This window comes from Phoenix dactylifera, chromosome 11, assembly GCF_009389715.1.
Source record: "Phoenix dactylifera cultivar Barhee BC4 chromosome 11, palm_55x_up_171113_PBpolish2nd_filt_p, whole genome shotgun sequence".
Taxonomy (NCBI): Eukaryota; Viridiplantae; Streptophyta; class Magnoliopsida; order Arecales; family Arecaceae; genus Phoenix; species Phoenix dactylifera.
The window spans coordinates 13,072,754-13,208,412 of record NC_052402.1 but is presented as its reverse complement, the minus strand read 5'-3'; the positions used below and the strand labels follow the sequence as shown (position 1 = coordinate 13,208,412).

Genomic DNA, 135,659 nt, shown 5'->3' with positions numbered 1-135,659 from the left:
TTTTTAGATATCCATTAATAAATTCATTTAGACACCCCCAACTTAAGACCAATTTTATTAAATATCTTTCGAGTTTAACAAATTTTAACATGACATTTTAATTAGTTAAGCGATTCCATATGGCCTCGCTATTTATGTTTATTTATTTGGACTCAGAAGATTTTATCATGCGTTGGTCACGTGTAGAACTAAAATACTTTTGTCAAAAACGGTTTATATAGATAGGAGAGATGATGAGGTTTACAAAGGAGGAGGAGATAGTAGGAGCGGGCGAGGCTTGAGACCAGGTTCGATGGAGAGAAGAGATGAGAATAGAGGTAAAGTTCAAAGAGGAGGAGATGGTTAGAGTATGTGAGACCTAGGTATAGAACAAGTTAGACGGAGATGGGAGACGAAAAGAATGGCAGCAGGATTCAGAGAGGAGGAGGATGTATTCAATATCATTCTTGTCAAAGGATGAGTCTGGCCAATATCTTTTATAAAGTTGTGGACTAAATTAATGTAAAAAAAAAGCCTCCCAACTTTTGAATCCACGTCATAACTTCCAGATGGATGGGAGCATCGTGGATGAAGAAGGCAAAGAAAAAAAGTACAGGAAAAGATCAAGGTAGGGCTGTCATTTTCTCCACCTTAATTATTTTTGAGGAAAAAAACAAAATAATTTTTTCAAGAAGCACTTCCATTAAACCAAAATTTTGAAGAATGTAAGACCTATAAACTTTTTACTTCATGTAACAACTCCATCCTTCCCCTTCTCTATGCTTACTAGTTGTGTGGAAGCTCATTATTGGGCATCCAAACCAAGATCAGGTTGAAATTGATCAGTTCAAGATTAACGAAAGATGTTCTCTTAAGCAAAAAGCGCATTTGTTATTATGGACTTGAAATGAATGTTCTGTGCTTAAAATTGAAACATGGATACATCAACGTCTATTCCTCCCAAGTTTATGGTAAAGTCAGCATAGTTGACCTTATTCTCTTGCAATGCTAGTGCCATACCCATAGAAACATACATGCACTCGAATGGCTTGCGTGCCAGTGCACATACACGTATGCTTACATACATGCATGCGTGCCTACACATGCACGTATACTCACATACATGCATGCGTGCCTACACATGCACGCATGGGAGAGAGGGAGAGAGAATGAGAGAGAGAGAGAGAGAGAGAGAGAGAGAGAGAGAGCGAGCTTACATAAACATGGCACCATTTCATCACTAGCATTAGAATAGCACATGGAAAGGGAGAAACTAAAGAGCAGCCACAATATCATATCTTTCTTTTATCCGTTAAACAAGTCTATAACTCACTGAGAAAGGCGATACAGGATCAACATCTGTACAGGTAGAGCTCTGAGGCTGGGGATGATATCGTAAGGATTGACCTTTCTTGATGATAGATTACAGACAGGGTGGCGACCATGGGTAGGGAAGTAAGAGTGGGTTTGATGGGTTGGTTGTTGAGCGAGTCAGAGGTTTCTCCAAGGCCTTCCTTTCCTTGGGTCATGCCTGGAGTTCGGTCCTGCGTAATCATAATCCAGAGAGATATCCACCAAGAACTTTCTTGCATGAACCTGGGCCTGAAGAAATAAGTAAAGCACTAATTGTGAGTAAATCACAATGCATGAGACTGTTATTTCCGCTAGTATTACAAAATTCTTCCTGAATGATCAAACTCTTCAACAGTCTGTATCTCATTCTTACGTTATATCAGAAAGCAACAATTCTGAACTTACTTTTTTTTGGTTTTGGTTGTGTTTTTCGAGGGTAAATATGAATATATGTATAGAAATAAGATTACACAACATACTACAATAAATTGAAGAATGCTTTAAATCCAATGACAAGTGCATGTTGTATTCTCCCATTTCATGAGAAAGAGAAATCTTGGAAAAGTTATATTTTCAGCATTCATTTCAGATTCAATTTTTGGGTGGAAAACAGAAGAACAAAACGAAAAACTTCACAGAAAGCAATTTTTTTTTGATATATTTATATATTCTGATTTCTTTTTGTGTTTTATTCATTTCAACCTTGCAAACACACCAGTTTTACCAAAAAAAACTGCAGATTCTTTTCAGTTCACCAACCACGAGGGGATGAAAAGAGCATCCATTATCCCTGATTCCCGTCCCCAAAGAAGTCCATATTAGCCTATTCTTGTCAGCAGAGATCATTTGCGGTTGCACAATTGGAAGTCGTGCACGTTTATGGTGCACTAGAATGTGGATATTGGCCTTTAACTAGTATCCAATTAAGCGACACAGCATGCACATCATAACATTTTTTGACAACATAGAAAAGACCATCCAAAGCACCTTGTCTGCTAGGAATCTGGGATTAAATCCATCCTCAGTGCTTTCACTCTGCCCTGCGAAGGAGAAAAAGATTAAGAAGAGGATTATAAAAGGTTTGAGTTTTGACATGGTTAAGTTTATAATTTTAGCTATGGTTCCTAGGAAGCTAGTTGTGAGAGTGACTTGAGGCATACGGCCCCTTACATAGTTGCGAGAAGGAAGGTGGAAATGTTATGAAGGCTTTTGACATGGTCCCCCAGACACCAACTTTATAGGACGATGATGAAATCTATTAGGCCACCAACAAGTCAACTTCACCAACTTTGCCTCCCTGATATTTCACAGTTTCTACATCCCTTTTCTCCTAAAAAAAGCTGTTGTTTGTGGGGATGGTGGCTGGTGGGAGAAAATAGTTAGTCCCTTGTATGGCCCCATCTCACAAAGGCTTTTAACTAGATTGAACTCAAGGATTTCATGCTTACGATCATTCCCATCCGAACTTTAGCCTGATTTCTTTCTGATTTACAAGTAAAGTGGAAGCAAATGGCAAGCATATATAGAGTTGGTTAACATGGCAGCCATCGTAAAGTGGGATACCAGATGAAGCAGTGGTCGGTGCACCATCAGAAGAAATGTACATCTTTGGAATACCTCCATATAGCTTTCTAGACGGAACACCCTGAAAAATCATAAGTCACACCAATAGTCAATAGCATAGAAGGGGAAACTATTTGAATAATGGTGGAACAGCAACAATTATTATTATTATTATTATTATTATTATTATTATTGCTACTGTTACTATTATTCTCATCTCATAGTTTTAGTAGTTGAATCTGCGGGTTGATGGATCTTTGTTTGAAGTGCCCAACGGTTGAGTATGAGGCGAAGAAGTAAAAAAAAAAAGAACGGGATTCTGGATGTCGTGGAATAAGTCTAGAAGCATAATCCTATCATGGAAAGGCTCTTTCTTTTGGAAGTTTTCGGATCTTGAGAGATGTTAGGTTTTCAGAATTATGTTGATGTCCGTGTTTGAGCGGCAGATATAGAACCATCTCGTGGCTGTGGCCCTTTTGCCTGAAAATTGAGTGAATTAATTGTGTGAGAAATGCGTGAGTATTAGAAATATTTATGGTCATGTTTGCTGATTGATGAAGCTGAAATCTAGAAAAAACTGCCTCTCCGTTGCCTCTTGTGTTCTCTGATTCTGGGTTTGTCTTTGATTGCTTTTGTATCGGGGAAAACATCCTATTAGGTTATATTTACTGTCTTTATCTTGCGTCTTTTTATTTGCTTGACAAAGGGCTGGTTGGTTTTTTTTTTCCCTTAAAGCGGGTAGATCATATCTGATAAGTACGGATGTACCCAATAAAATCAGAAAATAAAATGTCTTGGAATGCCCAGGACAACTTCTCATCTCCAGCTCATAAGGTACTACCAGAATGACTGGCATAAAAATAGCTACTCAATCCGCAACTCTGTTGGCTTCTCGAAAAAAATGCTTGGTCTGGAAGACCCTCCGTCCCTCAACCTTGCCCAGATATCTCGGAGCAATGGAGGGGCTTTTGCCCCTCCTCCCTTATCAACATAAAGTGCCTTTCATTTACTTATTGCTGCATTTTGTGCAGCATTTTTGTTCTCAGCCACCTTTTTTTCTGAAAAAAAGAAAGGAAAAGAAAAAAGAAGTGGCCCTTTTATGAGTCGCCCTTTTCAGTCAATTGTGTGATCTGTCACGTTTGTTTGACATTGTCTTTTAGGTAGGATGCGCCGTCGCATGTTGTTTGCTTTTTCAGTGACATTTGTCCATTGTAATTTGCTAATTGTTATTGTTGTCATCATGCAATGTGCCATTGGTTTGACAGAAAGCCTTTTGTGGGCTTTCCTACTGCTTCAAATTCATACCAATTGGCTGAATTAGGGTGAACCTAGTTAATCATAAGATACAGTTTTCACAATATAGTTGACCAATTCCTAACAAAGTTTTATAAGGAATTCTAGATATGCCTAGCATTTCACAATATCTTCAAGTATATATGTTGGATCGTTGGATTTGTTATCTAAGGTCTCTTGTACGTAGCGCCAAGCCCATTCTGCCATATTAGCGTGCTCTCCAACATTTGCTTTCCTCCTGATGGTGATTCATAGCTGTACAAGTCCATTTTCTCATTTAGTTTTCTTAAGCTCATCACGCAGACCAAGTAGCGGTACAAAAACATACACGAATGCTACCAAGTAATGTACTAAACTAGAGTGATAAAAACATGAAGCACAAACGTTGAATAAAATTTAGTTGAGTTCAACCCCGCAATCACTTCGCCTAAAGAAAGAAAAACAAAAAACGGAAACACATTTCTCATCAAATTTTTGAAAACGTAGAACACTTGAAGTGCATGAATAAGTGTGGTGTGAGCTCTAGATGCAAGCAGCTCCGGATCCTTTTAACAACCATAATCACCCTATCAGGATACTGTAGCATCATACGTACACTTTTCCTCCCACCTAAATACCTCCTCCATTTTGAGCAGGAATTTTCTATGGTGTGTATTTTGCACTGTAAAATGTCATGCATGTTTGGATAGACAATACATCGCCTATCTTGAAAATGGATGGCTATTCCCTATTGTGCCATCAATGTGTCATCCATATGATCATGCTCGGCCCTCTTTGATGCAAAACATGCACCATCAATGATCCCAAAATCAGAGAATTGAAATTATACTAGTCTGATGAGAGAAGTCAAATATAAATAACCCTATTTTATTAGGGGACATAATTGGTATGGAGAATAGTGTGCTTATAACATGCTTCCATCACACGTTGCCATGTCACTATATATATATATATATATATATATATATATATATATATATATATATATATATATATATATATATATATATATATATATCTATGTGTGTGCGCGCGCGCAAGAGCTGTTGATGGGGGCTCACGGTCCAAAGCCCCTCACCAAGCCCTTTTTCCTTGCGCTCCTCGCGTGCGCCTCCAAAGTATGTTGATGATGGACCGATTGTAGGTAACGCCGGTGGAATAACTCAATAAAAGAGATCAATCAATGAAAGCAAACTTGATTTATATTCCACTAACTTGAACAACGAAGAACAACGAAGAACAATAATAAAGAAAGCAAAAGAAATCTAGAAAGAGATTGAAGAGATCTCTTCCTAGCCCAATCTAGTGGAGATTGATTTATCAACCACTAGCCCAAGTCCTAGAACAAAAGATCTAAGGACCGAAATCTATTGAAGGCCTAACCCCCCAATAGCCCAAGCCTTACGGCCGACTCTCTCACAAGAGAAACAAGACTCAACTCATTGATCATTGGATGCCCTATAATGGCCCCTCACAATCTTATTTATAGGCTAAGCCTTAGACAAAACTAAGTAACCTTCTTTTGATAAAACTTGGCATATTGTCATCTCATGGATCCAAGGCCTTTCCACCGTTGATTGACATGAGATCTATGGCTCAAAATCACCCAAGAAGAGGTCCTCCCGCAGTTGGTTGGGTTTGATCCTTGGCCGTTGAAGAGTGGACAATGGAGGGCCGAGATCGCACGGGACTCGCTGACCGGACGCACGGGACGCGTGTCCCGGTTGGGGCTGGCAGAGTCCCAGTCCGGGAGGGACTGGGACGGGGCGCGCAGGTCGGGCGCATGGGACGCGTGTCCCGGTTGGCCGGGTCGCGCGTCCCGGCTGGCAGAGTCCCAGTCTGACTGGGACTGGGGCTGGGCGCTCGGCAGGCGGGCGGGCGCGGGCGCGCGGGCGGGCGCGGGCGCTTGGCCGGGCGCGCTGCCGTGCGCGCGGGCGCGCGCGGGCGCGCGGGCGCTGCTGCGCACGGGGCCGGGCGCGCGCGGGGCTGGGCGCACGCGGGCCTGGGCGTGCGGGCGCTGCTGTGCGCAGGGCTGGGCGAGCGCGGGCCTGGGCGTGCTGGCACTGTGCGCGCGGGCACTGTAGCAGGCGAGGTTCGGCCAGCCGAACCTCGCCGCACTGTAGCAGTCTGGCTTGCGTGCTGGCTCTGCGCGGTCACTGTAGCTGGCGAGGTTCTTGCCCAAGAACCTCGCCGCACTGTAGCAGGCGTGGTCACTGTAGCTGGCAAAGTTCTTGCAGCCGAACCTCGCCGCACTGTAGCATGCTGGCTGACCACGGCTGGTCCTGGCTGCGGCATGGCTTTGGCGGGACTGCGCATGCGGTGGGCTTGGCCATGGTTGGGCATGCTCGGCCGAGGCTTGGGCACGCATGGGCGCGCAGTTGGCTTGGCCGAGGTTTGGCGCACTCGGCCGAGGCTTGGCATGCATGGGCGCGGTGCGTGCGACCCGGGCATGGTCTCGGCCGACCATGGGCGTGCTTGGCCAAATGAAGGGGCTTGGCCAAGGCTTTTCCCGGCAAAGTGACTGACCTTGGCTTGACCCTCTGTTGGCCTTTTTACGTCCTGATGTCCTTTTTGGTTGGCGGGGCCACTTTGCCCTTCAGTTGGCACACGATCCTGCCTTGGCTTGGCGCTTCCTTGGTGTTGCTTGCGTGGGTCCTCAACAGCTGTTCATGGGTACGATAGCCTGCGGTTGATCAAGATGATATGCTCGCAACCAGCTGTCGCAGTAGAAGCTCTCCAATACCATCTTTTCATTCACACCATGGTAACATTTGCAGAAGCTTGTTGACATCGTAATAAGATTTGTAGTACATCCTTCATTGTAGGTCTTGAAGAAGGTAATGGGCTAGTGCACATGACTCCTAATTTAAAGACAAGTGCAATCTCCTTTATATTTATCGGTTCCTTGATATCCTGATCTATAGCATCAATCACCTTGTTATTATCCTCCTGTAAGCAGCGCCAAGCCCATCCTGCTAGATTATCATACTCTCCACCATCCCTTGCTTTCCTTCCGGTGGTTAGTTCCAAAAGAATCACTCCAAAGCTGTACACATCCATTATCTCATTTACTTTTCTCGAGTATGCGCATTCTGGAAATCAAGTAATAACACATCAAATATACAGTAATATTGTACTAAAGCAACAAAATAAAGTATTTATTGGGAAGCGATAGATACAATTGAAGTGCATGCAAGTGTGAGGTCTAGGTGCGGCCACTGTAGCAGCACCTGGACGTTGGTGTTTCAGCTTCGCTAGCCAAGACATGTCCTCTAAATTGAAGTAGTTAATTGCTAACTCTCTCCTAACTCAAAGGAGATCTGAATAATAACCTGATTAATATTCATAAGAATACTACCTTGATTGTATCTTATATTAAAAATATGAACAAATGCCAAAATGACTCACCTGGAGCCATGTAGCCGAATGTCCCCGCCACAGCCGACACCGTATTGGGCTCTCCAGGCTTGACGAGCATTCGAGCCAGACCAAAATCGGCGATCTTGGCTCTAAATTCCGAGTCTAATAATATGTTACTGGACTTCACATCTCGGTGCACGATCGGTGGGGAGCAACCATGGTGCATGTAGCATAACCCTCGTGCCACATCAACAGCAATCCGCAACCTGGTCGACCAATCTAAAGGCATGTGATCAGAGTTCATCTCTTTGGTTTGCTCCCCCACCCTCCACTTCTTGTGAAGCCACAGCTCCAGGCTCCCGTTCTCCATGTACTCGTATACTAGCAGCTTCGTGTCGATGCTCCAGAGGCAGCAGAGTAGTTTAACAATATTCGCATGCCTGATGGAGCCTAGAATTTGGACCTCAGCTTGGAACTCCTTCTCCAGCAGGGAATCAAGCTTCCTGGTGTTCCAGATCTTTTTAACGGCCACGATCTGTGCAACGTGGTCCTCCAGCACAATCCGATATACTTTCCCGCCCCCGCCACTCCCGATAAGGTTGTCTTCCGTGAGCCCACTCAGGATGGTGGACTCTATAAAATCCAACGGATAGAAAGACATCATCTTCCACGTGGGTAAATCTCTGACATTGCTTTTTCCATGACGGTCTCTTCGTTTGAAGACGGTGAAGACGGTTGCCATCAAGGAGACGAGTGAAGCGAGAACGATGAGGATTATACGTAGCTTCCATGGCAAACCATGTTTGCAGACGGGGACGTTAAAGAGATCACTGGAAGCGCAGAGGCTGGGGTTCGAGAGGAAGCTTCGCTTGTAGGCTACCTTTTGTAGTGAGATCGGGATCTCGCCGGAGAGCCGGTTGGATGAGAGGTTGAACGTGTTGAGGTGGAGGCCTCCGATCTCTGGCGGAATTGAGTCGGACAGTTGGTTAATCGATAGATCGAGGGAGGTGAGTTTCCATAAGGACCCAATTGCTGCAGGGATCTCGCCGACAAGATGGTTGCTGCTGAGATTGAGAACACTCAAAAATTTCAGCTCTGATATCCCCGGTGGGATATGGCCAGAGATCAGGTTCCCTCCGAGACGTAGCATTAAAAGTTTGGAGACTCCGGTCGATACAGCTCGAATATCGCCAGATAATAAGTTGTTGCTCGCTAAAAGGCCCTGCAGACTTTCGGCGGTTGACGGAATGTTGCCGGAGAATTGGTTGTTTTGGATCTCCAGCCATGTAAGTTTTGATGGCAATTTGGCCGGTAAGGTGCCGGAGAGAGCGTTATCGTTCATGATCACCTCCGTGAGGTTCACCGCCGACCAGATCTTGCCGGGGAAGTCGCCCGAGAATCTATTGCTTTGGATATAGATGTAGGTCAGGGTGAAGCAGTTATCCAGAGACGCCGGCACGTTGCCGGTGAGGTTGTTCTTAGAAACGTCGATCAAGGTCAGAGATCCACTGGCGCAGATATACTCTGGCAGCGAGCCGGAGATCATGTTATCCTGGACCCAAAGGAACCGCAGCGGGGAATATTTCCCCAAATTTGGTGGTAGAACCCCGGTCAGGCTGTTGTGGGAGAACGAGAGAAAGGCCAGCGCCGGGAGCAGGCCGATGCTCGCTGGAATCTCGCCGGAAAGCCGGTTGCCGTACATATAAAGCAACGAGAGGTTCTGAAGCTTGCCGAATTCCTCCGGGATGGATCCACTTAATTGATTCATCGAGACGTCGATCACTTCTAGCCCCAAGGCGCCAATTGGTCCGTCGATGTTGATCTCTCCAGTTAGATCGTTTGCAGATAAAACAAGGTCCTGCAGCTTCTTTAGACTCCAGATGAATTCAGGGATCTCGCCCTTCAAATTGGTGGAGGCCATCCACAGGGAGCTCAGCTGTGTCAAATTGCGGAAAGTTGAGGGGATCGTTGCCGGAGCGAAGGGATTATATGCAAGCCAGAGGGTTTGGAGGTTTGAGAGGTTGCCGAGCTCAGCTGGGAAGGACACATTGAAGTGGTTGTCATCGAGAGAAAGATTCTTGATGGCCTGGAGCCGGCCGATGGAGGGGGGAATGTCTCCGGTGAAGTTATTGCCTGAGAGGATGAGGTCAGTGAGTCGGGGAGAGAGACGGTAGATATCGGAGGGGATCACACCGACGAAGTGGTTCCAGGATAGGTCGAGGTGCAAGAGGTTAGAGCAGTTGTAGAGGGACGTCGGAAAGGAGGTGGTGATGTAGTTGTAACGGAGGTCGAGAAAGGAGAGACTTCTCAGCTTGCAGATGGTGGCGGGGATCGGTTGGCTGATGTTTCGGTTGAAGAGTGTGATATTGGTGACAGAGCCATGGGCGGAGCATCCGATTCCGGTCCAGTTGCAGTGGTTGGTGGAGTTGGAGTCGTTCCAAGCGCTGAGAAGCGAGGGCTTTCCCCAATCCTCCCTGATTCGGAGGAGAATTTGCCTCTCTCCATCCTCTGTTGTCGTTTGGGATGCGGCTAGCGAAGCGAAGGAGAAGATGATAAGCAAAAGGAGAGAAGAAGAGATGGCTTCTGCCGCCATTAACTTTGGGGGCTTGGGCTGAGAACACCAATAGGGGCTGAGTTCGCGAGCTTTTGTGGACGGCAATAGCGGCATGGGCATTCTTCAAAGACCGTAGCATGGCGTCGCTTTCCTTTGGGGTTCTAGGAGAGAGCGATAGAGATGGAAAATGGCGGTCTGCTGGATAATTTCTCCGATACGTTAGCTTGAAAGGTTACTTGACCTGATATATGAAGTGCCGTGTTGTCCGCATTAGATACATTTTTTTAAAAAACGGATCAGGCTGCGGTCTGGGCCGACTTATTTATTGCTCATCAATTTGAAGATATCTTATGAATCCCGGCTACCATCCATATACATTTATTAGTGGGGTCCACCCATACCGTGTGGAGAGTGTGCAAACGTACCAGCCATTTATTAATTTTAAATTTCTTTCTAAAAAAGTTAAAATTTTTAATACAATTAATTTATTTTTTTATAAAAAGTTCCATTTGTTAAAGAAAACTATTTTTAAAAATTATGTATTGGCTATTAAAATTAATGTAAGTTCATTTGTATTTATTGATATACAGTTGTCTCAAGTTTAGTTGGACTTTGGGGATGATAGGATGACGACCACACATGTACGCATAGGCTTGTTTGGCTTGTCTCGGCCGGCCATGTCACGTGCGTGATGAGACAATGCGCACACCATCCAGTATAAAGTTTATATTCTGTTTGTGCCATCGCACCTGTTGGCGTCTCTTCGAACAATGGGTAGCACTGTTATGTGGCTGCATCAACATGGAATTCTAAAACCAACGTATGAATGGTCATCCATAGAGGTATATCACCACGTTAAATGTTAGTCGACCAGTTGTCATCCCATTGTAGGTTGTGCGAGACTTAGAATCATCCGATGACTGTTTTGCCTTGCAAAGCCAAACACTACAACAAAAGAGATATTAGTGATAAAAAAAAAATGATGATAAAAGAAATTTTGCCAATAAAAGTATAACTTTGCTGATGGAAATTAACTTTTACTTAGTATTTTTTTCATGATGAAAATTATTTTTGTTGGAAAATTACCTTACCTAATTTCTGACACCAATTTCTGCCATATGGAGGAATTTTTTTTTGACGACCTTTACTATATCGTGACAAAATTTAATTTTGTGGTGAAATATCTTAGTCACTAAATATTTTTGCTTTTAGTGGCTTGGATTTTTTCTCATATATTCTTATTTTATTTATAAAAAATAAAAATAATCTATGATTGCTTTCATAAGAAAAATAATAGTGTCACCAAATATTAAGCGCCAATTTTTTCCATATGGAGAAATTTTTTTGTGACAATTCTTACAATATTATGACAAAGTTTATCATCACTAAAAATTTGCAAATTTTGATATGATATATCTTCAATCACTAAATATTTATGCCTTTTGGTGATCTAAATTTATCGTCATCTATTCTTGTTTTATTTTAAAAAATTAAAAATTAACTACGACTACTATTCGTGACAAAAATAATATTGTCACCAATGATTACAAATTTCATGACAATAGGTCACCAAACTAATGTTGTAAATTTTTAGTAATGAAAGTTATTGTCATAGAAAAATTTCATCATTACAAATATGATGCAAATTTTGCGCAGTTTTGAGAAAAATTTTGCATGAAGATTTTTAACCATACCATAATTGTTATCGCTAACAATGCATAATTTCTGATGAAAGCTATTATATCACTAAATATCATTGTAATTATCATTCAAAATATATGGAAATTAATTATCTATAACTGTTATTGGTGACAATAAAATTACATCTCTAATAAATTGCAATTTTGTTGACAAAAACTTAGGTCCAATCCGATCTATTTTGGAGGATTTATGGGGCTGGGTCGAGTTTTAAAATTGAACCCATTTTATTTTTCAAGTTGGATCTAAATTTACTGAATTCAGATTTGACCCGATCTATTTAAAATTTAAATAATTCTAGATTTTCATTCCTACGACCCGTCCCAATCCAATCCAATATGAATCTATAAAATAGATTTGTACACTATCTCCAAAACAAGGAGAAAGAAAAGCAAAGGAGAAGGTGGTGGAATAATATCATCAATTTTTATTTTTATTTATAAAAAATAAAAATAATCTATGATTGCTTTCATAAGAAAAATAATAGCATCACCAAATATTGCATGCCAATTTTCTCCATATGGAGGGAATTTTTTGTGACAATTCTCACTATATTGTGATAAAGTTTATCATCACTAAAAATTCACAAATTTTGATATGAAATATCTTTGGTCCCTAAATATTTATGCTTTTGGTGATCTAAATTTCTCATCATCTGTTCTTATTTTATTTTAAAAATTTAGAAATTAGCTATGTGACAAAAATAACTGTCGCGCCCCCGAACCCATCACCCGGGTCCGGCACGCGACCGGCCGCATGATCCCTAGAGCAATGCCCTAAAGATCATGCAAGGCCTAAGATAAACAACAATTCCAATAATTCCAATAATTCCAATAAATGCCAAAATCAATAATTAATGGAATTCAATCAGATCCAACCAAAATGTACTGAATGATTACATAAATTCAAATGTCCATAAATAAGAGATAAATTGACTTCTAACTATCTAGCAGTCTGACTCAGATCGAGCTCACTTCTTGTCCCATCCGACAGATTCTACGAATCCAGTGCCTCTGAAAAAAAAATGGAAGTGTAGTATGAGCTTTTCCAGCCCAGTAAGAATCCCAACAGCCACACACAACAAAATCATAAAATAATCAAGTATCAAAATATACATATCATTTCATCATTTCAAAAGCTCAACAAACAACAAATATATGTAATCAGTACATATACACCAATCCTTTTTCACATTATGTGATCCATTCCCGTATTACTCAGATTCCAAGTTTTCAAACTTTTCATTTCTGGCGTTGGACTAACCAAGATCATGTCCCAGTCCAAGACTGCACAAATCCCACGCATAAGCTCGTGGCAGCTATCCCACGCGTAAGCCCGTGGAGGCTATCCCACGCATCAGCTCGTGGCCGCTATCCTACGCATAAGCTCGTAGAGGCTATCCCACGCGTAAGCCCGTGGAGGCTATCCCACGCATCAGCTCGTGGCCGCTATCCGTAAGCCCGTGGAGGCTATCCCACGCATCAGCTCGTGGCCGCTATCCGTAAGCCCGTGGAGGCTATCCCACGCGTAAGCCCGTGGAGGCTATCCCACGCATCAGCTCGTGGCCGCTATCCGTAAGCCCGTAGAGGCTATCCCACGCATCAGCTCGTGGCCGCTATCTCATGACAAGGTTAGTCCAACCCATATTACATGTCTAGTTTTACATGTTCAATCACATTCCCATCACATCACATATTTTCATAAATTTTCAAAAATATGTTATTTCTTCCCAAATGAATTTATCTCAATATATTCATTAAAACAACATGCACGCCTCATAGGTGCCGCATCAACACATAAACAATAACAACATAATAATGAAAATATGTTGACAAACATTCATCTCATATGTGTCATATCAGCTCACAAGCAATAACAACACAACCGTAAAATAAATCCAACGATAAATCAATATATGCATAGAAGTGCTCAGATGTAGGAATTCTTACAGAAATTGTCGACTGACTCAAACACGGTCCGAATCACAACCTACGCGCTGGGGTGCTGAGTCCCCTGATCAAAACCTCCTGGCACCGCTGTCTCCTCCCCTACAGCATCAATTACAAATCACAAACTAAATCATTTAATATTAAAATATTCTGAACTATAATTCTCATCTGTTATGGGGTCCATCATCAGGTCCCCAAACCTCTCAATCCTCCCAGATCTAGGGCAGTCGGGGTGGCCCGACTCCCACTCCGTACCACCGGCCTGTGTCGTCGCCAGCCGGGGCCGCTGCCATGCCGGCGACGATGGCCGGTCTCGGTGAAAAGACCAAAAGAAAGGAAGAAAATCCTTCATGGTTGGGAGTACATCTCCCTCCTTCTATTTACTTGGGTCCAAGGGTAATAGCCATGGTGGCTGTGCCCTTTTCCTTCCCCAACCCAACACACCTCGGCCACTACTGGCCGGACCATCGCCGGCCGCCCCTGCTGCAGTCGCCGGCGATGGTGGCTAGCCAAGAGAAAGAGAGAAGAAGAGGTCTCCTCTTCTTCTTCTTTTTTCTTCTTCTTCTTCTTCTTCTTCTTCTTCTTTCTTTCTTTCTTTCTTTCTTTCTTCCTTCCCCTCCATCATCAACAGATGAACCACCGAGGTGGTGGCTCAGCCTCTCTCCCCCCACACCCGACGACAACCCAAGCTGCCTTCCCCCCGACCGCTGTCGTCGCCGCCGGTGGCCAACCCACGCGGAGGGAGAGGAGGAAGGGACGGGATCACGAGGAGGAAGGCCTCGGATCCGCCATCCCCCATCTCCAATCAAAGCCCTCGAACCCTACTCCAAATCTCCTCTATCTCGACCACCCCACCGCCATGGACCTCGGCCAATCCCGGCGGCCGGCAGTGGCGAAATCCAAAAGAAAGGGGCCGAAACAGGGGTACCCTGTTTCGGATCCCTCTTCGACGGCTTCACCGGCCAAATCTCCAATCCAACACATCCCTAACCCTAGCAAAGGAAGTACAAAAGGGCGAGCTATGCTTACCTCAGCCCGACGGAGCTCCGGCGACCTTTCCGGCGAGAGATGGTGGAAGAATCCGTGAGCAACTCGGATCAACGCGCACGGCCCGAGTTCTCTTCGCCCGTGGGGATCTTTACCGAAGCGCGGCCGGCCGGACCCCTTCTCCGGTGCTCGTCTCCTCTCCGGTGTCCCCTCCGGCGATCAACCTTAGCGCCGCCCCCCCCCCCCCCCCTTTCACCCTATAGCCTCTTCTTTCACGATCGTGCCCTAGGCACGATCGTAATAAGGGGGATGGGCCCGGTCTTTTCGGGCCGGCCCATCCGCCCCTTTCTTTTTTTTTTTCTTTTTTTTTTAATTTTGGGGGTTTTACATTCTCCCCTCCTAAAAAAAAATTTCGTCCGCGAAATTAATGTACCTGGAATACCAAAAAGTTGAGGATGTTTGGCTTTTATTTCTTCTTCGAGTTCCCAAGTGGCCTCTCTTTCGGAGTGGTTGCTCCATTGCACCTTTACATAAGGAATGGTCCGACGTCGCAACACTTGATCCTTTCTATCCACAATCCGTACCGGGTACTCGTCATAAGTCAGATCCTCATGCAGACTTATAGGCTCAAAATCTACCACATGGTTCGGGTCCGGAATATATTTCCTCAGCATTGAAACATGGAATACATTATGTACACCTGATAAAGCTGGTGGTAGGGCCAAACGATATGCCACTTCTCCAACTCTGTCCAAGATCTCGAACGGACCGACAAACCTAGGGCTTAATTTGCCACGAATTCCGAACCTCATCACACCTTTAGTAGGAGATACTCTCAAGAAAACATGATCGCCAACCTGAAACTCCAGTTCCCTTCTCCTATTATCAGCATAACTCTTTTGTCTACTCTGAGCTATAAGGAGTCGTTCTCTGATCACCTGTATCTTATCCACAGTTTGTTGTACTATCTCTGGACCCAATACTTTTCTTTCTCCCACATCATCCCAACAAATTGGAGATCGGCATTTCCTGCCATACAATGCCTCAAAAGGAGCCATCTGAATACTGGCCTGAAAACTATTGTTGTAGGCAAATTCAACCAGCGACAAATGACTATCCCATGCACCACCCAAATCCATGACACAAGCCCTCAACATATCCTCCAAGATCTGGATAGTGCGCTCCGACTGTCCATCAGTTTGTGGATGAAAAGCTGTACTGAAGTCCAGTTTTGTACCAAGAGCTTTATGAAGGCTCTTCCAAAATTGTGACACAAATCTAGTATCTCTGTCAGATACAATTGAAACTGGAATCCCGTGCAGCCTCACAATTTGCTCTATGTACATACTTGCCAATTTCTCCAAAGAAAAACCAACTCTAAAAGGCAATAAATGTGCTGACTTGGTTAGTCGGTCAACAATCACCCACACTGCATCATTACCCCGAGGAGTCTTAGGCAAAGCAGTCACAAAATCCATGGTGATATGTTCCCACTTCCACTGAGGAATGAGAAGAGACTGTAGTGGTCCAGCAGGCCTCTGATGCTCAGCTTTCACTTGCTGACACACTAAGCACTGTGCAACATATTGAGCTATATCTCGCTTCATGCCACTCCACCAAAAATTTTCCTTCAAGTCCCGGTACATTTTAGTACCTCCTGGGTGCACTGTATAAGCTGAGTTATGGGCCTCATCAAGAATCTCTTTCTTCATTTCTGGTACGTTTGGCACACATACCCTGCTCCCGAATCTTAAAGAGCCATCTTCATGCACCCGGAATTCTGACTGCACACCTGACTCTACTGTTTCTCTGATCTTCTGTAACTCTGGATCCTCTCTCTGAGACATCCTGATCCTTTCAATCAGAGTAGGTTGCACTGTGAGGGTAGCCAAATGTATCTTAGGATCATGTAACCGTATCTCAATCCCTGATCTCTCCAAATCTAATAAAATATGCTTCTGTGTAGTGATTAATGCTGCCAGTCCACTTGAGGATTTTCTGCTCAAAGCATCAGCCACTACATTTGCTTTTCCTGGATGGTAACTAATAGTCAGGTCATAATCTTTCAGTAGTTCTAGCCATCTCCTTTGCCTCAAATTCAACTCTTTCTGTGTGAAGATATACTTCAAACTTTTATGGTCTGTGAAAACCTCACAGTGTTCTCCATACAAATAATGCCTCCCTATCTTCAGAGCAAAAACTACCGCTGCCAATTCCAAATCATGTGTAGGGTAATTCTGTTCATATGACTTTAACTGTCTAGAGGCATAAGCTATCACCTTCCCATTCTGCATCAGAACGCATCCTAGTCCTTTACGAGATGCATCACTGTATATGGTGAAGCCTTCTGTTCCAGATGGAATAGCTAGCACTGGGGCTGTCACCAGACGCTTTTTCAGCTCTTGAAAACTCTGTTCACAGTCATCTGTCCATTCAAACTTTACTCGCTTCTGAGTTAAGCGACTTAGAGGCATGGCAATACGGGAGAATCCCTCAACAAATCTTCTGTAATATCCAGCCAATCCCAAGAAGCTGCGCACCTCAGTTACATTGGTAGGTCTACACCACCCAACCACTGCCTCCACTTTCATTGGATCAACAGAGACACCTTCTTTGGAGATCACATGCCCAAGAAAAGAAATACTATCCAACCAGAACTCACACTTTGATAGCTTTGCATACAACTTCTTTTCTCTAAGAATTTGCAATACTACCCTTAGATGTTCTTCATGTTCCTGTGAGCTCTTTGAATACACCAAAATATCATCAATGAACACCACTACAAACTGATCCAAATAAGGTTTAAATATCCGATTCATAAGATCCATGAAGGCAGCCGGTGCATTTGTCAAACCAAAAGGCATGACCAAAAATTCATAATGCCCGTATCTGGTCCTGAAAGCTGTCTTAGGTACATCCTCTACCTTTATTTTCAATTGGTGATAGCCAGAACGAAGATCAATCTTCGAGAAAACCTGAGCCCCTTGCAACTGATCAAACAAGTCATCAATTCTTGGTAGTGGGTATTTATTCCGTACTGTCACCCTGTTTAATTTTCGGTAGTCTATGCAGAGTCGGAGGCTACCGTCTTTCTTTTTCACAAATAATACAGGAGCGCCCCAAGGGGATACACTAGGCCTGATAAAACCCTTATCCAGTAACTCCTGTAGTTGTTCCTTCAGCTCTTTCAATTCAGCTGGAGCCATTCGATATGGAGCCTTTGAAATTGGACCAGTGCCAGGAATCAAGTCGATGGAGAATTCAATCTCCCTATCAGGGGGTAATTCTGGCAATTCATCTGGGAACACATCTGGAAATTCTGCCACCACAGGGATATTCTCTAACTTGGGCTCCTCTTTCTGGGTATCTAACACAGCAGCTAAGAATCCTTCACAACCTTTTGCGAGAAGCTTCTTAGCCTGTAGACTGAGATTAATTTCATTTGATGAGGTGACTTGCTACCCACCAACCCAAACACTGGCTGACCAGGGATCTGAAACTTGATCGTTTTCTCAAAACAATCAACAGTAGCATGGTATGCTGCCAACCAGTCCATTCCAAGAATCAAATCAAAGTCATTCATCTCTAAGACCAACAAGTCTGCATTCATTTCCCTGTCCTCAACGCCCAAAATACAGTTCTTGCAAACTGAATTAACTAATATAACATCTCCACTTGGCGTTGAGACACAAAGATCCAATTCTAATGGCACTGGTGATATTTCAGTATTCTTTCTAACAAAATTGGCCGATATGAATGAGTGGGTAGCACCAGAGTCAAATAAAACATTTGCATCAACTGTGAAGCATTTATCGTCTCCTCAAGCTGAATACTTGGTCCTTCGGATGTCCCAATCTCCGGAGCTCCCATCTCTGGAGTACTACCAGTAGGGTCCATAGTGTGCTCCTGCTGTGGCACACTCCGAGTCGGCGTGGATGAGGTATCTTCCTGCTGTCCAGAGGGTGCCCAAGCCGTGGAGCCATCTGCAAATCGGGTCGGCTTTCGGGCACGCCCTCGACCACCCTCGCACCATATCAACCTACAAAATTTTTCCAGCATCAAGATTATCAGAATGGGACAGAATTGGCCTCCCTAATATGTTAAACACACCATTTCAATATCTTGCATGTTTAGTAATTTTCCCCCACTCAGGCTTACTCGAGCCTAAACCCTATGATTCCTAAACCTTAGGATACCATAACCTTAAGCTCTGATACCACTCTGTCGCGCCCCCGAACCCATCACCTGGGTCCGGCACGCGACCGGCCGCATGATCCCTAGAGCAATGCCCTAAAGATCATGCAAGGCCTAAGATAAACAACAATTCCAATAATTCCAATAATTCCAATAAATGCCAAAATCAATAATTAATGGAATTCAATCAGATCCAACCAAAATGTACTGAATGATTACATAAATTCAAATGTCCATAAATAAGAGATAAATTGACTTCTAACTATCTAGCAGTCTGACTCAGATCGAGATCACTTCTTGTCCCATCCGACAGATTCTACGAATCCAGTGCCTCTGAAAAAAAAATGGAAGTGTAGTATGAGCTTTTCCAGCCCAGTAAGAATCCCAACAGCCACACACAACAAAATCATAAAATAATCAAGTATCAAAATATACATATCATTTCATCATTTCAAAAGCTCAACAAACAACAAATATATGTAATCAGTACATATACACCAATCCTTTTTCACATTATGTGATCCATTCCCGTATTACTCAGATTCCAAGTTTTCAAACTTTTCATTTCTGGCGTTGGACTAACCAAGATCATGTCCCAGTCCAAGACTGCACAAATCCCACGCATAAGCTCGTGGCAGCTATCCCACGCGTAAGCCCGTGGAGGCTATCCCACGCATCAGCTCGTGGCCGCTATCCTACGCATAAGCTCGTAGAGGCTATCCCACGCGTAAGCCCGTGGAGGCTATCCCACGCATCAGCTCGTGGCCGCTATCCGTAAGCCCGTGGAGGCTATCCCACGCATCAGCTCGTGGCCGCTATCCGTAAGCCCGTGGAGGCTATCCCACGCGTAAGCCCGTGGAGGCTATCCCACGCATCAGCTCGTGGCCGCTATCCGTAAGCCCGTGGAGGCTATCCCACGCGTAAGCCCGTGGAGGCTATCCCACGCATCAGCTCGTGGCCGCTATCCGTAAGCCCGTAGAGGCTATCCCACGCATCAGCTCGTGGCCGCTATCTCATGACAAGGTTAGTCCAACCCATATTACATGTCTAGTTTTACATGTTCAATCACATTCCCATCACATCACATATTTTCATAAATTTTCAAAAATATGTTATTTCTTCCCAAATGAATTTATCTCAATATATTCATTAAAACAACATGCACGCCTCATAGGTGCCGCATCAACACATAAACAATAACAACATAATAATGAAAATATGTTGACAAACATTCATCTCATATGTGTCATATCAGCTCACAAGCAATAACAACACAACCGTAAAATAAATCCAACGATAAATCAATATATGCATAGAAGTGCTCAGATGTAGGAATTCTTACAGAAATTGTTGACTGACTCAAACACGGTCCGAATCACAACCTACGCGCTGGGGTGCTGAGTCCCCTGATCAAAACCTCCTGGCACCGCTGTCTCCTCCCCTACAGCATCAATTACAAATCACAAACTAAATCAATTAATATTAAAATATTCTGAACTATAATTCTCATCTGTTATGGGGTCCATCATCAGGTCCCCAAACCTCTCAATCCTCCCAGATCTAGGGCAGTCGGGGTGGCCCGACTCCCACTCCGTACCACCGGCCTGTGTCGTCGCCAGCCGGGGCCGCTGCCATGCCGGCGACGATGGCCGGTCTCGGTAAAAAGACCAAAAGAAAGGAAGAAAATCCTTCATGGTTGGGAGTACATCTCCCTCCTTCTATTTACTTGGGTCCAAGGGTAATAGCCATGGTGGCTGTGCCCTTTTCCTTCCCCAACCCAACACACCTCGGCCACTACTGGCCGGACCATCGCCGGCCGCCCCTGCTGCAGTCGCCGGCGATGGTGGCTAGCCAAGAGAAAGAGAGAAGAAGAGGTCTCCTCTTCTTCTTCTTTTTTCTTCTTCTTCTTCTTCTTCTTCTTCTTCTTCTTTCTTTCTTTCTTTCTTTCTTTCTTCCTTCCCACCCATCATCAACAGATGAACCACCGAGGTGGTGGCTCAGCCTCTCTCCCCCCACACCCGACGACAACCCAAGCTGCCTTCCCCCCGACCGCTGTCGTCGCCGCCGGTGGCCAACCCACGCGGAGGGAGAGGAGGAAGGGACGGGATCACGAGGAGGAAGGCCTCGGATCCGCCATCCCCCATCTCCAATCAAAGCCCTCGAACCCTACTCCAAATCTCCTCTATCTCGACCACCCCACCGCCATGGACCTCGGCCAATCCCGGCGGCCGGCGGTGGCGAAATCCAAAAGAAAGGGGCCGAAACAGGGGTACCCTGTTTCGGATCCCTCTTCGACGGCTTCACCGGCCAAATCTCCAATCCAACACATCTCTAACCCTAGCAAAGGAAGTACAAAAGGGCGATCTATGCTTACCTCAGCCCGACGGAGCTCCGGCGACCTTTCCGGCGAGAGATGGTGGAAGAATCCGTGAGCAACTCGGATCAACGCGCACGGCCCGAGTTCTCTTCGCCCGTGGGGATCTTTACCGAAGCGCGGCCGGCCGGACCCCTTCTCCGGCGCTCATCTCCTCTCCGGTGTCCCCTCCGGCGATCAACCTTAGCGCCGCCCCCCCCCCCCCCCCCCCCCCTCACCCTATAGCCTCTTCTTTCACGATCGTGCCCTAGGCACGATCGTAATAAGGGGGATGGGCCCGGTCTTTTCGGGCCGGCCCATCCGCCCCTTTCTTTTTTTTTCTTTTTTTTTTTAATTTTGGGGGTTTTACAATAACAACATCACCAATATTACAAATTTCTTGATAATAGGTCACCAAACTAATGTTTTAAATTTTTAGTAATAAAACTTATTTTCATAGAAAAATTTCATCATTACAAATATGATGTAAATTTTGCACAATTTTGAGAAAATTTTTGCATGAAGATTTTTAACTATACCATAATTGTTGTCACTAACAATGCATAATTTCTAATAAAATCTATTATATCACTAAATATCACTATAATTTCATTCAAAATATATAGAAATTAATTATCTATAACTATTATTGGTGACAATAAGATTACATCACTAATAAATTGCAATTTTGTTGACAAAAACTTAGGTTTATCATCTCATTAATGTTACTAATTTTTGTAGTGACAGAAATTATATTCATAAAAAAGTTTTATCGCCATACATATGGTACCAAAAATTATAGTAATTAGATAATAATCTAAGATTTAAATATTAAACTTATATTGAGTCCGATTCAAGTAAAGTTTGGATAACTGTCCTAACCTGTTTTGAATTAAAAATATATTAAAATTTAAACTATTCAAAGTATTAAACATTTTCTATATTAAATATCATTATTATTTTTTAATTATAGCATGAATAAAAATAATCATGAATTATGTCTTTTTAAAGAACTTTAAAACATATATACAAATATTGAAATATGTGAATTACTGATATTTCAAAATATTTTAAACAAAAAGTTTCAAAATATTACAAAGAATAAAATAAGTTAATCTTTTTTTGTCAAAAGGAAGAGGATTGAGCTTTATATAAAAATAACTAATTATTAAAATATAAATTATCATAATATATTTATAATGTGAATAAATTTGAATAAGTATAATAAACTATAATTATATCATATAAAAAAGTTTTCTCTTCTATCATACAAAAATATCTGTGCGAAGAATATCCAACTTATTTCAACTACAAGAATTATCGAATTTTTTAGTGATAAAATTTTCTTACTTTTTGTGATGAACGATATTATCACAAAATATAATCTTTTTGATGATGAATTTGTTTATTCACCATAGATAATCTTTAGTGACAAAGAATATCCTTTATTGACAATTTTTTTTTACTTTTTATGATGAATAATATGATCACAAATATATAATATCTTTGATGAAAAATTTATTTACATCACCAGAGATTAATTTTTGGTGACGAAATATTATATCATGATGGAATTGTCAAGTTCTTGTGCTAGAAACTATCATCGTGAAATACTTTATTATTTAGTGATGAATATATTTTTTATAATAATTAATATATTTTGTTAGCGAAATATTTTTATAGTCATCATTTATCTTTGGCGGTGTTTTTTTTCTGATGAGTATCATGATAATTTTTTTCATCAATAAAAAAATTATTAAAATTATTTTTTTTGATAATAATTTTTTATTAAATATATTATTTTTTGTCATAGTGGAAGCTCTAGGAAAGCTGGTCTCCAACTTTTGGAGTGGGATGGTGAGCATAAAAGAGTCTGAAAGTCCAGTCAGGCGAAAGAGATAGGAAGGAGGACGTGAAAAGTATGAGAGCCGTGCCGTCGAGGTTCTTTCCAACGACTCCCCCGCCCCCTTCTACAAATGCCAGTGAGCATAAAAGAGTCTGGAAGTCTAGCCAGGCGAAAGAGATAGGAAGGAGGACGAGAAAAGGATGGGAGCCGTGTCGTCGAAATTCTTTCCAATGACTCCCCCGCGTCCTTCTACAAATGTCAGTGAGCATAAAAAAGTTTGAAAGTCTCTAGCCAAGCGAAAGAGACAAGAAGGAGGACGAGAAATGGATGGGAGCCTCGTCGTCGAAGTTCTTTCTAACGACTCCACCGCGTCTTCTACAAATACCAATGAGCATACAAGAGTTTGGAAGTCTAGCCACGCGGAGGAGAACCACGAGAACCTTATCCCCTTGTTCCACGCGGTTCGACTCAGTCAACCACAAAATTGAGCCGTTAACATGGGAGGTCCAGTAGGCAGGCTGCATGGCTTCTCGTGATCGATTAGAGGTGTGATTCTTGACACCCATCTCCCACAGCACCCGAGTGTACAGTGTACACCCTCACACGGTTTCTCGGACATGGAAGGCTGCATAAAAAGTCGCGATACAAAGGTGTCAGTGGAGAGTGGAAGGTGTCTGATAAGAGTAGGTGTTAGATATATATATATATATATATATATATATATATATATATATATATATATATATATATATATATATATATATATATATATATATAATATGTAAGAATAAGTGATATATATATATACGCAGGGATTCGGATAGGTTGCGCTACAGTCATTATTCTCCAAAAAGAAAAAGGAAATTTGAACTGCAAAATAGGTTATCAAGCACAAACAAATCGAACTCAAACAAAGTTAATCAAGCATGCCTATATGCATAAACAGAGTTTGTTTAGGCAAGACATAATACGAAAGAAAAAAGCAAGCAACGGCCAATCAAAACACAATCATGATTTGATGATATTCTCTAGTACATTATATTATATCTTCTGTACTGCCTTTTAGCTGATTTCTGTTGACATATTCCTTTGATTTAAATTCAATTTTTATGGTTTTGTTGCATGAGGTGCTTCCAAATATGGGAAGAAAGAAGACCTTACCGACCCGCCAACAGTCCTAATATAACTCCAAGAGTAGGGGTTGGTGGGCATCTGATCATTAAGTCCACCACCTGTTCATAGATCTAGCTTCACTGCCCTCGACCGATTCAACAGTATAGCTGCCAGCGCTACCTCTTGATTCAGAAATTTTAGGTTTCCATCGCCATCAAAAAAATATAAAGGGAGTTTGAAGACTTTATCACCCATCGCCTGTTGTCTTTCCTTTCATCTCAGTATATGAAGCCTCATTGCAACCCCTTGGATAGACAAAAGGTCACACAAGATGGCTCTGTCACTGTACCATCAGCATATAATATGTCTACTGATATAGAGAAGATACAGAGTTGGAGCCAATTGAAGTTATTTTAGAATGTTCATGCAGCACCTATAACAGTAAACGTTAAAAATTATTAAACTTGTAAATGAGAGATGAATGTGAATTTCCATTGATCATTTGGCAGGAGTGCAAGAAGCAGATGATGCTCTGACGATTGAAGGAAAAACTCTATAAGGAGGAGTTTTGCTTACTCCGATAGCTCTGATCAATAACTGCAGTTCATTGCTGCAGCTTGTTCCACCAGTTGGAAAAGAGCATCAAAAGGAACAAGAATTTGAGAGCTGTTCATATAAGCACAGCAACCGGAGAATCAAGTAGCCAACTGACTGGTAGAATGCAGCATATGTGGGAAACTCAGATCCTATGTATCACCTGTGATCTGAGCTACATTGTTGAAGCTGCCACGAGTATGGGTTTGGTGCCTGCTAGTTAAAATGATCGAGCAAAAACATTTGTTGTAGATGTTAATATGATCAAGAGGGAAGTTGTTTACATATCATATGAGGAAATTGCTCCCCCCGCCCTGAATCACTCCTTTTCAGTGTCCATCACTCACATCAGGAGCTTCTTCTAAAACATTTGTTCGTATCATTCGAAATTCTACCACAAATCTGCCTCACTTTTATCATCTCTGAATGCTCCTCATGTGCAATCAAACCTGCTTCATTACCAAACTTTCAAGCCAATACAGCATTCCTATCCGTTTGGTTATCCCACTCAACTTTCCTGCATGTCTCACTGGCATCTGTTCATCACAGCAACTGAAAGCTATCCATGCTTGTATTTATACATATCAAAGCCATTAGAAAATTCAAATCCCTACTTGTAAGCAATATGAAAAATAACACATTACAGCAGGACGTCAACATTGTCACTATCAGCATTGAGAGAAACCATAAAGATGCTCAGGTTGGACTGGATCATGGACTGAACCGTGGTCATAAAACTCTTTTCCCCATTTATTTTGAAACTTTAAAATTCCAGTGCAAATGTAAAAGTAAAAGAAAAAAGAGTTAAATTATAGATGAATGAAGAACGAAAAGCCATGCATAAAGGAAGTCCGTAATAAGCCCATATCTAGCCATACATAAAGGATGTTCTAACAAGCCCATATCTACCACGTCTTCTCCTCTCATAAGAGTAGCGCCCATATTAACTATGTAGACTTATCCTCTAATGGGAGCAGGGGACATATCTTAAACATCCATAAAATTTTTGTATGGGTTCTTATTTCTTGACCAATATCAAACTCCTCTCTGACAAACTTGCAACCTGGATCTCATTTAACCAACTGATATCGAAGCATATATCCATCTATTGAGTTCATCTGAGGAGGAGATATGTGATTTTTTTTTTTTGGGAAATCTATAACCCTCGTAATGATTTAGGATGCACAATAAACCTGAAAAGATCACCAATTACATGAAATATTGAAATCAAATATATCACATTATTACATAAATAACCCTCAACAACTTCATGACATCAGTAAAAAAGAAGTTAGGGCACCACAAAAATACCTGTGAGGTATTATTGTGATGTACTGCAGTCCATGGGCCAAATCTTGAACTGCCTAGTACTCCAGAGATCATCAAGCTTGTCCTATTAATAATTCTTCACATTCTCGACTCTGGCCTGGCCCATTTGTCTGCCTAAATACCACGACTTGCTAAATGCCTCTCATCACCACATTAATCCGCAGTTCTACGATTGTCACGCCATACCTAGCATGGTTAGGTGATCGTATATGACTTTATTTCCCTAGAGGAAAAATCCTTTTGCGAAGGCAGTAGTTTGATTCTGTATTCTGACTAGACACAAGTAAATCTACTCGTGTTAGATATTGCACTGGTTACATTCTAAAGAATACATGTTCGAAATGAACTGATAGTGGCTACATGTTCATTAACATTTATGCATTTCTTTCCCATCAAAGAACCAATTTGCTTGTTATGCAAAGCTAGATAATATGTGTGTGTCTGTGAAGAAATCCATCAAAAAATAACCATGTAACCTCTTTCATATTCATTTCATTTCTATAAATCCGAACAAGAGAGCGTGTAAGATGTAACAATATCATATCTTCAGCATGAATACAATATCATATCTCATTAACTATCACAAACCATTAGCGGGGGAAAAAACGAGGCATGCGTATAAGACCCCAATTGATCGCAAATTTCCCCACAAAAAGTATCTTTTATGGTTTGGGAGGGGAAGTAGCTATCAGATAAATGAGAAAAGTTACCTGGACTATCTGTCCTAGGACCTCTTCCCTCTTTATTGGTTCTTCCTTGTTCTCATATAGGCCAGCGCCGGCCAAGAACTATCATTGAAAAAAAAAAAGCGAAAGAATAGTTCGCTCTGCGCTCGCCACGCAGCTGCGTAAAAATTAAAAAAGAAAAAAAAGAAAAAAAAAGGTACATATTTTAGAGCTATATGAAATGCCCTTTTTTTAAAAAAAAATAATCGAAAACCATACCCATAAAATAAGAAATGACTAGATATAAGAGGCAAAGAAGAGTGAAAGAAACATACATTGTCTAATTCCACAGTTCTCTGGAGATCTTCCACTGTTGGCCCGGCGGCGGAGATTGGTTTCGTTACACCATACGGCCTCCGAGCTTCCGGTGAAGTCCTACCAACCTCGGAGCTATCCATCCCGAAACCCACCAAGAAATCCTAACAAAACACAAATCAAGAACTATCCTAACGCTCCGAAGCACCTGAAAAACAAAAATTAGAACGAGTACTAACGGAAAATCCGAGAGTATCTAGTCACTAAGAAGGACAAAACCTGGACAGAGAGTTCAGATGTCAGTCGAACAGTTTAAGATATAAGGTTGTCTTAGAATCGAATCGATGTGAGAGAGAGACACGAAGCGCAAGGATTGAAGACCTAATCCTAGAATCATCAAGAAAAGCGTTTCCTGGCTCAATTCCGAGCGAAAGAACAATTATTTTTTTTCAGAATAAAATTACGGAAAACCAACAAGAATCCACAGATCGAAATCCCAGAGGCATCAAGAAGAGCGAATCTAACTCAAAATCACTGAATCCAGAATCGTAAGCAAAATTGCAACCTAGAAAAGCAAAACACTCAAGAATCAAAGAAAACGAGGTATTAAACCAGACAGCGAGCAGCGATCCTGGACAGCTTAGATCTGCGGATCGAACGCCGGAAGGAGATTCCCAGAGAGAATGAGAGAGCGAGGGGGGGGGTGGAGTTGGGGAGGGGAGGGGCAATGGACGAGAGCGGGGAATTGAAAAACTCGGCGATTTTTAAAGTTGTCTCCGAGCCGGGAGAAGTTAAAATCCGGTACTGGGGACGGCTTCGGCCGGCCCGGGCGTGGATTTCTTGATTTGGACCAAGGTTTGTAATTTTATTATTTTTTATTATTATTATTTTTTTTTTGCTAATACGGGTGGATCATACCTGACGGGTACGGATACACCCAATAAAGTCAAAAAATAGGATACCTCGAAGTGCCAAAGGCAGCTCCCCATCTTCAGTCCACAAGGTGTCTCCGGAATGACGAGCTACATACGCAGCCACCCAATCCGCAACACCATTGGCTTCACGGTAGATATGCTTGGCCTGAAAGGCCCATCCATCCCTCGCCATAGCCCAAATGTCACGGAGCAATGGGTGGTCACTGTCGTCACCCCTAGGACCCTCTCAGATCCAACTGATAACGGTGGCTGAATCACCCTCTAGGATGATAGACCTAGCCTGTAACACACACCGGGCATGTCGTAGGCCCGCCCAGGCAGCTCTCAGCTCTGCGCTCGGAACCGAGGTGTCAAATAAATGACTGCCACCAGCAACCACAACCCTAGTGAAAGGGTCCCGAATGACGAAACCCGCACCTCCCCTCGTGCCACCATCCAGGACTGACCCATCAAAGTTGACCTTGAGGAAACTCGGGGGTGGGGGCTCCCAGGTGAAAAACACCGTGCGGGATACTGCCGAAGCAGGGTGGGAGCCCCAGATGTCCTGAGCTGTCAAGGTCCCTCCGGCGGTGGAGATGTGACACATCTTTGCCGCCTGACTACGGGCACTCTCGACCACGAATCTCGGCGATATACATCGTTCGCCGAATATACGAAGTGCCGGAGACTCCGAGCCCTGGCGCATGGCATGTAAGAACTGGTCCCTACAGCTCCACACCGGCTGCGGAACCCCTGCCAGACGCCAAGTATCTCTCACCCATGAGCACCGAAACAAGGCATGGTCGACCATCTCGGCCACACCGCAAACCCCACACTCCAGGGGGATCCTCAATCCTCGTCCACCAAGTACTGCTCTCGTTGGAAGACGGTCCCAGACCACCTTCCAAAGGAACAACGCAACCCTCGGGAGGAGGCCCAATCGCCAGATCCAGGCACAATCAGGACCAGGCTCGTACTCCCGCCTAAGAATGCGGGAAAGGACACCCATCCTGACTCTGGGATTGGTCGAGAAACTCCACACTCGTACATCTGGTCCACCGCTCTGTGGCAGAGGGAGGGAGCGAATCCGCTCCGCCAGATGCTCCCCGAAGAAACGGGCTAATCGAATCTCGTCCCAGCCGGCCTCCCCGGGGGTCATAAGATCACAGACATGTAAACCCTCTCCAGCCTCGACACTAACAGTAGTCGGCCAACGGCGCAGGGGGAGGCCATCAACCCATGGGTCCCCAGTCACATCGATGCTGCGGCCGTCGCCTATCAGCCATCGGGTGTGATCCGACACCATAAGCACATATCTCGCTATCTCACGCCATAAAAAGGAACATCTCTGCTCTCCTCGAACCCCGCCCTCCTGGCCTACCCCCATAGCGGGCAGTCATGATCCGGCTCCAGAAACCCTGCGGCTCCAGGATGAAGCGGGAAGCATGCCGGGCGAGGAGCAGCTCTTGTCTCTCCAGGAGAGACAACACCCCAAGGCCACTCTCCCTAAGAGGGAGGCAGATACTCTCCCATGCCACCAGGTGCACCCCACGGCCCCCACCATGCGAGCCCCATAAGAAGCCCCGAATCAGTCGCTCGATCTTCAGTAGGACTGATCTTGGTACCACCATGTTGGTCATGAGATAGATAGGCATAGAGCCCCAAACAGATCTAATCAGCATTACTCTACCCATCATAGATAGAGACGCTGCCCGCCAGCCCTCTAGCCTACTCTGGACCCGTTGCACCATCCCGGAGCACTCGGATACACGCAGTCTCCTACCTGTGATCGGAACACCCAGGTATGTCCAGGTCCCGTCCTGCTCGGGCATCTCCAGAATCCTCCGAATCTCACGTCGAACCCCGGGTAGTGAACTCGGGCTAAAGGAGATGGAGGATTTCTGGACATTCACTCTCTGACCAGATGCATAGCAATAGGCGGCCAAAGCTCGCCTAATAGCCTGGGCATCTGCTACGCGGGCACGCGTCAGGAGGAGGCAGTCATCGGCAAAAAGTAAATGTGATATCGGCTGGGCCCCTAGAGCTGGGACGTAAGCCTCCAACTCTCCGGCGGCACACGTAGCCCGCAGTGATCGAGATAAGACATCAGAACAGATGATGAACAAGTACGGGGATAGCGGGCATCCCTGCCGAAGCCCCATAGTAGAACTAAAGAGTGGAGACGGAGAGCCGTTGATCAAGATAGAAAACTACGGACTCCGGACACACCCCATAACCCTACCAATTCAGGTCTCATAGAAACCCAGACTCTCCAAAGCTAGCCTAAGAAAACTCCACCTGATTCTATCGTAAGCTCGTTCCATATCCAGCTTGATAGCCATCAGGCTTCATCGCTTTGGGGCCCGTCGAAGATCCCACATCATCTCTTGGGCCACCATAACGTTATCGGAAATGCTCCTACCTTCAACAAAAGCACCTTGCTCTTAACAAATAATGCTGGAGAGAAAGGGCTTCATACGATCCATCAGTATTCTTGCCACAACTTTGTATAAAGTAGTGCACAAACTGATCGGTCTAAAGTGGCTCGGCTCGGACGCATCCGCTCGCTTAGGTATCAGCGTGACAAATGTGGCCTTCTAGTCGTCAGGCATACCTGACCGACTAAAGAAACACAAGACCGCTTCTACCACTGCGATCCAGACGATACTCCAGTATCTCCGGAAAAAGAAAGAAGGGAAGCCATCTAGGCCCGGAGCCCTGTCCTCACCCAGTGCCCAGACAGCCTCTCGCACCTCCCCCTCCGTCACTGGTCGAACCAACAGTGCATTCTCAGCCACCCCGATATGGGATTCAGCTCTCGGGAGCAGGCCGGCGACGTCAGACCCACTATCCTCCGTCCAACGGGAGCGAAAGAACTCGAGTAGGATATGGCTGATCGCCGAATCATCCTCCACCCAGTGGCCCCGCTCATCCCGCAAGGAACGAATAGTGTTCCTCTGCCTTCTAATAACCGTCGATCGGTGAAAGAAACTAGTGTTCCGGTCACTCTCTCTGACCCACTGAATTCTGGATTTTTGTCTCCAGAAGATCTCATGTTGACGCAGGATCGAGTGGTGGGTGGCGAGAAGACCCCAGAGGCTCACCATATCAGCCTCGGGGAGCGCGCCCATCTGATCTTTCCTACTTTGGAGGTCAGCAATCGCAGCCTCCACATCCTCCAGCTTCCTAAAAATATCACCTACGACCTCACGGTTCCAGCGACGTAGCCGTCGCTTGGTCAACTCCAGTTTTCGTGAAACCTTCTGCATGGCGTTACCGCGGACCGGCAGGCCCCAAGCTCCCCGGACAATGTTCCAGAATTGAGGAAAGGATAGCCAGACCTTCTCGAAACGGAATGGGCTCTGGTGACTCGAACCTGATACCGTCGAAAACAGCAAAGGACAATGATTCGAAGCAATCCGAGAAAGATGACTAACCCTATAGGATGGAAATCTGATGAGCCAGTCAGTGGAAGCAACAGCCCTATCCAGTCGCTCCCACACCCTAGCTCGTCCGGATTGGTTGTTACACCAAGTGAAACGCGGACCGGAGAAATCCAGATCTACTAGGCCGTTACGCGAGAGGATTGCAATCGCGGAACTCCCTTCTATCCACAGTGTCAGTGAAGGCCCTGCCTCCTCATTTCTCACTCTCCTCCAAGATGCAATTGAAGTCACCCACCATCGCAGACGGAAGTCCCTGAGCAATTAAGTGGGTGAGCTCATCCCACAGAACCCTCCTGGTCCGATGGTTTGTACTAGCATACACTCCGCACAAGATCCACGGTGCAGCATTAGGTTCCGAGATGATCATGATGACCTGTTGGGAGCAGTTGTGGAATACGTCAACTGTAGCCACACCCCGCTTCCACAGAGCCACAATGCCCCCCGACAGCCCCTGGGAATCTACTGCATATGACTCCCAGTCAATCTCAAACCGCCGTAAAATACGATTGAGTCCTCTACCGGATAGTCAATTTGTAATTTTATTTGCCAATCCACAAATGACCCGCTTTTAAAAAAATTTAGGTTTGATATAAATATGTATAGATCATAAAAACAGCAATATATCTAAATCTATTTATTAAATAAATTAAGTTTAGATTTAAATTTTTGATTTATTTAATTTATTTTAATTTATTTAATAATTAGGTCGAACTATAACCTGATCAGTTTAACCTATTTAAAATATGTTTAAACTATTTGAAACATGTTTAACTTAACTCGATCAGTTTAACCTATTTAAAATATGTTTAAACTATTTGAAACATGTTTAACTTATTTCTAACATGTTTAATCCGACTTGTTTAACCTGTTTAAATCTATTTAATTCGTTAAAAAGCCGTCTAACATGTTTAATAAATGAGTTATATTGGCCCAGTTGGATTACCTATTTAATAAAAAAAATCGGATTCAGATTTGAAAATTTGACCATTTAATAAACAAGTCAGATTTGGGTTGATAAATTTTCGATCCGACCTGCATCTAGTCCGATCTGTATCTGACCCATCTAGTTGATTGCCATCTTTACTCGGGACAAGCACTTTATATTGACTAAAAAAATAATCTCTTTGTTGTTCTTTCTTGGGCCGGATGGGACACCGAGAGATTTGGAGAACTGTCTTATTTTTTTCGTGGGCCGAAAAGAGATAGAGACATAGAGGAGTGGCAATGGAGGACGACGGGGTAGGAGAATCCTCCTGTGGTTTTCTAAGGGCGGGTTGGAGTCTTGGAGATGGGTAGAGTGGGCCGGAACGAGATGCTGAGAGAGAAGAGTGACAATAGAGGGGGTAGGGGAGCAGATTTGGATTGGAATCTTGCGGAGTTCAAAAAACCAAGGCTGAAATCTGATTCTATATAAATCAGATACTAATATATCCATATCTATAATTATTTTATTAGACAAATACAGATATAGATATGAATGTTAGTTGGATAAAAAATTCATATTTATTTTTATTTTAAATAGATATGAAATATATATTTGATACCAAAAGTACAGATATAAATCGGATAATTAAACTCTATGACCACTAAATCAAAAATATTACTACATGGATGATAAATCAATTTTATAGCATATTAATTCAGTTATTTATTCTCTTAAAAATTCATGAGTGTTATATAAAATTAAATAGAGTTACAAATTTAAACGAATATTCAGATACAGATCAAATAGTTTCTCTATTTATATCCATATACATTTTTTTTTGGATATGTATACAAATATTAGTAAGATGCTTAAATTTTTATCTATATTCAGATTGTTTCAGATAAAAATAGATCCGATATTATTTGGTTCACATTCATGATTAAAAAAAAAAAAACTGTATTGTGGACAGCTTGAGCCAGCCTGGAAATTTTTGGTTCGGGTGGATATTTACAATATCTCACTTGTTTTTTTCGTGGGCCGAATGGAGATGTGAGAGCGCGAAAGGGAGGAGGCCCATGGAGTAGAGGGGGATGGAGTGGCTACGAAGATTCTTCCAGAGGCCTTTGGTAATCTAAATGGGATCATCTAAAACCACTGCACCCTGCGGTAGTCTAATCCATCAAAAATCGTAGGAAGAACCGGACAAGTGAAAAACGGTATTAGCGACGGCTTGGGCCGGGCCGGGCCGGGCGGATGTTTTATCGTGACTGAAATATATCTCTCTTGTTTTTTTGGTATGAGAACGTATAGGATCAACAGCGGTGGACGGTCATGATTCAATCGCCTTTGCTGGTGTCCTGAAAGCTGTCGGCTGGATAGGTGGGGCAGTTTGTTTGGCTCCGAAAACGGTGGAAGAACAAGAGTCTGGCCACCAAGGTGGTAGCCCAGTTGGAACGGGGCGTTTGCTTCCAACCAAGTGGTTCCAGGTTCGAAACGCGCGGGCGTCGATTAAATTTGGAGACCGGATGCCCCACGCCTGGACACGGGGTCTGGAAACGCTACTGGTCGGCTGGTAGCCTGAGTGGTGCCAGGTGTGACGTACTCACACGGAGGGTCGGGTCGGGTAACCGAGCCGGCCCACGGGTGGGGAGGGTATGAGTAAAACCGGCCGGGGTGCCCAACATACGGTCATTTCTGCCCGCATCGAACATTCTCCTGGCGGGGTGGAGGCCCAGTGGGGGCTGCTACGCAGGGTGGGCTTGTCCCTTCCTCCCCTCTTCCCCTTTTTATTGGCAAAAAAAAAAAAAAGAACAAGAGTCTGGGTTTGGAAGTTTTGAATGTTTTTGAAGCGGTCTGACTCACAAAATATGACTCTAGAGTAGTGGCGGCCAGTGGGTACCAAATTTTCGACATTTTTGTTTTTGGGACGAAGCTGAGGGCAGTTTGGGTTGGTCTATGTCTTGCTCAGCGTGTAACGTAATTTTGAGTGGTTGTCATCCACTATGGTGATCGGCTAGATTCAAGAGTATACTAGTAACATGGTGGCTGCCATCCACTGCTCTGAGACATTTTGGGCATAGTAGGTAGTAACGTCGCCTTCCGCATCAAGCATGTCTATAGGAAGGCCAATAGAGCTGCGTATTAGATAGCTTCATTCATGGCAAATCACTCTTGAATAATTTTCTGGACCGGTCAGATGTCGATGGCCGGGAGTGAGCTAGATCAGACTGGGGCGTCGGAATAACGTAAAAAGTTTTGGTCAGGACTGGGATCCAAACAAAAAATGACACCATTGATTTGCACTTTGAGAGGAATCATATGGTGACAAGGACTTATTCCGTTCAGTTTTAAAACCTGCGCTTCCTGTGACGACATTGCAAAGATTGTTTGCTTTATCACGAGAGGAGATAGTAAAGGAAATATTTAAGGAGATTCTTTCCTGGCCCTTGAACTCTAGGAAAAATATGGCACAAGAGTGATCCTTAATGAAGACAAAATCCGTCTGAATGAACTCCCAAATGAATTAATAGATTCTAAAGAAATGACTCTATTTTCTCATTCTATTCTTCTCTCCCTTTCTTCTAAACACAGCAAAGTATGATACCTGTTGCTGGAAATTGGACCCGGGGGCAATCTTCGGCCGAGGAGAGGGAGCGACTGTTAGTCCTCACGGCGGGGCGGCGATCTGTCGGCGGGCGGCGTCCTCCATCCGGGGCGGTCGGAGAGAAGGAACAGCAGGTCCTCGCAGCGGGGCGGCGATCCGTTGGCTGGCGGCGTCCTCCGTCCGGGTGCCTGCACACGAATCGGTGGCCGGGTTCTCCGGCGCCGGCCCTCCGACGCTCAAGTCAGGGAGGGGGCAAATAGTGGGGAGAAGGAGATAAACAGTGATTTTTGGGTGTATGAATGTTCCAATCCCCTCTTGAGAGGCCAAGGCTCCCTTTTATATGCGGGGGTCGGTTTACCTGTGATGTAACAGGGCGAGGCCGTAGTACGGCTTGGCATGTTGTTCAGGTCGGCGCTCGGTCAGGCGAATCATTGCACTGATGTCGGCGGCATGGCCGAGATCAGAGACTTATCATAGTTGACTAGACCCTGCTGGGTCGATTTGCCGTGGAGAGCTGGGGATCCGTAGATGTCAGGAGCCATGCGCATTTATTGTGGAGTAAGTCGGAGATCCGCATTTATTATGGAGTAAGCCGGAGATCCGCATTAATGGTGGAGTAAGCCGGAGATCCGCACTTATTGTTGAGTGTGCCGGAAGATTACAGCGACCATGTGCAATAAATGCCGGAGGGGTGTTAGAGTACGGTCCTCGGACATCGGGGTTTCTCTTAGGTCGGAGGTTTCGGGGTCGGTCGTATTGTGGCCGATCGTTCCGAGGTCGGACGCTGACTTCGGCTGTCCGGGGTCGGAGGTTGTACGGCTTCTTAGGGGCATTTATGTCATTTGGGGGGAAACTTTATTCCCCCCAACACTACCCCCCGACTTCCGAGTTCGAGCGGCTTGTGGGGCTCGGACGTGGGAAGTAAAGTCTGTCACTATGGTTGGGGGGAATGTCTCGCCCGCCCCCTTGTGGTTTCCGGAGCTTTCATGGTGAGATATGCGCCCTTTGGCGTCTCGAGGCTGCTTTATTCGGTGAGCTAATGATGGAGCTCGTATCATCATGCTTCTTGAATTGCCAGGATCATTTTACGGCGGATTAATGATAGGGGACCTCGAGCTCGTCGAGGCGGTGTCTCGATTCCGTAATCGACGTTTCTGGCTCATTAATGGGTGTGCCGTTACGGGGTTTGAAACGGACACGCGGCGCGACCCGAGGTCGGACGCTTTCGATTTCATGTTACTGGACCATAATTCCGAAGAAGTGGAGGCCTTATCGGAGCTCCACGTGTCCCAGATCTTATTAAACGAGGGGAGCGGGGGTTACGTCCGCTCGTTCCTCAAGACGATTTGACTCTGTGGACCCATGATGAGGCCCCGAGATCCGATGGGACAACGCTTCGATTTCGTATCCGATTTATTAAACCGGAGTGAATACGGTGCCTCGGCTTCTGAGGTCGACACGCGGCGCAACCCGGTCGGGGGGATGGGAACCGATCCCGTCGATCTGGGCCGTCAGGGGGGTCTATATAAACCCCACGAGTCTGCCCTAAAGGTCTTGTTTGGCTGCCTCTTATTTTCGTCGTCTTTCCCCCCTGCTTCCTCCCTCAGCTGAATCTTGCTGGTGGTGCCCGGAGCGATTTCCGGCAATGTCCAGTAAGTTTTCTTCCTGTTTTCACTAGGGTTTCCTCTTTTCTCCTCCTCGTCAACTTCCATTTTCTACTCTTAACTTTTACTCCACTCTTCTGTGAGAATGGGTTCCGGTCCCGAAGAGGTTGGGTCGAGTCTGTCGGAAGAGGAGCTGGAGTTAATCCGCTCCCATTTCTTCTTCCAGCCCGGGTTTCGCCTTGAAACCGCAGGGCCGGAAGACAGGGTGACGCAGCCGCCCCCAGGTCGGATCGCGGTTTACCGCGAGACACTTTGGGCGGGCCTGCGTTTTCCCGCTCATGAGTTCGTGAGCAACTTGCTGGCCGAGTACCAGCTCATCCCGGCGCAGTTGGCTCCGAACTCATGGAGGACCATAATCGGGTTTTTATCCCTGTGCCTCGGGCACGGGATCCCGATTTCGGTAGGCCTTTTTCGCCGGTGTTTTCTGTTAAAGAAAAACCCGGCGGACGTAGGGTGGTTGTATTTCGCCTTTCGGGGCGGTATGTCACTCTTCCGGGGCGCCCCTTCCTCGATTCACGAGTGGAAGAGGAAGTTTTTCTTTCTGGCGTCTGCGGCGCCTTGGGGGTTCAAGCCAAGGTGGGGACACCCTCGGCTGAAGGCCCTCAACAAACTCTCCGAGCCCACGGGGAGGGAGCTGAGGACCCTGGACTCTTTGCGAGCCCTCGGGAGGGGCAACGACCTGACCGAGCTCCTGCGGGAGGACGCCCTGGCGAGCGTGGGTCTGAGCTCGGCGCGCCCCGAGGGTAAGGGCGGTTGCATTATTCTATTTATTTATTTCTTGTTCTCCGTCTTTACGGTCACGGGTCTGACTCTTAACAAAATTCTTGATTTCAGATATTCCACGCATGCCGACCAGCAACACATCACTTTTCTCTCGCCTGAGGAGGCGAGAGGCCGAGGCCGGGGGTGCTGCGCCCCAGCCTCGGAAGAGGGCGAGGACGGACGACGCTTCTTCGTCGGCCGGGATGAGTGGCCCCGAGGCGGGGGCCCCTGCAGCCGACCCGAGGCGGGAGCGGGTTGTTGGTGATGCGGGCTCGTCGGCCCCTCCTTGCCCTACCCCCCTTTCCCAGCGGGAGGAGCCGTCCGTGGTCCGGCCGCAGCAGCCAGGACCCGGGCTTACCCGAGGCACCGAGGCGAGCGGCTCCGGGACCTCGGGTTCGATCGTGCCGAGCTCTTCCCGGGCTTTCCGAGAAGAGTCGGTCGAGCCGGACTCTTCTATTCCCGAGGGGCGCTCGGCCTTTCAAGATGCCGAGGTCGCACGCTCCATATTGCGGCGTGCGGTGCTTCCAGCGGACCGGGCCGTGTTCCGGGGTATTTCGCTGGAGGAGGTCGTCGGCAGTGCTTACTGCAACACCGCCCGGGTAAGCTTCCTTCTTAATTTCTCCGAGTTTTTAGCGTACATATGTGCTTTTCAACTCACAATACCCTCGTTTCTTTCTTTTCAGCATATTCTCGAGCTCGACACCATGGCGTTCATCGCCCATGGGTATCGGGAAGAAGTTCAACAGCTCGGCCAGCAACTGGAGCCGGCCAAGAAAAGAGTCGCCGAGCTGGAGGCGGCGTTGGCCGCGGCCGAGGCTCGGTGGACAGCCACCGAGGCTGAGCGCCTTGCCATGGTGGGGGCGCTCGAGGAGGAGAAAGCGGCTCATGCCCTGACCAGGGCAACCATGCGCGGCACGGAGGCGCGCTTAGGGGAGGTCCAGGCCAGGGTCGCGGCCCTCGAGTATGAGGAGAGGGTCTTGCGCCTCCGACTCGGGCAACTTGAGGCCCGGGAGAGGAGGGCCCTCGAACGAGCCGAGCATGCTGTGGAACTCTTCAAAGAGTCGCAAGAGTTCCACGACATGTTGGAGGAGGAGACGGTCGACGGTTTCCTTCGAGGCTTCGAGAACTTCCGGGAGCAGGTGCGCCGGTACTGCCCTCAGTACGACTTCTCGACGGTCCGTCCGAGGGAGGACCGGGGCTGGGGGTCTGACGTGCAAGCCCTTCCTGCCATCCTGACGTCCGAGGCGGGAATATACGAGCAGGACCCCGCCGAGCCTTCGACGGGGGTAGCCGAGGCGGACGGTGTCATGGAGGCGGCTCCGGTGGCCGAGATCGACGCTGTCCCGGAGGCGGCGCCCGAAGCTCCTGCTCCCGGCCCCGAGCCTGTTCCGGAGGAAGATCATGAGGTCATCAATGTGCCGAATGACCCCCCGGATGTGGCTCCCGCCGCTTAGGACTTAAGCATATTTTTCTTTTCTTTTTCATTGTATCCGGGGTCGGCCCTTGAGTGGCCGACTTCCAATTTTGTAATTGGCCTTCCGGCCCTTTGTTAATGAAGAAATGTTTTTGTCATTCTGTGTTCATCTTTCCCTCTGTTGTCGTGGATGAGGCTAGAACCTTAGCTAACCGCCTCGACGACCTCTAACTTCGTATTTTAATCTTTGGGCTGCTTAACGAAGCTGCCCTTTTCCCTGGCTATATCTTAGCCTTCTCGGATTCCAGTCGTCTCGACCAAAGGGAGCTCCGAGCTTAGGTTTCTAGAAAATTTCTCTAAGTCCTATAACTCGGATCTTAGAGTCGTGGGAGTTGCCACGTTTGGCCTTTAGGAAAATCTTAAGGCACCGAGGTCGGGCCTTAGCCCTTCAAGTGGGACCGGAATAGGTCTATTCGTGCCGCTATTCGGGGAGTTTAGTCGGGTTTCCGAACTCAACTCTGAACCTCTCATAGGGAGCGCGGGCTAATAAACAAGTTATTGCCGAAGGTTTTCATAGTTATCGTTCTCGGACCCTGCCGAGATTTCGGTGAACAAGACTGGGATTCCCAAAGATTGCCTTGGTACCTGTGCTTGGCTGGTACATTCGTGGCCGGGACCACTTTCTCAGCTGGACGTCGGAGTTTACTTAGAAGAGCCGAGTTGGGCCCTACTTTATGAAGCCTTAGTACGGATTGCGGAGACTTGACGAACAGAGCAGGCATGATGAAGTTGGGAGGTCGGTCTTAAGCCGACCCAGCGAAAAAGCCCGGCTTTGGGGCAAAATAAGACTCCAACATTGGACGAGATCCCGCTCGGCAATATGTAGATAAAATTTGACAAGGAGGGCGTCTAGTTGGGTGTACCTCTTGCATTCTCGGGGTCATGCTTCGCATGGTGGAGTAGGTCGCTTCCCTTCCTCGTCGACCTCCGGAGTCATTTTTGACTTGTAAAAGGGGCTCGGGCTTCCCATGGACCCGGCGACTCCTGCCGGAGTTGAGAGGATCTGGGGAGGCTCTGTTGATTTGTAGCCCTTTTTGAGATCGAGGGGGCTTAAGACCCTATGGTCGGACCTCGGAGCGCCTCAACCTTGGTCGAGGGATCCCACGTCAGGTCGGCGGGTTCGTGGACGCTTTGCTGACCTGTGATACCTCCCGAGGTCGAGGGAGTCTGGTTCTCTACGGTCGACCCTCGGGGCATCTCGACCTTAGTCGAGGGATCGTTCGTCAGGTCAGCTGGTCTGGGCACGCTCTACCGACCGGCGACGCTTCCCGAGGTCGAGGGAGTCTGGTTCTCTACGGTCGACCCTCGGGGCATCCCGACCTTAGTCGAGGGATCGCTCGCTTCGGGGATCGGGGATCGTCGACCGCTCCCGGGGGTCCACTTTGTGGCGCCCCGGGTGGAGCCACCCTTTCCACCCCTCACGGCGCCTTTCCGAGGTCGAGGGAGTCTGGTTCTCTACGGTCGACCCTCGGGGCATCCCGACCTTAGTCGAGGGATCGTTCGTCAGGTCGGCTGGTCTGGGTACGCTCTACCGATCGGCGACGCTTCCCGAGGTCGAGGGAGTCTGGTTCTCTATGGTCGACCCTCGGGGCATCCCGACCTTAGTCGAGGGATCGTTCGCTTCGGGGATCGGGGATCGTCGACCGCTCCCGGGGGTCCACTTTGTGGCGCCCCGGGTGGAGCCACCCTTTCCACCCCTCACGGCGCCTTCCCGAGGTCGAGGGAGTCTGGTTCTCTACGGTCGACCCTCGGGGCATCCCGACCTTAGTCGAGGGATCGTTCGTCAGGTCGGTTGGTCTGGGCACGCTCTACCGACCGGCGACGCTTTCCGAGGTCGAGGGAGTCTGGTTCTCTACGGTCGACCCTCGGGGCATCCCGACCTTGGTCGAGGGATCGCTCGCTTCGGGGATCGGGGATCGTCGACCGCTCCCGGGGGTCCACTTTGTGGCGCCCCGGGTGGAGCCACCCTTTCCACCCCTCACGGCGCCTTCCCGAGGTCGAGGGAGTCTGGTTCTCTACGGTCGACCCTCGGGGCATCCCGACCTTAGTCGAGGGATCGCTCGCTTCGGGGATCGGGGATCGTCGACCGCTCCCGGGGGTCCACTTTGTGGCGCCCCGGGTGGAGCCACCCTTTCCACCCCTCACGGCGCCTTCCCGAGGTCGAGGGAGTCTGATTCTCTACGGTCGACCCTCGGGGCATCCCGACCTTAGTCGAGGAGGCGCTACGGGGGGCCGCGAAGGTACTACCCCGTTGTTGGTGTTGAGCGCCACGGGGGACTGCGAAGGTACTACCCCGTCTTCCCGAAGTGTCGAGGGGTCTGGGCACGCACTGTCGACACTCGGGGCATCTCGACCTTAGTCGAGGAATCTTGCACCAGTCGACGTTTCACCGTCCTGCGATTCTTCCCGAGGTCGAGGGAGTTTGGGACTCTACGGTCGAGCCTCGAGGCATCCCGATTTTGGCCGGGGAATCTGAGGATCACAGACGACCCAATATTAGAAGAGGATTACAGTCATCAAAATGAGAGAAATATTTGCAGAAAAAGGAGCTGAGCCCATTATCCTGATTATCTTGAGCCCCTTGGGGTCTCACTGGTAGTACATTCGTAAATTCTCGGAGTTCCAGCTTCGTGGGATCAGAGTCCCTTCCAGGGACTTCAATTTGTACGCCCCTGGCCGTTGTACCCGGGCGATTTGATACGGTCCTTCCCAGTTTGGGGCGAGCTTTCCTTGCTCGGTTGGTTGAGAAGCCTCGGCTTTCCTGAGGACGAGGTCCCCTACTTTGAAGAGTTTGGGCTTAACTCTGGAGTTGTAGTATTGGGCCGTTCGCTGTTGATATCTCGCCATGCGCACCCGGGCGACCTCTCTTGTCTCTTCGACGAGGTCCAAATTGCTCCTGAGCTGGGAGGAATTGGTATCGGGGTCGTAATGCTCCACCCTCGGAGAAGGCAAGTCGATCTCCAATGGGATGACGGCCTCAGTGCCGTATGCTAGGTTGAAGGGGGTCTCTCCCGTGGGCAGTCGGAATGTGGTCCGGTACGCCCAAAGGACATTGTACAAGTCCTCGACCCACTGTCCTTTGGACCGATCAAGCCTAGCTTTGAGTCCCTGCAAAATAGTTCGGTTAGTTACCTCAGTTTCCCCGTTTGTCTGGGGATGGGCAACCGAGGTGAAGCTAGGGGTGGCAATCGGGTCGGGTCAGGCATAAACAGGTCGGGTCAGATACAGATCGGGTCAGAAAATCATAAACCTGAACCTGACCTGTTTATTAAACAGGTCAGAAATTACAACCTGAACCCGACCTGTTTATTAAACAGGTAACCCGACCCGACCCGTTTAACCTGTTTAATTAACAGGTAACCTGTTTGCCCAACCCGACCCGACCTGTTTAACCTGTTTGCCTAACCGACCCGTTTAAACCTGTTTAACCTGCCCAACCCGACCTGTTTAACCTGCCCAACCCAACCTATTTAACCTGCCCAACCCGACCCGTTTAACCTGTTTGAACCTATTTAACCTGCCCAACCAAACCTGTTTAATAAATAGGTAACCACTAACCAATAACCACTTAGGCTCTTAGCCTTAGACCTTAGCCCAACCCAATCCGATCCAACCTGTTTTATACATTAAGCAGCACAAGAAAAAAAAGAAGGTAAATTTAGAAAACATTACAAAAATCTTGTCCCAACATCATTGACATTAAAAAAGCATTCAATCTTTACAAAAAGCTGAACATAAGGAATACAAGTATTTATTCATTCATCTAATACCAACAATATTCAAAAAATATTTAATCTTTACAAAGATAAGGAATACAAGTCAAATCATCCAAATTTACATATGGAATAGCCCGAAAAGAAAATCTGCTTCACATAGAACAAATATCAATATACATGATGGCCTCTGATGCTAGGAAAGCATGGTACTTCTTAGCAAGCTTTTTGACCAGCTTCTTGTTTTTATTCATTTTTTTAGTGCTTCAACATCCATATAGTCAAGCCCTATTTTCTCTGTCTGCAGAAGACATAATCAAGCATTAGTATAATATTTTGTTGCTGCAAATTGTAATTAATGAAAATGAGCTACTAGATGTTTTCATTTTTCTTCATACATTGTTCATCAACAGATATAATGCAGATGTAGTTTAATGATCTCGTCCCTAAGTTATTTAAATCAATAATATGTATTTCACAGCTTACAAGTGATGAGCTTACCAGTATAGGGCCTATAGGCGAGTGATGAGTCGCAATTCCTCCGGTTCCAAGAATGCTTGTTGAATTTGAGCTCTGGCATGCCTTTTTGTATTAAGAAAGGTCCAAGTTCCTCTGCCTCTCCATAGACAATAGAAGAACAACCAGGCCCTGAATTCAAATGCATTGGACAAGTTATTTGTATGATGTTTGCCATTAAAAATTATATTAGGTAAACATAAGATCTGCTGAAATGCTTATCTTTTTGGGGGTCATAGTTTTTCAGACCAATTTGTAGCTCAATGGTTTCAGTAAAATTGCGCTTCTTCTCTCGAGAATCATTTGCAATCTGAGAGATTGCTTCCCTCAAAACATCACTCTGTAACTTACTGTAGAAATGGTGAAGAGAACAGGTAGTCAGTTTTCAATCACAAGAATATAAACACTGACAAAAATGTGGCTGCTAAAACACGATATTTCTATAACCCAGAAAGCAGCAGCGTATCGTAGAAAAGAGCCTGTATCGCAAAAAAGTTGATTAATACAACTTGATTAATACAAATCAAAGAGCTCGTATCGCAGAAAAGTTGCGATAATAGATGTCAGGAAATTAATGAAAAGATAAGGAGAGAAAAGAGTTTGGTACCTCAATATAAGGGGACAAAAGTTATGTGATCGAACAGATCAAGTACCAGCTGCCTGCACCAACTTCAGATCACAATTTAAGTTCATATCGGGCACAAGAGAGCAATAGCAAAGAGCTGAACAGCATTGCATACAACCAAGAATATCAAGTACCATTTGCCTGCACCAACTCCATGCATCCCTAACAAACAAAGCCAGGCTAATAGAACTACAACCAAGAATCACAGACCCAGATCATCAGACCAACTGAACACCTAATATCTCCACCTCTTGTCCCTCTAGGGATGGCTATTAGACTATTATTGAATAAAAATAAAAACAGCATTACATACATCAAGATGAATTTCCTTTTGCTTAGCAATCTCCAGATGAATTTTCTTGCTATCCCAAAGTTACAAACTTACAATAGCAACCTGTGCAAAAAAAGAATCTAGCAAAAGAAACTATCAAATAGCTATTTTGAATAACATAAGATTATAAGAATGAAGCTATGTGGAGATAAATCATGAAAAAATCATCATGAAAAAGCACACCATAAATGTTCAGCATCAACATCACCCTCATGTAAAGCAGCTGTCCAAACAAATCAACCTCCACAAATGTTGAAATTAAATGAGAACCCTTTCAAAGTATATCTAATTGCAAGCAGCCAAAGGTAAAGAATAATCATTTGCTAGATTGAGTGGAACAAATCTAGGGGAATAACCATCCTGAAACATTAACATTTAGGCCAATCATCAAAATTTACCTGCAAGAAAAGATTTTTTTCTCAAAATTCTTACTGATTTTGGTTAATTTTCTTCAACACCTCAAACAATTTTCTAAAGGATTCGAACAGAAAGATGTAAGCAGGGTAAAAGTAACAGGAAGCTCATGGAAGAAGAGCAACCAGTGTCGCAAGACCTGTTCGTCTCCTTATCTGCCACTCTAACGAGAAGCACAGCCATCGATTAGACTGAGCATCAGATACCTCATGGCATTCATATTTTATCTATCGGACTAACAAATAAAAAATAAAAAAAATAGCAAAACGTTTATGCAATCTCAGCCGAAAGATGGTGATTAATTTGATGAATAATCATTGCAACTCAGCAATAAACAACAACTTCATCACAGATTGCACAACTATCGACAAAAATCCTTGTAAACGAATTGGAAACACCTTAACAAAAGAACAAGGTCTGACTTTTTAATTAAGTTCTTTGAGAAAAAGAAAAGAGGAAAGACTGAAACATCAAAGGAAGAAAGAAGAAAAGATAGATCTTTCTTACCTCGGTAGAGCAGAGGATCCGAGCCGCCACGGTCGCCGTCGATGGGGAGGCCGAAGTTGTCGGCACAGGGGAGGAGAGGGCGGAGGCAGAGGTCCGGAGGAGAGGGCTCGGGAGGCGAAGAATCCGAAGGAGAGCAAAGGGGAGAGACTCGAGAAAGACTGAGGGAGGGAATAGAGCTCGGGCGGCACACAAACTCTAACCCTAAGTCCCTAACTAAGGAGAGGTCGCGGATGGTGGAGTGTGGTCCTCAAGCCGCCACGATCGCCGTCGACGGGGAGGCCAAAGTTGTCGGCACGGAGGAGGAGAGGGTGGAGGCGAAGGTCCGAAGGAGAGGGGAGAGGCTCGAGAGAGACTAAGGCCTGACCTGAGGGAGGGAATAGCCAAATGGAGCTCGGGCGGCGCAGCACAAACCCTAAATCCTAACCCTAAGGAGAAGAGTAGGAGACGGGAAGTCGGGAACTCGGGCAATCGATAAGTCACGGACTGTGCCTTGGAGTTGGAGACTGTGCGGACGCGATAAATATTAAATTGGGCCAACGCGGTGTGTTGGGCCGAGGCAACTAAAACGGGCTGAGGCGGGGAGTTGGGCCGGCCCTAGGCTTTGTGGGTTGTGGCCCTTGTCTATCAGCCCAACAATTAAACGGGTTAAACGGGTTACACGGGTCAGACATATAAAACCCGTATCCGACCCAATTAATAAACAGGCTTAACGGGTCAACCTGTTTACGACCCGAACCTGTTTAGGCCAAACCCAAACCTGTTTATGGCGGGTCGAACACGGGTCGGGTTGGCGGGTCGGGTCACATTTTGCCACCCCTAGGTGAAGCGATGATCAATGCCGAGCTCAGAGCAAAACTCCCTGAAATGAACATTGTCAAATTGTCGACCATTGTCAGATATAAGGATACGGGGTAGTCCGAATCGGCAGATTATAGACTTCCACACGAAGTCCTGCATCTTTTGCTCGGTGATCCGGGCAACAGGTTCGGCCTCGACCCATTTGGTGAAGTAGTCGATGGAGACGACCAGGAACTTTCTCTGTCCGGTGGCCAGGGAAAAGGGCCCCAGGATGTCGATCCCCCATTGGGCAAACGGCCAGGGGGCGATGATGGAGGTCAGCAGAGCTGAAGGTCGGCGCTGGATATTGGCGTTTCGTTGGCACCGATCGCACTTGCGGACGAAATCTGTTGCGTCCTTCTGGAGTGTGGGCCAGTAGTATCCCTGCCGCAGGATCTTATGGGCCAAGGCTCGACCCCCAGGTGATTTCCGCAGATCCCTTCATGGACCTCTCGGAGGGCGTAGTCCGCCTCGGAGGGGCGGAGGCATCTGAGAAGGGGAGAAGTAAATGATTGTCGATAGAGTTTATTCTCGTACAAGACATACCGGGGAGCCTGGCGCTTGATTCGGCGAGCCTCCATCTCGTCATGAGGTAGAGTTCCGTCCTGAAGATAGCAGACGAGCCCGTCGATCCAGCTTGGCTCGGAGTCAATGCACATAGTGGGCTCGGGTTCCTCCGTGCTGGGGACCCGAAGATACTCGAGCGCTGTTCCCTTGGGAAGCTCGCTCATGCGGGAGGTGGCCAGTTTGGATAGCTGGTCTGCCCTGAGGTTTTCCGCTCTGGGAATATACTGAATATTGAAAGAATTCAGGGCAGATGTGAGTTCCCGCACCTTTTGGAGATACTTTTGCATGGATGGCTCTTTAGCTTCAAAATCTCCTTGGACCTGATTCACCACCAGCTGGGAGTCGCTGAAGGCCGTCAGGTCTCCCACTTTTAGTTCTTTCGCCAGCTTGAGCCCGGCGATGAGAGCCTCATACTCGGCCTCATTGTTCGAGGCCGGGAACTCGAGGCGCAGAGCTTGCTCGGCCACCACTCCATCTGGACTGGTGAGGATAAGTCCGGCCCCGCTGCCCCCCGGGGTCGAAGACCCATCCGAGTGCAGGACCCATGGCTGCTTCGGGGTCTCCTCCACGGACTCAGATGGCGGCTCGGGGTCGTCCGGAAGGGTGCACTCCATGATGAAGTCGGCGAGTATCTGAGCTTTGACAGCCGGCCTGGGCCGATATTCTAGGTCGAATTTTCCGAGCTCGACCGCCCATTTGGCGATCCTCCCCGCACGATCCGACCTCTGCAATATCTGCTTCATAGGCTGGTCGGTTAATATAGCTATCGTGTGGGCTTGGAAGTAAGGCCTGAGTCTCCGAGCCGAGATGATGAGAGCGAAGATGGTCTTCTCAAGTTTAGAATATCGGGTCTCAGCATCCCTGAGGACCCGGCTGGTGTAATAGACCGGCTTTTGGAGCTTGTCTTCTTCCCGGACGAGGACCGAGCTTACTGCAGCTGGGGAGACGGCCAGATATAAGTAAAGAATTTCGCCCTTCTGGGGCTTGGTGAGCAGCGGGGGAGAGGCCAGAAGGCTCCGAAGCTCTTCAAAGGCTTGCTGGCATTCTTCTGTCCACCGGAAGTCTTTCGGCCGTTTGAGGCTCTTGAAGAAGGGGAGGCAACGCTCGGCTGATCGGAAAACAAACCTTCCCAGGGCGGCTACCCGCCCCGCGAGCCGCTGCACCTCCTTAACTGTCTTTGGAGGCGACATCTCTTGCAGTGCCCGGATTTTCTCCGGGTTGGCTTCAATTCCGCGTTGGGTCACTATAAAACCCAGGAACTTGCCCGAGGTGACTCCGAACGCGCACTTCGCCGGATTGAGTTTCATTTGGTATTTTCTGAGCTTGGCGAATGTCTCGTTGAGATCGGCTATGTGGTGTTCCGCCGCTTGGCTCTTTACCAGCATGTCGTCCACATAGACTTCCATGTTCCGGCCGATCTGGTCTTTAAAGATTTGGCTGACCAGTCTCTGATAGGTGGCCCCAGCGTTTTTCAGGCCAAAGGGCATCACCTTGTAGCAGTAGGTGCCCTTGTCGGTGATGAAGGCCGTCTTCTCCTCGTCTTCTGGCGCCATTCGGATTTGGTTGTATCCTGAAAAGGCGTCCATAAAAGTTAGCAGTTGGTGTCCTGAAGTGGAGTCGACGAGCTGGTCGATGCTCGGGAGAGGGAAGCTGTCTTTTGGGCAAGCCTTGTTCAGGTCGGTGTAGTCCACGCACATACGCCATTTTCCGTTGGCCTTCTTTACGAGGACTACGTTGGCGAGCCAATCCGGGTAGGAGACCTCCCGGATGAAGCCGGCTCCGAGGAGTTTGTCCACCTCCTCGGCCGCAGCTCGTTGTCGCTCAGGGGCGGAGCCTCTTTTCTTCTGCTTTACAGGCCTGCTGGTTGGCCTCACCTGGAGTCGGTGGACCATGACCTCAGGGTCAATTCCTGGCACGTCAGCGGGCGACCAGGCGAAGACGTCAGCGTTGTCCCGCAGGAAGCTGACGAGGCGATTCCTTTCATGGGCGCCGAGGCCGGAGCCAACCTGCACGGTTAGCTCGGGAAAATTTTCTTGTAGTGGGATTTGAATAAGGAGCTCACCGGGCTCTACTTGCTTCTTCCAGAGGGTGTCCCTCGCATCGAGGGTTTCTATGGGCAGTGGAGGGCCCATCGGGCGGTCTGGTGCCTCGGCTGGTTGCTTTACTGTGTGGGCCGCCATGTAGCATTGCTTGGCGACCAGTTGGTCTCCGCGGACCTCGCCCACTCCTTGGCCGGTGGGGAACCGCATGAGCAAATGGCGAGTTGAAACCACGGCTCGAAGGGCGTTTAACCCTGGGCGCCCAAGGATGGCGTTGTAGACCGAGGGCAGACGGACCACCAGGAAGTCCATCCTCACAGTGCTCTCCCGGGGGGCGAGGCCAACTGTGACAAGGAAACTAGCCTCACCTTCAACCGGGACCGCATCTCCGGTAAACCCGACCAGCGGGGCATTGATTCTCCGGAGGTGTCCTTCTGTCAACCCCATTTTTTGGTAGGCATGGTAGTACAAAATGTTGGCTGAGCTTCCATTGTCAACTAGGACACGCTTTACATCAAACCTATTTACAATCATTGAGATGACCACAGCGTCATCGTGAGGGGTCTCGACCCCTTCTAAGTCCTCGTCCGAGAACGAGATGACTTCATCAGTGCGTGGGCGCTTCGGGGGTGCTCCCTGGGCGGCTGTTCCTGCCGAGGTCCGCCCAATCATGTTGATGGTGCCGGCGATAGGCCTGTTGCCGCCAGGATTTTCGGTTGGTGCGACATTCTCCGCCGGCCTCCTTTCCTCATGTCGGTTCCTCACGAACCGGTTGAGTACTCCCCGTCTGATGAGCGCTTCTATCTCGTCCCGGAGTTGGAAGCAGTCCTCCGTGTCGTGCCCGCGATCTCGGTGGAAGCGGCAGTACTTCCTGGAATTTCGGAGAAATCCCGTGTCTCGCATAGGAGGCGGGGGTCGGAAGAAGTCCCGACCCTCAATTTCCATCAGGATCTCCGCCCGAGGAGCATTGACGGGTGTATAGTTCTCGTACCTCGCCTGGTACGTCCGGGGCCGTGGTGGAGACCTCGGACGAGGAGGTGTCCTCTGCTGAGGTCGCCCCTGCTGACGGGGCGGGCTCCTCAGTCTGGGGAGATTCTTCTCTCGGCGGGGAGACCGGCTCCTTTGTCGACCGCGCTCCTCGCGGCGCTTCTTCCGCTTCTTCGAGGTGGGCTCGATTGCCCCCCGCCTGGAGGCGACTGCCTCCTCGGCCTTGGCGTACTTCCGGGCTCGGGCCAGCATTTCGGTGAAGTCGGCCGGAAAGCTCTTCTCGATGGAGAAGAGGAATCGGTAGGAGCGGACCCCAGTCTTCAGAGCCGACATGGCTATCGACTGGTCTAGCTCGCGAACCTCCCATGTGGCGGCGGTAAAGCGGTCCAGGTACTCTTTGAGGGACTCCCCCTCCTTCTGCTTGATGTCCAGGAGGGAGTCTGATGTCCGTCGCTGGCGCCGGCTGGCAGCAAAGTTGGTGGCGAACTGCCTGCCGAGCTGCTCAAAAGAGGACACCGTGTTCGGCTTCAGACCAGAGAACCAAAGCCGAGCGGTCCCTCGGAGGGTTGCTGGGAAGGCCTTGCAGAGTATGGCCTCCGAGGACCCTTGTAGGGCCATGAGGGCCCGATAACTCTCCAAGTGGTCGAGGGGGTCAGTGATTCCGCTGTAGGGCTCCACCTGAGGCATTTTGAACCTCGCGGGAACGGCTCGTCCTCGATCTGGCGGGAGAAGGGGGACTTGGTAGTGAACTCAAAGTCCCCTTCCTGTCTTGCCTTCTTGCTGTGGAGTGCCGCAATCTGGCGCTCCAGATGCTCGACTTTTCGGTCGAGCTCCCCCACCCGTGGGATTGTCGCTGTGGTTTGCGCTAGCTCACGGTGATCCGGGGCTGACTCCGCCTCAGAAAGTTGGGGTCTCCGTTCGAAACCTTCTCCCGGTAACTCTCTCCGGGGAGAAGCTCGTTCTCCATTGTTGGCTCTGGAGGAGCCATGCAAATTTTGGCTGGGGAGAACCGGGCCGTTGGGGAGATTTTCCGGCGGGGCCTGGGCCTGCGGGGGAAGTGCCGGTAAAGCCTCCACGCGCCGCAGGCCCTGAACGGCGGCGGCCAGGGCCTGGACTTGCTGTACCAGGGCATTGAACTGTTCCGGCTGGACCTGAGGAGCTGGGTCAGCCGGGGTTGGAGAATTCTAGACGGAGTGTTCAGGACTTTGCGGGGGACGCCGGGAGACGTTAGAGGCTCCCTTACTTCTCAACTTCATGACTGCTACTCGGGCCCTTCCTCTAGCGCCAACTGTTGCTGGAAATTGGACCCGGGGGCAATCTTCGGCCGAGGAGAGGGAGCGACTGTTAGTCCTCACGGCGGGGCGGCGATCTGTCGGCGGGCGGCGTCCTCCGTCCGGGGCGGTCGGAGAGAAGGAGCAGCAGGTCCTCGCAGCGGGGCGGCGATCCGTTGGCTGGCGGCGTCCTCCGTCCGGGTGCCTGCACACGAACCGGTGGCCGGGTTCTCCGGCGCCGGCCCTCCGACGCTCAAGTCAGGGAGGGGGCAAATAGTGGGGAGAAGGAGATAAACAGTGATTTTTGGGTGTATGAATGTTCCAATCCCCTCTTGAGAGGCCAAGGCTCCCTTTTATATGCGGGGGTCGGTTTACCTGTGATGTAACAGGGCGAGGCCATAGTACGGCTTGGCATGTTGTTCAGGTCGGCGCTCGGTCAGGCGAATCATTGCACTGATGTCGGCGGCATGGCCGAGATCAGAGACTTATCATAGTTGACTAGACCCTGCTGGGTCGATTTGCCGTGGAGAGCTGGGGATCCGTAGATGTCAGGAGCCATGCGCATTTATTGTGGAGTAAGTCGGAGATCCGCATTTATTATGGAGTAAGCCGGAGATCCGCATTAATGGTGGAGTAAGCCGGAGATCCGCACTTATTGTTGAGTGTGCCGGAAGATTACAGCGACCATGTGCAATAAATGCCGGAGGGGTGTTAGAGTACGGTCCTCGGACATCGGGGTTTCTCTTAGGTCGGAGGTTTCGGGGTCGGTCGTCTTGTGGCCGATCGTTCCGAGGTCGGACGCTGACTTCGGCTGTCCGGGGTCGGAGGTTGTACGGCTTCTTAGGGGCATTTATGTCATTTGGGGGGAAACTTTATTCCCCCCAACAATACCCTTTAGATCAACTCCAATCCAATTGTCGGAAAACAGATTAGTAATGAAATGGCTTCAAAAAAAAAAGGGGGGGATCTAGTTTCACCAACTTGGCTAGCCAAACTTGTAGCAGGTTGCAGGCTTATTACTTGCTCCTTGTGCAATCTGGTAAGCATCCAGTAATCTGTGCCATTATATTGAATTAGCATGTCAGTTTCATTCTAAGAATGAAATGAAGAGGGTGAAGGGACTGAGCCACAAGGGAGATGCTCACTAAAACAGTGCAATATTTTGAATCAAACAGGATAGTTTTAGGAATTAACATTCTAAGATTTCACGAGAGGGTTTGTAACTTGTGGACCATGTTAAATGGGTGGCAATTAGCATTATTAAGATACGAGTTCAAACTATAGACATGAATTGACATGTGGGTCCCATGATATGGGTCAATAAAGGACTAATACTTCATCTCTTAGAGCTGGACTCAATTCAAAATCAAACAGCTGAAATGTTTTTTTTTTTCTTTAGGAAAAACCAGCTACATTATTGTTGTATAGCAATAGATCAAACATTTTTCTGTTTGAATTTGTCCATTTTAAAAATTTAGTAGTTTGACAGTGAAATTGCATGGTTGGAAGATGCCCCAATATTTATTTTGAATTAGCTCTTGAAAAATGAAGCAAGATGTTTTATAAATTGATAAAGTCATCATTTTGCATTAAGAATATAACTTGTATGATCCCCAATGAACAACCTCGCATTAACTTTTTTTTTCTTCATCTTATGATTCTTAGGGGGAAGAAAACAAAAACTGGGGGAACTTAGAACCTTTCTGTTTCCCATCAAGCAAGAATGTTCTCACAAGGCGAAGCATGAACATGAGAGGGAAAAAAGAAAATGAGGAGTGTTCGAGGAACTTTCTTCTTCTTCTTCTTCTTCTTTTGGTTACATAGATCTTGATTCAGTCACTTCAAAAATCCCAGCTAGCCAGCCCAACACAACTTTCCCTAGGCCTTGTAAACAACTGATCGATTCTAGAATCAAGCATTAAAGTTATCTTTGATGAAAGAATCAAGCATGAAAGCCTGAACTTTTTCCCTTGTTCGTTCTTCAAAACGAAGCAATAAGGCATGATCATATTCATATGCTATGTTTGCTTGCGGTTCCAGCCTTAGCATTCCCACCTGCTATCTCTTTAGAATTGGCGTCTGAGTTCTGGGTGGTAGCCCAAGGGCAATAGCTACAGAATACTAGTACTACTGTTATCATAATACTGAGGTTTCGGAATCTATGTGCTACTTTCATGCAAGATTTGCTTGGGCGAAAGATTTAGCATCTTACATAGATATTAGTGCATGGATTAGCTCATCATTGCTTGAACAAATCATGTGAGGATAAGCCTATATGGGAAGCAATGAAACCACGAGGGGTAGGGAATTGGGACGGGGAGGACTTCCATAAAAAATATTGCGTATTTCGTTATGATTGGCCGAGGATTCCGAGTCAAAAAAATCCCAGTTGCCATTGCTTGGACCCGGACTTTAATGTCATTAATAGCTTAATCACTGCTCATTTGCATGCCAATCTTCTAGGTGAGCCGTACACAGAGCAATAAAGATTAAAAAAAATAAACAGCCACTGGCCGACACACCTTAATGGGCACTAAAAACGCTAAAGAAACGTAACCCTGCACTAAAACTGAGATAATTAAGTAATCCCGTTCTGACTAATTATTAATTAATCACATTAAGAGTTGAAGGACCACATACTTGGACATTGAATAGTAGGTTGATCTATGGGCAGCAGTTTCAAGAGGTTCAGATTTAACAAAAATTAGGTTAGCATTCTTCAACCTAATCTTGTTGGAAGATTGGATACTATACTGTTATTGCATGCCTTGTGATGATTAGGATGTATTTCTCCTTTATATATAGATTTTAGAGAAATCTATGGCCTTAAAACCACTATTAATGTCTATATAGAGTGCAATTATATATCCTCTAAGAAGTGAAAACTGCCTACTTGGTATGATTGTTGTTTCTCTGTTTTTGTTTCTCCTATACACAAATGCTTGGTATCATTGATGTCAAGAATAAAGTTTTCACAAAAATTCTACCATTCCTTGCTTGTTTTTATTTTCACTCTTTTTGAAAGCAAAAATTTTTTGCCAACAAAACATTCGGAAAATTTACAAACATTTTAAAAAGCAAAAAGATTTCGTCATATGAAATCCTAAGTTTTCACTATGCATCCGGTTCCACACGCGATGGTTCTTAAGATATGGAAATAAGGCCTTAATTTACAGCTTCATAGTGCGTTTTTTAATATTTGATGCTGTTTTCAAATCTTAAAGTTCATTATATATGGCAATCAAAATTGAAGGGGAAACTTTTTCCCAACAATAGATCATATGCCATCAATCAAAATTCGAAAGGCGAAAGAAAAAAAGAAAGGAGAAGTGCCTGACATAATTATCATTATTCTACCATATCATACGCCTTTGGACAAAATTTGCAGCTTGCTTTCTCTGTTTAGTCAGTTGGTGGCTTGTGCATTGAACACTTTCCTGCATGACTTTTTATTGACACCAATGCCAATAAAGCTTAGTTCATAAGTTATTCAATTTCCTATTAATCTATCTATCTACTTTATTAATGTGCATTCATGATTATTTCTTTGCTGTTTCTTTTTCTGCTAGGTAGATGTTAGGCTAGGCTGCCTCACCTGTGGGGTTTTTGCTTCTGTTTGGTAGTCTAGTATCCTCTCTCTCTTCTTTTTTTCCCTTTTATCCTTGTATCAGCTAACCAATCAGCATTAAACCATTTTCTTAAACAAAATATCTACATTCATGAACACATTTTATCAAAAATTGATCTGTTATGTATCATTGCAATCCATCAGTTCATGTTCCAATGGATAAGTCCATTTGCTCATATCACAGGTAGAGTATCTAATTATGCGCGTTAATTATCAAACTTGGCATTTGCCATTAATTTTAACAGCCATTTCAAGGCTGCGACATTGCAAGGCTCCTATGGATGCTTTGATTAAAGTCCCCCCAAAGTTCAAAAGGATTGGAAAGCAAAAGTTACCACTAAATTGATTCCAATAATTTTGAATACTCGGGTAAAAAGCGATGGTTAAATACAAATGATTTGACATGCAAATGAGATTTAGGTTCATCATCTCGGTGCATATTGCAGGCGACATACATTATGATACTATATAATTTGATGCGAAACATGATTTGAATTTGATAGCACAATCCAAGTAAAAGATGATAAGGTTCTTGGAATGTAAATAAAAAATGCGGCAATGCCGCGGTCCTCATAAATTTCAGAACTCTAATTTAAAAAATCACAGAGTCCGTACGCATCAAACTCGATTCATATATAGTAAAACAATCGCTTGGATCAATTTGTTATTCAGACACAGATACCATAAATTACTTGAGAAAAAAAGTCAAAAAAAACTTATGGCCGTGGCCGAGCGTCACGGTTTTGGGGGCCGGAAAGGCGAGATGCCTGCAAGCTATTTTAAAGCCAGTTACGTCAGCTGAAGACTCGAAATAAGCACCCGTTTTAGCTCTATAACCTCCCTGGGATATTGCTGCTCACAGGTCAACCCGGTTGACTTTTACGTTCATAAGAAAAATAGAATTTGGAAAAGTCATGCTAAATTGCTAGATGTTTACACAGTCACCGATTGAAAATGTTTAAATAAGTAAAAATTTGAAATAAACTGTTTTTTTTTTCTAACATGACAAAATAATCATTGTTACATTTTATTTATATGATAATATTAATAATTTAAATAAAAATATCAATATTAAAGAATAAATTATATATTATATAATCATATGTTATAATAATATAGCGTTTGGTTTATTTTATATGATTAGTATTAACATTTTATAAATTACATTATTTCATGCTAGTAATACTATAATATATTGATTATCATATCGTAGTATTTATATAATATGATAGATAAAATAAAATTGGGCTATTTGCTTGCATACCCTCCAAAATATTGAAATTGGCGTGAATATCCTTCCAAAATTGATATTTGTATGTATATCCTTATCAAATACTTATTTTGTATGTATATCTCTTTTTTTTTTCATATGTACTCATGCCATCTAACGTCGTTAAGAAATTAGCAGTTTAAAATTGAAATAACAAAAATGCCATTTATGTGTAAACATACAAAAAGAAAAGTTTATTAAGGTATACATGCAAATAGCAATTTTGGAAGATATTCATGCAATTTCATATATTTAGAAGAGTATATACGCAAACAAATCTTAATTTTTGCATAAATATCTTTCTAAATATAAAAATTTGGATGAATGCCCTGCAAATTGATATTTATGTGCATGCCCTCACAAAACACTATTTTTGTATAAATACTTTTGGCATGGCGATTCAGCTAACATAATTAGACAAAATTATATTTATTTAAATTAAAAGTTAATTAAAATTATGAAAGTATCTTTTTATTTCTGAAGTAGGTAATAGGTTAACAGGTATCACTGAAAACTAATATCTCTACCTTATTTGAAAATTTTTTCGATCTCTCTTGACCCTCTCTTTCACTTCTCTATCTAAAATCAAAATCATTTTCTCGACTCTCTTTTCCACTATAGACAATCCTTCATTGTATCTTTTTTATATAAAGATGGTCCGACCGTACTTTTAGTTTTATAAATTATTTTTAAAAGAGTGTTGTGAGAAATTTGCAATATTTATCTTTTCTTTTGTGCAATCAATATTTATCTTTTAGTGTATGAGATTTGTAGTATTTATCTTTTAGAGTTGAAAAATTTCTCATGTGCAGGCCGATGGTCGATTTAAAATTGCTGTGATAAGATGGCCCCCATACACTAGATTTTTTTTTCTAGAAAATTGAAACTCCAAAGAAAAGTGGTTTAAGGTACACAACATAAGGGTAACCTTCTACTATATAGTCACGGAGGTTGTTAATAAGTCTGAAGGGTTTGAAGTCCTTTAATGATTTTGCTTGGGGATGACTAATGTTGTTCTTTCACTCATGAGCATAACAGTAACAAGAAAGCTTGATTATTATAATCTATCATGTGCCTCTAAGAGATTCTAATCAGTTTCTATATTCTAATACATGCCCTCATATATACGTCTATAACAATAAATATTATAAGCTATGTTTTAATAAAATAAGATATATTGGTTGTTATAAATGAAAAAGAATAAAGTAGAATAATTTCATGATTAGTGAAAAAACTTTCATAACTTTTTTTGTTTTCTAATTATCGAATCAATCTTTTTCTTAAGCAATATTTTAAAGAAAAATATTGAGAAGCAGACACTAAACAAATTTGACTGTTAAAATAGGTTGAAATATAAAAAAAAATTAATTTTTTTTTGCATGTTAATCTTTCTAATTATGTGAAATTACATAAATACCCTCGCAAAGTATTATTTGCATATATACCCTTATCGAATGTTTCTTTTTGCATATCTACTCATTAAGGGTATTTTAGTTATTTTAAATTTTAAGCCGCTAATTTCTTAACGATGTTAAATGGTATAGGCATATATGCAGGAAAAAAGAAAAATGAAAGGTATATATGCAAAATAAGTATTTGATAAGGATATACGTGCAAATATTAATTTTGGAAGGGTATTCATACAAATTTTAATATTTAGAAGGATATGTACGTAAAAAATCTTATAAAATTTGATTTGTTAAGGACAATCTAAAAAAGTGTAATAGGCATAAATCTATTTCAAGATCAATGCGAAATAATTTGTGCCCAAGAAATGAATTTAAGATGGTGCGACCGAGTATACCCTGCATCAAGTCTAGTCCAGTTTTCAAGCGGTGTTTGGCTGGTATAAAACTTTATTCCGGGTCTAATGCTCCAACTGAATAGCGCCTTGGTTTTAACTCGCTCAATGCATTTCCACAATTTCGAATCCTTCCAAGTTCCTTTTCTCGTGATGCATCGTCGGTAGGCACAAAAAACCGTGACTCTTTTTTTGTGAAAATTTTGTTTCAACCCCCCCTCTTTGGCTTACGGGCATTCTAACAATAGAGACTTGACACTTCTTTTAGTCTTTCATCATGATTACAATTTAATCTTACATTTAGTTTTGAAATAAATCCAATTTAAAGTTGTTTCTTGCTTTTATCTCAACTAAACAATTTTCAGAAAGAGTCTAGATCCTCTTCCATTTGTGCATGAATAAGATATGTCTAGCATGTACAACATCATCATCATCCATATTATGTAATGTCTACCTATGACTGTAACATGCTTTGCAATGCATAGAACGCAATCCCATGTACTGTATAGAACTTATATAATTAATCATCGACCACCATGCATAACATAAATGGCAGTAATCAAACTAGACTTGTCCAATTGAAAAAGAAAACTTTCTGAAAAATAATAACTAAGAAAAGTAACATCGATGTAATCCATTCCAAGAAGGCAGTGTCATTAGTTATTTTATAACATTAAGCTACTATTTCCATTTTCTCAACCAAAAGTTATTTGAAAAATTATAGCCAAACAAAAATAAAATGAACTTGTTGGCATAACTATGCTAATATACATTGTTGTTGTTATTCCTCTACATATAAAATGGCCTATGCCTAAACTCTTACTGGTGAAAATTATTTTACAAATAGGAACCAAATAAAAAGAAAAAAAATAACTCGTTTCATTGACCATGCTAAAATACAACTTTATCGTTATTTCACTACACGTAAAGTTAGACTTAAGTGTATATAAAGCAAAGCTTAATTGTATCCTACTGCAGCGGGGACAGAACTATAGACAAAATATAACGAGGGCCTGATCATTAAACTGAAGCGAAAGTAGGGTCTGGAAAGTAATTTACATCTTCCTTTTCCGGAATATATAGATGTTTGTTTGCTTCACTCTCAAAATTCTAAATCCAGTCGCCATTTCCCACCATCTCCTCTCAGAAAAAGTTTCAGTCTCATACTCCCTCGTAGTTCCTTTACCCATAGACAAAAACAAGAAGAAAAGAACCAATAGAACTCTCATTTCCTTCTGGCCTTCAGTAGTACCTGAGCTTTCGGATCTGCTAACCTTTGACCAAACCCTACGCTTCAGAGATTTCCTGCGAAAAAGACGCAGCCTGTTGATGAGCAGTAGCATGAGCAGAGAAAGATTCGGCTAACCAAACCCAGGATCTTCCTTTTTTCTTTCCCCCCTCCCCCCACCTGGCCCTCAGAAGACTAACAAGAGGAAACAAAACATTTAATGGCGAGATAAGGAAATGCTCCGCTCTTCTTTTCCTTCACCTCTTCTAAGATTCCGTCCTCCGAGACCAGGCCTCAGGAAAACTGAGTGTAGGGAGAGAAGAAAAAGATAAGAGTATATAACGGAGTAAAAGGGAAAAAAAAAAACGGGGGCTATTCACGAGACTGTCAATGAATTAGAAGAAAGGAAGTATAATCTTTTCGGAGGAGACTAAGCTCTTGAAAGAGATAAAAAGGGTGGAAGACTAGGGTGGAGAGTTCTTTGGTTCTCTCTCAGTTCTACTGCGGTGCTCTGCTACCAAACTCTCTCGGTTGGAGTAAAAAAAAATTCGACCTGGATGTAAGTATAGAGAGTTGAGTTTCTTTATTGACAATTTTCGTCCTTATCTGGAATTTTGCTATAAAGTTAACGAGAAGGATCCATACATTTCCATTCTTTGAGGTGTGGTTCGATCATTCTTTTGTATCGGACTCTGTTTTCTGGTCGAACGTGGAGAAATAGACCACCGCTGCTGGGAGAAAGGAGCCAGCTTTCTGATAAGAGGCAGGGTTTCCAGCATTGAGATGGGTCCTCTTCTCTCTTTTGTTCCCCCGTCTTTTCTGCTAAGATTTGGAGAAGTGGGGAATATTTGGAGACACGAGGAGCTAGCTGCAGTGCCTTGGGTTATCTGAGGAAATGGAACACACATCTTTTCCTTCCTTCCTTTCGGTCTCCTTCTACTTTGAATTTTGAAGTTTGCTAGCTATGTTCTTCTCTCCCCTCCACACCCCTCGCCCCACCATCTCTTCCTCTTTCTTCCACGGGTTTTTGTCTATAATTCCCTTCTGTTCCGTAGTTTTGAAGTAGGTTGGCTTTACTAATCCCAATTTCTTGCGAATTCCTTCCTGAGCATCCATTTGTCCTTCCTTCTTTATTTTTCTTTTTGCTGAGAAAACCTTTTCAAAGTTTTTTCTACTATGTTTTTTTTTTTTTGAGCTACTGTTCTTATCCAGCAACCTGGAAAGTGATACTTTGTTAGAGATTTTACTCAAGTTGTACTCTCCTGATTGAATCCTTTACCCCTGTTTCTTCTGCAGACCTCCTGAGCATTTCACCGCCAGCACCTGAGCCCCTGTCCTTGTCTTCTAAGTTGTTGTCCGGTTCCGGCGGCCGGTAAATGGGCTGGGCTACGAGGTGGCTGAGGAGTCTTCGAGGCAGGAAGAAGGACACAAAGGATGCCAAGGATGCTGCTGGTACCAGCGATGGAGAAAGGAAAGAGAAGAGAAGGTGGAGCTTTGGGAAGTTCGGGAGGGGCTCCAGCGAAAGAGAGGCACGGAATCCGGTGCCGGCAGCAGAGCCAGGATGGATGAGATCGTTCTACGCTGAGAGAGAGGAGCAGAACATGCATGCTATCGCGGTGGCGGTCGCCACTACTGCAGCAGCTAGCGCAGCGGTGACGGCCGCTCAGGCGGCGGTGGAGCGGCTCCAGAGCCAGGGGAAGGGTACTCTGTTTAACGGCGTCATCGAGCGGTGGGCGGCCGTCAAGATTCAAACAGCCTTCAGAGGATATCTAGTAAGGCCAATCTTTCTGACACTAATAAATCCAACTCTTGCTAGCCTTTTTGAGCTAATTTCTCCTACCGTTGAATTCTTGGAAAGGAAGATTGTCTTACGAATTGGGTAATTACCAATCTCTGTTTCCGTTCTGTTTTTGCTTCAAATTGTTGAATCTAATTCTTAAATTCCTTGGTTGATAGCTATATTGATATACTTTGCATGAAAGAAGGCCTGTTGGACCTGGTAAGCTATTTGAGCAGTAGACGTCGCAGTGGAGAATTATTGTGCTATTAATGCCTTGAGAACTCGATCCTATAGAATTCCATGCCATTTCCCTTGTTTTTCAGTTACTGCAACTAGTACTAAGTATCTATCTATTAAGTTTCTCAAATCTATTATCGTGGTTTGTAACTGGATGAATTGGCTCCGTTTTGCATTGGAATTGCCTTTTTCAGTTGCTTTTTTGTGGTGCTGAGTCCTTTGGACTGCTATTATTGCAGGCAAAGAAAGCTCTCCGAGCTCTCAAATCTTTAGTAAAGCTACAAGCTCTAGTTCGAGGCTACCTTGTGAGGAAGCAAGCGTTTGCAACTCTTCACAGATTGCAAGCTCTTATAAGAGCTCAGGCCGCTGCTCGGAAGCAGAACTCTTGCAGCCTTCCTGCAAAATATGGAAGATTTTCGCCAGAAATCTTCCCCCGGAGATCATATGTATTGAAATCCTCACTATGGTCATACAAAATTCTGTCACGGTTAGCAACCACTTGCATCAGGCTTTTAATACGCTTCCTCTTCTGTATCATTGCAGGAAAGGTTTAATGAACGAAGAGGTGAACAATTAGCACCAGTTCATAGCCGGAGGCTGTCGACGTGCCTCGACAGTCCAACCTACAGCTTCGACAGGAGCCCAAAGATCGTTGAGATGGATACTTACAGAACAAAGTCTAGATCTTCCCGCAGAATCAGCCATTCCGTGTCAAATCCTACCGAAGAAGACCAGCACTCACTGCCGATTTCCTCTTCATTTCCATGTCGAATTCCACCAAGGCTCTCCATTCCTATCCGGAGAATCTCCGAAGACCAGGACTCAAGTCTCAGCGGCGATGACAAATACCGGTGCTCGAAGACTGCTTACAGCACCCCTCGCTACACGAGCTATGAAAGCAATACCCCGGCAACACCGGCGCAGAGCCTAGATGCCGTTGATGGGGTTCTCCGACGAATTCTTAATAAGCCAAACCAGCCAAACTATACGGCAAACACTACCTCATTTACGGCGAAGGTGCGAACGCAGAGCACACCAAAGCAGAGGCCGGAGATGGCAGGGCTGAGGAAGAAGGTACCACTGAATTCGAATGAGGAGGAGTACAGGGCCTCCTTCAGTGGATTTGGATCGAGAAAGTCTCCCTCGCAAGCGCAGGGAGCCTTTAATTTTAAGAGCGCTGTGGTGGAGAGGCTTGATAGGTCTGCTGAATTGGGTACAGACTACTACTTGCAGAGGATGTGGTGATCACGGAGTTCAGAAACAGAAGCATTAGAGCAGCACTATCCTGCACAAATCTGATTATTGTAGAGGTTTGCTGCTAATAGAAGCGGAATCATGGATAAAAGCATAGAAAGGAGGAATGTTTGAGTTCAGAATTCAGGGATGAAAGCATTCTATCTCTTCCTGTAGTTGTTATGAGGGAGGATGAGAGATTGTGCAAATGCTGCAAGTTTGATGACTTTATTGTTTCTTTTGCTGCTTTAATCATCTAGTTGCAATGAAAGTGTTCAGATTTTTATGTAATAGAAGGAAAGTATCCATCCTTCTTTAAATATAAATAGAGGGAATATTATAGTGTAAGCATGTCAGGTGGTCGAAATTTGGACCTAATCTGGATCTGGAGCAAGATTAAAATGGAAACCAATACCAAGTTGACTTCATCTAACTCAATTACAAAAATGTTAAGACATATCTAAATTCGAATCCTACATAGTCACTATGAGTAAGATTAGATTAATGAGCAATCCGCTTTCATTTTTTAGTTAATACATTGGAGAGATTCAAACCCCCTTCATTAGAGGGAAAAGAGTGATGGGAGGCTGTTTTGAACAACCAATTAATTGGTAGTGCACTGATCTCATGGAAGCTTCCATGCAAGTAGGCATCTCGGAGTTGTCCTACGAAAAGTGATGCACTGAAAAGGAGCAATGCTCCAAGGAGACTCTATGGGTAGAGAAGGAGAGCTGCTTAGAGTACTCTGTATTGTGTTGTTTTTTTGACTCTTTTGGAGGTATCCATACTAGAAGTGTGTGAGCCATCTGCAGTAGTAAAAAAAGAAAAGAAAAGAGCAATGCTGCGAGGGCTGCCAACATGAATCTATTTCTAACATCCAAAGTTTTTGACCATTAGATGTTTTAAGGGTGGGTGGAACTCCATGAATAACCATCCGTGCAATGTTTCATAAGTTTAGGCCCTCTTCTGTGTAGTTGATCTAGAGAGATCCAGGTCCCCATTAACAATTAATTGTTTATGCATTGTGGAATGGTTGGTGACCGAACGAGTATATGCAATACGTGGATGGCTAGTGACGGAGGATTAGATGCTTCCAATTCAACTAGGAACTAGAGAGGATCTCATTCATATTTCATGATCGAAATAAATAAAACTGTGTGGACAGTCGTTGCATGTTACTAATTACACTTACATGTGTGCGGTAAGAGACGCTCGATCTCTACTCAATGCAACAATTAAATTCTTGCTGTCACATTAAAGCGAGCAGCAAAGAGAAATATTTTGGATCTTGCTACTATTTGAAACCCTGATAAAAATATATAGAAATAAACAAGCAAGGCGATTAGTTGACACTTAAAATGTTATTATCATTCTTGCACATTTTAGCATGGATTTGATGTTGGTTTTTTTCGAAAACAACATATGTTCTCATGGAATCAAATACAGTAACATGGTTGGCATTACTAATCCCTCTGCTGCTGCTTCTTTCATTTCTCATCGAAATGTCTGTAAACAATATGCTCCTAGTGGATTTTAATTCTGGTCTCTGGTATAATGATGGAGGCATGAGGAAGGTCATAAGGTATGCCACAAGAAGGGCAAGGCAAGCCGAGGCAAGAAAGGCAAGGTAAAGAGCAATTGGGGGTATGCATGGCATGCATGGATAGGAGCTAGGCGCAACTCTTGGTGGCCGAAAAGAAGAAAAGTGCTTGGAAGAAGGAGAGACTAAGAAGGTGCATTCCTATTTTTTAGAAGTGGAGCTTTAGAAGAAAATTTCTTGATTGTGGGCGTGGAAATTGGTTTAGAAAGTTATTTGCTTATGAAGTCTTTTATTTTAGGAAGTTTAGATTCGGTATACTCCTTGATTTAAGGAGGATTACCTATCTTTAATTTAGAAATTTTGAATTTGAAATTTGAATTATTTTTAAAATTTGAATTGTTTTTAAATTTAGGAAGTTGTTGAGGTCTTTAGGGCCCTTTAAATATTTGCCTCTTGTATTTTGTATTCATATTTTGGGTAAATGAAAAATTTTGGAGCATTTTGCTCAAATTTTATCTTGAAAGAGTCTAGGTGCTAACCCGAGTTAGTTCTAGCTCTACCTATCATTTTCTTTTGATTTTAGGTGCTATCTTGAGGTAGCCCTTGAATCACCAACCACCCAATATACCAATTATACTTAGTTTTTCTATATAGCAAAAGAGAGACTTCCATCACGTAACCATGAACCTTTTGTTACCACAAACACTAGTTGGATTCTTTAGCATGGCACATGCCTCCTGTGGACTTAGAGGCAGTCTTGGATTCATGTTCCAATGGCTATACACTCCAGTGATGAATGTGGTTGTGATAGAAGTTTGGCAATCAAATGGGCAACCTTCCGTATATGTTTTTTTTTTTCTGATAAAATGGATGGTTTAAATTAGTCTAAGTATAAATTAGTCTAAGAATCAAAAAATAAAATACACAAAAACTTGAGTAGAAAGATCTACCAAAGAACCTATAATACAGATCTCGTATGATTTGTGATATAAGGTGCTAATTCATCCAATCAACTGCATTATTAGCTTATGTGTATGAATTATTTTATATAATTTTGGCCTGTTAGCCAAATTATATCCTAAAGATTAGGCACACATTAACATCCGCGGATCATGTCATGTCATGGAAACTTGCCCACATGCTTCATGTTCTCATAGTCTTCGTGGAAGGAGGGCGACAAGTTTCTGGTGCACCAAGATTTCTCTGCGACAAGGTCCCAACCGCATTGAGGTCTCTTCTATTCAATTTGATATGACTGGGCCTAAACAGTACACAAAACTTGGTCTCCCATGATAAAGCTGATACCATTCAGGCCACCTGCCACAAAGAGTCCAATAGTGCGTGAGTGAATGGACTTGGCGTCTCGGACACATCAAATTTGTGCTACGGTCTCAAGCGGAACCCTTCCTTGAATGCATGAATGCATGTCGCCTCTACGGTGAACAGGATGGAAACCTGGCAATAAGGGTAGGGACACATCACGGTGATATGTGGTCTGAAATATGAACAAGCAAGGCAAGCGCATGACCATTGCAAGGTTAAAGTATGCCGTCATGTAGCTTATATCTTAGGTCTGCTGTCAAGCAGAAAATTTAACTTTCCACCATTAGTGGGTGATGCATTGTGGGTTTTGAGACTTGCATGTTGCTCCATATGTGATGAATTACCAATCAAATATTGCCGGCATAGTTTTTTTTTAACTTTGTAGTGGATCTAATTCACCAACATGTGCATAAGGCTGTAACTATGTCAAATCGGTTGGTGACCCAACATGGGACCCATCCAATCTATTTTTTAAGACTCATGGGCCGAATCAGGATCAAAAACTCGACCTAATTTGAAAATTAGACCGGTCTAAGATTTGTAATTTGGGACATGATCCTATCCTACCATATATATATATATATATATATATATACAGTTTTGGGTCAGGAAATCGTATGAGCTCTCACTTAAATTAATTCCTCTTTGCTCATCCCAATAGCTCCATCTCCTCTTTTATATATATATATATGCCAAGCCAATCCAAATCCAATTCGACTTAACCTAAAATCTCGAATCTTATGATCTCTTACTTAAATTAATTCCTCTTTGTTCATCCCAATAGCCCCATCTCCTCTTTTACATATATATATATATATATATACACTATAAGAATGGTTATTATCTTAAGTGATATTAAAAAATTAAATAAAAATTCATGTTTAAATTGGCATTGCTTTAAATTTATTTAATTTTTTAATAATTTTGTATTTGAATATCAATTATTATATTTGTAATCATAAAAGGATACTTAAATGCTTGATCTAAATTACAAACTCGACTAAATCAGGTCTCAACCTAAATCTGGATATCTTGGGTTGGATCCAAGTCATGCTTGATCTTGAACTGACCTAAATGGCTTGGTGGGCCTAATTTTTTCTTAGGGTTTGACACAACCCAATCCAATTAGTTAGTAGATTAGGATCCAGTCCAAAATCAAGATGATATCATGAAACCTGGTTGAATTAGGATTAAACATACTCCGCTTCGACTTGACCTGTTTGCAACCCTACATGTCCGTAACATGATTGGAGGCATGTGTCGTAAATGGCCAAAGCAACTTTCTTTGCATGATTAGTCATGTGTTGCCATGTTGGTGCACTTGTAGTCTTAGGTGTGGTCATAAGCTAAAAATTGCTGACATGTTAATAATGAGAACTAAAAATAGTTATTATTTGGCTATTCTTTCTATTAAAATAGGATTTATATAACAATTTTAATATCAATCTAGATAATATACTATTTCCAACTTCAAACTCTATGTTAGTTGGTAAAGATAATTTTTTTTTTTTGGGGAGAGAGAAAGGGAGGGTGATGTTTCATAAACAGTATTTTAAACGAATAACAATCTTCAATAAGAAAAATAATACCATTTTATTATTATCATCTTTCATGGCAAATAATAGCTATTATAACGTTCATTTATTTCTAAATTTTTCGATTCAGACAAAATCTAGATGAACAGCGCCTGTTAGTTCTGCTCAAACATATAAAACAGTGATGGTGGAGATCTTCTTTTCAGGGACAGGCATTTTATACTCTGTCAAGGAACCAAATAATACCAATCTGTACAAAAAGCAGTACAGGAGGAAATGAAAGCATAAGCTCATTGAAAGCTGGCAATTGTTCGAGTTCAAACTTCGACCCGGACAGTAACAAGTTCAGCATTTCTATTTGTGAAGGGAAAAAATAACAATAGAAGGGTCAGCAAGTGGAGCAGGCTCATTTGCAATTATATTTCTTTCCATTTGAAATCAATGCTTTGAATGAGCAGTATTAATATTTGAAATTGATGCACCTGTATGTGAATTAGATATAGGATTGGAGAGTAGGTGGAAAGAACATTTAACAATTGTGACAGTTGGTAGTCCTCAAAAAACAATCATGACTGTTGGTACATCTCTGTTTCTGGGAGAGGTATTTTGAATCTTTTGTCATATAAGGGTCAGGTGTCTGCACACTACTTTGAAAGAGCTCAAGGTAAAGGTTATATACACATTAAACTTTCTGATTATGATCTTATATTAAACTGTTTGGAGCAAGCATGATGAAGTAAACTAGAAGATAGCTAAGCTGCTGCATTCCTCCTGCATTGGGAGGATGTTTTTGTTCCAACCTGAGTAGTTTCTTCATGTTATTAGTTGTGGAGCACCCACAGTTACTCTCAAAAGGAAAAATTGTTGGAGCAAACATATAAAATTCGTGTGTGCCTGGAGTCCTACTATAGCACAAACCCCTTCAGCATGAATATTACAAATTACACCCTCACTAATAATCCTACAGAAAAGTTATTAATACTACTATTTGATTCTTTCTTCCGATTTGAACTAGTCTCTTCACACAATAATATTAGTTGTAGCTTGGCGGAAAGAGTTTTATGAGGACCCGTGCAGACGCATATTTGGTTCTACATCGGTTATTCGTTGGGTAAATTTTGGGTACTTATACAGAATTAAAGAATCCAAATAGTACCTTCTGACTAGCTATTGGGGTGAGATCCTAGATTGTGACAAATTGTATCAGAGCGAACCCGACCCATGACTTAGGTGGACTAGAGGGTACTATAGCACGGATTTGAACTCTTAGCCTGACGAGGATGTCAGGGCTTAAACGGACGAGTATGTGAGGACCCATGCGGGCGTTTGTTTAGTCCCACATTATTTATTTGCTAGATAGATCTTAGATACTTATACAAAATCAATAAAGCTAAATAATACCTTCTGGGTTATGATAAGTCTAGTATTCAAACAATGGATCATTAATTCCAATCCTCCCTTTGTTCTAATTCTGGATTATCACCCTCAAAAAAAAAAGAAAAAAAAATAGTCCAAACAAAGGAATTATTAAAATTTCTAATAAGCTCCAAGCAGCAATTATTGGAACCAGCACATTGGTTTAGCACCATTTTTTGCAATGATAAGCTCCTAACTTTTCAAAGATCCTGGAGAAATTTACATGCTTTCATTTTCAAAGATGTTAAAAGCTACGTATCGTTTTTCCCTTTTTTAAAAAACAAGAGCGCAAACACAAACTTAAGAGCCATAATTTCTTTTCCCTTTTGTAAATAGAAGAGTCATAAAATCAAAATACACTCCGATGAGCCAAAAACGAAAAAAACCATGAAGTGTTATGCCATACACTCACAATATAAGGTCCACAAACCTTGCAGCATGTATAATGTAGTTACTGGTCCATATGAACTTGCAGATTGAACCACTTTTGATTGCTCATGAGATACTTTGAGCTCTTTCACCAAGGCATTTTCATTTTCTACAAAAGGATCTTTAAATATTATCCTAGTTATTCAATTGATTTGTCTTGAAGAACAGTTTGCTTTGACAATTTTGCCATTGTTTAAATCAAAGAAATCTAAGTTAGATTAGTTTCAGTCAAATTTATTAATCTACACTTGTTCTTTTTTTTCTTTTTTCCTTGAGAGATAAGTTGGGCAAAGCCCAACCTTATCGACTTGTGATAAATTGTGGTTCAAATCTCGCCCAATATCAAATAAAACAGTTTTGAACCAAACATATAGGCCAGCTGAAAGCAGAAAAAATCTTTTCCACTTTGCATCAGACCTAAACCACACTCAGATCCATAGATCGGTAGTTCTGGTTCAACACTCTCATAGTTCTCTGGAAACCGGCAGCCCAGCGGAAACGAGAATCGACCGTTGGAAAACTTCAACGGTCGAGAAGTTTCGAAATTTGAACCGTCGTCTTATGCGACGGAAACCCTTCCCAACGGGCACTTCTTCGACTCCCCAGAGAGAAGCCGAAGAGGAGAGTAGTCTGCCGTTGCTTCTTGCAAGGGAAAAAGGAGAGATTTTTCAGCGGAAGAATAAGAAGAAGGATTTTCCGATGGATTTCTCCAAGAAAAGTCTCTCTCCAAACTCGCGTTTTGGCATCCTGAATCCCACCCCTTCTGGTATATTTCTTCTGGGCTTTTTAGGTTTTTAATTTGCCCTTTCTTTCATTTCTTCTCGTAATTTTTCACCTTGTGATTTGTCTGTGGCGTTCTTTAGCTGATCTCTGAACATTTTTTTTCCCTTTTTCTTCTTTTCAATTTCCTTTTTTTGTTTCTTGTTATCTTTTCTCTTAGCAATTTGTCTTAATGGGATTCTTTAGCTGTTCTCTAGCTTCTTTCGCCCGTCTCTCATCAGTTCTCGTTCCAGATTATCAGAGAAGAAGCATTGCCGGGGAAATCACCCAAGAAGCCGATGAGAACGGTGGGCATTTTCACAAAGCTTGTGGACTAAGATCACAAAATCCAGGGAAAGAAACCAAGAACTTCAACGCTACAACCACATCAGCTCTTTCGAAGAAGAAGATTTTAGCCGAGAAGAATGATGCTCCCTTCTCAGGTTCTTATGATCTCTACCACGACATAACCCCACAAGCAAATGCCACGGTGGGTTTGGGCCATTTCGATGCCCATTCTCCTGTCATGCCCCTTTGTTCAAATGTCTCCGAGTCTGGAGATCACAATGTAGTCAGCTCTGATTGTTCTCATCTGACTTCTTATGATCCGCTGATCAATTACACATCCCCGAGGCCAGAGTTCCTCCGCTACAACCCAAATAGGCGCAAAGAAATTCTCCGGCGCATAGAGGGAGAGATGAAGGATGAAGAAGAGGGATCAAGGGCAGACTCGAGCTCTTCATATGGTTCCAAAAAGATCTTCATAGAGGAATCTTCGCCTTTGCAGACATCAGTTCAAGATAAAGATGTTCAGGAAAGCAAGGAGGGTGTCAGTGATCCCTACGATGATGAGACAGAAGAAGAGGAGATGGAAGTGAGACCGAGGTACTCGAGAATTGCATGGAGGTTATTTCTTCTACTTGGGGTTTTGCTGCCCTCATTCTTTTACATATCTTGTATGAATTATGCTCCTGCTCCTTCTTTACAAGAATATGGAGGTCTTGAAGAAAATTATCACATGATTCAAGATGGAGGGCTTGATCAACGATCCCATCATCAGAACAAATTTCCTGGAAATTTCTTGGGGACTTTAATAGGATCGTCTAGCAAGTGCCTAGATATACATCAAAGGGAATTAACTTGTGCAATCGGCCGTGTTAAAGGGGAAGAAGGCTCTGAAGAAAAGGAATCTTTTGATGGAACTGAAGTGGTAACAGAAAGAGATGGAGGTGCATGGGTCCAGGATGGAACATTAAGTGGTGGTGACTTAGCGGCTGAAGAAATGAGTGATGAGGTAATTAGTTCTACTGAGATTGAGCGGGAAGCATACATTGAAGAAAACAGCAAGGCAAGCACAGATGCAGGGAGTGAAAAAGTTGAGATTTTGGGAGCTGAGTTAGTAGAGGTACAGAGTATTGCTCAGCTTTTGAACGAATCTTCACAAATTTCAGAGGCAGAATTACTTGCAATTGACTCATCAGTTGGTCAAGATGCGCAAATTGATCTTTTTGGTTCTTTTGAACTAGAGAAAGATTTTGGAGAGGAGGCACAAGTTATGGGCAATTTGGAGGTTGCTGTCTTTGCAAGTTCCTCAATTCAAAATGGTTTCAAGCCAGAAGAATCTGAAATCTCCAGTAATTCTGTTATAGAATCAAAATGGGACCGCATTTCTTTGTTTGCATCAAAGTATGTGTTTCAACTGCTATATGTTTTCATATTTTTGTCTATGATACTTGGGTTCAATGGCTTGCACAAATACTTCCCAAAGTTCCACAAGAACTTAACACCTGCTTCTCACATTCCTCCTGCTTCTGAGTTAACACTTGAGAAGAAAAATAGTTCACTCATGTCTGAGAAGGAAGAAGTGAGGAACAATGGTAGTGATTCAGATGCTCATCATAGGCCTCTGGCTCACCCGAATGATGAACATAAGAAATTTATTAGAGTTCAACCACCAACAGCGGCATTGCTCGTGGAGTTCTCTGTCGTAGAGGGAACTGTCTCCGGAACATGTCCTGGTCAGAAAGTGAGAAGAGGGTTAGCTGACTCAGCTGAGGAATCCCACTTCTCCCAATCTCATAGTAAGATGTCAGCGAAGAGGAACCTTTCATCTTCAGCTAATAAGGTTTATCCATCTCCTTCAGAGTCTTCATTAGCACCAGAATCCATTTCAGCTGGAAATTCTCCTTCTCAGCAGCTGCAAAGAAGAAAGGTCAGTCATGTTTTCCTATAAAAACTTTGTAAGTTGCATAGCTGATGATTAGCAAGGCATTTGATTGATCAGATATTCTTATTTTCAACAGGTTTCGAGACTAATAGATGGGTTGCATTTGTTATGCTCAGTTCATACTATATGTTTATCTATAAAAAATACATGTTTCATGCACGTGTATTCAATAACATAATCATAATAATGCATAAATTGGGAGATAAGACTTAAGAGACCTTGTTATATTGGAATCAGAGGTAGAGCAAGGTTGAAATGCTAATTTTAGGGATAAACTGGGCTATTGCTCGATAGTAGCACCGAGGTTCTGTGTTTGGACCTGGGGAGTTGATTCACCGAGTGTTCGCCATGGGCTATCTTGCATCATTTCTTTGAAATGATTGACGGTGCTCCCACCAATAGCCTCAGAAAAGGGCAAAAAAAGGCTAAACTTAGGTTAAGGAAGGTTTAACTTATTGCAGTCATTCTTATCCAAATGTGTCTTCTTTGATGCAGCCCACCTCTTTTGCCAACTAAATTAGGGAGCTTTGCCACCTGGTCCTTTGTTTGACTGCTATTTTATGTTTAGCATGTCTAGTTTGTAATGTGCATATATATTGAGACCTGTTATCCAATGTTCTATCTGCAAAACTATTCTTTCTTTCTCCCACGAATGTGGGGTTCGAGTCGAGAGTTTGTTGGGGAAATATGTTTGGGGTTAAATATATGTATTGATCCAGGTAGTGTTAAGATGTTACGTTAACGATTTTGTGTTGATCACCTTCTTCTGGGATTAGGATTATTCTTTGTTCACATATTTAAGGACTAAAACTGCTGAGTTTACAATAAGCACATGGTTTGTGCATGCATGCATACTTGCATATAACTTTTAGGATATATTTATGCTCACTAGCTAATCAAATTTAAACTTTAGAATCATAAATAGTGATATCCTGGCTAGATTAAATGAATGAATTTTGTCTCCTTTTATTTCTGTGGTTGTCCATTTTCTATTGTCATTCATTTTTGCTTGGATACAAATTAAGTGTAGCAGCGTTTCACCTGAATATCTTTAAGCTTTACCTAATATGCAACCATTAGGGACTGTCACATCTGGATTGACCATGTTCAAAGACATGCTCACAATGTCTACTAGTTTGAGGCAAAGTCATGGGACTTGCTGAGAGAATCTTCGTGTTGCAGCTTTTTTCTATTTAAGAAGCTTAACTATTTCTAGAAATATAATCTTGATTGATGGCATCTCTGATAGTTTCACCATGTCTTTATGTAACAGGATGCTGGAGATAGGGAAGAGGTAGTCAAACTGGTAGCCACTCCTCTGAGGCGCTCAAGCCGAATCCGCAATCAAGTTACTTCTCCTTGAGCTGAACACGAGATGGCTCTTGAGTGCTGATTGTTTTCACCCATGATAGAGATTCTGAAACAGTATTCTGTTGTTTCATGTTCTGATCTCTTTGACATGGTGTATATCGACAAGATAAATGCTTGCTTGCATTGCTGTACTACATGCAACTGAGTGGCTATATTTAACATGTAATTCTTTTATCCTACTCAACTCTGCATGAACAGAAAGCTGGGAAGGCTGAGAGTGAATCTTTTTATAATTTTTGTGTTTACTAGAATAATATGCTATTTCTTTTTTCTTCAAAAGTTTTTTGCCTCATTATTGTTGCTATTGCGTGCCTCCATAATTTTGTCGTCGCCACCACCATTGTTACTACTCCTACATCACAAATGTTCCTTGTGCATCCATCATTAGTCAGATAGGTTTTCAAGATCTTTTTAAGACCGAAGCTACAAGCAATTGGGTTTTGTCTATTCAATTGTTGACTAATGTGATTTATGAAGTGAGCAGAAGATCCTTTTGAAGGTATGGGTTCCTTGTCTTGGCCTTCCTCACTTCCCCACTCTGAATCTATATATTAGTGGAATGCCTTTTTCTCAATTACATCTGGGAATAGGTAATCCTCTGGCTGTTAACTGTAATTTGGATACTACATACTGCAATTTGTTATTGCAGTTTGATACTTGGGGGCATGCAAACAGCAACAATAGTTGGGAGCATCCAAAAAGCAACCTTAGGCACATTAGCATATTTGTTATTCCTGGTATGGTCTTGAGGTCAAGGATATTTTTTCCATTGGCTCTGGAGAAGCTCATAGTGAAGGTTCAAAAGGTGCAACTTAAGCAACATGGCTTACTGTGTTTGTTTCACCAATAAAAGGGCTGTATCATTTGCCAGTCCAGTTAATAGCCTTGAGGAGAAGAGTAAGCATCTGAAATTGGTTTACTCGACTGGTTCTCTTTTTATTTCGCATGGCTGCTCTGTTCTTATCTCAAACAGTATGATGGAGGCCAAGGTGAGGTGAATGCAGTTAGACTCTCACATGAGGAGATGTCAACGTAATCAATTCACTTACTATTTCTTACTCTGTTTATGCAAACTGAACAGCTTTTCTTTTTCTTCTTACAGTATCTGAAAGTTTGTTGCTTTGATTTGATATGATACTTCCCACTTTGCTTTTTACTTTGAAAGCCCTAGCTGTTATCACTGTTTTGATAGGTAGAAATAGTTTTATCTTAAATATTTTAAGTTCTTATGACATTATTATTCTTATGACATTATTATCTCCATCGCCATGACTCTTAGAAGATGGCTAGTAGAAAAGAGACACATTCTATAATGGATGTGACTCAAGAAGCCATGCAGTATCAATCTTGCTATAATGATTGTTGTTATTTGCTGCATAATTTTACCAATACCATCCTGCCAATTATTGGCATTGAGTAGTGTTGTTAATAATTTCACTATCATTTCTTCTGATGTGCTACTCCATGTATGTCCTTGTATGATTTGCCGAGCCAGGAAAAGCCATTTGAAGTTAAAACCACTTTTTCAACTAAATAGTTTCTAAATATATTAGTACTAAGTTCTTGATTAACCTCTTACTTCTTCAACATTCTCTTCCTTTCCCTCTCTTATTTTTACTTTTGATTTTCCTTTTTTCCTTCTTGCCTAATCATTTCTCAAGAGCATAGTCATGTTGTTGGGTGCTCAGGATCAAAAATTCAGAGTTTAGTAAGAACAAGAAAATTGAAGCATTCGAAAACAATTCAACCTTTATTAAAATAACAAAGCAAAATCAAATAATAAAGACATTTATTCTTTAAAAAATAGTCTTTGGAAAGGCTTGAACAATAAATATTAGTAATAATTAATCCAAATAACAAAACATAGCAGGACTATAGTGTTTCTTGAATAATTTTTTGGACAATTGATGAAATATTACGAAAATCTGAATAGTTAAACAATTCTTGACTAATTTGATAAGTTAAGAATACTGAAAAATCATTCATTCAGCCAAGAACATGATAGAGAATTCCTGAATAATGCTGAGAATATGTTTACAATGTCTTTGAGAAGTCTTGGAAGGCACAGAAGGGAAAACATAGGCAGTTACTTTTTGGTTTATCTTCTATATGTAATTTTAAAGCTAAAATACCACAAAACCTAATGAAACCTAAACAAGCATTTAAACTTTAGAATTAAATTATAAGATGGAATCTATATCTAGATCGGTGTATCGACATAAACAAAATCCCGCAATGTTCTGCCCATTAACATTTCCAGCACTCTCCAATCCAAGATTTAGAGGAGAAAAAACCATCAAAAGCCACAAAATCGCAAATATCCACCCAGCTCACAAACATTCATCAAGGCAGCCTCACTGATCAAATATAAGAGGAACCACAAAACCAAAAGAGAAAAATAATCAACAAAACAATAAAAGAATATAAGTAGCCCATCCCTCCCTTCTGATCAGACCAAGACTTTATGAGAAGCCATTAGTTATCACCTCACAAGAGCAATGGATGATATAATTAAAGGCTATACTCCTGTTGGTCCTGGCACAGCTCCCTTCTTAGCTTCTTAGCGAACAACTGACAAGCGTCCATGCTGAGATCAACGGCTGCTGCTAGCGCTATAAATAGTGCAACATCAGCCATACATGAAACATGGTGCAACCCCACTTGAACCGTTGGCTTGCTGACCTTTCCTTCCCCATTTACGGTGGACCCCATCACGAATCCCCCAACGAACGGCTCCGATCTCGACACGACGTCACCGGCGACGCTGGGATCGATGGAAAACTGCCCACCTTTTCGGACGCTCAACGAGGACTCGGCGATTGGGACCCGGTCGGTGGGCCCGGAGTCAGTGACGAGCTCGAACCTATAGCCCAAGGTGTTGACTGGGCCCCGCTCTCGCCAGGCCTCGAGCCGGCCCCACGGCTTCCAGTTGGCGGTCGAACCGGAGAAGCCAGTGGCCCGGAGGATGAGCCACGCGCCCGGGTTGGACCGGGAGACCCGGTCCGAGCCGGGGGAGGGGACGAAGGGGGTGATCATGGACGCGGCGGCCACTGGCGAGCCCGAGAGATCGTGGATCGTGACCGTCCATCCCTTGCGCTTATCCCGCCGTCTATGGTTTCTTTCGCTCCCCAAACAACCAAACCAGCCTTTGATGATGCTGTTGTTGGAGGAATTGGATGGCAGTGATCTGGAGATGGTACGTATAGAGTGATTTAGAAGGCATGTTCGATATGTTTCTTATTGAAGCAATGATCATACATTCAAGTTGTTTATAAAGTATAGTAGCACAACAAAATAATAGCATGAGCTTGATGGTCTCACAGTACACTTTCTTTACATTCTTAGTAAAGTTTTGTGGAGACCTAAACTTCACAAATTATAAAATATCTCACATAACATCTGAAGTTTGAAATTATAATAATGACACTTTTTCACATTTATAATTATATAATTACAAAATATTTATGGTAGTGACCTTGTATATTCAAAACCGTATATTTGATTGCTAATAAATAAACATGTATAACTAAAGTTGCATGTCACTGGAATTTAATGCTTTAAGAGAACCAAGGAGTCCTATCTGAAACTTCATAGTATTAGCTGTAACCTTGTAAACTTTAGTCCACCCTCCGCTTGACCTGACACCTAAGCGGCAAAATTTGTCACCTGATTATCTTCACAGACGAACTATATATCTTTTCTTAAAATACATCGATTCTACCACGCATCACCAAAACTTCCATTACAACAAACCTTAATAAAAGAAATAGCAGTGTTGTGGCATCATCATATTTTAATTATATCTTCTAGTTTCTTTTTTCTTCCCCAAAAATATAAACTACGCAAGTATATCTTCAAAAAATTGTGTTTCCAGCCTGATTTTGCCCTCCCTATTAGCATTTGCATGTGAATATTACTGTGAGAAAACCTGGAACCAGTTCTTAACAAAAACTTCAAATCGAAAATTTTTTCATCCCTCGCAATTTGAATCGTGTCTCCTATCTTAATTCCTTGCAAAAATTCAAGCTCAAAACGAGTGGAGTTCAATGTATTTGGCGACTGCATTGAAACTAAAGTTAGAAGCTTTTCATTTTAAGCAACGGTATTCTTGGAATAAAAAGAACGAAATCATTCCGAAGATTATGCATAGCAGCTAAGCAAACGTCGTTTCATCTCCACGTTCACCGTCTTAGAGATCACAAACTCTTTTGTTTTCCCCCCTTTTCTTATTTTTTTTGGGATCTTTTATAACTAAATAAAAACATAGAAGATTGGAAGAAGAAAACAAAAAAGGAGGTATATTTTTATGCTCACCTGGATCTGGTGTTCCGACGGCGGTCGGCAGAGAAGCGGCAGCTGAAAACTGGCTGCCGAAGGCACCCACTATGACCGCCACCGTTTTCCTGGATCTGGTACACCACTGGGCTGCACTCCGGCTCGCCGCCGAACTGGAACACGAACCGGGGGTCCGGCTCGGACCGGACAACCAGGTGTAGCCGGGCCGCGGACCGGCAGCCGCGCCCCACGCTCACCCACCCGCTTTGCATCACCATCGCCCTTGCCGGCGCCGCCTCCAGGCTCAGCTCGACCCGCACCCGGCCCAGCAACCGCCCCGCGCTGAACCCGCAGGTGCTCCCGGTCCGGCCCGCGTAGACCGAGACGACGAGGCTCGCCGGCTTGCCGGAGAGCTTCTGGAGAGCGGCCGGGTCGAGGCTGAAGACGACCGGGTTTGCGGAGATGGCGGAGGCGGTCTCCGTCAGGGATGCGGGTGGTGACGGATCGGAGGAGGAGGGGGTGGCGATGGGAAGAGGAGCAGTTTGGGTAGAGGAGGCGTGGTCTTCGAGTTGGAAAGTACAGAAGCAGGGGGTGGTGGAGGGGTGGACGCCCGGTCCAGCCGGCTTGGACACCGTCGGAAGCTTTAGAGCGAGGGACTCAACGATGAGCCTAACAAAAGGGCAAGGATCCATCTCTCTCTATCTTCCTGTCTTCAAGAGAAGGGAAGTCGAGACCAGCATCGTTGATGTCGTGAGGGAATAAAAGCCGTCACTTCCATGACTCCTTTGCAACTTTTTAAATGGACTTGATGGACATACTGACAGGCCTTTACGTTCTGCTTTGTTTCAGCGACCGCCGTGGGAAGGCAAATAAATAGCCAAGAAAAGCCATCTTGCCTAGCTTTATCGCTATTCGGAGTGGTTGGAGTACAAAAAACGACACGAAATGATCCTGTTATACTTGCCACATAAACGAGCAGCAATGGAAGACAGACCAAAAACTTGTAGACCCGCAGCCCACCCAGTCTCATTGACAGTGGGCCCAAATGCACAGGTGCGGTCGTGTGGGTCAAGTGTTCCCGAGTTTCATTTGTCAAGAATTGGTTGTAATAGTTACGTATTTTGATATCGGACAAGATGGAAGAAAACCAAGGCTGTAGATCGTATAGAACAAGAAATGGTACGTGACAGACTGACAGGAGAATGGGATTAGGTTAGGCTAGATATGGTCGGTGTTTTGTGCTGTCACGGACCCACACACAGCTGGATCTTGGCTGTCCCCAAATGGGAAAATGTCCATATACGACGACATACATGGTTATCCATTGGATGATGGACTGGAGAGCATGCTTTGCCTGCATGTATATCCTATCGTCATCATCCCTCCTTTCCGTAAACGGAGATTGCGGGCGTTTTGAATTTTGACGTGCTCTGGCTTTCTCTCTCGATGATGGGTTGGCGGCAGGCTGGTTGTCTGCTGAATTTTGGAGCGGTTGGGTTGTCGTCTCGTTTTTTCCAGCGTTATCGGCAGAATTTAGAATGGTAATACCACCAGAGAAAGGTATTTGTGTGAATCATGGAAACTTGACGTGCCGGATTTCATTTAAGAGGTATAACCCTACAGCTGAAGCTTTGCGACTTGCACTACTCCAAGCTGTTTGTTGAGAATATAGGTGATGATAAGCCTGCGTATATACGTAAATCTCTTGTTAGTTATTCCTTTTAAGCAAGATCAACATGAATACGGGTCCACAGTCAATTCTGAATACCCCAACGTGGACTGGAACTTCTAGCTCATACATTTAGTCAACGTCCACTGCTAGTTTTAAGACGTAAGGATGCATGATTTCAAAGTTTATTGATGGCCAGGGGTGCTGCAATTGCCATAGATTGGGTTTTCCGGTCTAATGAAGTGTTGTGAAGAAAGCCGCGGGTTGATTTAATGCTTTTTGAATTATTTGGTAACGCACGGCGGTGTAGGTTAAAACATCTTACTTTGACATTCATGATGCATGCATCTATGCTCTGTAGAGTCGCAATACAGCAATTCATGATGCATTGGTCATTGATATTCCCATTTCAGGTGTTGCTAGAATTATCCAAAGAATAAATATGGGACAACCATAATTTAAAAGAATCATTCTAGTGCGGATTTTTAATTTAGTCCCACATCAACTATGCACTGGATAGATTTTGGATAATTATATATGACCAAAAAAATTAAAAAAAATTCTTTTCGGCTAGTTGTTTTTGGGCCAGATTCAGGATTATGATAAATAGTATTAGAATAATTCTGTTCCATGACCCATGGAGGCTGATCACAGCCGATTGTTATATTTGTGATTAGATTAATTTGCACAGATAATTTGGACCTTTAGCCCAGCAAAAATGTTGGTGCTTAAACAAGATAATTAAGTATGTGAGGACTTGTGCAGTTGTGCATTTATTCCCACATCAATTATAAATTAAATGGATCTTTGATACTCATATACAAGATCAAGAAATACACATAATATATTTGAGCTAGTCATTTTAGGGTGGGATTCTAGATTGTGACAATAAACTTCTTGATGCCTCATGTCTCTATTGGCTAGAACCTAACTAGTATTCTTTTGGCAGTTGCAACACTGTCAAGCTCTAAAGATCGTATGAAGCAAAAAAAAAAAAAATGCTGAAATAATGATTAACCTCACTAAACAACTTGGCCTGAAGAAACAAAATTAGTACCTAATAATTAATTGCAGTTAGGAAGGGCTATGTGCTTGTATAGCAAGTATCCTAGAAGCAGAAACTCTCGGGCCTATTTGATTGGAGGTAATGCGGCATGGAAAAATAATTCTCATATTAGATTACTATACTTAGTAGGAAAAGTAGATAAGAAAAAGAAAAATAAATGATGGATTCTATATCTATTTTCTAAAAGAAAATATAAAACAAATACCACCAAAGGATGGTATTTATTTTTCCCATGTAGGATTGCTAAGTGAAGGTAATCTGAAAAAATCATTTTTGTATGAAAATACCCTCACTTATATTATATTAATATTATATTATTTATATTATATAACTAATATTAATTATATTAAAATATATTATATTACCATTATATTAATATATTATAAATATGTTAATATATTGATTAATAATACGTATAAACAACAATACATTTAATATATTAATATATATGTTAATAAATATTATCTATTAATTATCAATATATCTGATATAGGATTTATTAATAATTAATATATTTATTTATATACCAAAGCATGCTAAAATTTATTTATAGTAAGAGATATATGTTCTAATATATGTATAATTAATTTAAAATATTTATTAAATTATGTAAATATATGTCAATATTTGAAATAGCTAATATTGATAGTATTCATGTAAATATGTCTTACAAACAAGTACTGTCGAGGCCCTCATTCTCTTCTTTCGAATCAGGCCGACAAATATACTGAGAAAAGACTGATATTACTTAAATTGTTTATTCTAGGATAGTATTGAAACTATTCTAGGATGCTATCTTTTGAAGTAATTTTTTCACCAATCAAATATGGTAAAAAAAAAATTTCCGCCACAATCATTTTTTCAGATAAATGATTTTCATAAATCATCAAATTATCCCATAATCTGACGTACCCCAACCCAAAATTCTATTGAGATTTATATTTGTGAGTGGTAAGCACTTTCCCGATTGGAATATCTTCACATCACTTTTGCCTCCCCTAGAGTGCCAATCTATTTAGTGGAAAGCGATGCACAATTCATGCTTCCATCCTTTTTTTCTTTTTTTTCCAGTTTCTTTTCCCCATTTTTCAAGTCAAGTACATTTTAATTTGGACCTTGAAATACCCAGGATGTCACTAAGTGGTGTAATAAATATTCCAAGGAAGCTGTCGCCATTAACATCCTAGATTCATTGCAGTCATTCTGCAACCATTAGAGCATTCTCGCCTCCTCTCTGGACCCTACTTCAGGCAAGCATCTTCCATCCTGGATCCAGAACGCTACTATATACTTGAAGTGCTGCATTTCCGTTGGCATTGCTCCTAGGACATGCATAACTTCTTTGGCTTTCTTCTACTGCTGGTTAAGATGGAATAACAGCATATATACAACTCAGTCTCCCAAATATTCCACTTAATATATGCAATGTATCCCTTCTGTAAATCAAGTAGATCTCCTTCCTTTGACGGCATTTCTTCACGTTCTTTAGTCATCTGAGATCCAGGCAACAATAGCTGAGAAGTATCAGCAATTCAGTATAGCTTAATGGACCCTCCGACTAACCCCATTAACAATATATCCATGCACTCCTCTCCGACAAGAGCCAAATTAAGGTATGCACACCATAACAATTTCGAGATCGAGTCTGACGTCCAGTCAACTCATGTTTTATGGAATCCTATGTGGCTCGAGGCAACTAGCGAATAGGAAATTTTGTTACCAAGGCCTAGAGAGCTGGGATAAGAGATCCGGGTCCACGGGAGAGTGTGCCCATGTGAGTGTCCGGGATATCCAATTCATTGCACATGGAGTGATCTGGGGGTGATATCCGTTCTGATACGAGCCCGGCGTCTAGTTTATCCTCCATCGCTGATTTCGGCATCCGAGCATGCATGGCTTCGGTCTCTTCATGCACGGACTTCAAGAAGCATGTGCATCCCCCTCAGACTGGATGTATATATGCGGTCAAGCCAAGGGCACATGCAGCCACTGGGGACAACTTAGAAGAGGACGCAAGTGGATTAATTGTGTTTTTGGAAGTTTGCTTCATCCCTTCATGGGAAAATCTCAGCAACCTTGCACACCATTGTGGCACATGGAACTCGTTATCTTGCACCAGCCTTGGTGGTCACAGTAATTTCTGTCTTGCAGGGGAGCAGAAGAGGTTACACCTGATGCCAATGAGAAAGAAGAATTGCTTTGCAGCGGGTGATTGCCAGATCTTCGACGCCTCGATTTTCGAGGCTGAGCTGAGAGCGACTTGAGCTAGCCTAGTTTATGCTTGACGCGCTCTGCAAGCTAAAGTTGTTATGCTGAAGGAAGATTCAGCGACAGTCATTGGCTGGATTCAGCAGAGGGAGGATGGTATGGACGACTACCACCCACTGTTTAGAAACATTCAGGCTATGGTCTATGATGGAATGGTCTTCCACGCGAAGCATGTGTATCAGAAGGCCAATGATGCAGCAGATTGGATGGCCTCATATGTAACCAACCACTCCGATGACACTCTATGGATTGGAGAGGGAGTTGCCTGATGCGCTTCGAAATTTATTATTTTTTGACTTTTTTGCCTGTATCCACACCCATTCTGGATGATATATACATCTATCTCAACAAAAAAGAAGAAGAAAGAAAAAAAGAAGAACTACTATCTGGTTTTTGCTAATTCACTCCACATGGTCAAATGATCATGTTAACGATATATAGTAGACATAGCAAACAAGGTGATAATCCTGCAATTGCACCCATCTGCCGTTTAGGTGGTGGCTAATTGCATTTGTTCCCAAGATGTTTTCTTAAGTATTTGACATACATAATTCTTGCATCATATTTCTAGAACAATTGCAATGTTTCAACTATAATTCTAAAACAGCAAAAAAAGATGATAATTGCATATTTATATACCATTCTATTTTGACGAGCATTCGAGACAAAATGATTGATGTACAATATACTGACACTAAAAGTGCTTGGCTAATGCATCAATTGTGGTGGATGAATTTCTTGTTATTTGCATATAATGGTATGGTTAAGGGGACATTGTCTTCAGGAGCCCCTCACAATCCATTGCTGAAAGACACTAGAAGAACTAAAAATTCTATCAGGATCTTCGTCGAAATCAGCCTACTAATTGGATTGCAAACTAGGGTTTAAGATGTCATGACAAGTGGACTGATTTGGCTATACTGCCCAATCCTTGCTCTTTCTGATCTTGCAAAGGCTGACAGTATGATTGCACCTTCATTTCATCATATGTTAACCTTGTTGGGGCTTTCCCCTTATTGTCCAAAAAAATGGATGTCGCAGGAGGGAGATAAACTAGCTTATTAGATAGCATTAAGTGTAATAATGCTGGGGTTTTAATGGCATGCAGCTACTGTTCGGCATATGTGGAACAAATGGATTTTCAGAGAGAAAGAAAGTGTGAATCGCCATGTTCTTTCATCTATCACATAGTTTCATTATTATGTTACTTCTAAGTACTCTTATACTATTTTTATTTGATCCACAACTTCCGTTTTCTTATCCTCGAAGGGACTAATAATAGAAACAAAATAATATATTTATCAAAGTTGAAAGTATTTATGGCGCTTTGGATCGACCCCAATTACTAATAAGTATATGGTCCAAGATACTCACAGCTATTCTGATATCTGTTATGGATGATAGGTCGCGTGATTAACTTGCGTTCCTCTTGAGGGCCTGAGGCCACTAATGAGGCTTTTGTTGCTTCGCAATTAATGCTCGAGAATGTGATTGCGACGGAGAGACACCAGAGCACTCCTGCTCTCCGTAGAAGGCGAGACAATTCATGTGGTTGTTCCAGGATCAATTTTAGGATGTTTCCTTGACCGGATAAGAGAAGCTTTTGTTCACAAGGTGATAAATTTGATAACGCCAACTGCATCCATCCTTCAAACAACCACATGTTGATGCGGACATAGAGCTTTGATCATTCCTTTTCTGGCACTAATTTTAGTTTTAGATTCTCTATTGCAAATTATTTGTTTCTATTAGTATAATTTTAAAAATCACGTCTATAATATTTTTTTATTAACATGATTCTATATCAGTAAAAAATAAAAAATATTATGAGATGGTGCAAATTATTATGTGATTTTTAAAATTATTTTAACAAAATTATACTATCAAAAAAATAATACCGGCCGATATAGAATTATGCTAATAAAAAAATTATTATAAATTATATATATATATATATATATATATATATATATATATATATATATATATATATATATATATATATATATATATATATAGAGAGAGAGAGAGAGAGAGAGAGAGAGAGAGAGAGAGAGAGAGAGAGAATGATGTGATTGGCATAACAACTGTCGGATCAAGTTACTATTTTATGAGTAATTTTATTTCGAAACTATTTTGTTAGATGCAGTCCTCACGCTCTAAAATACTCCCTTATCGACCTTTGCAGCTTTTCTTTCTCTGAGTTATTGATCTGACTCCAACTCTCTCACCTGCGCGAATGCTCATTCGCGTAGTGGTAACCCTGCAATTATAAATAATCCTTAGACCACAATCACGTGCCTGGTGGCCCAAAGAGTTTAGCCCAAGCTTTGTACCGAAAAAGGATGGCCTAGTCACCAAGATAGTAGCCTGATGGTAAGAGGGCGATAATTCCGTCCAAGTTGCCCGGATTCAAAACCGCGGGCGTCGATTAAATTAGGGGACCGGATGCTCCACGCCCGGCTGGTTTGTTGACGGTTATGCTTTTCTTCCACTTGTACCAAGGTGGCGCTGAGATGACGTACCCACACGTGAGGCGGTGAACCCAGTGGGGTAAGCCCACGGGTCGGGGAAGACACGCGAAACCTGCAACCTGTATCGAACATTTCCTAGTGGAAAGGGGGCCCAGTAATGGAGCTGCTACGCGGGTGGGCTGGTCCCTCCCCCTCTCCTCCTATTTTTGACCAAAAAAGGAAAAAGAAAAAAAAGGATGGCCTAAGCTCGACCAAGCTCAGCACCATTCTGGCCAATCACAGAACTTGGATGAACAGGGCCAAGCCCGGGCTGCAACCAGTGGTATTAGGATGGGGGTTGTATCTTTTGCGCCAAGAGAAGAATTCACCTTTCTTTGAAAAAATCCACCATCGGATTGTGCAATGGCCACCTTAAAAGTTATGTAGGTGGATGAATGAGAAGTTCGGATTGCTTTGAGATTTGCAGGCGGCACGATCCCACGTTCCATGTCGTGAAAGAAGCTCGATCAAGATTTTGCAGGAAAGATATAACGCGAACCTACGTTATCTACAAGGAGTGCTATTACTGATTCAGGATGGTGTCACAAGGATGCTGATCCTCAAGTTCACAATTTCCCAAATGAGGATCTGCCGCGAGTTTTCTCTCATTCGTTTACTAATAATTCAAATCCAATCCGATGTGTTTTTAATCCATGATTACTCCACTATACCCAAGCAATCTTAAAATTGCATATTATTTTATTTAAATTGATTTCACAAAATGCAAAATTCAATCACTAATGTTCTAGTTAATAGGGACCCAGACAATTTAAAGGACAGACATATTTGGCACAAGTTGCCGTGATGTCTATTAAACTGTCTCAAGACTGGGTTCAGGTGTAACTTCTCGAGTCCGAGATGAGACCTCTATTGGAAGACAAAGAACACTTTTGGGCTGTCTAGCCAGTCCAGCCCATTATAAATCCTCTTCCATATTTTTGATATTTTTCAATTATTAGCAAAAATAATATTCCTAATCAAGGCTTTTAAATCTCAGTATTTCAGTCCGAGATCTAGGGCATAAAGGTAACCAATTGGGCTAGACCGGCGAGTCAGCGACGATGCCGGCATAGCAGTTCTCGGAGATGTACGTTTAGGGGACGGTGGCTGGCGGATGTTGCATGCTGCGTGCAAACTAAGGAAGAGATACCTGGGAACTTAAAAGCATCTTCTATTGCCTTGACCATTCAATTTAAAATTTGTAACAGTTCGCATTTGATGACAGTATGGAATAATGGAAAATGCTGCTACCTGTATTATAATTGCACACAACAATGACCCAACAGGATCTGAGTAAATACATTTATACACATTGCAATATCTGCACTCTCTTTTTCCTTTTTTTTCAGGTAAAAATGTATTTGTGTTTGCTAAGTACCATCCTCGACATAGACAAATGGAAACTACTGCAACACGCTTGATACCGAGCACAAGATTATGCACCACCACAGCAGCATGCGACTGGACGTGTACCGAGCATAATGTCTCAAAGGGGTGACAACCCAATGTGTCTTCGGATCCATGCAGTAACATCCCTTTCTTTGTGAATGACATTCTCCAAATACATACTTTCGATCAAAAGTTTGAGTTTGTTCATCTTTCGACTCAATTTTTTCACATTTTGAATTGCTTGAAATAAGAAAAGTCTCAAAGACTTTTCTTTCATAAATTATACCCATGAAAACCACAGGTAAAGATCAATAAGAACGTTTAAACGAGTAGTGAAAGTCGCTATATCTCACTATTCTACATGGACCCTATATATCTGAATGCACAAGCTCCAAAGGGTCTTGCTTTTTGATAGAAGAGTATCCAAATGACGTGCTTTTCATGCTGACACCTTGCTGAAAAATTCCTAAGCTAGGAATATTATCCACCATCTTCTTTGCGAAAATATATTTGAACTTATCATAGCCCACATGGCCAAACGGAGAATACCACAAAGAACTTGCTCTAGATAAACAAACATGGATTTGTAGGACTATAAGAAAATATCAAATCTGAAGCATGTTTTTATATCTAAATAATGAAATGGCTTGAGCAAGATTATATCACCAGGTCAGCAACCAGATTATTAAGAAATTCAAACAGGCTTAGACATTGGATACAGCAGCAAAATATAGAAATGCAACAAGGCAAATCTACATATATGTATATATATATATATATATATATATCAAGGGAATAACCAATTCAAAGGTTCTTAAATATCACACCTATTTTTTGAGTCACAGACCCATCATAAGCCATACAATCCGATCACCAGATTCCTCCAATAAGAATCCACATCATTCCAAACTGAAAGTTCACCGCAAACATTGCAATGCAATGTAAATGTATGTCCATGTTGAGGATTACAAACACAAAAAAGAGTATAAAAATTTTAAGACCACATACCAAACCTAAAAACCCTGATCAACAAGATAATCACCAAGCCTCTCAATGATCATGTTGCACTGACCAGGAGTCATTGGCTCATCATAAATGCCTATAATCAAAGCCATATTGGTTTTCTTGATAGTAACACCCCCAGAACCCTGTGAGCATTTAGAGAGGAATTATCTAAATCAGCAGGTATGCAATTATCTAAATCAGTACATTACCTCTTGATGGACCAAGAGACATAATATGAACGAACAAAATTAGATGCTCTTTCTACCTTCATAATTTTGGTGTAAAATAGTCAAGGTAGACATTCATTTATTTTTTCAAAAAAAAAAATTAACAATCAACAAAAAAAACACAAAGCTTCCTCTCTCCACTTTGATAATCACTACAGAAATACAACAGCTCTAACTTATAAAACTTTTCATGATAGCAGATACAAGGAAGTGCATTTTGAGAAGAAATAATATGTAATGTGTGCTAAAAGCTCATCTGCAATGTTCACCTTTATGTGTATGTTTAAGTCTATTACTAGCAAACCGTTGAGCTGTTAAAATAGTCTTGTGCATTAAAACAGTACAACTTCAACATGATGAAATTACATAGATGATCTCACGCATGACAAATATTAAGGGAGAAGGAATCATCCAGTTACCTTTTTGCCTCGTATCACAGCCCCTGGTTCACCTTGGATCACCATGTATTTTGTATTGCCAAGGTATAGACCAGTTGGCGCAAGATGTCCAGGTTCTGCAAAGTCATTCATGATGCCAGATATCTCTTCAGGTTTGACCTACGATGACGGATCGATGACGGATCAAAGAAAGCATAAGAGATATACAGAGAACACAGAGAACAATTTAGGTGAGAATATGTCCTTGTGCATGACTGGACCAAAACAAATGATTTTTGTTAGCTATAGAATAGCTTTGCAACTTGTGTGGATAAAGCAAAAATAGAAAGCCAGTTTCAGTGCCATGGAGAATCGGGGGGAGTGGAACGGCATAACCCTAATGGCCCTGAGTTTCAAAAATGTAAATAGGGGGGGGCGAGAGGGGGAAAAACTAATCAGATTGACATGCTGCATGTGAGTTTGAACATCAATCATGTAGATCCATGCATAATGTGTGTCAAACTAACTCAGATATCCCAATTCCCAACAATGAGTGCATGCCACCAGTTAACTGAACTAGTGGCAGACTCAAATGTCTCAAAACTAACTCAAATATCCCAATTCCCAACAATGAGTGCATGCCACCAGATTAACTGAACTAGTGGCAGACTCAAATGTCTCAAACTAACTGGCAATGAACCCTCGAGCAAGCTGTAGCATAGCTTATCACCTTTCTATCCTAACATAGAGGAATCTCGCCTGCATTGAATGTAAAGAACACATTACCATGTATGGAAACATACATATATGATAGAAATGATGCTACATACATCAACTGCAGCGCTAATTACACGGGCATGTCTATAAATGTCATGATAATCTATGAATCCATTGCCAACAGGCCTTCCATGTCAACATGATATAATTTTAGAGTAAATTTAGTAAAACAGTATACTATGACTAATAAATAACAAAAAACATGGGCCTATACCAGGAAAACCGACATTAGGGAAACAGAAAATGGTGGTAGGCCTACAAGCCTACTACTATAATTGCCAACAAAGTTCGAAATCCTGGATCAAGTCCATTAAGTCCATTGCTGAATTTAAGCTCAAAAGTTATGGCCGGATATGAAATTATGAAAGTGATGTGTTTGACGGTAATTTCAACAATAAACAATATAGAATTGAAACTGACTTGTCCGCACGGCTAGTTAATTTTTGCAGATAGAAGTTCTATTTTAAGTCATCATAAATCTGGTACAGCCTGAGGCATCTATCTATGGTAAATAGAACGTAAGAGGAAAAAAAATAAGTGGAGAGGAGATCAACCACCTCAAAAGATAGGACCTGCAAAAGCCTTGAGCCATTACTTATTATAACTGAGGGCAAGTAGGCATTGCTGCCTTACAATAAATAGCTCTTTAATTTTATGACACCAGAAAGCAGAGAAACTATAAAAGGAATGCAAGGAAAATGATCCATGAAGGACTAGTTCCCTGCAAAAATCCCTAATGCCACCATAATCATAAGGAAAGCAAATATAGGAAAATGTATTATTCCTCAACCCACTATTACAACCTTGCCTCAAGGTTAATCCGCAATAAGCTTTGCAAAATTTTCTGCAAGGCTTTATGACGTTACAATATGGCATCTTAGATTACAAAATTGGCAACCAGACAAGAACCAAAGTTATCATCCTGACTATTACATTTCAAGAACCTAAGGTCCACTACTGCATGTGCTTCAAATTTGATTTAAAACTGGATGCCAAAGCTGGCTGTTAGTGAGCAAAACAAAATTATGCAACAAATTTATCCAAGAAAGTGATAGCACCCTTTAAAGTATCTCTTCAACAACAAGACTGATATACTCCAAAAACTTTGCGTCATCCATATAAATATAAATACATTGTATTTATGGAAGATAAATTCATCACACTTGCCTACAAAGCAGTTAAAAAGAAAACACAGTCACCCGCTTCAAACAGTCATTCATTTCGATGTTTATCAACTTCTTGTTATCTTTAGGCTGAGGGCATGAATTATATAGCTAGGTGATAAATACTATTGTAGTAATATTCCCCCATCAAAGCCAGAGCACTGTTCTTTTCATCAACTGCTAATAGTGTGACACAAGTAGTTTTACAAGCATCACCTTACCACCTTGGTTGGGTGATTTTTTTAAGGGTGTAAATAGTAGTGTATTCAGTTGTGTGCTCAAAAAGGCCCCTCACAAAAAATTGTTGACAGAAACAAGATCTTAGAAACTTATTACAAACCTATGCAAACCATGCAACTTGAAAGTCTTATCAACAGAAACTTGGCAATGACCAAAACAAATTAAGATGGACCATGTGCAGAATGGAGCACAATACATAAGGCAATCCAGGGCAACAAATCGGCAACCCATACACAAAGCCCAGGGATATGTTTTATACAGATATTTCGTAGATATGTGATGTACGATAGACTGAGCAATTAAACAAATTTGGCAGATATATGATGTAAGATAAACAGAGTTACTAAACAGATTGATGAATCTTTATTATTTAATCTTGGATTTTTTTTTTTACTCGCATAGTAGTCTTATAAAAGTCATAATTTTTTTGGATCTACCAGGTGCAGCAAAAGGACTTGTTTTAACCATGTCATATTGGCTTGAAGGTGCAGAGACACGATTAAAGGTATAAAAAATATTAAAGGTCAGGATTCATCAAATCTAACCATTGGTTTAGATTGCAACTTGCTTTGTTGAGATTTGAGTTATTATAGCATCACATGCTTAATAAGAAGGCGATTATGTCACCACCTACTGCTTTATAGGGGCCATTGTGAGAAATGTGTGGTGAAGTTGGCAAGCTCACCAAAATCAAAATTCCAGATATGACTCTTCAGCCAAGAGAATGTGACTGTTTGGATGTTGTTTTTGTGTGGGAGAGTTGAGCTGGGTGAGTTGGAATCCACTGCCGTTGACGAGGGCAGCTCCATGACATGAGTATGTTATCATCATCTGATTATGTTATCTTAATCTCCCAGCAAATGTCTAAACAAAGTCCTTTGTTCTAGCTAATCATCACTTTGACCGCCACAAAATCAACAAGATTATTGCTTGTAACACCTCTTGTAGTGTAAATGGCAATTATTTAGTGGATTCTTGCAAACTTGCCTTTAGCATTCTCGTACTTTGGGACCTATATGGTAATAATTTAGTGGATTCTTGGAGCCTTGCCTCCAACATTCTTGTACTTCGGGGACTTATAAGCGTGAGGAGACCTTCTTTGAACTCCTTCCATGTTGGAAATCTATGGAATTATTCAAACCAATATACCATTTGACCTCATCTGCTGTAAGGTAAGTACATCTGCGTTGACCTTCGATGCACCCAACATTTAAGCGATTAAACTAAAGGGAAAAGACTGTTCAACAAAACCAGCAAATTGGATCACCTTGCTCTCATAAAGCAAATAGCACCTTCGCAGGGGAAGACCCAAAGCTCAGTTCCCACCACTAACCTCCCATCATCGAAGGCTTTGGTTTTACAGATCTAAAATCTTCCACACTTCATCAAACCAGTACCAGCCCTTGAATTAGAAGCTGATTGTTAAACTAGCTTATTGCAGTTCTTTTACCGAAAAGCTTAAGCAGCTGTGGTATAGAAACTATTATCAAGTTGACTTGACCATTACCTCAAGCTTAGCCTCTAATTCCAAATCCCTACTATCAGTGGTTTGTAAAGATAATTTCTACGAACAATGGCGCAAGATTCTTAATCCCCCCCCAAAAAAATCATCTACTTCTTATCTCTGAATATGCATAAGGGCATACGCTAGATAACCACTCTGATACCAGAATTTGATAGGATCCAGGATCTGCATAAAATACTAATAAAAATAAAAATAAAAATAATTAAATAAACAGGAAAACGAGAGGTAGATCCTTTCCAGACCAAAAAAAAAAAACAAAAAACTAATACGGCTAGATTAAGCAGCATGAAAGTAAGAAATCATATTAAAGCAAGGAATTTTAAAGGAAACTCCAACAGAGAACAAAACACATCAGAAATCATTGCCAGATCTATCTGAAATAAAACCAAAAAAATAAAAATAAGAAAAACCGATCCCTAGCCATGAGACTAGACCATAACAAAAGATCCAGATCAAGTAACGTCCAAATATTATCCGGAAAAAAAGACAAAAAAAAAAGTCTATAAAGATTAGCACGATCTAGGTGGTTTTCCAGTCCATCGGTCAAACCCTAACTGGATACCTGGGGGAAGGTCTCGCTCTGCGCCCAGACGCTGCCATCGTGGCCGAGGATGGCGGCGGCCGTGAGACGCTGGCCGTCGATGTCACACATCAGATGATCGTCGACGTACGCTTGCCACGACATCCTCACTCCCTCTCTCTCGCTCCCCCCCGCCCTACACCCTGCGTCGCGAGAACGCCCGAAATGGTTTAGGCCATCACTAGGTCGCCTATTTATAGTCCGGATGGCCACTCCAAATTAGTAATCTTATGCGGCACAAATAACAGCTTCCTTCCTTCCATTTGGGGCAATTGACGGGGCGACAGTGGAATTCGTCCTTCGTGTGACCACCAATTCTGCTATGACGCGTCACGTGAGACATTTAGAATTGGGCCTCGAAACATTTAGAATGCTGAAATTAAGACCAGGCTAAACGAGTTACGAGCGACGGCAACGATACTCCCCCGCGTCCGGATCAGGAGCTCGTGCGAAAGTTTAATTAAAAGTGGCAGCAGGTGGCTATCGGTTGTTCGGTACGTCGGTTTTCGGAGCAGAGTTACGAGCTGCCTGGATGGGTCTTCGATATGCGAGACAGGTATTGCAGGCTGGCTCGATTGTCTTGGAGGACGACTCGGCCACAGTTATCAATTGAATCCAGGCGGGGCTGAGGGGTGAGGGCACAAACCACCTCTTGATTCAATATATAAGGATGATGTGTGGGGTGGGGACAGCCATTCAGGCCAAACATGTATTCCGAGAAGCTAATGAGGCAGCCGACTGGATGGTTGCCTTCGCAGCTCATCATTCAGGGTATATCTGTTGGGTGGGGGAGGGGAAGCTGCCACTGGCTCTCCGCGAGTTAGTATTTTTTGACTTTATTGGGTGTATTCGTACACGTATTGTATAAAAATCCGTTTTCAGCGCGCACACACACACACAAAAAAAAAAGGTTTAACTAAAAGGTTTGTTAGTATTCATGTAGCATTAGCAAGTAAATTTTTTTTTTCTTTTGTACAAATATGATTTAGTTTGGTTCCAATCCTTATACCAGCTAGGATAAAATATTTTTTTGTGACAGGGGATTGAGCAAATAATATCGTTAATTTATTTGTTATTGCACATTAGTTTCTGCGTCAGGGTTAATGATAAGCATTGTAGCAATTAGTATCTCATAAGAAAATGGTACGAGACTTCAGTTATTGGCATAAAAAGCTATTTACGCGCCTTATTTGGGATAGCATCGAGCAAGCAAACTTGGTGGTTCCTAAAACATGGAATTTATCAGCAGGATTCTTGACGCAACGAGTTGTAGGTCCGATATGATTCTTCCCATAAGGAAGCAATAGACTGCCACTACTTCCAGTGAACAATTCATAGTGTTACACAATTACTATTGACAATTACAGGCCCCTCCATAGCCTTCTGAAAAGGATTCAAGATTTGGCCCACCAGTTAGCAAAAAGAGATTCTGTTAATGCAGGAAGCTTTAGAAAACCTTCTGCGAGGATCAGAAGAGAGAGGTGTATGTGCATGTAATTTTAAAATCTTAAAAGCCCAAAACCTTTTCTGATATTCCCTTTGAAACCTAGCCAGTTCACACCAAGAAGTAACTTTGCACCAAACAATAAACATGCAACTTGAACGAGTACAAATTTAGAAAGAATGCTGAAGAAATTGCTTGCTTATCAAGATATAATAGAATATATACCAAAACCACCATGGACAGATGATGATATCCTCTTGCGACAAAGCAACCAAGCCAAAAACAACCGCAAGAAGGATGCACATAAAGAACATGAAAGGGGACAAAACAAACAAGTCAAAGACACCAACAATCCTGTCTGTTCACAAGATTATTACTGAAAACAAATGCAAAAAAGAAAACCAGGTTTCTGGTCATGAATGAATGAAGAAAAGTTGCGCTCCCATAAGATAGATAGGGATGGAGGCAGGTGCCTGGTGACTCAAGCTACAGGCCCTGATCAATTAGGTAGTCACCCAACCTCTCAACAACCATGTTGCACTGGCCTGGAGTCATGGGCTCTTCGTAGATGCCAAAGATAAGTGCTTGGTTGGTCTTCTTTACGGTAACACCCCCTGACCCCTGCCAAAGAAAGATCAAAGCTTTAGAAGATATTAGTTTAAGCGCAAGGCAGGAAAAAAAAATCAACCCAAACTACTTGCATAGAACAGGGAATAATATAGGGTGGGACTTCATCTTTGTGAAGCTCATGTAAGTGCCATAATCAGTCATTACTTCCAGTAAGCAATTTTTTTAAATTTAAGAATGCCAGTGCTAATCTTTCCATGACAAGAATTAAAAACATGCCATATATTAGATACATTAACATGACCAAATACTTGAACCAAAGATTTTCACCTATAAAGAGAAATAAGAATGTGTTGGCAAAAGGAATTATGAAGGCTTGTGACAGCGATTGCGCTGATAATAGCAATACTATCCAGATTATGGTGTGTACGGGCATGATTGACAAGGATAATGCCTCATGAAAATGGTACCATGAATCTCACGAAGAAGGCATTAGAAGGTATGCCCCTGGCAAACCATCTAAAATGGGCAACAATTGGAGATTGGCAAATAGAATGAACTGAAGTACAAGTGTTAGTTAATATAGTAAACATAATGTAAGAGTCAGCAATAGATGGCAAGCAAGAAGACTCTATATATCAAATGACAAACTCAAAAAGATTATGGACAATGAAGAAAACAAACGTGTTAGTAAACATAGAGAAATATGGAAGTCCTGAGTCGAGGGCTAGAGTTATGACTGCTATGACAGTATCAGAGGATTAAAAAGGGCGGTTATATTTGTCATGAAAAGTGTACAAGGCAAATAAAGCAGAAGTTGCAGAAGCATGATCCCTGACTAACATAAACTGCACATGTTCAACGTACAACTTGGATAAGAAAAAAGTTCAGGAAACTATATTGCAATTGCACCATCAACACTGCATGTCTTGAATATAAAACTCATGCAATCACCATGTGCTATGTATCCTAAATAAGCTGTCATGACAACCCTGAAACATAAAAAAGTTCCCTAGGATTACTAAAACTTCCACAACATAGTAAGATTTGCTAATACACAGCAGAAAGTATATGAACAACCCTAAGACATCAACGATGCACTTAGCATTTATAGTGGAAAGATGCTAGCCTGGTGGAAATTTGTCATGAACTGTTGATTGTTATAAGCACGTATAATTGTGTGCAACCTCTTCGAAATATCGAACTATTAGTACATCAGGATGAAGGATGGAAGAAATGGTGATTCCATATATTACAGTTCCCCTAGCAAAAAGACATTGGTAAAGAACATCTAGCAATACCCTACCAATGGTGGGAAAATAAAACTTATCGGTCAACTCTTACTAGCAGACTACCAGGTGAAAGGGGGAAAAGGAGGGGGAGGGTCAGAAAGCCATAAATTTCAAAAGCAGCATAAAAAAGAAAGATCTAAGATTGGTAGGAATCACTTTGGCTATACTGAGTATAAAGCAGAGCTAACTTCCTGGGAATTTCAATTTGGAAATCTCCATTTGGGCATATTTTGGGATACCACCATTCTGGAAAGTCTAATAGGAAACAAAAAATAGTGTCATAGGTCTACATCCAGCCTATAGAAAGTGCTTTTCTTTGCTCCTGTTCTGGAAATTTTGCAACTGTACTACACCTCATTCATTATAATCATTATAAAAATTTATTTGACACTGGTCCCTCAAACAGTAACCAATTAACAAAAAGTACACATGTAAATGTGATAAGCATCTGGTTGATACGGATCTCTCCGAAAGTACTAAATATTAATATTTCACTTGTTTGGATAGCCATCAAATAATGCACATTGACTATCTTTTTGAAGACAAAAAACTGAAACAACTAGAACATCAAAGATTAATTGGCAATCAGTGTATTAATAATTAAGTAATTAAAACAAAGCACGACATTCATGAAAACTAACCATGAAAAGGAATTCAAATAAAAGATGGATATGGAAGTATCATAAAGATTGAAAGACAATCATACCAGTCAGATGCATATAGACATAAATACATGAAAACAGAGAAAGTAGAAAACATCTGGATAAAACTTCATTGTTCAGTTAATAAGGCATCTGACAAACAGCAGTGCATTTTAAACACTAAAGAGCACATGCCTCATTTGTTCACCGTAAGTGATTCTTCAGCAAGTATATTTGATTTGCCACATAGAAATTTGGTCTATTTGGATGGAAACTTTATATGATTGGCAACTTCCTATGAAATTCCAGCACATCTACTAGTGCTTGATATACTGAAACAAGCCTACAAAAAAAGATCAGCGAAACATGGTAACCTACAACCAACCCTAAGATGAAAAGTGGTTTAAAAAGTGGTTTCTTCAGAGAAAGGTCTGCAAGTTCTAATGAATTCAGTCAAACAACCTATAAATCTATTCCCTAAAAACAAAAAGGGCAAGATACAAATAAAACCAAGAAAACTCAATCCAACATCAACTTCCAGCCAAATGAAACAGACTTTAGCCATGAATGCAGGAAAACAAACATAAAAATATATGCATAATTTTACATACAGAATGTCAGGGGTATAAGATTGCTATTACGTGGAGCATTTATTTACAACAAAAATGGGCTAGGGTGGGAGTGATTTACTTTTTTGTTAATTTTTTAGATGCAACAAAAAAGCAGATGTATCAACACATTTAATAGGTGTTTGGATGCTCATCATGTTGTTTCTTAGATTTTCCTTAGGCAAACAATTTCAGCAAAGCATATAAGTGCTGAACATAATTCTGAAGGCAGCACACAAGGAAAAAAATTGTTCACCTTCTTTCCACGGATAACAGCTCCAGGTTCTCCTTGGATAACCATATATTTTGTTGATCCAAGATATAAGCCAGTTGGAGCAAGGGACCCCGGTTCATTAAAATCATTCATTATATTAGTGATCTCCTCAGACTTGAACTGCACATATGTAACAAGAAGAAAAAAAATCCCTCTTAATCAATGAAAGATAAAGAACCTGAGCAGCTATATACAAATTAGCAGAAAACCTAAAAACTAACACATAACATCTTAAAGCAATAAATGTTGGTAGCAGCAGGAGAGACAGCAAGAATTATCCATGATAATTGAGAAAAAAACACCAGAAATTCAGATGGCAAAATTGGTCACAATGAAGAAAGCAAATTCTTATTTTAAAAAAGTCAAATAAATTAACAAATCTACAAGTGGAGAAGTAACAGGCTATGCTGCAACACAATTTTGGAATTCACCAATTTCTGTGCCCAAGCCAAAAGTCTAGCAAAGCTACCCAGATTAATGAAAATTGTACAGAGAACTACTCCAAACAATGCAGAAGCAATGGCATCCACACAAATAGCACTTTAACCCATAAGTTTGATCTAAATGTTCATGTCCTATTCTTTACTTATTTTCCCTCAAAGCAGAACAATTATTCAAGCTATGCGTAACTACACCACTCAAGAGTATTGATACACAACAGATGATGTTTCTCTTTTCTCCATTCTGTTGATATGTTAGAACCGAAGCTCAGTGAATTTCATTGAAAAACAAACTTATAAAGATGCAATTACAAGAAATCAATTCACAATGTATCCTCTGCATCAGATCAACATGCTATGCTGTTTCAAACTTGCAACCTGCCATCAGATCGTATGCAGCAACATTTAAAATCCATACAGGAGACACATATAATTATCAGCTGAAGAGTTACTGATCTCGACATGAGAGAGAGAGAAAGAGAGAGAAGAATGCAGCAATACTTTTAGCAGAAAACTAAAATTACAAAATGAGTAAAAATATATTTCAACTGGAAGACATAATCTCATAATTTCACAACACCAATTAAAAAACACAAGCAACCTTTAAAAAGCAATATAATAAACGTTGGCAACAAAATGTTTTTGGTTTCTAATTACATAAATTGCAGTACTTTATCGATTAATATTCTTAGAATGCCAGTTATCATCTGGATCAACTACATGGGTCACCACATTGCCGTATCCAATCACGTCGACCATCTGAAACCAAATCAACCGATCAAGACATTGCATGCAAAGCCCAAAACCACCATTCGGACCCCATTTTCAAATAAATTGCATCCAAAGCAGATTGAATCAAAATATTAACGACGCTAAAGAACCAAATTCAACCACACTACACTTCAAAACCAAAATCAGCTTTACTCCCTTTGCATGCAAAGCCACTATCAAATGAAACCAAAACAAGATCTGCTGAATCCATTTCAATTAAAACAAAACAAAATTAATGAAGATCCAACGTGCACAGACGTTCAATTATCGATCCCAGTCCGCCACCCTCTCAAAGATTAAATGCAGCTCGTATTCGATCCAGATCGAATGATATCCGCATGAAATCACGAAGAAATCAAAGAAAACCAGAGATCTAGCGAAGACAAAAGGAATTATACCTGAGGGAACGACGAGCTCTGGGCCCAGACGCTGCCATCATGCCCGAGGATCGCCGCGGCGGTGAGGTGATGGCCATCGATCTCGCACATGAGGTGCTCGTCGACGTACGTTTGCCACGACATGGCGTCTCTCTCGCTTTCTCGGTGTCTCTCGCTCTCTTTTGCTCGGCGTTGGCTTCCTGCTGGGTCGCTCGGCTTCTGTAAAAATTTGGATGGTTTTGGGAGAAAGAGAGGGTAATAAATGGTGCGAGAAATGAGAAGGGATCCTTCTGCTTCAACCACTCATTCAACCCGATTGAAGAAGTGCCCTTCAAGTCCGGCTTTAATAAAGGAGGAAATTTATACTCCCCGAATACGTTATGCCCACCGATTTTCTCCTAATTACGAACAAGTCCCAGCTCTCCCCTATTGGGAGCTTCTGATGTGAAATCGATACAGAAGTATATTTTGTATCGTCTAGTTGATCCAACGGTCTCGATTGATTTAATTGGGTGCAGTGGTAAGGCCATGATAAGATTTGTTAGCGGGGAAAGACCAGAGGTGTGGGTTCATATATAAATAATTAGATTAATTATTAGGTTATATAAATAATTTAAAATTTACTAGTTACTGGATTAATATTACATTGATTTGGCTCTTATATACCCATGCAATTCTATCACTTATAGACTAGAAATATAAATTTTTAACATGAGCATTTTATGTGCCGGAGTTCGTGTGAACTTGTGTTGGAGAAAAGCTAGAAAAGAAGAACTACAGCGAGCAACAACCTCAACTTCCATTTCCTCTGCTGCAATTTAGAGACTTCATCGCTGGCTCCTACTCGAGAGAGAACAGAAAGTCCATATGACTAATAAAAATTGTGATGCATAATAAGCCATACTCTCTAATATTTTTTGTCACGGACTTACAGTCCAAAAACTTAAGCTACTTGAAGAAGAGCCGACGCAAGCTAATAAACTCATATGGCACTTCTTTGATAAGTCGATAAAGAATCATAACATTTGTCACACCTCGGTCTCCTGTTTACATCAAAATAACATGGAAAAGGGGGATCCTATACAGTATATACCGCTGCATAAGTTAGAAATTTGAACATCCCTAACTAGGGTTGTGACACCTTTGTAATGGATTCTCCGAGACTTTTTTTCCTTCCATAGCCAAAACCACAGCATTCAAAAGTTCCCTGCTCATATGACCAGACAAGACAAGTTGCCCCAAAAATCTACAATTAAGCCATTCCAACCAGCACTTAATCAGAGAATGAATGTACATGCATATGGATACATTCCCTCGCCACCATGAGTTACCCAAGATTATATTTCCTTTTTAAGACCGCATCCTCCCCATTTATCCATCCATTTCTCTCAAACAAAAATTCTGCTCAAAGGAATCCAAACTATGAGGACTTCAGGCAATGCCTAGAAGGGGGACAAGCGAGAGTGACAACATAAACAGCAGGACCTCCATAAGCTTCTTGAGGATACTGCCATGAGCACTTGATGAAACAGATGTCGTTGTAGAATTTCCACTGCTCATTTTACTGTAAGCATGCAAAGAGAGAACCACTTCAGTTAAGAAGTTTGTGAAATTTGATCTACCGAATGCTGATAAGGGTTAATATACATATATATATATATATATATACATACATACATACATACCCTGATGTTGCATAAATACACTTGTCGTAACCTGCAAACAAATAAAGATATTAAGGAATAATCATGTGGAAAACAATTGAAAGAAACAACAGCTAATCATCCTAGAGCATCAAGCAGTGGCACGGGAATAGCATTAAAAGTTCTAATAGTGATGCAAATGAGGAAATTAAGCCTCATGAAGAAAGCTTAGGTAGATTTGAGGCCCTAGAAATAGCCTCATGAGGAGTTTATCTACAACTTTTAATTTCTTATTAAAAAAAAGAAAAAAAAAAGCGAAGCAGGGGTTTCCCAACACTCATTTCATTGAAAGATGATGCGGACTGCTGCAGATGGGGGATATGAAAAATCCTGACTGACTTTATCCAATTGTTTGTAGATCAAAGTACTGGTTTTTGCATGATAAGTTGTCCATAAGAGTCTAATTTTGTTAGTAGATATGGTACCACATGCATGCACAAGCTGGATGTGTTCTCACATCATTAAAACTTTGCCATTGTTTTATAAGGTTGTTGGATCCCATAATAGACATTCTATAATGAAAGTAGAGAATGGAATTTGTCCTTCCTAGGTTTCATACACAGCACAGGTTGGTATTGTACATCTGCCAAATATGTGTGAGGGTCATTCTACTTATGACAAAACAAAATTAGACATATCAATTCATGCTATGGGTGAGATGCAATAATGACATGAAATGTGTGAGAAAGATGATTGCATGAATTAGAGAAAATTCCATAAGTTGGCTTAAAGACCTTCGAACAAAGGTACTCCCATTGAATGATATTGTAATCAGCATGTTATAAGAGAGGCATGCTTACTTGGATTTTTGGTGGTCTTTACCCCCGTACCGCCAAAGCTACAAGCAACATCGGTAGCCCCATTCTGCTGATAATAGCTATTGAAAGCAAATGAGGCATGCGAAAGCAAAGTGTCCGGTTGATAACAAGGCTGGCTAGGCTGAATCGCGGAACAATCAACGTTTCCCGCACCACAAGCCCAATTCAAGGCATTTTGCAAATCCAATTCTGATGCATTACTTGAAGCAACACACCATGTCCCATTCGAACTCGTGATGTTTGCCCCTGTAGTGACATCCACATTCCCTCTACCAGTCAAGTCAAGAGTATAAATGCTAGTTTGGTCAGGGTAAAACAGCCCCCAGTTCCTTTCTGATTCCAGCCCAGGCTTCCTATTCTCATTGAACAATGAAAATATATAGACGTCAATCTCCTCCCCAGGCTTCGCCGGAGTCCCTGTATCATTGATGACATGGCGAATAAGATTGGTGTTGTAGGTCTCAGCATTATCTGGAGTTGCAGCAGTTTCTTTGGCAGATCCCTTGTTAGGCCACCCTGATTCAGTAACCATAACCTTCAAAGTCCTAAAATTCAGAGCCATGAGAGCAAAAAAGATGGCATCCAGCTGAGCATCAAACATGTTGGTGTAAACCAAACCAGTGTTTGGATCAATGACATCTGAAGATGCCGGCGAGAACAGTGCATAATTCAAGGAGACATTACTCGGTGAGTCTCTGTAAGCATAGTAAGGATAGAGATCCACCATGAATGGTGATCGGTTCTCCACCATAAACTCCAGCATTGGTTTCAAAAAGAAAGCATAGCTGCTGTTAAAAGCCCCAGCTGATGGTGGAAAGGATCTAGATAACACGCCGAGCGAATGAGTACTCGACACTTTGATCCTTTTGTGTAACCCGACCTTCTTCAGAGCAGTTTGGACATTGACCATGGCCGGCACCACAAGTGAAGAAACATTGACAGGGCTTTCGGTGATCTCGGCGCCTACTGTAATGTAGGTGATCATAGTCGCCGGGTAATAGGGAAGGATGCTGTTCTTAAGCCAGGTATCGACATTGGACTGGTACTGCGAGAAGGCAAGCAAGTCCGAGTTCGGGACCCCGACCATGAGTTCCACGCCGGTGTTGGCAAAGGCCTTGATGACCTGGATGTTGGAGTCATAGATCCTAACATACTTAATCTGGTGAAGATTAACCAGTTGTGCAACTTTGTCAGGTATCGGGAGGTCATCAGCATTCCGGCCATAGCAGACGCCAATTTTGCTCCCTCTGCAAAGCCCTGTCGCAGGAGTTGGATTGGATTTCTCTCATTAGTCTATCACACTTTCAAGACTCAATGAAATGAAATAAGAGTAACAAACAATCTCATGATCAATAAAGAAATAAAATGTTCGAATGCATTGCTTGATGACTAATCACTGATGAGCGCTTGTAGTTCTTGACATACTAAAATTCCCCTTAAAAATGGTTGGGATATATCTAATCAAGAAGAGAAAAATAGCACCAAAAAAATTAAAACTTTTACGAATAAAAGGGGAGCTATAGAGTTAATGGATCCTAAAAATGTCTGAATACAAGCATCTGGACTCAAGAAACCCTTCTGTTCTTGGTTCCTTTCCATCATGGTATGACTGGTTACCAGACAAAAACTTCTGATACTGATTTAATACCAAAAACGGGAGAAAAAGAAGAAAAAGAGAAATGCATTGCTTGATGAGTGAGTAAACTACTTAGCGCATTCTTCAGGAATGGTGATGAAATATCTCATCGAGAAAAAAGAACAGTAAAAATTCAAACTTTGATCTCAGAAAAAAAAAAGGCCAGCAGAAATTTATGATTTTTTTACTTTTTTTTCAAAGTGGGAGATACAAGCCCCTTTACTCCCTAGAACAGTGGTGGAAAATAAAAGGAAAGAACGAAGAAACTTGGAACATAGTGAAGACAGAGTGAAGCCCACACTGACCAGCGAAGAGCAAGAACAGCAGAGGAATTATACGGAGTTCTCTCGCCATAGAAGAAGCTAAGCTGGCCATCTTTCCTCTAAATCTTCCCAAAATGCTCCCTCCCCTCCTCCCCCAGTGAAATCTCTCGGACCATCCTCTTCCCGGAATACCTTCCCTATAAGAGAGAGAACAATTTCCAACCGTTGGCTTCGCAGTTCGAGACAAGCCACTCGTCAGGGGTTCAGAGGAAAGGCGTACGGATGAGCTGGCTGCCTCTGGAGAGAGGAGGAGTGCCTGAGAACCGGACTTGAAGTGGGTTTTCAAGATAGAGTTTATAAAGGGTCTGGAGTCCGGAATTGGTGGGCTCGAGCTCCGAGAAGAGACAGACATGCATCCATGACATGCTCCCTCCAACGGTAGAAAACAAGGCTGTATCGGCCTTTTTGCATCTGGATTCGGAAACTCACCGACAGGAGAAGGAACCAAAGGGCTCGAGCTGATCGACCGATCGGTCCCCTCCTACCTTTTGTACTTAGCGATGCTTCCTGCCGTCTGATCTGCGGAGAAATATGCTCCATTTTTAAGTGTGGCTTAAGGTTGAAGAAATTTTTGATTGGGCCAACCCAACTAGAGAGCAATATAGGCAAAAAAAAAAAAAAAAAAGGTTTTGTCTTTCTCCCTTTTCTTTTTCTCTCTCAAGCTTGCCGATGTTGCTCTCTATCTATTACATCATCTCAACCGTAGATCTGATTTAATAAATAATTTCTTGTGAAGTTGTCATACAAAAATTTATTGCTTATATTGCATGTACTATATAACCGCAGCTCATAACGGCCGCGGATACGTGTAAGCCCTATTCATCAAATGTCAATCTCAGCGTGTAACTATCCAAACGGGGCCTATATGATTCAAGAATCAGTGGCTGTGATTGGATGCCACGCTGGTTTTCCAGGGGGCACCGGGTCAAGGGAGATTGACAGGTGACCTAACTTGTGTTGGTGACCAGCTGGATGGCAGTCGCATGAACTGTCCTGTAACACCTGATCCAATTATTGATCATTTGACGGAGGAATCTTAAAAATTTATAAAGCAAATTATTAACCACATATCTATTATTTGCCACAAAAAAAAAAATTAAATATTTATATAGAACTAAAAAATTTAAAAAATATATTTCGATTAGATATTTTGAATGAGATCATAAGTTGATTGGATTCATAACCTATGTAAACTAAATGACGCTATAGTATGGATCCATTGATATCGACCACAAATCAATCATTGTGCTTGTGGTTAGATTTGAATGAATTTAAACTATTAGCTTAATGACGTTAGAAATTGTGCGTGCATGTTTAGTCCCAGATCGTTACATTGAGAACGCTTGACGAGAGCGAGAGGAGGGAGATGGGAGGGAGAGGGAGAGGGAGAAGGGTCCCACTAACCTTCAGAGCTTTCCTTTCCTGTGAAAAAAAGATGTATTGCTCTACTGCCAAGCCCAAAAAATGGCTGCCCTGCAGAATTTACTCCAGCTGACATGGGGTCTCAACTCCACACAGCCCTTCAACTCCTCTTTAGATCAACCTCCATTTACTCTTCAGGCCATTGGTCTCCCAAACTGGAATGCCAGGAGGTATGCAAGACTGATTTACTTATACAAGACGGAGAGTTTACCATTCACCCATATAACTTTCTGCTGTATCTGTTCCCCACCAGACTGCAATAGAAGATTATCAAATACCTTGTCTTTTGCATGGCAAGTCTACGTAAAAAAAGTGTATTATCCCTGAAAATAAAAATAAAAATGTTTAACATGTTAAAAGAACTCAAGGATTTGAAATAATTATATGGAACACAAAACCCATTTGACTTGGAAGTAATGACTGATAAAGTTAGGTTTCATTTTGAGTACGTTCATGAATTTCTGCTCTCATTTGCAAGGATAGATCTAACTTTCCAGCTTGAACTGAAGCATCTGTGAACTTACAAGTTAAAACGTGTCTGTCTATACACTGAAATCTGTTCTGTCTATCGTGCTGAGATATCAATCTCAGAATTGTTTCAGAACTTCATATTAATGTTAGTTAATTGGCAAGTGTACTGAATGCTGAAGCTGATGTTGAAGCTTGACTCTTACCTTCAGGCTTCAGCACCTTGACTGCATGGTCTAGGTTTCCCTGAGCCTGCATGCTTTATTATTGCTGATGTATGTTAAAAGATGAACTTCAGGTCTATTCCCACAGCTATTCATGTCCCAGCAGCTGCAAACCTATGCTTTAATCCCAGAGCAGAATGTTATGTAACTTATTCCTAATCCTTGCTATGCACACTATGACACTACAGGAATAAAAAGTAATGGCGGCTGTTATTTTTCGATGCTAGGAAAAAGCGTCGATAAATTGTGTATCGCGCTAAAATTTGCCGATGCTTTTCATTAGCGTAGCTTTCTATGATTTCTCTATTGTGAGTGGCTCATAAAGTGCAGGCAGAGCACTGATCATTTGCATTGCATGACCTCCATCTGATGTGCCATTCATCACAAGGGCAAGGAGAAGACCATAGGAAATCAGGTACAAAGAAATCAGCACAAAACCCATTTGGCTCGAGGAAAAAGAAACTATTTAAGCTCCAACCACTTGAGCATACAATTCTTAGTTCTTTTACAAATCTCTTCTTCTACGCATGGAGATTCTATCTGACTCTAGTGTTACCAAACCAGCTTAATCTTCAGCCAAACTTGCCAAATTCCGCATATCATATGGCGCTAGTCATAGCCTCATGAGATACCAAAGTAATATGCAACTATAAGAAATAACTTCCAAAAATTAGAGCTAGCCTGTGCAAAGTTTCTTCCAATGGAGGGTATCATTATTCCTTATCACAAATATTTTAAAACTAATTGTAATTTTTCTCAACCCAATTGTTTGATAAGCTTTCCAGGCATCTAAACAAGGCTAGTGCCATGCCACTATTGTTTTGTATCCCTATGAATACAATACAAATGTGATTAAATATGAAGTTGCCATTATAGAAAAAGTCGGTTTTATCGACGCTTTTCTGCCGACGCTTTTAAGTCGGTTTTATCGACGCTTTTCTGCCGACGCTTTTTACAAGCGTCGGCAATTTTCGGTCTAGCGTCAAGATTTGCCGGTGCTTGTAAAAAGCGTCGGCAATAAACGACGCTAATAAGCGTCGGTGTAGTCGCCGGCCTAAGACGACGCTAAAAAACATCGTCGGAGCCTATTTCGACGCTAATATGATCTCCTTTCTCTCCGTCGCGCGCTTTCAAAAGGTGATCCCCCCCTCCCTAACCCCCTCCAGATTCAAGAAGCAGAACGGCTTTGGCGATGATGTCTTCGCCCGCCTCTTTGCCGCCTCCTTGGATCCCGACTCCGCCCCCCTCTCCCCTGAACCGCGGATCCTCAAGTCCCGCCTCGTCGCCGGCAAGACCCTCTACGGCCTCTTCCTTCTGAGCTCCTCCCCGACCCTCGCCGAGATCGCCGGCCTCGCCGGCTACGACTACGTGGTCGTCGACATGGAGGACGGCTCTAGCGGCATCGCGGAGGCCCTCCCTTGCCTCCGCGCCCTCGCTGCTGCCCGCACCCCGGCCATCCTCCGTCTTTCGGAGCTCTCCGCCGCCTGGGCCAAGAAGGCCCTCGATCTCGGCCCCCAGGGCCTCATGTTCCCCATGATCGAGTCCCCCGGTGCCGCTGAGCTCGCCGTCTCATTCTGCCGTTTCCCGCCGCGCGGTGTCCGCGGGTCCGCCCACACAGTGGTGCGCGCCTCCACTTACGGCATCGACGACGGCTACCTGGCGCGGGCTGACGAGGAGCTATTGGTGATGTGCCAGGTGGAGACGGCAGCGGGGCTGGCGGAGATCGAGGCGATCGCCGGCGTCGAGGGGGTCGACGTGGTGCAAATGGAGCCGCTGGATCTGAGCACGAGCATGGGGTATCTGTGGGATCCTAGGAACCGGAAGGTGAGGGATGCGATGAAGGAGGCGGAGAGGAAGGTGCTGGGGATGAGGAACAAGCTGTCGGCGGCGGAGGGCGACGGCGCTGGTGAGAGGGGACCGTATTTTGGGGGGGGGGGGGGGGGGCTTGCGATGCCGCACGATCGGGCGGAGAATATGAAGATTAGAGGATATCATATGGTAACGGGGGCAGTGGATGTGGGGATTTTCCGGCAGGCGGCGGTGGAGGACGTGCGGCGGTGGAGGAGCGCGGAGGTGGACATTGGGGAGGAAACGAAGCTCTGATTCAAAATATTTTTTAAAAAAAAATTATTTATAACGACGCTTAAAAGCGTCGCACCTTAGCGACGCTTTCTAGAAGCGTCGGCAATTCTTTTTTCCACTCTGACATAGCCGACCCTTTGGCGAGGCCGTTAAAAGCGTTAAAAGAAAACTGACCGACGCTTATAAGCGTCGGTAAAAGCTTTAAAAACGTCGCCAAATCTTGTTTTTCTTATAGTGTGCCAAGCCATCATTAGTTAATCTAGAAGATATTTTTTATGCAAATAAGTGACATTTTGAAGTATATTTTATATAATAAATACCAATGGATTGCAATTTAGGCTGTGACGAATATGACCTATCAAAATCGGATTTCGGGTTCCGTCACGCGGCTAGGACCCCCTCCTTACATCCTTTCGCACGTGCTTACTGCACGAGTCCGCCCATGAATGCAGTCAACGTGTCAGTCATCAAAGCGCTGCTCTTCTTGGAAGGTCTTATCGGGTTCCGGAATTCACACCCGCCCAAATTATCGGATCCGAATCTTGGCTGCTCCCGTCCCACCCCGGACCCAAGCACTACTTACGCAAGAGTCCACAACGGGTCCGAGATCCGGACAGGGGCCCTCCCCAACGGATCCGGGTTTTATTCAATTCCACGATTCTTTTTGTTCCCAACGGGAATATTTTTCCTCGGAGAGAGACGGCTTACCGTTCAGCGGTCTTCGTAGTTTGAAGTTATTATCGTGCCGTCTCTCTAGTCTCTCCATCGAAAGGTCGCGTTTTCTTTAGTTATTTATTTGTAAAAATTTCTCCTCTCCTTTCTCCTCTCTCGATAAAACCATTGAAACCCTAGCCCGGATTCGCCATCTCGACACCCTAGACCATGAAGGGCTCGAAGCCGTTGAAGCAGCTCAAGGTCGCCGTGCCGGCCCAAGAAACACCCGTCGACAAGTTCTTGTAAGCATTCCTCTAGGATCGCTCTCTTTCTCTGTTTCTTTCGAGAGATCCAAGCTAGGAAGCTAGGTTTTTTTCCCATTCCGAGTTTTCTTTTGTTGAAATTTGCGTTGAAAATCGAGACGAAGCTACTCGGTTCTTTCAAGATACTTTAGTGGCTTTCTTGGTTTGATTGTGAGAAAAAGTAGGGATTTTGTGAATTCAGGACAGCAAGCGGGACATTCACGGACGGTGATCTGCGACTGAATCAGAGAGGATTGCGGTTGATCTCTGAGGAAACTGAGAGTCGTGTAAGCTCATCTGGATTTCTTGTTTCTTTTTTTTTTTTTGAATCATATTTATAACTATCTTTTTTAAATGTCCATGGAAGCATTTTCAGAAGGAACAAGAAGTTTATGCTTAGAATTAAATAATTAGATTCTGAAGTCGTAGTTTGTTCTTTGTCGGACATCACGATTTATAAGCACTTTAACTCTGTTATCAGCTCAATCATAGGAACCGGGACAAATCTTGAAGTTTTTTTTTCCTTTTCCTTTTTTGTTTCTTTTCATTTTTGTTTGTTTCCTTCGGCGATATCAACACTAGTTTATAAACAGAAATTTATCAAAGAATATTATAGGTCCCAATGCTTCCAAAAATCAAAGCAGCATGCTTGCGAGTGGTTGCATGAAGAAATTGTATAATGGTGAGACCGTGTCAGGATTGTAAAGAAGCGACATAAGTTCAGGTTATAATCATGGAGTTGAACTATCGTTTTGCACATTTGAAATAAAAAGATGGTAGGTAGACTCTGAAAGAAGAAAAAAGTTCCAAGAGAGGATATTAGGTAAAAAAAACTGAACCAGATAAGTTAAAGTATCAAACTATTGGAGGTTGGTTTATGAGAGTAAAACTTTGTGGATAATGACTGAACCAAAACAATGTCTATTGAAAGGAAAGGCAAGGGATGGGAGTTCAGTCATAATCATGTCTAGAGGTATACAGTACTTTACACATATTTAGTATCATGCTGGTGGGTGAATTCCAGAATGCAGAGCATCAAGAGAAGAATACAGAAAATCCAACACTAGATACTAACTATAATATAAGACTACCAGAGAGTTGTACAAGAGAGTAACTATTGGTTCAGTCATATTGGAATTTTTTTAATATCAAGATTAACAAATCCTTACTGTAGGGTACTTGTGAAGATCAAACTTGAGGAAGAGCAATGTTCTTAGTACATGGCTCTTGTTGCCTCTAGCTTTATGTTATTTGTGATTGCTAAAGAAAATATATCAGTTCAGATTTTTGTATGGTGCCTATTGAGTGCAAATATGTGACAGCACAAAAATTCTAAAATATGTGCAAGAGAGCAATGGATGCCTCTTTGATCTTCTTGAGCTACGATCCTGTCCTTTAGCATAATACAAAAATGAATGCATTGGCTCCATTTTGTTCCTTAAGCTTTGATTTTTTTAATCATTAATATCTGGAATCAAAGTCAATTCCTTGTGATTCTCGGAGTCTTAAAACAAACAAACAAAAAACCCTCAAAACTGCTAAAATGTGTATGTTGATGCATCATCTAAATTGGCTGACAGGGTGTTGTATCAACATGGCCGAGACAAATACTACCCTTCATCTGTTTTTGAACCTTGCCGTCATATATACTGCAGTCATTTCAGTTTTGGCTTGATTTGCTTCGGTAAAAAGTGGATGAAGCATGTTGGTATTGGCCATATCTTTTGAAACTTGAACATTAAAGTACTGAAACTTAGAAGGTCTTTTGATTGGTCATTAGAGCAGTTTTGACTAATCTTTTATTTTTCTTCCTTTTCTCTTTTCTTTTTTGCCTGGTGGACTTCAAATTCTAATTCTTTAATTCTTTCTAGCTGGTAAATTTTCTGAACATTACAATTTTTATTATCATGAGAGTTATATATGTCCTACAAATGTCCAGTGCATAGAGTAGCCCCAATGATGTATGAAGAGCTTTCTCTTATAGACAAGTCACTAGATTTGTACAGAAAGATGGCTAAGGGCTACATCAATGTCAGAGGAAGAAGGTATAGGCCCAATGATTTGATTATTGAATTGTTATTTTCAGTTTTAGTCTTCAGTGCTAACTCTGGCATTATGCTCATAGTCATTGCTGATCTCGGCTTAGCAAATTCTCCATCTAACTTAGTAAAAATATGTGCTTCCAATTTTTATAATTTTTAAAATTTCAACAGCATATCTACAAGGCGTTCATATTGCATGGCTCAGAATGTTGGGTAATAAATAGAGTTTAGGATAATAAGGTGTAACAAAAATGAGAATGTTAAAATGGACGTGTATTAAAACTATAGGAGGGATAGGTTGAGAAATGAGTGTATTAGAGGAGCCATTGGAGTTGCACAACTTAAAGACGAGGTGATGGAGAATCTATTCAAATGTTATGGATATGTATAATAGATTTGAGAGGGCTCCAGTAAGAAGAGGTACTTTAGTTTGTTTTGAAGGATGTAGGAGAAGGGGAAGATCTAAGATTACTTGGATGTTGCGAGAGAAAAATATGGAAAAGCTTGAAATAATATCAAAGATGGTTCTAATGGGAATCCTTGGTGAATGAGGATCCATAAAGTGGACTTGAATAGTTGGTTGATGGTGATAGTTATGGTTTCATACATGCATAGATGCAGGTTCCATGTTAACTTGGCAGTTCTTTTTTTTTTTCCAGTTCAAGAGAAGTATCTGCTTATCTATAATTTTCCAATCATTGATAAAATATTTCCGAAAGCAATTAAATAGTTTTTGGCGTGGGCTTCAAGATTTGTTAAGCCTGAACTCTTCTTCTTTTTTTTTTTCACTTTTTTAGACCTTATCCATAACGGTTATCACCTATACACATCTATTCTATAGTCATCTTTCTTTTCTTTTCTTCTTTCTTTTTGCTGATATTTATCTTTATGGTTGGTTTTTACCTTGCCCAGCTGCAGCAACCAGATGTTAAGGAGGAGGATATGCAGGTCTCATTGGAAGACCTAGAGACCATCAAAGTTATTGGGAAGGGGAGTGGAGGTGTTGTTCAGCTTGCACGGCACAAATGGTTGGGGACTCTCTATGCCCTAAAGGTATATAACTAATGATGACGTTATGTCTAATATATTGTGTGTGTCTATATATATATATTGAAGAGTGTGTGTAACTTTGTAATGAAGATAAGAATAAGGGATGGATTGGTAGATTCTCTTCCAAAGGCATTGCTTAGTACATTCTATGGCCAGATAATTTAACTAATGCAATAACACCCTTTATCTCAGTATTCCTTGTTTCAGTCAACCAACTTTGTCTCTTTCAACAAAAGGATTCCCTAGAAGAGTAAACTGGATGAGGTTCATGAGGTCCCAACAGAGAGAAGCACTGGTCTGCACCTAGATGAAGGGTGGGATCTGCAGGATTTTTGCTGGAAGCGCTTATGATGGATCTCAAACTGCTTCATTCATGCAATTCAGCCACTATCTCTCTCTGTACAGTTGAATATACACCGAACAATGCTAATTTTGGTATCACTTGAATGTGGAATTACATAGTAGCCCTCTAGGCTCTATTATTCATAAACAAGTCTGTGAGAGGAGACAATTTTTAAAGGCTGGAAATGCTCAAGAGGAGTGAGTAAATTTTGTGATCTTTCATAAGGTGCCTTCAGTTTTTCTTCCTGTGTAGCTGAAAGATATTATGAACAAAGAAAAGTGTGTTTCTTAAAATAGGGATAATCCAGGGATTCATAAAATTGCATCCACACGCATACACACACAAGAAGACAGTGCTTGCCTGACACTTGCAATTATTATGGCTGCTTTCATTTTTCCCAAATAGCATTATGGAGGATATGATGAATTGAGTTAAGACATTGCATTTTGCAGGGCATTCAGATGAATATTCAAGAGACAGTTCGTAAACAAATAGTGCAAGAGCTTAAAATAAATCAAGCGTCACAATGCCCGCATGTTGTTGTTTGCTACCATTCATTCTACCATAATGGCATAATTTTTCTTGTCTTGGAATACATGGATCGGGGATCTCTGGCTGATATAATTAAACAAGTGAAAACAATTCTTGAGCCATATCTTGCAATTGTTTGCAAACAGGCAAGGATTTCTTACGGATCTATAATATGCATGCTTCTATGTTGCTGGGGACTTATAATATGCTCGGATGTGTTTTCTGTTTACATTCAGGTTTTGAAGGGTTTAGTATATCTGCACCATGAAAGACATGTAATTCACAGGGACATAAAGCCATCAAACTTGTTAGTAAATCACAGAGGTGAGGTAAAGATAACTGACTTTGGAGTGAGTGCAGTGCTTGCTAACTCCATGGGTCAACGTGATACATTTGTAGGCACCTACAATTATATGTCGGTATGTTGATCTACTATCTAACCGTTCTCTTATTAATTTGATGATATGACTATTTTATAACTTCTACAACTTTAAGTATTCTAATAATTTGCTGGCTTTTCCTTAGCTGATAGTATATCATTGTTTTCCCTTTCTAATACCAGCCTGAGCGGATCAGTGGAAGCTCATATGATTATAAGAGTGACATATGGAGTTTGGGCTTGGTAATACTTGAGTGTGCTATAGGCCGCTTTCCTTATATACCATCTGAACAAGAAGAAGGTTGCCTGAGCTTTTATGAACTTTTGGAGGCTATTGTGGATCAGCCACCACCTTCTGCCCCATCAGATCAATTTTCTCCAGAGTTTTGTTCATTTATATCAGCATGGTATGCCAGTTTTCTTGCATGGAGCAATTTTATTGCATTTATTGCGCTGTCACATGCTATGATAGGGATGAATCTTTTACATTCATATAATCACAAAATTTTACTAGTACGCAGCATGCTTATTTTCATTTTCAAAGTTTTTACTAATTATATTTATAGATTTTTTTTCTTCTGCTGTTTTTAACCTTAAATGAATAGAAGCATTCGCCGAAAAAATATCAAGAGTTGGTCATATTGCACTTTTTTTATTTTATTACTACTTTTTTGTCATTTTGTGTTCATCGCAGACCTCATCATAGCTGATGGACCTTAATTGAATTGCAACTCTCATATTCTTTGAGATACATTATATGTTTGTTTTGTTTGTCTCTGTAGCAAAAAAAAAAAAACTGTTGCTAAAATGGGATGAAAGTTAAACATATTGGTACTAAAGGCATTTTTGAAGCTACACAGGACCAGATCTTGATTTTTTTATTGCTACATGTAAGGTTCGCCGTCTTGGTATCAAACCATGTATCCATCTTATTACAGTGTTGGTACATTTGGTACGGGGCCTAGTTTGATGTATTAGGTGTCAGTACATCCTTCTATATTGCGTACTGGTTCGGTATTGGTATAGTCAGTTCGCACTAGTACTAACCGGTACGGAAAATCTTGGCTACATGCATTTTCACTTATGGAGGATTTACCTGCTCTATGTAGCATGCACTTGCCACCTTCATTCACCCTCTGCATGCTAAAAGAATAGTGGAAATGATGTCTTTATAATTAAATATCTTGAAGCACAATCTTTTTCCATATAATGATGTTTAATCATATCAATATTAAAGGCTCTTTGCATCCTCTATGATTGATGATTGATGAGCTCTTGCTCTATGCCGTTTGTATTGCTCCATTTTTCCATAGCAATATTATTTTTCTTCAGGCTTTGTTAGATCTGCAAACACTTTCAGATCTTGCGACCTTTGTTTTATAAGGTGAGTCATAAAGCATGGTGATCCTGCCCATAGATTCTTCATATTTAAAATGCTCATCTTGATTGTCCATCGGCCTGGTTTCCTCGTGGTGCTCTGAAGACCATCTGTTTGGACCAGGATCTTGGTGACAAAATCCTTTCATCTCTTATTAAGTACCCTTAACTGTCAGGTCGTACCATTATTCAAGTTGAGCCACATTTGTCTTGAAATCCTGAGGTCTTGGGCATAATTGGATTGATGATCTGATACTTAGAATATGTTCATATCGTACAGATCCTGAGGTCTTGGACAGATTTGATTCCAGACAGAAAAGAGCAAAGTTTAGAATATGTTCATATTGTTTTATGATGGCAATAGAAGCAAATACATGAATACAACTGCGTCGAGGCAGCTCATATGTATATGTGACTTACGGCTACACCTCCATACATCACACTTTGAGTAACAATTAATGTATTATCGTCTGTCTTCCTAATTACATTCTATAAAAACCATCCAATAGTTTGGAATTCATATCATCCTTTGCATCTATCTAGCCTTGGGCTGAGGTGGTTAAATGTTTCCTTCTCTGTTCTATTTGTTTGGTCTCAAAATTTAGGGAAAAAACACTTCTATAAATAGAAATCATACTTTCAGATTCTATTATTGAGGTATTTGAGCCAATCATGCTCATAGTATTTATCATATTACTAGATGACAAGCTTGAAACTCTTGTTAGGTTGCTAGATTGTAACATTGAAACATACTTAGAGAATGACTCAAATTCAACCAATGATTATTAGTTATGAGATATTTTGGAGTCCACTATATTGTTGTATGTTGTTGCCATTTTGAGTTCCCCTCCAAAATCTTCATGGGAAGATTCAAAGATCTTCCAAACTTTTTGGAGCCTTTTCTTTTCTTTGAGGGGAACTTGCATCCCTCAAGTGCTCTCTCACGAGTATACTCCCACATTGGATGGACTTTTCTAAAGCCTCTATACATAGAGAGATGGAAACTCAAGCCCATAGTGAGAGGGAATTCTTTTAATACGTGCACATGCTGAGCTGTTTCGAGTCGTGCTGCACCACATTGCTATATTGGGTTTAGGTTACAGTTTTGAATTGGTTTTTGATTTTTTTTTTAATGGCTCTTTATTGACGTCGATTCTCTTTATTATGTTTTTGACCATTTATGATTGTTTGGCAGGTATTAATGGGTTTTTGGTTGTTGGGGTGCCACTATCCTGTTGTGATAATGGGCCCTAATACTATTGACTTGTTGGAACTATTACAAATTCCCTGGATTTCTTTATTTAGGAGAGGTCAGTCCTCTTGTATAGAAGATATAAAGCACCTAACTTTGAATCTTTCTCCCATTTTTTCACCTTCATCTTCAGCTACCCAAAGGTGCATAAGTGCGAGTTCTTGAGGATTTGTTAGCATCCTAGCACCATTTGTGTAGTAGATTGGGTTCATTATATGTTGCTAGGGCTGGAATTGGGCCCATCCAAGTTAGATTTTCATGTAGGCGGAGCTTGGCATGAAAAATTTTTTTGGCTTCAGGTCCAAACCAGGCGCCAAAATTTTTTCAAATTTAGCCTCGAGGCCAACCCGAGCCTGGCCTAAAGCTGAGAAGGCTAGACTTGAATCGAGCCCTTCACCTTGCTGATGGAACCTAGGGCCATCCAATGATTTGCTCGGCCTCCTAGGATTTGAAGAAGCAAAGGGAACGGGCAAGGGCCGGCTTGCCGGCATTGGTAGTGGTGATGTAGGCGAGGGGTACGTGTGAGTGGCAAAAGGGGAAGGGGATGTCATGGGAGTGGTGGAAGTAGAGGGAGGAGGGGGAGGGGATGTTGGGGCGTCATTGGTATCTGCAACAAGAGCTGCCATGGGAGAGGTGGAAGCAGAGGGAGGAGAGAAAGGAGAGGAGGGGGGTTGGTGGCTCGAGGGATGAAGCTAGGGTTAAAGGTAGGGTTTGAGTGGTAGAGGATGATGTGGATAGTGGAGAAGGGGGTTGAGGAGATAGGGTTTACAACTTTATGCTTGTGTTTGTGTGCATGGGTGTATCAATGTGCGTGGCTACACAGTTCTTTGGACCATCACCATGTCTATACATTCGTTATTACTTCTCTCTATTTAAATTAATCTTACTGAATTGGATTCCTGAGGATGGATGTCTATGCAGTTCTTTTGATTATCACCATGTCTTTCGTTGTTATTTCTCTAATTTAAATCAAATGTACCGGATTTGTTTCCGCTAGATGTTTTTGCGATTCATGATGTTTCCCGAATCTGCAGTTTTTTTTTCCATGCAAGTATAATTTTTAAACTGCTACACAATTCTTTCTGGATCATCCCTTGTGGCGGTAACATTTAACTACAAGGCCATAGCCCGATGTATATGGATCGGCTTCATGGGTCATCATTTAGAGATGTATATGGATCGGCTTCATGGGTCATCATTTAGAGATGTACCTCAAAACACGAAAAAGCTATGGCTTTTTGGCAAGTCTTAATCTATCTGGAGTCTATCTAATTGCATTTTGTTGATTCATATGAAGTAGCTGTTATTGCCTTTTTACTCTGTTTATGTGATGCAAGTAGGACCACAGTATATTTACCCCTCATAAAAGGCATATGATATGTTTAAAAAAAAAATCATTCCGTTTTCTGTCTGCAGCGTGCAGAAGGATCCTCGGGAAAGAATGTCATCTTTGGAGCTCCTGGTTAGTATCATTTTCATTTTTCACAGCAATTTAATACCAAACAATCTTGTTGAATCCCTTCACCTGGTTTCAGAGTCATCCCTTTATCAAAAAATTTGAGGATAAAGACATCGATCTGGCAATTCTTGTTGGTAGCGTAGATCCTCCTGTAAATATATCTGGTGATGTGTAAGTATATGATGGTTTCTACATACACCATTAAATAATGTAAGATAACAATCTGAGGTAAAGATGCTGCAAGTTCACTTTGCCCTCCCGCTTCTCTCTGGTTTGCTGCTGCTGTTGTTCAAGTCATGTACATACTCAACTCCTTGAGTTTTACGTAAGCATACCTTGGAGTGCATAAAATGTACCACTTAGCTTTCAAATCATGCATATATTCAGCTGCGTGAGTTTCAGGTGAGGATACCTTGGCGTGAATAAATGTACCACTTAGTTTTCCTGCGGCAAAGAGCTATTGAAAACCATGTTTCATTGTTCTACCAAAAAAAAAAAAAAACAAACTCATATTTCAATGTTCAATCTCTAAGCATCCATCAATATATACGGATCCTTTTAAGCTATCATCTTAAAACCCATAATTTGATCGAATCAGGATTATATCATGTGTGGATCATATATCATTCCGTGAGTAATTTGTGTATATATTTTTTTAATTATTAAAATTGGTGTAAATATTTTATAAATTGATATTTGTATCTATATTTTCCTCGCAAAAATTAATTTTATACCTGAAAATATTAATTTAAGAAGATATTTATACAAATTTTAATATTTAGGAGGATAATTTTGTAAAAAAAAATTATTTTATTGTCGGTCTGTGTATTCTTTGATAAGTTACATCTTAAAACAAAGTAATTTTTGAAGGAAATATGTACACCAAACTGTTTCCAATGAACAATCGATTCTATGATTTTAGGAAATGGAAATTGTTGGGCCACCTTGCTTCCTTGAATAGCTGTAAACTGGATTGAGACGGAAAATCCAATGTGGTCGATGCCTTTACAGTTCTGGGTAGACCAAAAAGGGTCCTTGCTTTCAGATATTCCCCAAGAATCAAGATGCTAACCTCATTCTTGGAACCTCTGGCCACTGGCTCCTGCTTTTGGTGTGAAAGATCCTTGCTCCTTCGGCGGTTGTGTGGCTGACAAGAAATATCAACTTCATCGACATCTTTAGAGAATCGGACTGTTTGGTAAGTTATTGTCCGCTTATGGGCTATTCATAAATTTTTAAGCTATTGCCTATTTGCATACTACTCATGAATTATCAATTATTTTTAAAAAATATTCCTCCTGATCAAGAAATCAATCATCATTTGGCTCAAAGCTTATCTTCTCCTACCGCTTGGGTGACGTCAAAAGCAAAGTTTACATGAGTATCGGAAGGGTAATGTACTTCAAATCCCACATATAATAAGAATACTCTTCAAAATATTTATTATTATTATTATTATTATTTTGTTGACCAAATGCCTCTCCTCTATTCTCTGTCAAAGAATAGACGAGTCATTGTCCAAAAATGTTTATGGTTTGACGGGTTCAAAGATCTTTATGGGCTGAGAATTAATGATGTAAGCTTCTTTTTTTTTTTTTTTGCCTATCATGTTATTTTTACTATACATATACATATATATATATATATATATATATATATTTAAATCTTTATTTTCACTTTAACAATATAACATACAGATATACAGACATTAATTACTGTATGAAATTCCGAATTCTTTCCATGCTTTTGATCAATTTTCCGTACTAATGATCATTAGAACTCATTACCTTTTATGGCATTGTACCCGAACGCCAAGAATCATGCTCACACGGCTCGAGGTTTTGGATAAGACTGCATGGAATTCTTTTGTAGATAAAAATAATAAAAAAAAAATCTTCAAAATATAGCGAGCGTCATGGCTCCTGGCATTCCCCATGCCTCCGCTTCCCCACCGAGTCCCAGTTCCCACCGTCCGGGCCATGTGATCGATCCCGTGGACCCCACTGTCTCTATTTTGAAACTCGACCAGCTCGTGCAGTCGCGCCGTGGAAATCTGGAAGAGACGCTCGGTAGGCATTCATTCTGCTTCAAGAAATTGGCATCATTATTTATTACCACTCCCCACCCTCTTCTATCCTCCATAACTTTATCCAAACTGGACCATTTAGAACGATTCAATATTCCACAATGACCTGCTAAAACTCAGCTCTAGAAGTCTCCCTACGTGATTTGACCAAGTCCCTGCCAACCGCTGAAAACAAGGGAAGGAGGCCAGCTTGTGGGCACGAAGCTTGAGTTATTCCTACTTGGACTTCGGTCCAATCCCCCCTGCCGCAAGAAATCGACAGGTCACAGCGTCTAACGTGTGACCATTTGAATCCGGAGACCCCGCTCTGTTACTTTCCTTGTGAATCCTTGAAGACTCCTTTTCGGTTGTTTCTAGATTGGACATCATTTGTTTGGGCGGACACTTGTTCCGGAGAATAAGAATCACCGGACACCTGGAGGGGACAAGCCCACTAAAGTTGTCTCTAGATTTGTTCAACCTTCATTAAAATCATGGCCGTAAGAAGTTCCCACCGGAAAACTGAAAACACAAGCATTGAAATGGCTATGGAAGACAGATACGAACATGATATGGATGAATCCGAGGCTTCGGCCTTATCCGTTACACATCCGCACACTCGTTTTACAAATATACCCATAAAACAGAGGGACAATGTTACAAAGTAATTAACCATCCCTTCACTCCTTTTCAAAACAATGATTTTTAACTGACATACTTTAGTAAAGAAAGCAAAGAGCGGCACAACTAGATTCCACCTTTCACACAGTCCACATATATTTTCATTATTATTATCAGGCAGCTTCTTAATTTTAAATATAAACATCTATGAGAAGATAGAATTGCCCATAATTGTGGGCTGTATCCTTTATATAGAAGGAGTAGCCTTGTTAAGAAGGAAAGGTGTACATAGAAACAGACTCCATATCCTTCATCTCTTTGGTTCAGAAGCCTACAAACTCGACATGGGTGAAGACCTTAACCAGATGTTTCATGGGATGCGACCTTGTGATCAAGATGATGATGAGCTACGGGAATCTTCCTCCTTCTTTGGCCACTCCGACGACGAAGATTTTGGGGAGGACGCAGCTTCCTCTCCAAACTCTCCCCCGCCGTTGGACAAAACAACCTCCTTGCCCCCACGATTCGATGCAAATGAGTCTCTCTACGATTTATCCTCCCTCACGGCGCACCTTCCTATCAAGTGAGTACTACTCTGAGTTGAATCTAAACCTTATGTTTATGTATCCATGATCAGAGCTCAACCAAATACGAATTGTTACTATTGCTTAACGAGAAATTAGTTGATCATTTTAAGAAGCCTTATTTATCTAATATAAATTAGCCTTTTGGATTCTGCTTGAAAAAGTGATTGTAACATGCCTATGCTAAAAAGATTTTTTAAAAGTTTTCTTCCGTTTTTCTTTTGCTTTTTTAAGAAAAAGATCTATGTTAATAAGATTTTAGATTTCTTTTCTTTTCTTTTGATTTGGGATTTAAGATTTCAACTCTTCTTCTTTTGCTTTCATATAGCTTGTAGCATATATACATGGCTGCAAAGAGGATTCCTATTTCAACTCTTCTTAAGCTTATTTGACTGTGGTGTGTTGTAGGAGAGGGCTATCCAAGTACTATCAAGGGAAGTCCCAGTCCTTCACCTCCCTGTCCGATGTGAGATGCCTTGAGGATCTGCCTAAGAAAGAGACTCCCTTGAGAAGGAAGATGAAGTCATGCAGGAGCTATGCAGGAGGGCTAGATGGAAGCCCAAAATCTAACCAAGCACCGCCAACTTCAAGCAAGACCATATCAAAGAAGGCAGCAAGAGGTTATTGGGCTTCTTCGATTTCAAGTAGCGGCAGCAAACCACCATCTATTCCTGTACAAAAGAATTTATGTCTTCACTAAATTACATGACAAATAAAAAAGCCTGAACAGCTCCACTAGTAGCATATATTTAGATGTTAGAGAGATAAGTGGGAAGAGCATGTGTCGAGTTTCTTTGTTCTGCGATCATCTTATTAAAGCGTTCTTCTTTTTTGGGTGCCAAAAATTTATGGTGGAAGCTTTCAATTAAGATTTAAGAGTTTTTTTTTTGTAAGCGTTTCCTTCTGTAAAATTAGTCTAAAATTCTTCTTCGTTCTCTGCAACTCCAAATTTCAATTGGTGTCGTAATAGTCTTGCTCATAGTCAACTGATTTTACCAAGTTCCTGGATGGATTTTGACTTGTTAACTGGTTTGCAATGCAGTCATGAATTATGGATTCCGTGTAAATGCTTATTCAATTAAAGAATACTTGCTTGTATTAACTTTCTTCTTGATTGTTGTGTGACCCATGGATTCCTTGTAAATGCTCACTCAAGTCATCCTCTCTGTTAGATAATTAGATTTCTTTTGCTTGCTTGTTGGGACCCTAGACTCCTAATGTATTAAAATGAGAGAGCTGTCTGCATGAAGCTCTCTTAACTAAAAAAAATCAGATTCCTCTCCATTTTGCAACTAGAATGGAGAGGTTTAAATCCTGCCATTACGGTTTATATATTCTTTGATGGCACTGTCTTATTCTCCATCCATAGACGATCATGACGTCAAGAACTGGGAAGAATCTGAACTCTTTTTTGTTGTTGTTGTTGTTGTTAACCATACAGATGGGATATTTTTCTTTCTTCCCTTCCAAAACCTGTGATTCTGAGTATGTCCTCTCTCTCTCTCTCTCCCTCTTTTTTTTTTTTTTGTTTATTTTGTCTTCAGGTCTCTCAATCTACCCTATACCTCTGCTTGCACTCAATCCAACTTATTCCTACATTTCTCACGTACCACCACGTGAAAGTGTTGAATGGATCACGGACGTTCAGAAATTTCTATTAAACATAATAGGAGATTTGATGGTAGAAATAAGTGGAGCTAGCATTCCAACAAATAAACCTAATAGAGTGCACTGACCTGTGTCATTTATTTTCTGATTAAAATGGCAGTGACTTTAGCTGTGAACTGACTTGTGTCATTTATTTTCTGATTAAAATGGCAGTGACTTTAGTCTTTAGCCACCGTTTGCTCTAAAAATGGCTGAATAATATAATAACCAGGTGATCAGTCCTGCACCTGCAAACCAAGCCGGCAGAACAATGTGGTGTTTCTCTTGTTCATAAAATAATCAAAAACCTCACAATAGGATGCAGTGAAAACAGGGGGGGAAAAAACTCGAAAATCCATTGTCTTAAAAGTCAAAAAACGAAAAAAAAAACGGGGCAACCAGAAATAGACTTCAGACAAAATGGTCGCCGCTATCCTTCTTTCAGTCAATCTGCAATTCAAGGACATCTTACTGACCTCAGACAAATTTATATTCCTGCTCTATATTCATATCTTTTCCTAAAACCTCTTTACAGGAACTCAGGATAGGTATTGGTCTTTCTACCGAGCAAGCATGAACCTCAGCAAGATGGCTGGTAGCCGGCTGACTACCCCCGGAAAACTTCAAGGATGCAAAGAGGCAAGAAAGCCTCTTTATCAGCGGCCTCGTCTCAACAATCCAATTTAGTGAGACACCTGTATCTTTACAAGCATCTGCATGGGTGTCATACCCTTCTAGATCTGCCCTAGTTATCAAAACATCCTCACCTTACCCTTCTAGTTCTGCTGCAGTAATCAAAACTTCATCACCTGCAAGCGAACATGTCGGCCTAGGACTTCAGCTTGCAGGGAATTCTAGTTTACGCTTGCTGTATTCCTGGACAGCCTGCATAAGTTAAATGCACACTAGTTAGAGGATAAAGCCAGCCGATGTTTCTGCTGTACATGAGTGGCCTTGGATGCGATATTGGTTTACCAAGGCTTCACAACGAAAATCAGGAGGAGAAAGACATTAAAAAATATTTTAGTTGAACTCCAATTTCGTTCCTTCATAACCATTCCATCTATTTCAATGAAAGGAACCCTAGATCCAAACCAGCCGGCTAAATGGTCTCTTGCAGAATTTTCCTGTCAGGGATCCCGTATCACGGATATACAACACATTAACAAACTTAACAAGTTCCTTTAAGGCCTGTCCATGTATTCATATATATTAAAGCTATCAAAAGAGGGTTCTTCTGGTCATGCAAGATAGTTCTAAAGCAATTGCAATCTAGACTAGGAAAATAATCAGATAGAGAAGTGGACCCCTCTTTTTTTTTTTTTTTCTGGTTACAGTTTGACAACTGTTTTGATTGATGGATTTGACAATTCAGTGTGGTAGGCGATGCACACATAGCAAGATTTGTATCACCATATGCATAAAAGCACAATGGTGCTGCATCTACTAAAGAGTAGAGTTGATAACTCACGAATGAGCTGAGGAAAAGGATGCACTACCGAATACATAAGAACCATTATTGTGTTTTTACAAGAACAGGTGCAGATAAAAAAAAAACCCAATCATTCCATTACTCAGTGAAATAATGAAGAAAGGATGTTATGGTAGAGGCAAGAAAGCCCTCTGAAGGGGGAGGGTGTAAATTTCATAGTTGCCATTAGAGGAAACAGGTCTTTGGCATGTGGTATGCACGTGAGAGCATATATATATTGAAAATCCTAGAAATAGTGGCAGTTATCATCTATTTTTATACTTCTTTTCCAGAACTCCTTAAAGAAGAAAAACTGAATTTATTGAGAGATAAAGATAAGTTGATCGAGATGTCAAAAAAGAAAAGAGGAACGATGAGAAAGGATAAAACCCAAAAAAGAAAAGAGGAATATGGTGAGATGCACATTGGGTTTTCTCCTACATATTTAGAGCACAGGCTCCACACCTTTAGTGCTCCATGTGCCCAACTCTAAGAGTTCTCACTATAATATAGCAGATAGATGCAAGAAACAATGCAAATCCAAGAAATGGAAAATGATGGTCAATAAAAGACCCTAATGTAGGAAATGGGAAATGTGATCATAAAGAAAGCAAAAGTATTATGCAAAACGGATGTTAAAAATGCATAGGAATCATAGGAAAACCATTAGTAAACTAGTTTTAAATGGATTTGCACTGAATTCTCGAGTTGCGAAATTTGATAAATAGCTACAAATTAATTCATGAATATTGATAAGGAGTCCTCTTTTGCTAATATTTACTCTCCTACAAGAAAACAAATAAAAGATATGATTTATCACAATGGTTTTCTATCAAGACCTACAAGGAGAAATTTTTACTTAAGACTTTCTTCCCTTCCCTCCCACCCTCTCCCCCCTCCTTGCCATGTCCTTTTCATACGTTATCATCAAGAACCCAATTAATAGAAATTTCCTTCTTCTTTTTTCAAATCCAAGATTCTCAGAAAGTTACTCAAAAGTATCGCATCATTCCCAATTTAGTTTCCTGTGAGACTCTAGTTGAGTGGGAAACAGGTTTCCTGTAATTTTGGTAAGTACTTCGCTGCTTAGATGCTTACCATTCAAGGCAGTTGGCAAATAATCCTTTACTAACCAAAACGAGATACATGCCAAACTCATGGAAGTCATTTCTTTAACACTAAATGAACACTTTCAGTTTAACAATATTTTAAACTTCAGTAGAATCATGCTAGTCTAATTCCATCCTTCAGAAATCCCACGTAAAATTAGTATGCGATCAGCTTATAAGACAATAATGGAGATAATGGAGGAACAAGAAAGCCTCCTGCCAATAGGAGGCATCGTATAAACGCCGCTCCCTCCTTCCAAAATTACTCCAAGACCAAATGTTCCCTCAGAACAGTTAAGTTATTGTGCATAGTATCAGACTTTTCAATCCGGACAATCTATAATTACTCAATTTTGATCTGGAAAGCATGACACTAACGTGTCATAGTATCCACGAGCTAGCCAAAACAATCCATCGCATATAACATATTTTTCATGGTTCTAATTATAATTATTTTTATGCATAAAGACCTATTTGGCTGCCCGCACCGAGTTCTTCTTCTTCTTGCTCCTCCTCCTCCTCCTCTTCTCCTTCTTCTTTGGCCATTGAACTGGCCCGAAGTGGAGCTGAAGTAAGTTAGTTGATCTAATTTAGACAGAAGACGAAGCTACTTGAGTGAAATAGGCTCCGCTCAGCCCACTTACACCAAATCAAACAGGAAGCAATTGTCAAACAGTCATTATGGTAGTGACATATATTTATACTACTTTGTGACGATGAAACAACATCATTGAGATAATGATATATAGGAATCTATTTTGTAGTTCATTAGATATAGATTTGTAATATCAATGGGAAAATCTGAGAAATCCTCAAATCCTTGCAAGCCATTATGTTCTGCAATTTTTTTCTTAGTCTTCTTATTTAACTAGTACCTCCTCAGAGAAGAAAAAGAAGGCTATAGGGGCGTTTCTCCAGAATGGAGAATGATCAAGAGCATGCAATTGATGCCAACTACCTAGATGGTCAAGCTACTTAAGCTTCAGGCTTCTCTTTATTTTTGGTTCTAGGGGAGGTAATTCATAGATAGTGATTGCCCCAATTTGTGCTGTAAGTTTCAATTTGCTTCTTGCATTATTGTAAACTAGAATCCTGTGTTGCAGGTGATGTGTAACCCCTAAATTAGTCTTTGATAAGGGAATAGCATTTACTTGGAATGTGAAATGAATGGGATCAAAGGAAAACATCATCCACGTTGCATTGCCTTAAGTTGTCTTGTACTGGAACAGATATAACAACTGCTAAATACATCTTAAATAATTATTATAAGATTGAATTGTTTGAGTTTCTCTGATGATGTTTCAAGTAAAATGTTCCAACTCAACCTATGAATGCATATCCATCAGTTAAAACAATTTTCGGTACCTTTTACAATGGAGCAATGCAGCTTATGCAACAGTTGACAGGTGGACTCAAAATGGCATTGGTAACAAGATGCAAAAGAATGTGACGAAGCTCCCCTGATGCATCACTGATTCAAAAACAAAAGAATAACTGAAACAATTGGCATTACAGGAAAGAAAGAGCAGCGTTTGTAGAGTAAGTATCTTGGTTATAACAAACAGAGTATGAAGATGCCATACACCAAATAGGCCAGAATGTATCGAAGGAAAACGTGGAGCACTAGACTGCAATAGGTGGCGTGTCAACTAGATCTTTTAACAGAAAGCAAAAACAAAAACAGCTTCCAATTTTATATGACACCAAGATGAAGATATTTTCATAATACATCTCCAGTGTTTCCAAATTACCATTATAAAACCTTTTTGAAGTTTTAGATTTAAACTTAGAGGTTACAACTCAGCATAAAACAATGAACTGAGTCCAGCTTATGAGATCTAGACTCTATTATGATCTCAACTCATGGGTTGCAAGGCCTTGAGTTTTCTCATCAAGCATGCCACTCAGTTTCATCATCCAGAAATCCATATGTAGCGACAGTCATTAGTTGCCTACACTATGTTCCAGATAAACATTAGTCCTTTGCCTTATACTAGCATTAGCAGCAACGTTCATTTGATCCATGCAGTTCCTTGAATCAAACAGCCAATATTAACATCTTGAATAAGCAGCCAGCAGATGAAGGGTCAGCATTCCCGTCAGCTCAACATGTATGATGATGCAAACTGCATCAGAAAGAACTGGACAATATATATTCACCATAAAAAAAGGAGTCCCATACCCAATTTTACCAAGGCTTGGATTTTAGAGATCAGGGAGACATCAGAGGACCAGCTTTGGAATAAATAGCATTTGAATCAGCTAGTAGGCCCTATGTAGCAGTGGAGCATTATTCCATACTTGAAGCTTTACTACCTGAAATGAGCATCACATATAAATGTTGTGCATAAACAACCTCTAAAACCACTAAATTACGCAATTCATATTCCATTCTCATTTCCATCTCAATTTCTACCAATGTCAACTTTGGCCTCAAACAGCAAAAAAAAAACACAAGAATTACTTATATATCACAAGGTTTACATTGTGAACTACAATAGCTATTTCAGCTACACATTCATACTACATCGACTACATGTCCCATTTTTGCACTTGATACAATCAGAACCAAACTCATAATAGCCTAACACACTATTCAGTCTTACTATCTTCCTCTATTTCAAACACTTTTTTAAACCCATAACAGGCTCCCTGGCTGCTCATCAATAGTACTAGTTCCATACCTAACGGATTAATTGGTTCGGCAGAAGAGGGGACCAAACTGATGGGATCAAGCGTTGAGTTCCTAAAAACTAATCTAAAATCAAAAAATCGGAGTTAAAAATCATTAAAAAAATAATGTGAAAAGCTAAATATGACCACCTCATATTTCGTAATAAACCAAAAGTCTGCTTCCCTTGTGGCACTAGGAAATTCTCACTCCTAGTGAACTACAAAATACTAATACAAGAGCCAGTCTATCCAAAATTCGCTCAACATACGCCTAGCTCGAGTGAATTCGTTATGTAAGCTCGAATACTTCTTTCATCAAACTCTACTCGAGCCTCCTTCCCCAAGAATCAAAGTCATCATAAAAACTAGTGTTGAAGCAGAATAAACAAAGGCATAAGAAAGATCCAGAGTCCCACACTTTGTGACTTCCCATCCATGCGCAGAATTTTAAATTTCAGAATCATCGAAGCAAATTTATGGAATGAGAAACGTTACAGTTTTGGTCATACAAACCCTAGCTGGTCCCTGATCTGGAAAAAGGGAAAACAAGAGGCTTGGAATCCTATACTTCATTACCTCCCTAAATCTTCTTCATCTTGGGAGAAGGAGATGGTAGTATCGGAAGGCGGCGACCGTCGTTCTTCTTGCTGGCCGGCTTCGCGGTCGACGGGGAGGGTTATCTCCATGGCCTCCTGAGCCCGGTCGAGGAAGGGCTTGAAGCCCACCTGGAAGGAGAGGTAGCCGAACGCTATGGCTCCCACAACCACCAGCCCGGACCTCATCGCGTTCTGCCGCGCTCGGCTCGCCCCTCTCTCCATATCTCCTCTCCCTCCCTCCTATCGCGCTGTGAGGCGAGGAACCGGGAGGCAAGAGACGCGTCGACTAAGAATTTCTCAACCGGATCCGCCCTTCCCCGGATTTCTCAACCGGTCGAGCCCCTTTTTTTTTTTAACTTTTTTTCCATAAATATCTTTCTAAAAATTTAAATTTACATAAATATTTTTTTAAAAAACTTATATTTATTTTTGTACTTCTTAAAATACCATTTTTAGAGGAATGCTCCTGTTATAACGGTTCCGTTAATAAAAAAAATTATATTTATTTTAATTGAAAATAAAATAAAATCTAAAAATAATTTTTTATTTTATTATTTTATAAATATTTTTTATTAATTTATTTATTAAAAATATTTTAGCCATTTTAATTTGAAACTGATAATTTTTTAAGCGTAGATATTTATATAAAAATAAAAAATTAAAATAGCAAAATAAGTGTTTATAAGAATATACATCTAGGCAGATATGTACGTAAAATTTGATATTTAGAGAATATTAATGTTATTTTTTTAAGATCAAAATAATAAAGCCCAAATTTAGTAGATGATCTAACTATTATTGAGGAAAAGGGGACAATGGTTGGGCCAGGGTTACATAGGTAAAATTATTAAGGAGCGATCATCGATGGCCTGGATTTGAGGATCACTATTAGCCAGACATTTTCTCATTCTAATCTTCAAAAATTCGAACAAATTCGAACTATATTTTAGAGGCAACAATATTTAAAAATTATATGAGTTTCCTAGTGTTTGTAAAAGAGAGAACTTCCTGTAGCATTACTAGATCTGATAAAATACCCGTGTTCCATGTAGATTTTATCCATAATGCAAGCGTGATAGACTTGACAAGTCTATAATTTTTTCAAGCATATGATCAAATTTTTACCATTGAAATTCAAACCTACATCACTCTGCCAGCAAGCGGCGGTGTCCATTCTGACATCAATCATTATTGTAATATTTAATTTTAAGATGATCTTTTCTTTGGAGCTCAAAGGCTATTCATATCTAATATAGCATATTGGAAAACTATGGTGCCTTATTAGCACTTGGGGCATATTTGGTTGAAGGAAGTTAGGCTCTAGAACGGAAATGGAAATAGGTGACTCTTATTCCAACCTTTTTGTTGGGGGGAGTTCCTTTACGATTCCGAATCCAGAAGAAAATGAAAATGCTTCAATCCCCTAAAATTCAACGTCGATTCTTCTCTAGTATTTAAATCCCATTTCAAATTCTATTCCGATTCCAATCATGAATTAAATGCATCAGAGAATATAGTCATTTTGATTTTTATTCCAATTCATTCTAATTCTGATTCCGTTTCCGATATAAATTCTAGTGGCGAACTAAATGCATCCATATAGTTAACAAGCAACCCTAATATGATGGTATGAAGCTGGACATAAAACCCATCCACATGTCCCCTTATATATGTTGGAATGAACAATATTGGATAGTTGAGTTGGCTATGGTTATTTGAAGATACCAAGCGCATATCATATCCCCGTTATCACGTTGACGAGGTCCAGGGGTGCGTATTGCACCATAAGTTGGGATGGTCTTTGGATGCATCTCCACTATCATGTTAAGGTCATCTTGCATGGCTCTTGCCTTTGTCATTGAAATATTGAAAGCTCGAGCAGTTCTATAGATGTGGGAGAAAAAAAAACTCAAAATTTCCTTGATTGACTCCAAGCATATCTCCAATGCCTGTCTTCTAACTTTGCTCCAAAATATGCTGAATCATTTGAGCATTTCATCCCGTCGAACACTAGCCAATAAGTAATCTTCCAGTCTCGACGACATACTTCTATTGGTAGATAGCCCCAATTTGGCACAGTTCTAGCATCCTCATCATCCCTAATTTGGCGCATTTCTAACGTGAGGGTTTGGAGTTCTTCATGTAGCCCAAAGGTTAGAGCTAGGGACCTCTATGGCATCTTCAGAGACGAGCTGCCATAGAAGTGGGGCTGTGCTTAAATCTAAAGAATTGGCCTTTATCCAAGAGTAGTTTTGTTTTTTTAGAAGTGACCTGAGGAAAACATTCGACGAGTGGGGTCCTGTGTAAATGAGGGCTGAACATCCCTCCAATTTGCCCTGGTTGTGAGGTGGAAGAGTCAGTTGATCATGCCCTCTTTCGATGCGAAAGGGCAGACTGGGCAGTGCAGGTGTGGACGTTGACTGATATCTGCTCGATGGTGCATCATACTATGACCTCGTTTGACTCCTTCTTTCAATTGCTGAAGAGTTGATGAGTATGCCTCATTTCCTTCCAATGGTGATCCGAAGTGATTAGATTGCTAATCACATCTAGATTGCTAAGAACATCTGAATTTTTGGGGAGAGCAGTCTGTCGCCGAGGATTGTTCTAGAAAGAGCCAAGGCATAGGTTGATGAAATCATTGATACTACTCATCCCGGCGAGCCTATGATATCTTGGAGCATTTGAGACTCTACCTCTACTGTTGTAGCGTCTTGATTGGTGTTCATCACCTAGGAGCCCCCACCCCCGAGTTTCCTCAAGATCGACTTTGATGATTGGTGTGTGTTGGATAGTGATAGAAGGGGTGATGTAGGCTTTGTGACTAGAGGCCCGAACTCCATAGTGATAGTAACTGGTGGTAGTTCGATTTTCGATGCCTCAATTTCTAGAGCAGAGATGACAGTTGCGTGGGTTGGCCTCAACTATATCTGTTGTGTTTTGAAAGCTGAAGCCATTCATTTGGAAGGCAACTAGGCTACAATGGCCATTTGGATACAAGGGTGTGTGAGGGAGGTCCAAATCCATTTCCTGCTTCAGGATATCTGAAGTTTAGCGGGAGGCTGCGTTTCATTTGGGATCAGGTACATCTATGGAAAGGCGAATGGTGTCGCTAACTAGATGGCCTCCTTTGTGACATACCACATGGGTGGGGTATTCTTGATCAGTAAGGCTCACCTTCCAAAATCCTTGCTGGATGTTTTATTTTTTGATTTGTTTTGGATATATTCATACTAAAGTGATATAAGTCTCCTACCGTAGAAAAAATATAAAACTATTTTGATGGATGTGACTTCAGCTTACTAAAAGGGTGACTAGTATACAAAGTATTCGGCTAGCAGCGGACGGAATCCTATAGGTTGCATTTTGTCACTTCCCTTGCCCCTATACTAATTTAACCTGAATATATTTCGGGGGGGTTCTATATACACCCCCCCTATTGCTAAGGACACCCCCCAAAAACCAAAAAAAAAAACCCAAACTAACCTTTAGTGTAATTACCATATTGCCCTTGAAATTTTCTCAGTACACCCCCCCTTCCTCCTCCTCCGTTTCGTTTTGAAAAGAAAAAAAAAACACCCCTCAAACCCCCCTTAAACCCCTCGATCCATTTACATCGTTTAGGCGATCTTTGAAGGAGATTTAAGCCCCATTCGAAGCATGGACAAGCAACTAGTGATTTGGGACGAAGAATCGGCCGCAAAGGTACGTGTTCCACCTTGTTTCGAAATTTTTTTTTTTTCACGGTTCGTGCTCCGTTCGGCACTGGATCGCCGAACAAAAGGCTTCTGTTCGGCTGAACAGTGCCGAACAGAAGCCTTCTGTTCGGCAACACTCAACCGAACAGAAGCCTTCTGTTCGGCTGAACAGTGCCGAACAGAAGGCTTCTGTCCGGCACTGTGCAGCCGAACAGAAGGCTTCTGGTGCCAAATCGCGTGCCGTGCTGAATTTTGTGCCGAACAGATCCTCTGATTCATTAATTCTTGGTGATAAATTATTTTATATGTAGGGCTATGCTACAACCGAATCGAGTATAATTGGATCAGAATTTGTACTGGATTACACAAGCGAATTTACAACTTACGAGGTATTATAATGTATTGTGCAATTTTGTATTAGTTTAGCGAGCTATTTTTACAACTGTGTACTTACATAAATTGTTTAATGTATAGATCTTCAAGAGTAGAGAGGACTTGTGTAATTGGTGTCGTGAAGCTGGGAGGCGAAATGGTTTTGTTGTTGTAATCAAATCATCCGATGCAGGTACCATTTCTAAGAAACCCAGAATTACGTTAGGTTGTGAGAGGGGTGGGACGTACCGAACCAAAAAAGAAAAGCGAATAAAGACTGCCTGTGGGACAAAGAAGTGTGGATGCCCTTTTGCATTAAGAGGAAAGAAATTGGATACTGCGGATGATTGGATATTACTGGTCGTATGTGGAGTGCACAATCATCCCGCTGCAGAGAATCTGGAGGGGCACTCATATGCAGGGAGATTATCTGAGCAGGAGACGGAATTGTTAGTGGATATGTCGAAGAGTTTGGTTCGTCCAAAGGACATATTATCCACATTGAAGGAAAGAGATGCCCTCAATGTTACGACTATCAAGACTATCTACAATGTACGTCAACGGTTTAAGGTTGTAGAGAAAGCCGGGAGGTCTGAAATGCAACATCTATTAGGTAAATTATCAGAGGCTAAATATATTGAGTGGCATAGGAATTGTACTAATACGGATGTTGTGCATGACTTATTTTGGGCACACCCTGGCAGCATTGATTTGTTCCGTGCATTTCCCCGTGTGTTGATAATGGATTGCACGTACAAGACGAATAGGTATCGTCTTCCGCTCTTAGAGATTGTGGGGGTGACATCTACTGACATGACATTTTCAATTGCTTTTGTATACTTAAATTCTGAGCGGGAAGAAAGCTATACTTGGGCATTAGAGAGATTGCGCAGTGTCATAGCTGATGATGTTTTGCCTGAGTTGATTGTTACAGATAGAGACTTGGCTTTGATGAATGCAATTCATAGAGTATTTCCTACTGCTAGACATTTATTATGTAGATGGCATATTAGTAGGAATGTTTTGGCCAAGTGCAAAAAATTTTTCGAATTGAAGGAGAAATGGGATAAATTTATTATGAGTTGGAATGTACTAGTGCTGTCCTCCACGGAAGACGAGTATAATGATCGCTGGAGTGCACTGCAGAGAGAGTTCGGTACCTATCCAGATGCACTACAGTATGTGTCAGATACTTGGCTGAGCAAATACAAGGAAAGATTTGTTGCGGCGTGGACGGATACATGCAGGCACTACGGAAATGTGACGACAAATAGGTATCACAAATAAAGACTCATTTAATTTTAATTTGCCTCAATTGTTATATCTAACTTTCATTTGTTTACTAGGGTCGAGAGTGCACATGCAAAGCTCAAAAAGCAGCTTGGATCAAGCCAAGGAAGTTTCGAGTCATCTTGGACTAGAATACATGGATTGATTGAGTTGCAGCACAGCTCCGTTAAAGCCTCATTGGAGAAGAGTTTATTGGTAGTGCAGCACAACTTCAAGCCAGCTGAATTCAAAGAGTTGCGAGGTTTCATATTTATAAGTGCGTTAAATCATGTCCTCGCCCAATCGAAACGAGCCAATTCAGTTGGGTTTGATGATTCAAATTGTGGGTGCGCTATTCGACGCACACATGGTATACCATGTGCTCACCAGATTGCGCGGTACAGGGTGGAAGGTCGGCCCATTCCTCTCGACTGCATAGATCCTCATTGGAGGAAACTTGATATTGTGCCTACCCCCCCCCGTGCAGCCAATTCAGTTGAGTTGTGATGCAGAGTTAGATTTGATTGCGCTACGATTCAAGAAGTTAGATGGGGCTTCTCAATTGCAGATGATCAAGAAGTTACGAGAGATTGCAAGTCCAGATAGTACACCTCTTTTAGAGCCTGCAAAACGGAAGACCGGTTCACGTGGGCGCGCTTCAATGAAGGTTGATACGTCTACTCGACGTGACCCGTCTGCGTTTGAGTTGGTTCTATCTGGACAGGATAGTTATTCACCTGGTGTTGAGAAAGTTACCATCCGCAATCCATCTACTCAGATTCAAAAGAGGCGGCCCAACCAAAAGGTAAGTACCAAATATTTATTTCCTTACAATAGGTATCACAACGTCTACGGGACGGTCCGTGCCGTGCCGGTATGTGATGTGCCGATACGGGACATGTCGGGACGTGCCGTGCCGAGATGTGCCGATACGGGACATGTCGGGACGTGCCGTGCCGAGATGTGCCGATACGGGACATGTCGGGACGTGCCGTGCCGAGATGTGCCGATACGGGATGTGCCATGCCGAGATGTGCCGATACGGGATGTGCCGTGCCGAGATGTGCCGATACGGGACATGTCGGTACGTGCCGTGCCGAGATGTGCCGATACGGGACATGTCGGGACGTGCCGTGCCGTGCCGGTACGGGATGTGCTGAGACGGATAACTATTTGGATATTTCTGCTATTGTTACATATTTTCTATCATTTGATATTATTTGCAGGTTTTTCGTACTAGAGCCCAGTCACATACGCCCATTATCTATATTGATGCTATTCCTTCTGCCTTGAGACCATACATCCAGCATATCAAGGATGTAAAAGCTGATGGGAATTGCGGATTTAGGGCAATAGCTGACTTACTGGGATTTGGAGAAGATGACTGGGTGCGTGTTAGGAAGGATTTATTGCAAGAGTTGCAATGTCATTCGGACCACTATCGCACATTATATGGTGTGGAAGGGACGATTGCTGAGATCACTCATGCATTATCATATTATGATGATTGTCCACCATATGACAGATGGATGACTATGCCGGACATGGGTCATCTTATAGCATCCTGCTATAATGTTGTCCTATACCATCTCTCGTTGCAACAATGTCTGACCTTTCTACCTCTCCGTTCTGTGCCAGTACCTCTTCTATCCCGCAAAGATATCGCTATCGGATTCGTAAATGGAAATCATTTTGTTGAGGTACTACGTTCACAACACTTGCGAATATTTAATTTTGCTTATTTAATTTTGCTTATTTATAATTTTGTAGCTATTAATATTTTCTTATTTCTAATTTTGAAGGTGTTCTTGTTGCCGGGACATCCCGTTCCGCCAGTAGCGACCAACTGGCGAAAATATCATCTTCCTTGTGCTACCGGATGGAAAAATTCATATGAAGCCCGGATTCAACAGTTCAAAGAGAGCATCTCACCTAATGTTATAATTAGCGAGACAGTAGAGTTAGATTGATTGTTTATATATGTACAATTTTTGAAAGTTGTAAATTTTTTTGGGCTCTTAGAGTCATGTACTGTGAAACTCCATCATCAATATAAATCAAAAAATATCTGTCTTCGCATTGTTAGATTGATTGTTATGTGCACTGTTATATTTGTGTAAAATAGAACGGGCCAGGCTTTACAAAGATTACACGTAAATGTACCAAAAATATATATTTTTCATTAATATCAACAGTTTCAAATTACAAAAAAAAAAAAAAGTCGAAGCTACATAATCAAAATAAAGGCTCCATCATCAATCCCTATGACGCCGTCGTCGACGCGTGTACTGCTGTACGTCCGAATGAGAGGGTGCTGGATCCGAATGAGAGGGTGCTGTACTCGGGCCAGGCTCATCACCCAGAAGTAATTGATGCATCTGACAAATAGCATGAAATAGGTGCCCGGCACCTAGTGACGTAGCCTCTGAGGGACCCATCCGTACAATGTCGGTACTGATACCGAGTGCATCTGCAATACGCCGCCGGTGCATGTCAGCATCATCATGACCTCCCCTAGCTCCAGAATGAGTACTCGAGCGTAGATGAGGAGGCTGAACTGCAACGTGCGTGATACGGAGATACCACTCCATGTATCCCGGTACGCTGTCTGATGGCCGGGTAACTGGGTGGCTCCTGCTCGCCTGGCTCAGCACGTGGTCCTCCCACCGCTCCCAAAGCTGATCCATATAGGAGTAATGTATCCGGTACGAGCCTGCTGTGGAACCTCTGTTGGCTCGCGTAGGGGCTAGTGGCGCTCGAGGGATGGTCTGAATACGACCAAACTGTCTAAGAACCCTTTCTGGATGATAGGGTTCTACGATATCAAGGCACTTGATGGAGCCACTAAAAAATGCGATATCAACATATGGGCGATCTCCCCGAAGCCGATGATGGGGATCCCAAATAACCGGCAAAACAAAAGGTCCATTTCAGTTTTATACTATATCGCATATTAAAAGTACTGACAAACACAAGCAAATGGTAATATGATACGTACCTCATCGATGCTCAAAAGGTCCAATGACTCACGTAGAACCACTAAATGGTCCATCGTGGTACGGGATGGAGTACCGGGCATCCAGCGGTGCACGCGGGGACTGGCATCAGTATACTCAAGCGACGAGTGAGGACTGAGTGCTGGAAAATGCTCATAAATCCATGCCTGCAGAAGCGTCATATAACCACTGATCTGTCTCACTGATGACCTCGACGCAATCCCCAACTGCCGATACAAATATGCTAAGGCAGCTGTACCCCAGGCATATGTGCTCACCCTATCCAGATCCCGCAGTAAACACAGATACGCTATAGGCACCCTGGTCCCACTCTTATCAGCAAAGAGTGTGCAGCCTAACAAAAATAACAAATAGGCTCGTGCTGCACACTCTATCCTCTGCTGGCTGTCTCTATCAGATACAGAGTGAAACTGAGTCCTCAGCCACTCCATCCTCACAGACTGACCGCACGATGACAGTACCTCC

At 42.1% G+C, this 135,659-nt stretch overlaps 11 protein-coding genes, 1 long non-coding RNA gene and 2 other non-coding genes across 34 annotated transcripts; 5 read left to right on the top strand and 9 right to left on the bottom strand.

The window, feature by feature from the left end:
- Window positions 1-6,238: 6,238 nt before the first annotated feature.
- Window positions 6,239-10,329, bottom strand: LOC120112395 (receptor-like protein kinase HSL1). The gene is made up of 2 exons (XM_039131679.1): window positions 7,597-10,329; window positions 6,239-7,280 (listed from the first exon to the last, which is right to left on the bottom strand). The coding sequence occupies exons 1-2, from the start codon at window positions 10,220-10,222 to the stop codon at window positions 6,943-6,945; spliced, it is 2,964 nt and encodes a 987-aa protein (XP_038987607.1). The 5' UTR covers window positions 10,223-10,329; the 3' UTR covers window positions 6,239-6,942.
- Window positions 10,330-42,614: 32,285 nt separating this feature from the next.
- Window positions 42,615-45,543, bottom strand: LOC120112394. Of its 7 annotated transcripts, none has more exons than XR_005513928.1 (6): window positions 45,042-45,543; window positions 44,304-44,518; window positions 44,103-44,200; window positions 43,772-43,951; window positions 43,150-43,643; window positions 42,615-42,949 (listed from the first exon to the last, which is right to left on the bottom strand). It is a non-coding gene; the product is annotated as an uncharacterized LOC120112394 (long non-coding RNA). The 7 variants fall into 7 exon arrangements; XR_005513930.1 differs by having other exon boundaries at window positions 44,304-44,361; window positions 45,042-45,540; XR_005513929.1 differs by lacking the exon at window positions 44,304-44,518 and having other exon boundaries at window positions 45,042-45,539.
- LOC120112693 lies at window positions 44,611-44,752 on the bottom strand. Its single transcript, XR_005514264.1, has one exon. It is a non-coding gene; the product is annotated as a small nucleolar RNA F1/F2/snoR5a (small nucleolar RNA).
- LOC120112687 lies at window positions 44,808-44,892 on the bottom strand. The gene has a single exon (XR_005514258.1). It is a non-coding gene; the product is annotated as a small nucleolar RNA Z196/R39/R59 family (small nucleolar RNA).
- A 12,986-nt stretch (window positions 45,544-58,529) lies between the features above and the next one.
- LOC103711221 (protein IQ-DOMAIN 14-like) lies at window positions 58,530-62,297 on the top strand. 6 transcript variants are annotated; one of them, XM_008797286.4, is made up of 4 exons: window positions 58,530-59,228; window positions 59,966-60,441; window positions 60,926-61,132; window positions 61,230-62,297. In XM_008797286.4, the coding sequence occupies exons 2-4, from the start codon at window positions 60,046-60,048 to the stop codon at window positions 61,929-61,931; spliced, it is 1,305 nt and encodes a 434-aa protein (XP_008795508.2). In that variant the 5' UTR covers window positions 58,530-59,228; window positions 59,966-60,045; the 3' UTR covers window positions 61,932-62,297. The 6 variants fall into 6 exon arrangements, with proteins under 6 accessions (XP_008795508.2, XP_008795509.2, XP_008795511.2 ...); XM_008797287.4 differs by lacking the exon at window positions 58,530-59,228 and adding an exon at window positions 59,287-59,561; XM_008797289.4 differs by lacking the exon at window positions 58,530-59,228 and adding an exon at window positions 59,287-59,597.
- Window positions 62,298-68,571: 6,274 nt separating this feature from the next.
- On the top strand, window positions 68,572-72,791 carry LOC103711220. 2 transcript variants are annotated; one of them, XM_008797283.4, is made up of 3 exons: window positions 68,572-68,928; window positions 69,176-71,133; window positions 72,422-72,791. In XM_008797283.4, the coding sequence occupies exons 1-3, from the start codon at window positions 68,724-68,726 to the stop codon at window positions 72,509-72,511; spliced, it is 2,253 nt and encodes a 750-aa protein (XP_008795505.3). In that variant the 5' UTR covers window positions 68,572-68,723; the 3' UTR covers window positions 72,512-72,791. The 2 variants fall into 2 exon arrangements, with proteins under 2 accessions (XP_008795505.3, XP_038987605.1); XM_039131677.1 differs by having other exon boundaries at window positions 68,590-68,928; window positions 69,184-71,133.
- A 1,903-nt stretch (window positions 72,792-74,694) lies between these two features.
- On the bottom strand, window positions 74,695-77,659 carry LOC103711219. The gene is made up of 2 exons (XM_008797282.4): window positions 76,834-77,659; window positions 74,695-75,706 (listed from the first exon to the last, which is right to left on the bottom strand). The coding sequence occupies exons 1-2, from the start codon at window positions 77,484-77,486 to the stop codon at window positions 75,031-75,033; spliced, it is 1,329 nt and encodes a 442-aa protein (XP_008795504.2). The 5' UTR covers window positions 77,487-77,659; the 3' UTR covers window positions 74,695-75,030.
- Window positions 77,660-86,438: 8,779 nt separating this feature from the next.
- On the bottom strand, window positions 86,439-91,772 carry LOC103711217 (profilin-2-like). Its single transcript, XM_008797281.4, has 3 exons — window positions 91,576-91,772; window positions 87,351-87,488; window positions 86,439-86,847 (listed from the first exon to the last, which is right to left on the bottom strand). Exons 1-3 carry the CDS (start codon window positions 91,696-91,698, stop codon window positions 86,713-86,715), a joined length of 396 nt encoding a protein of 131 aa, XP_008795503.1. The 5' UTR covers window positions 91,699-91,772; the 3' UTR covers window positions 86,439-86,712.
- Window positions 91,773-93,207: 1,435 nt separating this feature from the next.
- On the bottom strand, window positions 93,208-98,347 carry LOC103711216 (profilin-1-like). 2 transcript variants are annotated; one of them, XM_008797280.4, is made up of 3 exons: window positions 98,029-98,347; window positions 96,402-96,539; window positions 93,208-93,658 (listed from the first exon to the last, which is right to left on the bottom strand). In XM_008797280.4, the coding sequence occupies exons 1-3, from the start codon at window positions 98,149-98,151 to the stop codon at window positions 93,524-93,526; spliced, it is 396 nt and encodes a 131-aa protein (XP_008795502.1). In that variant the 5' UTR covers window positions 98,152-98,347; the 3' UTR covers window positions 93,208-93,523.
- A 631-nt stretch (window positions 98,348-98,978) lies between these two features.
- Window positions 98,979-102,780, bottom strand: LOC103711215 (glucan endo-1,3-beta-glucosidase 13). The gene is made up of 4 exons (XM_008797279.4): window positions 102,470-102,780; window positions 100,511-101,785; window positions 99,693-99,723; window positions 98,979-99,571 (listed from the first exon to the last, which is right to left on the bottom strand). The coding sequence occupies exons 1-4, from the start codon at window positions 102,537-102,539 to the stop codon at window positions 99,439-99,441; spliced, it is 1,509 nt and encodes a 502-aa protein (XP_008795501.2). The 5' UTR covers window positions 102,540-102,780; the 3' UTR covers window positions 98,979-99,438.
- A 2,922-nt stretch (window positions 102,781-105,702) lies between these two features.
- Window positions 105,703-106,704, top strand: LOC103723624 (2-keto-3-deoxy-L-rhamnonate aldolase-like). The gene has a single exon (XM_039132105.1). It carries the CDS (start codon window positions 105,703-105,705, stop codon window positions 106,702-106,704), a length of 1,002 nt encoding a protein of 333 aa, XP_038988033.1.
- Window positions 106,705-107,443: 739 nt separating this feature from the next.
- On the top strand, window positions 107,444-116,427 carry LOC103711214 (mitogen-activated protein kinase kinase 1-like). Of its 3 annotated transcripts, none has more exons than XM_008797278.4 (8): window positions 107,444-107,639; window positions 107,842-107,926; window positions 110,600-110,734; window positions 111,527-111,751; window positions 111,842-112,024; window positions 112,168-112,391; window positions 116,030-116,075; window positions 116,149-116,427. In XM_008797278.4, exons 1-8 carry the CDS (start codon window positions 107,566-107,568, stop codon window positions 116,245-116,247), a joined length of 1,071 nt encoding a protein of 356 aa, XP_008795500.1. In that variant the 5' UTR covers window positions 107,444-107,565; the 3' UTR covers window positions 116,248-116,427. The 3 variants fall into 3 exon arrangements, with proteins under 3 accessions (XP_008795500.1, XP_008795499.1, XP_038987598.1); XM_008797277.4 differs by having other exon boundaries at window positions 107,446-107,639; window positions 110,594-110,734; XM_039131670.1 differs by lacking the exon at window positions 107,444-107,639 and adding an exon at window positions 109,579-109,684 and having other exon boundaries at window positions 110,594-110,734.
- A 2,411-nt stretch (window positions 116,428-118,838) lies between these two features.
- LOC103711213 lies at window positions 118,839-120,321 on the top strand. The gene is made up of 2 exons (XM_017843807.3): window positions 118,839-119,341; window positions 119,751-120,321. The coding sequence occupies exons 1-2, from the start codon at window positions 119,103-119,105 to the stop codon at window positions 120,040-120,042; spliced, it is 531 nt and encodes a 176-aa protein (XP_017699296.2). The 5' UTR covers window positions 118,839-119,102; the 3' UTR covers window positions 120,043-120,321.
- A 931-nt stretch (window positions 120,322-121,252) lies between these two features.
- Window positions 121,253-127,154, bottom strand: LOC103700742. 6 transcript variants are annotated; one of them, XM_039131671.1, is made up of 3 exons: window positions 126,819-127,154; window positions 124,935-125,040; window positions 121,253-121,874 (listed from the first exon to the last, which is right to left on the bottom strand). In XM_039131671.1, exons 1-2 carry the CDS (start codon window positions 127,058-127,060, stop codon window positions 124,938-124,940), a joined length of 345 nt encoding a protein of 114 aa, XP_038987599.1. In that variant the 5' UTR covers window positions 127,061-127,154; the 3' UTR covers window positions 121,253-121,874; window positions 124,935-124,937. The 6 variants fall into 6 exon arrangements, 5 of the variants coding, with proteins under 5 accessions (XP_038987599.1, XP_038987603.1, XP_038987601.1 ...); XM_039131673.1 differs by lacking the exon at window positions 121,253-121,874 and adding an exon at window positions 121,881-122,116; XM_039131672.1 differs by lacking the exon at window positions 121,253-121,874 and adding an exon at window positions 122,123-124,135.
- Window positions 127,155-135,659: the final 8,505 nt, after the last annotated feature.

Excerpts from the sequence above, each read along its gene's own strand:
- LOC103711214 (XM_008797277.4), top strand. The coding sequence starts at position 107,566 with ATGAAGGGCTCGAAGCCGTTGAAGCAGCTCAAGGTCGCCGTGCCGGCC. Across the intron at positions 111,752-111,841 it reads TTGCAATTGTTTGCAAACAG|GTTTTGAAGGGTTTAGTATA; the intron begins GCAAGGATTTCT and ends GTTTACATTCAG. Across the intron at positions 112,392-116,029 it reads TGTTCATTTATATCAGCATG|CGTGCAGAAGGATCCTCGGG; the intron begins GTATGCCAGTTT and ends TTCTGTCTGCAG.
- LOC120112395 (XM_039131679.1), bottom strand. The coding sequence starts at position 10,222 with ATGCCCATGCCGCTATTGCCGTCCACAAAAGCTCGCGAACTCAGCCCC. Across the intron at positions 7,281-7,596 it reads ATTCGGCTACATGGCTCCAG|AATGCGCATACTCGAGAAAA; the intron begins GTGAGTCATTTT and ends CTTGATTTCCAG.
- LOC103711221 (XM_008797286.4), top strand. The coding sequence starts at position 60,046 with ATGGGCTGGGCTACGAGGTGGCTGAGGAGTCTTCGAGGCAGGAAGAAG. Across the intron at positions 60,442-60,925 it reads CAGCCTTCAGAGGATATCTA|GCAAAGAAAGCTCTCCGAGC; the intron begins GTAAGGCCAATC and ends CTATTATTGCAG. Across the intron at positions 61,133-61,229 it reads TCTTCCCCCGGAGATCATAT|GAAAGGTTTAATGAACGAAG; the intron begins GTATTGAAATCC and ends GTATCATTGCAG.
- LOC103723624 (XM_039132105.1), top strand. The coding sequence starts at position 105,703 with ATGATCTCCTTTCTCTCCGTCGCGCGCTTTCAAAAGGTGATCCCCCCC.
- LOC103700742 (XM_039131671.1), bottom strand. The coding sequence starts at position 127,060 with ATGGAGAGAGGGGCGAGCCGAGCGCGGCAGAACGCGATGAGGTCCGGG. Across the intron at positions 125,041-126,818 it reads GATGAAGAAGATTTAGGGAG|TGATGCATCAGGGGAGCTTC; the intron begins GTAATGAAGTAT and ends TTTTTGAATCAG.
- LOC103711217 (XM_008797281.4), bottom strand. The coding sequence starts at position 91,698 with ATGTCGTGGCAAGCGTACGTCGACGATCATCTGATGTGTGACATCGAC. Across the intron at positions 87,489-91,575 it reads AGAGCGAGACCTTCCCCCAG|GTCAAACCTGAAGAGATATC; the intron begins GTATCCAGTTAG and ends CCGTCATCGTAG. Across the intron at positions 86,848-87,350 it reads CTGTGATACGAGGCAAAAAG|GGTTCTGGGGGTGTTACTAT; the intron begins GTAACTGGATGA and ends AAATGCTCACAG.
- LOC103711220 (XM_008797283.4), top strand. The coding sequence starts at position 68,724 with ATGCGACGGAAACCCTTCCCAACGGGCACTTCTTCGACTCCCCAGAGA. Across the intron at positions 68,929-69,175 it reads CCTGAATCCCACCCCTTCTG|ATTATCAGAGAAGAAGCATT; the intron begins GTATATTTCTTC and ends TTCTCGTTCCAG. Across the intron at positions 71,134-72,421 it reads AGCAGCTGCAAAGAAGAAAG|GATGCTGGAGATAGGGAAGA; the intron begins GTCAGTCATGTT and ends TTTATGTAACAG.
- LOC103711216 (XM_008797280.4), bottom strand. The coding sequence starts at position 98,151 with ATGTCGTGGCAAACGTACGTCGACGAGCACCTCATGTGCGAGATCGAT. Across the intron at positions 96,540-98,028 it reads AGAGCTCGTCGTTCCCTCAG|TTCAAGTCTGAGGAGATCAC; the intron begins GTATAATTCCTT and ends ACATATGTGCAG. Across the intron at positions 93,659-96,401 it reads CTGTTATCCGTGGAAAGAAG|GGGTCAGGGGGTGTTACCGT; the intron begins GTGAACAATTTT and ends TTTCTTTGGCAG.
- LOC103711219 (XM_008797282.4), bottom strand. The coding sequence starts at position 77,486 with ATGGATCCTTGCCCTTTTGTTAGGCTCATCGTTGAGTCCCTCGCTCTA. Across the intron at positions 75,707-76,833 it reads CGTCGGAACACCAGATCCAG|ATCACTGCCATCCAATTCCT; the intron begins GTGAGCATAAAA and ends TACCATCTCCAG.
- LOC103711215 (XM_008797279.4), bottom strand. The coding sequence starts at position 102,539 with ATGGCCAGCTTAGCTTCTTCTATGGCGAGAGAACTCCGTATAATTCCT. Across the intron at positions 101,786-102,469 it reads GCTGTTCTTGCTCTTCGCTG|GGCTTTGCAGAGGGAGCAAA; the intron begins GTCAGTGTGGGC and ends CTCCTGCGACAG. Across the intron at positions 99,572-99,692 it reads TGTATTTATGCAACATCAGG|TAAAATGAGCAGTGGAAATT; the intron begins GTATGTATGTAT and ends GCATGCTTACAG.
- LOC103711213 (XM_017843807.3), top strand. The coding sequence starts at position 119,103 with ATGGGTGAAGACCTTAACCAGATGTTTCATGGGATGCGACCTTGTGAT. Across the intron at positions 119,342-119,750 it reads ACGGCGCACCTTCCTATCAA|GAGAGGGCTATCCAAGTACT; the intron begins GTGAGTACTACT and ends GGTGTGTTGTAG.